We start from the raw sequence: 114,758 nt of genomic DNA, 5'->3' as shown, positions 1-114,758 counted from the left end.
ACACTTGAACTATACTACATTAAGTTTTAACTCCATTTCAAACCTGAAACCTGTATATGTATTTTTTACATAAATTTGCTATACATCTCAGCAAAACTACAAAGCAGCTTTGAATGAAGGCAACAAAGGACAAGGAAGTGGTTATGGAAATGTGAAGTAAAGCTTCCTTCAGCTGTGTGTAAACTTTAGTTGCATAAACGCTTTCAGATTAGACTCAAATTTGATCTGAGAGCAGAAAGAAACAACTTTACCCCCTTTATTTCACATGAAGTTTATTCTGGATTTATTTGCAGAGTTGTACTAATTTTGTAGTGAAAGTCTGTAAAACTCAGCAATTTTAACCCCCCCCCCTCCCTTCCTTCACCACCACCATCCCAATTCCAGGAAGTGAGGTGATGGTCAGGTTTTTACAGCTTCCTGCCTGAGCATCGCTTTCCTGGGTTGCTTTGACATCACGTCCATGATTTATCTAACCTTGACATCTTCCGGGACGTTTCCCTCACCAAAGGGCCTGAGGGTGTGGTTCCTCCTCTATGAGTAAATTCATTCCCAAAAACGGCGGGGGAACGTGAAAATGAATCATCAGCAGGACACAGCGCTGCTCTGTTCTCCTCTTTTCTCTCAACATTCTTACTTCCTGTGTGTTTCTGCTGTTTCCCAGCAATATCCCCCTTTCTTTAAGTAACCCCCTAAAAAAAGCAGCTGTTCAAGCTGACAAATGCTATTGTTGCATAAGCACAGTTCTTTATTACAACTAAGTCAACAGGTTGAAATAGTCTTAATCAGGCTGTGAAAAAGTTTCCTTTGTTCGAGGAAATTACTCAGATTCTATCAGCTTTAAAGTAGACTCAAAAATTAAAATATCTGGATAAGAATTACACACTTTCCAGCTGTTTGTACATCTGTTTATGTGTTTAAAGCCCCGCAGAACTTTAAAAGTCAAAAGTCAATTCCTAATTGTTTTACATTTACATTCATAATGTTCTTAAAGTTTGCCATTTCCTTAAAAATAACACAAAAGATTGAAAATTGATATTTCAATTCACACAACAAAACAAGTTTTTGATTTTAAGAACGAGACAGTATCAGGCACAGCTGACATGAATGGTGGTGTGGAAACAATAACATAATATAGAAGTTATAAATATTGAATTATGTTTAAAATAAGCTAACTAGAAGCATTTTCTGTTTTGGGTATAGGAAAAAGTCTGAACTTCTCTATATATATATATGAGGAGCAGGATCGATTATAATGCTTAGAATTTTCCCCAAAATAGAAAATGAGATTATAATCAAATATAACTTTATTTATTTTTTATTTTTTTAGCTAATAACTCAATCATGACATGTTCCCATAAACAGTTTACCGTTCAATTAAACCTGAGGAACACAGTCTTCCTGGACAGACAGTTACATCCTTGACACAAACCAGATCAATTTGACCAAACATGCAACTCTTTGCTCCCATAACCTAAAACAAATTTATTGGTGGCATCGAACCTGCTCCAAACCTGCAAACACAAACATCTAAAAAGAAAGAAAACATGCAAAAAGTGAAATATGTGCAACTGAAAACATCTCCCATATGCAGTCTCAGTCTCAATTGATAACCCCTTTATAAGAATATGCTCTAATTTTATAATATTTTGGGATGAATATGCTCATTTTGTAGCCATAACAAATCTGAAAGACAACTATAAATCAATTTTTTGGGTCATTTATTTAAAAGCAGCTCAGCGGCCTTGTGGAAGACTGGAAGGTCGTGAGTTCAAATCCACGTCCGAGTCATACCAATGCCTCCGTACTTGGCGCACAGCATTAAGGGGTTGGATTGGGGGGATTAAACCACCAAATTCTGAGTGCGGCGGTGTCTGCAGCTCCCCAAGGGGGTGGGTGCAGAGAACAATGGGACTTTAACTTTCCATACATGCAACTACAGCTTCACTTGAGATATTATCAAAAGTTGATTTATTTTAACCCAGTGTTTTAATGTTGAGAGATATTAATAATGGTAAGAGCACGAAAAGTAACAAAACAGTTTTTGACTCAGTTGTGTCATTCAGTTCTCTGTCTGCTCAGAAAGCTCTGGTTCTGATAGGATGTGCTGCTTGGCTTCACAAATTAAGTAAACTTTATATTCCAATAAATAAACTGCTGAAAAAAAGGTTCTTTAACCATATTTGGACATCTGTCAGTTACTTCACATATTCTCTAGGAAATCTAGTAACTAAAAGTGTGGAAATGTAAATTTGTTCTATCTTTGAGGAACCATCTAAACTGCCAAATCTGCTAAATTGCCAAATCAATTCCTAATTTGCAAACTTAAGTTTAAAAAGGATATTCTATTAGTAAAGTTCTTTTTAAAAGTAAATTAGGTCACATTAGTAATATGATCTACTTTTCTTAGAAAAAAAAATCTTTTTTTGTAGAACATTAAAACAGATTCTCAGTGCAGCTATTATGTCTTGTTGGTGTGTTGTCGATGATTTAATGTGTTCTGTCTTTTGCTTTGTACATCTCCAGGTGCCGCGTCAGATCTTCTATTCGCATGTCCTTCAGGTGCACAAGATGTTCTAACTTGTTCACTTTTATCTGCAGGATCTGGAAACAGTGATGGAAAAATCAAAGTTTATCCTAAAAGAAGTTATTAGTAAAAATCAAATTCAAATAAAAAAAAATGTGTTACTACTTCTGTTGTCAGCATAAAAAGGGTTAATTCAATGGTTTAAAAAAAACTCCTTGTTTGGTAAAGGAGAAGTTAAGCACATCTTCACTCTGCTTTTTTTTTTGCTGCAAATGTTTGCAAAATGAGGAATGAAAAAAAAAAAGGTTAGATCCGCTGGGCAGCTGCTGACTCACAGACCACTGCTGACACAAAGTGTGACACATTTGAAAACACACACACCCAAGAACACAGCAGCATTGCAGGTGGGGAGCCTGTCTGACAAAGCTTTTCTCCAGCAGGACCATATGTTGTTCACACATATGCTCCCATTCAGCTTAAGAGTTTGCAGCATGAATGTACTGGAGTACCTCCACCGTCTCCTGCAGAGACAGGACTGCCTGCTCTTTTTCTTGCAGGATGAGTCGTAAACTCGGGTCCATGTCGGAGTAAAACCTGACTGCGTGTTGCACTTTCCTGCCCAAAGAGAAACAAAAGCATTAATATTATTGTTACTATGAATACTGGTATTGCTAAACGTGCTACAAAGAAAAGGTCATACATGTTTTTCTCCATGTTCTTCTCATCTTTCCTCAGCTCTGTCAGCTGAGTATGGATCTGATGAATTTCTACATAAAAAGAAAAGAAAAACACGATGTTTTTTTCTTAATAAATAACAAATAAACCAGAAGTATCAGTGTGCTGTGGTAAGAAACCTACATTGCTCCTTCTGATAAATCTCATGGGTACAACTAAGGTGAAGATAGGAGGATTAAAGACAGACAAAGAAGAAGAAACAAGGTAAGATTAGACAAAAGAAGAAGAACAAACTTTGGCTTTTAGCCAGCAGTGCAGAGATAAACACTATCTGGTGGTCGGGAACTGATAAGAGGACTGGAGCCCCTGTCTCTGATGGTGGAAAGGGAAAAGATGGAAAAGGAAGAGCAGAGGAACAAGGTGCAGGCCAGGGCTGAGGTCAGCTTCACAGGCTGGCTTTGCTGAGTATGGGGAAATGGAAGAGACACATATCACCATATCACCAACTAACACCCTGGCAGGGGAGTGTTTTTCTGGTCGCTCCTGTCTTCAAAGGGAGGTATGTTAGCGTCAGCGTGTGGTCACTGCTATCTCCACGACTTTTGGCGCAGTGCAGACGCCTTAACTTTTTTATTTAACCGTTATTTCACCGGGAGGATCAGTTGAGAACAGTTTCTCATTTGCAATGATGGCCTGGACTTTCCACTAACTACAGTCCAGGGAGGGAAAACAAAAATCCCCACAGACGCAGAATCAACACTGACAGTGGTAATTATATGTGCGGTTAAAAAAAAAAAATTCTCTGAATGTTTGCTAATGGCAGAAAATGTCTAAAATTAAACTGACCTCCTTTGCAGATCTAAAAATATGTGACATTTTAGCATTGTCAGCTTACCTTCATCCACAAAAAATGCTGGCACAATTAAACAATCTTCCTCACTGTCAAAACACAGTCATCAAATTGAAATTTATGTCAGCAGTTTTTGTTTCCGTTCACCATGTTGCAGCTTTCAGCAAACCCTTAATCACCAGATTACTGTCCTGTGATGTGGTGCAAAGTAAATCACTGAATTATTTTTGTTTTATTTATCCTCTCTTTAGTTCATCAAGCTTGTGTATAAAAAAATATATAGTTCCCAATGTTTAAAAATTCATCAAAGTAACTGTACCTGCGCAGGGTTTCTTCAGGTCCCTGGTGTCATAGTAGTCAGGGTTCTGATTCAGAAAAAAAAGTAAGTCAAAATTTTAGGGATTTTTTGTGCATCTCAAAAAGAATGTGGGCAATGACTACATCATTATACAAACTGTTATATTGTTTTTTGGGTTCTCCAGCTTCTTGTCGATCTTCTCCCTGAGGGCACTGAGAGCTGGCACCACAGCTCCAGAAGTGCTCAGAACAATCTTGTTGAGTGTTTCCTCTGGCACATGAAAGTCAAGCCTACAAAACACCTTCCTGTTCATAAAAACAAACATTTAAAATAAAAAAGAAATACAGCCCTTCACTGATCCATAAAAACTGTAATTTTTGTTTTTGTTTTGTTTTTTCAGCTTGTGGCCTCAGAGCGGGGGTCTGCAATATCTGACGCTTAAAGAGCCATTTGGTTCAGTTTCTTACTGACCAAAAATGCGAGAGCCGCAAAATCTCTCTTTACCGATTAGAAAAGTGCCCCTTATTTAAGTTAAGAAATTTGTTTATAAAATCTATCTTTTAAATTTTTTACATTAATTAATTTACAGCTGTGTTATTTTTTTCAACATATGTTTTAAATGTTTTTACTTTTGACAGCAGCAGATACCAGCTCCTTTCCTTTCAAAATAAAGTACACCTTGTGTGCAATAAAATCGTCAAAGCCAAAATAAAACCAATATTTTTGTGTGCCTTCGTCCTGTTTCTTCTTGTACTGTCTAATAGAAACATGACAACACTGGTGTAGAATTCAATTTTTACACGTGTAAAAGCCTATTTTAGGAACTTTGCATCTGAACAGGATGCTAATGTGCAGCAGAAGATGAGAGAAGTGCCTTAAGCTTAACAAGCCACTCTGACAATCGACAATGAAATATCCAAATATAAATGACAAAATAATTAAATAAAACAAATTAACCCAAACTGCAAACCCAATATTTGTTCAAATTTAAAAGAAAAAAAAACAAAGAAGCACAATGAAGGAGGTTAAAAGAGCGGCGGCTCCACAGCCTCGGGCTGCAGACCCCTGCCTTGGAGCAAACCAGTACAAAAAAACATCAGATAGACAGGTCCAGGGTTTTTTTTTGACACAATTGTCTAAAATTAAAGAATTCACACATGTTTATGCATAATGTGTTTGAATTACTATTTTGCGGCCCACAGTACCAGAGTTATTTTTTGAGAAACATGACGTAGATGTTTATTCTAATGCCAAATTGTATGAGGAAATTCTGATTGTTCTTATTTTTGTGTTTTAATCTTACCCTTTTGTCACAGGTTTTCACTCACCAAGAAAATCAATGTTATGGTAAAATCTGGCATCATGATGGCTTGTTGTTTCTCAGGATTTACTGTTGGTATGTTTATCAGTGAAATTCCTGGATTTGTGATTGCTGATAAGAAAATCTTGTTCTTGCAGGTTTGTAGTTTTTAAGCACATTCAGTACAACATCTTCACCCCTTTAAAGCAGGCCAGAGTTTTAATAACAACAATTTTCTGCACATTTTTTGTTACATTTCCCCCCCAAAATCTCTTTGTCCCTATTTTTCCCCCTGATGCATCAAGCCTAAAAACCCAGCACAACCACAACATAAAAGCATCTCTAGCTTGTTTTACTTCTTTTATTTGTTATTTCTTTTTTGTTTCTTTTATCCGTTTACAACCTAAAGAAAGTTGAAACTAGTACTTCTGCATTAAATGATCAAATTAAAGGTTTTTTTTGTCTTGCCTGTTCAGGACGTTCCAGTTACTGAGCTTTTGCTGCGTGGAATTAGCAGGAATGTAGTTGTGCAAGTCAACAAGCTTTGGGAAGAAATGTTTTACAACCTCAGCTGCCATCACTGCAGAGGGTCCAGCAGACAGTTCAGAGGAAAACAAACAGACAGACAGATAAACCGATGAGAAAATAACAGATAAATTAAAGCGAGATCAAATTACATCTGCTGCATGTTTTTTTACGAGCTCCCAATGGAGCACCAGTGCAAACAAAAGATTCAGACTCACTACCTCCATCGCTGAAGTCTCTTGAAATATTTCTTTTGGGCCTCGACAAAGGTATTTTGTCTATCCAGGCGAATAAATCCTGCTGTTCCTCGTCATTGAGTTCCCGCTCCATGACTTTTAGATATATATGTGTATGTTTTTTTAATCAGTTATTAAAACTGGGTTAGCTTGCTAGCTTCCTTTGACAACAGAATGTTTGGAGCGTTGCTAGGCGACCGCAAACTACGGGCAACGTCAAGCTTATCTTTAAAAGATGCGCACGCACTTAATGTTGATTATTCTGGTTTATTGTTGAAGCATAAACACACACACATACAAAATATCAGAGTAATGTGATTCCTCTAGATTTATTAAGAGAAATAAAGGCAACTTCATCCCAGAATGCAACACTGCATTAGAAGATCGCAATCAAGATGTCAAACCATTTTAACAATGGGTCTCACAAACAACAACAATAAATAAAATCACAATAACCTAGTTTTAAAATGTTAGAACGGATTTGTTAAAATAAAAATGGCCATCCTACTGATATTTTGACAACACTGTCAAAATAAACCAGACAAGACATAAGATACATAAAATACTAAACAAAAGACATAAAACTTTAATCCTTTATCTACACAAATGATGGTAAAAGTTGATTTTTACAAAATACATTTATTTAATTTTAATTTAAGAAATTACATAACAAATCAATAAAAAAAGAATATTATAAAACAAAAAAATTAGGATGGAAAATAAATTAAAAAAACTGTTATAAATGGCCAAAACAGAAGAATAAAATGCTGCAGAAAATTAAGACAAAGAAAGATCTTAAACATACACAAAATGATACATTATAAAGTCGAAATTAAGGTACCTCAAAAGTATTTCTCCCTTTTTAATACTATTTTCAGTCAGACAAAATACTTTTTTTTTAAATCTGCACAGGTTTTCTGTTTGTCTACAAGTCCATTTTTAAAGTGAATCAAAAATACAGAATACATGTTACGGCTAATAAAGAGGGCAATACATTCTCATTATTTGCTTCTTATTAGTTTCGGATTCTTCTAAATCTGGATCACATTCCCAAAGCTGTGTTTACATGGAGCAGAAGAGACCTGGGTGTTTTGCTTCCCTGTATTTACAGTCATGTAAATATCCTCAGATGCTGATCGTGTGAGTAGAACTGTGTGTTCATCCTCTTGGCAGATAGAATTCAGAAACCTGCATTAGTTGATCAGACATTCCAGTCACCTGGTTTCTGTCTAAGTGCACAAGTACCATATTTAGGATTCTTAAAACCAGCATTCAAAACACATTCAAGTCTCTGAATACAGAAAAAGATGCAGCCCATAACCTGTGTAGTTAGAAACATTCCAGTCATACCCAGGATAATGTAAACATTTTGACAGAAAAATGGATAGTGCAATTGCCTTATAAAGAGTACACACATCTAAGAATCAAGGCAGTGAAGATTTCTCCTGAAGACTCTTTGATATAAATAAAGCACTCTCGTTGGGTGGAAACATGGCTTTGGATTTAAATCAACGTAGGCATTAGTATGATGATCCACAGGGGGACCATCACTGACATAGAGCTCTGTCATTTAAAGTTGCTGATTCTCCTGTGGATCTTGTTTTTGCTTAAAAACAGATAAGTATTTCCTGAGAAGATTTTGTGGAAAGGACTAAACAATATTGTCTGCCACAGAATCTCAGCATTTACATCCTGGCTAAAATAATTTCCCTATCATCTTGGTCGGCTCGGGGGCATGAGAACAGCTCTCTTCCCAATCTGGAAAAAGAAAGAAATAGATCAAACATGTTGATAGTCGTTCTCCTCTGATATGGTTTTATGTTTATCTAGCTGAGTCAAATTCTTCTATTTCAAGTCAGAAAAAAAACAAGACTGGGGACTCATGACGCTGTAATGTAGCCAATATTCTGAAACTATGTCAAAAACCACACACAGCCTAATAAATAGCAATGCCTTTTTAGGATTTAAGAATGTCTGACTAATATCTGAATTAGTACCAGCTGAGTGTGAGGCAGTGAAGACAGGGCTGCAGTGGGCTTTGGCTTCACTGGAGGGGTTGGAAGTTTTGGCTTCATGATCTTGAACACAAAACAGTAACAATTAGTAATGAGCAAGTGATGACATCCAAAGATCAGGTTTCAGCATCCTTTGAGCTCACTTACTGGTTTTGCTGTTAGTGGTGGAAGAGGTCTAGATGGTGGCTGGGGCTTATTCTGAAAAATGCATATTATTGGATGATCAGCTAGAATATATTTGAAGGAAAATTAGTTATATTCAAAATTTTATCTGCTATCATACCTCATTATAAATGGGCAGCAGTGAAACTGCTGTTGGCTGCATGAATGCCTAAATGAATAGTTCAGAGGTTAAAGTAGAAGAGATGGACATAATCTAAGATTTGAAAAAGTAGAAAACAGAAGCTTAACTTACCTGGTATTTTCTTGTTGGCTGAGGTATTCCTTGTGTGTATTTGGGTGGCTGTAACGAGATAAAAACACAAGTAACATTGTTCATCGTTTTAGAGAATTCCCATTTTTAAAGCTTGAACAATAGTCCAAGAAACCTGTTGAGGCCAACAGATGCTGCATCACCAGGTTTCTTCACTGGTGTAAAGACTCACCTCTGGAGCAGCTCTGCAGGGCTTCAAATCTCTATCCGGTCGATTCAGAGCAAAAGACAAAGGTTTGCAGGCTTGGGTAGCTGATGACTCCAAAAACACCGGCTGACTAATGACCTTGGACCCCACAGGAGGACCCCCTCGTGTACCACTTGACCGGAACACTGGGTTTGATTGTCCTGAGGTAGTTAGGCGGCTAGAAAGAAATTCACACGGGTTAAAATTACATACGAGACCATGACATCTGTTTTTTGTGCCCTAAATGTAATTCTGTCAGAAGTAAGACGGGAATAAATGGTTTTAGTACCTCTTTGTAGGTGTCCTTTTTCGGATATAGCACATCAGACTCACAACAACCAGGACCAAGAGCAGAAGAAGGCCAATGATCACCGAGACAACAACCACAACCGGGGCTGAATCTACACACACAAAACCTAGTTTTCAAATTTTTTATATTTTTTAATGAACAACCAGTATCCAATCCAAATGAAGCTAATCAGACTTGTAAAGTGCAATAGGGAAATTTTCACAAATGCCTCATTTACATCAGTTTTGAGAAAAACAATGATGCTAGAAACCCCAAAAAAATCGACAAGGGCAGCTACATGGAAGACTGAGAAACTTGACAAACCTTGAGTCAGCTCTGATTGTTGCACATCACAGAAAGGTGGAGCCCATCCAGGGTCACAGTGACACTTACTCTCGTGGTTACACACCTGTAAAAAATGTAACTTTTAGGCTTGCAGTTCTGCTTCAACTGTTTTGAACCTGAGCTTTGTTTTCTCACCCCGTGGTTGTTGCATTTAGATGAGCAGTCGTTTTTTCCATAGGCTTTTATGTTTCTGATGTCTTCACATCGATTGTTGTAGCACACCTGACAGATAAAAAATAGAGTCAAATCTCCACTTCATCTGGGCTGAAATTGCAAAAGCAACTTTCTTACCATATTGTTGCCACACTTGGTGCCAGTGGGCACCATGCCCAAATCTGAAGGGTAGTTGTCTTCAGGTTTCATGGTTGCTTCATTGCATGTGACTCCATTTCCTACTATATAATAAGACTTCATGGACGTCACCGGAAACGTCCACCCACCAGAGCAGAAAAGAGTTCCACAAAACTGATCTCTGTAATGAAACAACAGCCAGGAATTATGAAAAAAATCTCACAGAAGAAAATCACTGACTGTTGTACGCTTACTTCGCTGCACATCTTTGGCTAAACTTCCTACAACTTCCATGTCGACTGAAACACTCGTCTGCAGCGACTTCAGCATCTGTCAAAAACAGTGGGTAAGATGATACATGAGACTGAATTCAAAGTCAAATAAATCATCACTTAATGCAAGTTCACCTGGTCCCCAAAGCCTTCTGCAGTGTTCTTGTCGAGATGGACAGTTTCCGTTATAGCAGTATCCTTTTCCGCTGTTGCACCTCAGGCCATTTTGAGCAAAGGTGTCAGCCGGACAGGCTGCAGAGAAGCCTGTGCAATATTCAGCCAGGTCGCAGTCTCCTGCTTTTGGTCGGCAGATGATGCCTGTTGGTTTCAGCTACAGACAAGAGACAAACACAGATGGCACTGTACCGACTACTGAAATACATCCTCTCACACATCACCAGGCAGACAGTACAGTCTGACTCTGGCTGGATATGTGCAAAAACAGTTTTTTTTTTATCAATGCAACCTAATGAATCAAGTGAGAACTAGATACCCGTTGTAGCACTTACTTGGCAGTTGTGGCAGCATTCTCCTTCTGCACACTGAGCTCCTGCATTCAGCTTGCAGGTTGTGGCATTGCAGCATGGATTTGTGCATTCCTGTAAGAGGAGGACGGTGAAAGTCCTTTTCTCTACATGCTGTGTGTATGCATTCTTTTTCAGCATGTCAGGCACAAACCTTAGCTGAACCACAGTCACACTCTTCTCCAGGCTCCAAAAAGGCATTTCCACATACTGGCCCGCCAAAGATGCGACTGGTGGAGGGAGTATCCAGCAAGCAGGCAGGGTTGTACTCTTCTAAAAACCTTCTGAGCTGAAGTTTGCTGCAGCTGCTGAACTGCTCGGGATACACAATGCTACGGAGGGAGATAGCAAGATTTTAGAAGGAGGAAATGAGGTGACCCTGTCTTTTTTAAAGACCCACTCTGATGAAAATTGTGTTTCTGATGTTTCAACATGTTCTTGTGGCATTTTTGTGATGGTGGAGGAAATATTTTTAGATTATTAGGGTTAAAATTGCATTTCTGAGTATTTCTTGATTCAAATGGTTGTCAATCAGGAGCAGATGCTTCACGCCAACCGTTCCGCCCACAACTCAGACGGCAAATTACTAATGAACTCCTGCCGCTCTGAAGAAACTATGTCCTAGAAAATGACACAGGTTTTTATTTTATTTGAGCTAAAAACAGCATAATAATAATTAAAATACTACTGGAAACACTTTTAAAATAACTCAAAAGATGATCAGAGTGGATTTTTAAGAATTGTGGATATGGCAGGGTATAAGTTTGTATTGTTTATGGTGCTCACCCAAGACTCTCAGCCATGATGCAGCCCCTTTTTGATGTATAGGAGCCACACACACAGTTCTCAGTGTCATGGGTCAAGCCCAAGTTGTGACCCATTTCATGTGCAATGGTGGAAGCCACTCCTATTGCATTGGTGTTGTGGTCCTGTATGCACACAAAAAGTATTACTATACAACTTTTTGAAGTTTTAAAGAGATTTGATTTTCTGGTAGTATGAAGTACCTCATTGATGGCTCCAGAGTTAGAGGTGCACATAGCATTGGTGTTAGCCAACCCGACCGTCGTACCTTCAAAATCTATGCCTCTAGACAAAGAGAAAGCAAAAAAGATTTACAAAATGTTTGCCCATTTTCTCCAACAGGGTAAACATCAGCTTGGCAGCATCTTACGTGATTAACTGTGCATTGTCGTGCTTGATCTTTTGAACCAGGTTCCGTTGACGCCACTCAATGAAGCGAATGAGGGTGGTATCTGAATTGCTGCTAACCTCAATCTGATCTCTGTTTGACCAAATAATCAAACCGACCAGCATCACCCGGACACCCACAGGACGGTACAGCTGGTAAAAGAAACAAATAACATTTCTGAATATATTTAAAACACAAATGCCATGAGAGAAGGATCCCACAGAAAACCAATGGCGCATTCATTTACGTGTGAAGAATTTCAGCTCAAGTGTGAATATTCACAATTAGATTTCACAAAAAAAGAACTCTTTCTTCCTTTTTTGCTGGTCAGAATCCAGGCAGTTAAGAGTAAAATCTCAAGACAGTACAGTCTCATAAAGTGTGAGACATAAAAACAACCTAACGTGAAAGTTTTTTCTGAATGACTTCCTACATACCTTGTCCACGTGATTTGCAATTTCAAGCACTCTTGACTCGATAGTTTTCTTACTCCCATATTTCTTGTACTAGAAAAAAAGATATAATTTAGCATTATAAGCAGTAGCATTTTGCAAATAAACTAAATTTGGGGGGAAAAAAATGTGGTCTAAAGAAACACAAAGAATGGAGAAAAACACCTCAGAGTTGTCCACCACCACAACAAGCTCCACCGTCCTGGGTTTGTCTGCTTGCTGTTTGGTTTGAGCTCTGCTTTTCTGCTCGACAAAAAGAAATACAAATATGCTAATTATTACTATATCAGCATATATATATTTGTTGTTTTATATTGGACCCAGGTCTTAGTTTTAGGTTCCTTTATGTTAACAATTCTTTGTATTGTAATGTAGACTTCCCGGTTTATCTTAACTGAAATGGGTATTTTGTGTCAACTTATAGTGTAAATTTTCCAGTATATTTTTTTTGTCTTGGAACAAAAATGGTCAGCAGTCTTGAGTTTAGATATTCTTTGAATGTGGCCATGCTGTCTCTTTACCAGACTGCCAAGCTGGAATACTCCAGACGGACGAGCTCCGTGATCATAGAAAGTGGTCGTGTTTCCATGGGAACAAGAGCTCCTCTTCCTCCTCAGGTGTTTGTAGTTGTAAACTGCATGAGGACCCTCATCACTGTGAGCTTTGGGGTTTCCTCTGTTATCCAGCATTTCGGCTTCCTCGCTGGCCAAAGGTTCAATCAGGTACATCCGGTTTCGGAGGGTTACAAATCCCCTGCAGAGCAGAATTTAAACTTCAGAACGTCTCTTACTGTTATAGCCGAACTAGTCCATGACATTGTTTCTTCATTTTTAAATGTGCATTCCGGGAAATAAATTGTTTAACTATGTTAATATGAGAATGTGGTTGCAATATGGAGTTTAAGATACAGAACTGCAAGAAAACAACTGCCTCACTCACTTCATTCCTGAACACAATTCAATGCTGGCAGAGGACTCCTCTACTCCTACAATGTGCCCGTGGTAGTAGCAGTGAACCTGAAATGACACATTTCAGAATCAAAAGACATATCTGATTACACAAAAAAATATGGCCTAACCACAAAGAAAAGACTGATTGATGCCGTGGTATTGTATAAACGGATGCCAGTTTGAGTCCCTCCTGCAGAAATAGTTTGAGTTTCCTCTTAAAGAAGGAACAATTTGATTGAGAAAGACATCCTGTCATCTGATATATCGCAATAACTTGAAAATTAAAGTATTCCACAAGTGACTAGTTGGAAGAATTTAAAAATCTAAGTAGTTATTAACCAGTCAGTGTGGGTCTACATTTTACAAAACTGTCTTTAACAAGCTAATAATTCAAAAAAATAACTTAAATCTTGTTCAAGGGTGTTTGCAAAGTTTTAAACGCAATAACATTTGTATATATACAAAAATATATATTTGTACTGTTTTTGCATTGCTTCTGTCTTGCTTCCATAATTGCTTTTTTATTTATATCTTTCCTAATGCTCCTTGACATGATAGCTTCATTAAAATTCCTCCTTGTAATAACAGAAAAGCTTTCTGTTCTGTTCTATTCTATTCTATTCTATTTTTCCTGTAAGCACTTCTGATCAAGCATCACAAAACCACTCAAACTAGGTGTCAATGACTGATTTCCTGTGCAGGTATAGTCAAACCTGAAAGTGAGATCATTACACTGTCATGAAACTTCTCAGAATCATTTTAATTCCTCTGATCACTAGTAAGGCTACTAAAAAGTTGCATACCCTAAGATCTGGAGTAGATGTCACTTGGGCACCATCGTCAGAGTAAGATGTCACAGTAAAGTTTTTCCCAACAAGATATCTGGGGGGAAAAAAGTTAGTTTTAATGCTAGGCCTAAAATTAAAAGTTGATCCTTTGAAAAGACTATAAAAAGTGTTTTTACCTGTTCTTCTCCAGGTGTAAGGTGTATTTTCCTCTGTCTATACTTAAAGAGTATTGGAGTACATCAGGGTATTTCTATTTCCACAAACAAGAATGAAGGTTAGAAGTCAGGATTTAACAACAATGTCACAATCAATTTGTAAAGTAAATCTCATCACCTCATGTGGAGCAGTATCTTTGATGGTAGATAAATCCTTCAGCCTTTGAGGAACCACTGTTTGGTACTTTGAGACATGAGGCAGAGTCCTCACATCAACTATACCTGAAAAGATCATCAAGTCTTTATCAGAAAGAAGGAAAGAAAAAAACCCCCGAAAGAAATAAAGAATGTTTTGAGTTCCTACCCAGCGACAAGACAAAAATCCATTTTAGACACCCCAAGTGTGTCATGTTGCTCTGTCGGACAGACTCTGTCATTGAGAACAAGAAGTCTGAAAGAAACGTCTTCCAGTCTCCGCCCATCTGCTGTGTAATATCCTGGAAATGGACAACTGAAAAACCCGGCTTCCAACTGAACTGACGTTTTTGAAATAAAGGAACAATTCCATTTTATTTTTCTTTATCTTATTTAAAAGTTAACTGATATAATTTTTTTTTATTTGAACACATTCACTTTTGAGCCTTGCACATAGTTTTTGCTGCACCATAAGTAAAGCATTAAGACAATATACTGATTTTAAATTATCTTATGAACAATAAAACATACAATGTGTTTTGTTTAAAAGCGAATACGATAAGTCTCAACAATTTTATTTTCACATAAGAAAATGTGGTGTTTGTCGCCATCTAGGGTTTTTTATTGCAGAGTGCAGGTTTAGTTTCACCAATTCATCCTTTTTTTATTTTAATGTTTTATGTAAATGTAACTGTTACAGAGCATTAATCTTATTTATTTGAAATTCTTAATTTAATTTTTTTTAAATCAAAACTGAATTGGGCGGTTGGGACTGACGTCATCAGCACGCGCCACATTCAAGCGTAAACAAACCGTTGTAGAGCGGCGAGCTGTGAAATCGACTGCCAAATATGTCGAGGCCGGAGGTTTACCCGTTTGATAATATTTCAGCAGCAAGCCGCAACAGCGAGCAGGATCCGACAGAAGCCTCGAGGCAGCAGCTATCCGAGGACGGACATCCGTTCTCTTTTAGCCCGCAAATTGTCCGTCTTCACAGGGAGCACGACATGTTTGAGGTAACAAACGGTTCGGATGATCGGTTCAGGAGCAACAGTTCATGACCTCTGAAGAAGTCAAATACAACACGATGTAACATGACTGCTGTTTTCAGGACGGAGATATCCACAGACACTTATACCTGCAGGACCTCTATACCTCGGAAGCAGAGGACAGAACAACACTCAGGTGAGTTAATGATGCTGCTTTGATAATGTCAGGTCTATGCTGCCCCTCCCCAATTAAAATAAAACGAAATAACACAAACGTTTTTTGTAGACAAAATGCATCTTTATATATTTTTGATTAAATGTATTGTGTTGACAAAGGCTACGTTTAGGTGATTAGTTGATTAATAATGTTTATCTATCCAACAATCACACTTTATTTTTATAGCACCTTATTTAAATATAAAAGTATAACACAAAGTGCTTTACATTAAATCAAAACAAAATAAATAATATAAAAACAAGTACGAAAATTAAAATAGGGACCCCCCCTCCCTATGCCTACACACAACCCTCCACCCCCACCCCTTTCATACCTCCCACCCCCTAAATGATGAGGATAGACAGAGAACTGAGAAATAGGCTCACCACGAGAACACAATGTTTGTCACTGGAAACGCTAATAATCCCTCTCATGCATTTGTCATAACCAGCCAAATGCGGAATCACAGGCGGGGGGGCAAGCCTCAAATGAATGGTTCCACCGCTTTAAAAATTATATTTCCTGCATTGATGCTGTTTAAAGACCCACTCTAATGAAAATTATGTTTGTAGTGTTTTTTAATAATTTTTTTAATATTCAAATGGTTGTGAATCAGGAGCAGACAAAAAAATGTTTCTAGCAGTGATGTAGCAAGCTCTCTGCTCCACTTCATTCTGATGCATTTACTTCCATACAATTAGATCAGTGTACGTCTTCATTTTTCCTTGTCTGAGCTGGCATCTAACGCAAAACTGTACGGCTGGATAGCTCCAATATTGCTCGCCATTTTTGTTGAATTGGTAATGTTAGGTTGAGGTTGTAAGGGGCTGTAAAGATAGCAGAAAGAGTGCAAACAAAGAGATGATGGGAAATTAGGGCCGGCTTACTCCTCGCCGACAGTCCTGGCCACAACCCTGAGGCGAATTTCAGATGATCTACTGCATCTCTGGAAAAACGTTGCCCCAGAAAACAACAGTTTTTTATATTTTGGCTACAACCGCATACTTATAATTAAAAGACCGCTGGGAACACTTTGAAAATACATCTTAATATTATTAGAGTGGGACTTTAATTGTCCATAATCAATAATTACCTAAACCAAGAGATTGTGGTCAAGATGTCATTCAGTTGACTCTTTGTTTATTGTTGTAGTGTTTCAGAATTTCCTTGTCACATCTCCGGCTGCAGTGCACAGTTTAGTTCGCTGGGAGAGTATGAGCATCACTACAACTCCTTGCACAGAAATGTCTGCAGCTCCTGCCGTCGCTGCCTGCCCTCTGCCCGTCTCCTCGACATTCACATCCAGGAGTGGCACGACTCTCTCTTTGCTGTCCTTGCCCAGAAGCAAGACATGGTGACCATTTTTAACTTTTTGGTCCAGACTTTTCTATAGTTGTTTCTATGTTTAAACAGGATTTTAGAATGTGTATCTTCTTTGCGTTACTCAGTATCTGTGTTTGGTGGAAGGCTGTGGACAGAAGTTCAGAACTGGAAAACAAAGGAAGGATCATCTAATAAGAATTCACAAGTATCCTCCTGACTTCAGATTTGATAAACTTAAAAAGGAAAGAGGGTAAGAGCTTGTAAGTTATATTTTGTCCACTAGATGGCAGCACATTTTTTGTGAAATTAAGATACTTTTTGCTTTTACACTTCATGAGCTAATTTCTTTTATTTATGCTTTTAATTGTTTTGTATATACTCCTGCAGCATCACTGAAGTAATTTGATTTTTTTTCTCAATTGTTAGACTTGCCCGTTGATTTTTCAGCTTTATTAAAAGTACTCTCTAAAATTTATTGTCTTTTATTTATTGTTTGCTGCACATTTAAGTTTTTTTTGTTGCTTTAAAAAGCTTTTTAAAATAATTCACAATACATTTTCATTAATAGAAACAAAGGTGGAAGAGGTCAGGAGCAGAAAGTAAAAGTCATCGAGGCTGTAAATGACGTGTGTGAGTCTGAGGGTGTTTGTGAGGTTCTGTGCAACCCAATGTCTGACCAACCTGAGGAGGAAGAGTCCATGGAGATTTGTGAGAAAGAAGCTCCCCTCATGGAGGATATGCCCTCTCCAGTTCAGGATTCAGAAGTGAATGCCCTGCCATTAAATCCTCAATACTCCCGCAGGTTAGTTTTATTTTAAATCTTTTAGAAGTAACTATATCTAGATTAGATGTATATGAACATTTTTTTGCTGAAACAAAGTTATTTCTTACTTAATTTAAACAATTCTTCATAACAAAATATATAAAATGAGAAAAAAAATTCTAAACTTTTTAAAAATAATATTCAAATTATTTTTAGGATTCCTAAAACCGTGTGCTTTGGTCACGGATCAAGCCGAAGCTTCAGAGGTCAACGTGGACGGAAGAAATGAAACATTTCCATCAACTTTCCTCTTCACTGTCCTGAAAAATTCTAAATAACTTGCCTTTCAAACTCTACATTTGGTTAATTTTGTTCATTTATGTAATTAAAGGTTTTGCATAACAGAAAAAGTTTGTTTATTGGTGTGTGTCTTCATGCGAGCTTCCAAACCCCAGCGAGCATTCCTGAGAAATTCAGTCATTCCGGGTTCATTTGTGATAGAAAGTTTGACAAAAGAATGTTAAGTCCACCATATGAACACTTCTTGAAAAAACAGAGAAGAATAGGTGATGTCAAATTTTATATAATTAACTGTAATAATAGTAAAAAACAAGTTTTCCCTTTTTTAAAAATCAAAAACAATGTTCAGTAATTACAGAGTTGTGTTGTAGTCATGTATAGCACTTTTGAATGTACTTAAATGGACCCTGTGTTAAACGTTAGTCAAACGAAGTGCTGCAACCGTTTATGGAAGCAAACAATATAGCAGATTCAAAATTGTGAGGCTGAAAATATAAAAATTCTGTGAAAAGTTGTGAACAAATGGTGAGCTTTGGACACTTTTACATTCACCAAAGACCTTCTTGTTCACAGTCAAATCTCTTTGCAGCGCTTGAAAGCTCAAACTTGAACTGCTTTGTGGGGGTTTTAAGGAAAGAAAATCCCATTTCATTAGGACTGTTTTCATCACAGCAGCTGGTTAAAGGCACTAAAAAGCTCTTTAATTTTAAAATGTTTAAATGCATACGTTCCAAAAAAGATAATTGCATTAAGCGTTTTTTTGTCTAACTTGTAAAAGTCTTTTATACGAAAGAATGCTTACACAAAAATAATGAGTGAAGTAAAACCATTTTCAAGATTTCTCTTACCAAAGATTAATATTCACCATTTAGGCCAACTGTGTTTCTTAATTAGTTTTTGAATCCATTTCAGTTCTGTCATGTTAAAATAAGCACTTCTGTGTTAGAATAATTTCATTTTCTATTTTTTGGTCAAAAAAGTATTTAAAAGTGCCTTTAAATAATGTGTTTTAACACCTAGACGACCCACTAGAAGTTTAAACTTTTTCTAAGGTCTCTGAAAAAAAAAGTTATTTAATTACATCTGAGAATGATCTATTGGGAGTTCAAACTTCCTAAATCTCAAAGTCATCTTTTAGGAATAAGACAAAGAAGGAATGGAAGAGCTGCCTCTGTCTGCTATAAAAAGGCTCACATAATCCAAGTAAGCAAAGACCCAAATTTACAAATTGCATTATAGCATTAATATTTTTCCTGTAAAACTGAATATATAGAATTTCTGTTAACAATAGTTTTTGTAAAAAAAAAAAAAAAAAACAAGAGCAAAAAACACTTCAGTTGTTCATCAATTGAAAAGTTCAAAACAACAAATTGATCCATGCCAGTTTGCATTATAATGACAGCTTGAAGGCAACTCTTTCAATAAGCAGCTCAGGGTTTTATATTTAAGATAAGTAGTACATCCCATAAGGTCCACTGAATAGTCCTGGTACCGGTAAGGCGGGCCGCGGGCCACTCAGAGCCCCGTACAGGGCCGGTGCGCCCATGGATGCGCTCAGGGGAAGAGGAAAGGCGAAGGCCGGCAAAAGCGGCTTGGCAGCCAGTTTTAGCTTCTCCAGTTCGGCCTCCTGCAGTCTCTTGGCTTTGGCTCTGCGGTTCTGGAACCAGATTTTGACCTGAGTCTCTGTGAGGTTCAAGGAGCTGGAGAACTCCGCTCTCTCCGCGATGGAGAGGTACTGTTTCTGACGGAACTTCCTTTCCAGGGAAAGCAGCTGAGAAGTTGTGAAGGGAGTTCTGGGCTTCCTGTTGTTCTTGTGTTTCCGTAGATTGCATGGAGTCGGGCTGGGAAGTCCTGGAAATAGATGCATAATTTTTTCTTGAGGGACTTTATTTTTAGCCTTACTACTATACATTAAGATGTTTATGTTGCGCAAAACGGAGAAAAAAATACAATCATCTTTTGTACTGTTGCTCAAAAAGTCATTTAATTCTTTTAAAATAAGTATTTTTCTAACATTAATGATTCTTTTTCAATTTTTGGAGTTAAATAATGAAACAAAGCTATATACTAATAACATTTTCTGCATTAAACTAAGGCCTCTGTTTTTAAATCATATAATCATAGTGAAAAGAAAAAAGAAAACCTTAAATGAAGTAAAACTGTTTTTATATAATTAAAATACTTAAAGTCTTCTGTTCTCACTTATGGAGGATGCGTAAGAACCTTGAAACCAAGCGCTCGTGTCCTCGCTGAGGTCCGCCGCCTCCGACTTGGAGCGATGAGCTCCGTTCGGTGACGCGCACTTGGTCTCCTCCGCCCGGACGCGTCCTGAATCGGGCTCTGGTGAGCTCCTACTGTCCGAGATGAGGGACTCCACGCTGAAAGGCAGGTCGGAACCTTTACTTTTACATCTTCTCAAGGATGGCAGGTTCAGGTTGTCGTGTCCGACTCCACCAGTGGCCTCGTCTTCCGGTGATTGACGCTCAGCAGCCGAGGGCGGTGATCCCTGCGCGCAATTCATAACGCACAACTGGCGGTGCCATACAATCAATTTTCTTGCAGCTCTTGCCGCTAAGAGTTGTTGGGTGTTCGCTTGTGGTCGTGCAGGTGAGATGTTCCCAGAACCCCTTGATGTTACGCAGCTGCGTAATAAGCTTCAAGTTTTACGCACGGGCTTGTCTGCTCCAGTGAAGTGCCATGGGGTCATTTCTCATCTTTCCGCTTGCCTACGAGCCTACGAGACCTCAGATGTTTCCACGTGACTGTGCTGTTGTGTCTTCTGATAGGTCAGCGCTCAAATGACAGCAGTTTGGTTTCTCCGTTTTTTTGTTTTTTTGGACCGATGTAAAGCTCTCATCAGCTGCGGATCACCGAAGATAGCGACTTGAAAGGGGAACTGCTTTCCATTACCTTAAGGTTCCATATTGTTTTCATTTGAACATAGAATCAGTGGACTGATAGGTGTTTCCCTTTCAGGCCATTTTTTTAGTCATATTTCTGCCTTTATTTGTGTTTTTGGTTCAAAACGCCCCCCCCCCTTTTTTTTCATTTTCAATGCAAAATCAAATACAATTTTCAGAAAAAAATAAGAATGACATAAAGATTATGGCTCAATTCTTGAATATTACTTTGGTGGGTGTTTTAAAAAATAATTTCATAAAAACTGAATGAGATTTGTTACACTGAAAAAATGATTTTAGTGCAAAAAAAATAAAGAAGTTCTTAGTTTAGACAGTTGAATGAAAATTGTAGTGCAAAAACAGCTGACTCTGTTGTGGGACTTCACTGAATTAGATGGCAGTACATTTTATTATCATAGCCAATCAAATTTTCATTTACACTTGTCTTAGGAGCTACTAATATTTGAAATGTGTTGTGGTGTTTAATCACTTTTTCCATCGCCAAATTTCAGCCTTTCAGTGTTTTCAATGTTTGCACTAAAGGCTGTGAAAACCGTCTTCCAAATACTTTCTGCAGCTCCTCAAATTAAATTATCTCCAGTGAAACCAAATATGTGAGTTTTTCTCTTCTTCTGCTGAGCCTGCAGGAATACACCGACTGCCTGGCTTTCTGTCTGTCTGCAGGACAATTGGTTAAATGGAGTTAACCATTTCTCTCCCTGAGGTATGTTCTTGCTTTGATCCTGCTGCGCCTGGCGCCTGTCTGCTCTGCCTCCCCCTCTCCCTGTCTGCGTGACAGTGATAGATTGCTGGGTAACCATACAAGCTTTCATTGGCTGTAATTTAGTGTAACATTACATTCTCCTCTACTTACTGCAAATATTACTACTCTCGCTGTCTGTTTGACAGGATGTTAAGGGCTGTCTGTAAAGCTTCTGTTTCTCCTCCATTGGAGCTTTTGAGCTTTGCTTCAATAAGCAGGAGATGGCAAGAAGGACAAGATTAGGGTTGGGGAAATTTATACCGATTCGCAGGACAGAGGCTGCACTACACTAAAGAATGCATTCGATTTTTGTGCAAGATATTGGCTCACCTTTCAGTAAATGTTTAGATCGATAGTCAACAGGTTTTAGAGTTTTGGTCTCTTAAAATACAGTTTCTTTCAATTGAGGCTTGTTGAAGCAGGCTTTGTAAATCTTTATCTTTCATCCAATCTGGCGGAGCTTATAGTGATTGTTTGCAAACTTTGGGGAAGGGACTGATGTCAGGTCTGATAGACAGTTTTGACCTCACATTAGGGAACCTGTACTGTGGTAAAAATGTAAAGGATCTAGGTCGCTTGTCGGTGGAAACAGAACAATATTCTGTCTGTAAGTGGACTTCCCAACACTGGTTTCTTAAAATGTCTGTGAATGTTGGATGGTTCTTTCAATTAATTAAAATTCCATCACAGTAAATATGCTCTATTCATTTAAACATACCATATACCACTTGTAGTGTCAAAGTATTAGTCAGGTTGATTGATGTTGGTGTTACAATCATTTCTTAAATGAGAAAACAGGCCTTTCTTGATGACTTGGCTTTGGTTTTGTATTGCTCAGGCCCAGTCATGCCATCCAGCTGAAAAGGATGAGGCCTGAGGTCTTCGATGTGGAGTCTTCTTATCTGATGTGAAGGTGAAGGGAACTGCAACAACACGCCACTCTCATTACATTTCTGCAACTTAGTGTCATGACAGCCACTCCATTAAAGTTTATGCAGAACTATTATTACATGCTTGCATTAAGTGCCTTCCTCTTCCATGCCTCACATAACATCAAGCTTCACGCATCAGAATGGGCGCTGAACAGGTGTCAACAAGTGAGTAAGTTACACAGATGCATATTTAGGTTGTAGATAAGTTCATTTTTTAAGATGTCACCTTGAGCTTTGGCTTACTATACTTCCCTGATGCACTCCTCCATTAATATGTTTAACATTTCACAGGTTTGCTAGTCAAAAATGTTCAAGGGAGAACCTGCCTCGTTCATGCTTGATAGGGGTCTTTCAACAAACATCAGGTGACGTCCGGGAAGGGAGAATAAGTCAGTGAGAAGTGGAATAAAGACATATTTAGTTCTTAAAAGCTTGTTTAATTTCCAAAAAGTGCCTTTTTTAATAGGTCTTTGAATAGTTTTGCCCAAGTTTGATTCCTAACATAGACTCTTATCTTTCAGGCCTGGTATTACTTTTATATCACAACATTTTTAATAAATTCTTACCAAAACTTTTAATAATTCATATTACATTACCGACTTTTGCCATTCCTTTTTCCCCAGTTCTCCTTCTTCCCGAATACCCATTGGTATTGATAAAAAAAAGGAAACACATATGTTCAAGAGAAAAAGTATTTTTTAGAAAATGTTGTTTTAAATTTTTTTGTAATAAAAGCTGGAAAAACAAATCTTACTGAATCTAATTTAAGGGAATTCTTACTTAAAGAAAAGATCATGTTAGTTTTATTTCTACTCAAAAATGTAACATTTTCAGTTTCAATTTGTCAAAATGTATTGTTTGTTCAAAATCTTACTCATATTTGCATGCTTTCTGACAGAGGCAGATCTAAAAATTCAGTTTTGTGTTGTGAGACAGTCACTTCAAACTGCCTCTGGTGTGAATAACTCCCAAAGGGTTTTGTTTGTCTGTGCGTGGGGTGAACATGAAATGATCTGAGATATAAACACAATTCCCATTCCCATTTTCAAAACATTGTGTGATTAGTATGTCGGAGTATGGGGAGGGTGATGATGTAAACAAGATGGCGGTGATAATTATACAAAAATATTGTTACTTTGTTTATGATGAGTGTTATGCTGATGTAATGAAAAGCACAAGGGGTGGGCTCAGAAACAAAAATAATTATTAATTTTTTGTTACTGTTTTTGTATAAGCTTTGTTGTTTAGAATCTTTTATATTTACTTGCAAATGAATTAATGAATATAAATCAATATATTTAGCTCTTGGTTTCATAGAATTAAACAGGTTTCATCAAGTTGATTTATCAGCAGTTTTGCTCCTTTATCACCCAACCCTTGAGAGTCATGTGACAGATGAGACGTGAAACCTTTGTAATTGTTTCCCAGTTTGCTGATTTGTTAAGTGCTTTTCATTTGATATGCTCACTGAGCGGGCTGTCAGGGGAAAGTGTTGACAGGTGAGCAGACAGTGGATTATTATGCCTCCGTGTATTTTGTGTGTAAGACATTAGATCTGATGACAGGAAGGCGCATCCCACATGGTGTTTGACTGAGATCAGTGGAATTATTTGGCTGACAGGGACCTGTGGTGTTAACAGGTGATCATTAAGATGTTGTGGCTGTATTGTTGTATTTTGGGAGAAATGGAGGGGGAACAAATGGAACCAGACACCCTCTATGGACCAAGCCAGGAGTTTGAGTGAGTGCTGGAGCAGTGCTGACAGCAGAGATGAACCCTGAGGTTTTCTCAGGGAGGACAATGGTGACAGAGAGGATGCTGGAGAGTGCCCAATGAATACAGGCTGGGGATGTCAGGTCTGTGGGACTGAAGCCTCTTTGTTATCATTTGACAGAAAACGTCGTCATCAGAGCAATGACAAGGTAGGAATAAAAGTGAGAGGACACTGAAACACACCTTTGGCATGCACTCACTTAAAATACACAACATAAATACACCTGATTTAAACACCTGATTTAAGTAGTTCACAAAATCCTGTTTGGGTGTCAATTCAATATATTAAAGGTTAAACAAAAGGTTGAATAAAATCCTTAAAATTGTTCTGAAATTCTTACATGAGTAACATCTTTGTGCTTTAATATTGGATGAAAAAAATCTATTTATTCTTTTTGTCTAATGTGTATTTTCTACTTTGAAATCAAAGGCCAGGCTATTTCTCATTGTTTTTTTTATAGTATTTACAACGTACTTCGATTAAACCTGGGATATAGTTTATAAAGTAACGTCCCAAGCATTGGTCAAATTTACTTTTTTATGATCAGTTTTGACAGCTCAGAGGAACAGCTATTTAAAAATGACAGAACCATTAACCGTAACTGCTGTCGTTTACTTGGTTTGTTTAGTTATAAACTTTTTATTGTAATTATTGATTATTTGTTTCACCAAAATAATACAAATTACTGGAGAGTTTATGAAATTTTCTAAATTAAATATCTAAAAATTTGATTTTTATAATTTCAATGTAAGTGAAGTGCAGGACAAATTAGGTTTTCATGCCTTGCTTTTGGCCATTTTGCTGTACTTCTAGGCCGTGTCACACAGCTTTTATTTACTTTTTGCTCTTTCCTTAAAAGGCTTTTCTGTTTTTGTACATACAAGAATATTTGTTGGGGATAAAATAAAAATATCTTATGTTGTTTGGTTTTTGATAAAAGTTAATAACTTTTTTTAAACTGCATAATCTCTATGTAGTGGCAGTTTGAACAAGTCTGTCTCTTCTTCTCTTCTGGGATTACAATTGCTTCTACGTCATCTCACGATGCTTTATAAGGGCACAGAGGAGGCCTCTGAATAAACTTCCATTAATTCCTCTCTGTGAGGAAGAAATGACCAAAACACAAGGTCAAACCTAACCAAAAGTAAATGCAGGGAGAGGCTAGATTGCTTAGATAAGGAAACCCATTTTAAGTGCAACTTAATTTTTTTTAAATGTGTGTCAAAGGAGCAGTTTAGTGTACAACAGGACGGAGGGAGGGAGATGCGTGAAGAGAGAAGCGGGGGGAATGGAGTAGATGAAGGAGAAGATGAAAGCTTTGTGGTGCTGAAGCTTAATGAGCTGGAAAACACAATTGAACTTCTCTGACTGTGGAAATTGCTGTGAGAGCATCGTAAATTAGCACCAGTGTGGGACCTAGCCTGCTGACCAAAAAGAAAAGGGGGGCTTTGAGATGTAAAGACGTCAGGTCTGCATCTTCTACGATCAGTTTCAGAGGTCTGTCATACAAGACATGGAAATTGTTAGTTTAAACGAATGATTGGATTTTGTTATGGTCGTTTTTGCTCTTCTTCCTCCCAGATGTGTTTATTTAAAAACCCAACTTAGATGCATTTAATTTAAAAAATAGACAAAATCTAGCATGGATAGGTTGCAAAAGACAAGTTAAAAAGGAGATGGATCTGATTCTTCTCTAAAATTTGTTGAACTCCAGAGGGTGACTCTTCACTCTGCCTTTTGCGGGCTTGGCACATGCCTTCTGTTACTAAGTGGCTTCATATTGAAAGGCTCTGCAGCCACTATTCTCTCTCCCACTGGGTGCCAGCCTCTCTGCCCTGGCAGCTGCTGGGCTTCAGAATGGACCCATAGTTTCCACTCTGCAGGTGAGCTGCACAGCCAAAAACAGGGCCCCTCAAAGGTCTTTTCAGAGCTTCAATAGGGAACTGACTTGGGGAAAGAGGAGCAGGCACACAATGGTTGCCTTCTCTGGACACAGAGAAGATGGAGATGAGCTATTGGGGTGCTGCTTTAGTGTTCCTTATATCCATGTCGAGGAGAGGTGACAAGGGAAGAGAGGAGAGGATGAGTTCCCTCTTTTTATATTTTCTGAAGGCGTGGCTCCTTTCCTCTCAGCGTTTTTAGGCCGTGTGAGGACGCTCCAACACCCTGCATCTACAGAGTGTTTGCTTGACTTTTGAAACTTCAGAAAACACAATGTTTGCGTCCTTGTCTTGGGGCGTTGAAGGTGACATGACTATTTACATAATATTGCCACACCAACCAAGGTAAATAAGTTCCAAAGTTTAACTTCCTTTTGCCCGGTGCCTTTTCACTCTAACACGGAATGCACTTCCCTTGTTACCTTCTTTCTCTTTTGCTTTGAAGTTTTTGTGCAATTAGGCATGAAGTGAATAAGAATACAGGTACCCCTTTTTTTTAAAAAAAAAAGAAAAGCACAGCAAATGTAAGTGTTATCTGAAGTGTTTGTTCTGTGACAAAATCTAATTTTAAATAGCATTTGTGGATCTTGGTGCAAAAATGTACTGCATAGCATATTGAAAATGTATAATATTCCAAAATTTGGCTTCTGATGGATGACAGTACAATAAAACACAATAAAACAATTTTCTACAATAACCACATAAGAAGTTTGCTTCCTAACTAAGCACCTGCCCCCCCCCCCCCCCCCCCCCCCCGTTCCACCCCTCTGAGATGGAAGTCCATCTTCCTCCTACCAAATCTTTTTCAACTGAAATAATAATAATAAATTGTACAGTTTTATGTTTGCAGAAACAATGATGCAATAATTACTCACCTGGTTCTAAAAAAGGATAAATTGATGGTGGTATTGTTTATAAAACCTGCTGGAATTCCATAGTATATCTGCAGCATCATTTCCTGGGTTTAGGTAGTGTTGCATGTGACACAGTATACCGGTATCCCCATCCATCTTCAGAACCCGCTGAATCACTTTCGGGGTCACAGGGTTGCTGAAGCCAACCTAGCGACTGTTGGGCAAAAGTTGCCAACCTGTTGCAGGGCCACACACTCACACACACCTATGGGTCTTCTTCTTTCACTTTCGGCTTCTCCCATCAGGGGTCGCCACAGCGAAACAACCCTCCCTTCGAGGATGAATCGCATGGTCAACTTGGCAATGTTTTTACGCAGGATGCCCTTCCTGATGCAACCCTCTCAATCCAACTGGGCTTGGGACCGGCACAGCAGCAGAGAAGGGAATAGGGGGCAGCCCGGATTTGAACCCTGGTTTCACGGACGGAAGGCGCCGCAAACCAGCACGAGCTAAACCAGCCCCCCCACACACACCTATGGGTAATTTAGAAAAAACAATTTGACTATAAAGAATGTTTTTGGATTGTGGAAGGAAACCAAAGTACCCAGAAAAAAACTAAAAATGCACAGAGAGCATGCAAACTCCACACAGAAAAGTCCCAGCTGGGATTTGAACCAGAACCTTCTTGCTGTGATGTAAGAACGACAACCACTACAGCACAGTGCAAGCTCATGTAGAATTGGGATAGTTGTGTGGGATATAGGGTAGTTTCAGACAGTACTATCAAAAGCCCACTTTTCACATTTATCAGTCAGAGAAATACAGAAATTTAAGCTTGTTGAATTTAACAAACCCCATTTTTCATGTTAAAATTCCTGATATTGCAAATAAGAAAAGATCAGACTGTAGGTCTGAATTCCTATTCCTCTAAAAGATTTCAAACTTTAACTGAATGAACAAATGAAATGAAAATGAAAAATACCTTTTGGACAACTCAATGAGATGTTTTTTAGTTGATTCATTTTCTATCTGCTAAATCTTATATAAGTAGAACCTACTTGAGTGGGAGCCTATTTTAACTGCCATTCAGAAACAACTGGATCAACGGCTCCAGCAAAATGCTTTAAAACTCTAACTTTTGATCCAGGCTTGTGAACATCCTGGAGAGATCAACACAGCCCAACTAGACAAAACCATGCATGCTCACACATCATGCCAACTAGAATTTGACATGCAAGTCTTAGAACTATGGATGAAGCCAAGCTTGAGGAAAAAACACCAGAAAAGAACATGCAAACTCTCAAAATAAAAGCTTTTCAAAAGATTCAAATCAAGAACAACTTTGCTTCAAGTTGATCTTTGCTTCATCCCAATGAGTGAAATGAAATTAGCTAAAAAATATATTTTACAAATTACAGTATAAACTTTGACTATGGAAACTGAACGTACATTTTTTCTGAATTCATGTGACCTAACAGTTTCTTTTTCACTTCACTATATTTTAGTTGAATTTTAATAAACCTAATGGGAGTGATTGTTATTCCAATTATGTCAATAAAATCCACTCCCACTCTAAATGGTTGAGATATTTTCTCAGCTCACTTTTTTGTTATTGTTTGCATTTTAAGTGAGATTTTAAACACATCACCATCTGTGAGATTGTGGAGCCCTTAGCTGTCTAATATAGTTATGTGGTTTTAAAAGATGCTATCAGTGCTGGTCTCATTTTTCCTCCCTTTTCCTTCTTTTTCCCTGCGTCTCTCTCCTCATCTAATCAGTTCCACTCTGTTATTGCTGGCCTCGGGCTGTTTCCCCTCTGTGCTAAACTGCTTTCACAAGCATGAGTCTAAAGCCTGCTCAAATGTCTATTGGACGCTTTAAATTTTGTGTGCCTGACCTTACCATCATTATGGAATCAATGTTCACTCTCACTGACGTGCTTTACACCTTCATAAGCCCAGGAATCATTTTTCCCTCTGAAGTTAGTTGACCACTTTTGAAAAGGTTAAGTGGCGAAAAGAAGCTCCCACTGCAGGGCCGACAGACAGACTGACAGGAGACAGAGCGACTGTGACCACATCCAGGACGGATACTATGAAATCCACTTCAGACAGTTCAGTGTAAGTTCTGGGGACAAACATCCTCACAAATGCACCACACCGCATGTATCATTTGCTTTGAGGTTTTCAAGAAAGCGAAGCATTTCCTGCCTTTGGGCCAGCAGGGAATGATTTTGAGGGACATTAGCAAGATCCCGTTCTGGCAAACCTTGTTGCACGGGGAGAAGTTCACAGGGCTATGTAAACCAACAAGATAATAACAACCCTCTTTAGTGAGATTTATCTCGGGCTGTCTTATTTAGAGTAGAAGTTATTGTGATATCTTAATTCACTTTGACTTCAGAAGAATGAGACGTTTAACTCCTTTACATCTGTTGTTGAAATCCAAGTGCACTGGCGCTTACAAGAAGTGAGGTTCTCCTTAAATAGTTTTTTTTACAGTATAAAAAATTATCATTAGTATTCTTTAATTTAACCCCTTAACGCCAATTCATGCAAACATGCATGTTTTTCGTAGTATATATAATGTATTAATTCTTTGAGAAAAACTTACAAGCAGAGGTTTGCCAATATTTTTTTTTATCAAAGAGTATGTTGCTGAGGATCTGCAGAATAATCCAGGCTGGTTTCTAAGCTATAGTCCTATTGAACAATGTTGTATTTGACAGATGACTGCGTAAAGGTTCATTCTGAACCAGTATTCATGTTTTTACTGTCCTGCTTATATAATTTAGCTTTGTAGTAGTGTCCCTGCAAAATTCTGTTCAAATCTGACTACGAACCTGCACTTTAGGATTCTTGTTGTGTTGCAGTAAAACATTTATTTGACACAAAAAGTCAATAAGACATATTTGATGCCTTTAATAAGGAAAAAAAAAAGTTTAAATATCAAATGTGTCAACCAAAAGAATTTTTTTGAAACACCAGCGTATTGGGAATTTTAAAGCTAATTGAGCTCCTTAGCCATGTTGTTGCCAAAGACTGTATGCAAGGATATGTTTATTTTGTGTATTCAATGAACAATTTCATTTCTTTTAAAAGAATACACAGATTTTCACAGTAATTTTGTTTTGTTTTTTGACTGATCTCATTAGTTTGAAGATTTATATCTGATCTCTCCAAACTGTTATTAAGTAGAATTTTCAAAAGTTATTTTTTTTACTTAATTAGATATTTGGATAACTACTTTTGACTTCTTTACAAGTGAAATTATTCAAAGAAAAGCTGCTCTTAGTTCAGTTAAACTTTTGTATACTCTACCCACTGGTCTTTTATAGTATAGTGGATGCTCTTAAAACTATGCTTCCATCAGTTCAGAGTTGAAGACATTTATTTTCAATGTTATTCCCAAAACATTATGCTTTTATTAAATTCTTTACTTTGACAGATACTGCAGACAATTTTTTTCTGTTTTCTGTTGTGAATTTTTCCTTATTTATATATTTTTTGGAGGGAAGATTGCTCCATATTGAATTTGGTCATATTTTAGCGGTTTGACATTTGAGTTCTTTACAGTTTTGTAAACGAGGTGGTTAATTGATTAACCTCTTTTGGTTTGGAAGCTTACTCTATTAGTGCTTGTTTCAACACATTAATAATTGGGCACAGTAATTGAGATTATTAAAAAAAAAATCAAAATATATAAAAAAAAATCATAAGTAGATGATAAGAATAGTGATTTAAAGACATATCATTTTCTGACATACAGGTTGGATACATGAGAAAGTGGCAACGAGTTCTTGCATATCACAGATGGCAACTCTTTCCTCTTTCATGCGGCGCCTCTCTTCACTCTGCTGTCGTCTGTATTCTGCAGGTATGCAATTATAGTTTGAAAAGGTTGGAGCCAGACCTTCTATAGGGCACAGCGTGGGAACAAAGTGGGGTGTGGGAGCTGGGGTCAGGGTGCACAGTGCTTGACTGGTGACTACACAGGGCTGAGACATAAAGTAAGTGACGCTCAGGATTTTGTATTTGCTTACTGTGTACAGATACGATTTTTACATCCTCTGACCAAAGAGAAGATGGCAAAAATATCCTGAAAAGCAGTTCATTATTCGTATTGAAACGCATCAAACCAGTAGAATTTGTTGGAATATTTCAATAAAACTTTTTACACAAAGTCCATCAGTGGATATCTTAATAGCCTTTAAATGTTGCATCATTTCAAATAAAAGGATACAAAATGGTACTGTTGTTTCACTTATGATCTGTGGGAATGAAAGACAGATCTGATACCTGTTAAAAACACTTCATGCATAAACCTGCAAATCCTGCACAATAGATTTAGGAAATGTATATTTTAATAGAAAATGTCAAAATTCTTTTTGTTATCTAAAAATAAGACTATTATGACTAACAGTTTTTATTTTTGTGTCCGATTTCGTGCACCAACAGCTTTTCTTAAAGTTATATTTTTGATTTTTACTTGGGAGATGCGATGAAAGTTTAAATAAACTTTAAAAGTGGACTCTTTCATGATGCTCTGAACATATCAATAAAACATTACTAGAACATTACTAAAATGAATATCCACTCTAGCTTTTTTTTCCCCACTCCTGTAATCTTTTGAACTATTTTAAAAACATTCCCATTGCTCTTTTAATTATGATTTTTTATTTATTTTTATTTTTAGGCAAAATCAAAAAAACCTTTTCCGTTTTGTAGGACATAGTTTCCCATTTTCCATCAACCCTCCGTTTACAATATCTCCCAGTGGCTTCCAGCCCCTCACAAATCCAACCTAACACTAAAAGTGCAACAAAAATGGCAGTCACTGTTGGTGTTAGGTTGGAGCTATCCTGCTGAGCAATCCTGTTGTACAGTTTTGAGTCAGAAGCCAGCTCAGACGAGGAAAACAAAGACAAACATGAATTTAGTCGTCTAAAGGAGCAGAGCAGGGAGGTTGTATCCCGCTGACTGTAGGACCAATGTCACTGCTTTTTCCAATTGCATTTTTTAGACGGCTCCTGATTCACAACAATTTGAATTAAGAAATGCTTAGAAATGTAAATTTAATATTAATTTTCTTTATATATCATGAGAAAAATGCATGTTAAAAACACCAAAACCACATTTTTTATTGCAATTGGTCTGTAAGAGGGAATCTGAATTTTAGGGTTTTAAAATTTGTCACTAAGAAAAATAGATCCTTTTTCTCAAATCAGATTCTCACTAAGCAAGTTTTCTTTGAACGTTCTAACAGACCAGACCTCTGTGAAGTTTTAGGTTTATTGAAGGCAGGGATCCTAAAAACCTTCATCCGTTGACAAAACTGCTCAAAGTGGACACATGTTTCTTCAATAATGATGAAAGCGCAGTGTTCTTGTAACTGGATCTTTCTGTAGCAGACAGCTTTCCATCACAGAACAGCGTGATCTTCCCTTTAAACGTGGAGCATCAAGACAGATGGATCTGAGACGCGCAAAGTCAGACACACAGATTTGGAGCATAACTAAGAGGCCTTGAGTTCAATTTGTTTAGAGGGTTTCTGAGTCTCCAAGAACTACAAAATGTACAACACCTGTGTTCCCTGTTAACACCTGTGCTCTTGGGGTTTCTCCAAATACACTTCCCTCTGGGTTCATTCAGCTGGCAGTTCTGGTGAATTCGAAGGGTTTAGGGGTCAGGGGTTAAAGGTTAGGGGGTACTCCAGCTGGCAGCCAAGACTGCATCGGGCTCCAGTGAGGAGGCATTCAGACTGGTTTGGGAGGGGGTCGCCTAAAGCTTGCTGTGTCTTTGTGATCTGTGATTCATGTGTTTTTTTTTTTTTTTCTTGAACTTTTGTTGTTGCAATTGTCACCAATAGTCAAAAACCTTCAAAACTTAGATATTAAAGCTATAAATGTGGTTTGGCTGCATGGTGCATGTAGCCTAAAAGCTGCAAGCATGCTACTAATGTTAATGCTTAATTTTTTTTCTGTAACTAAAAAAATCAGATTTTTAAAGTGGACAGTGGCATCAAGAAAAGAACAGTCTGTAGGGGGGGGGGGGGGGGGGGTCAAACTTCTAAAATTCCTCAAAAACAAATATCTGTGCACCAACGTTTTCATTCAATTTTTAGGTCACATTGGCTGCTTTTTAGAAATAATTGAATGATCAGATTCAGATTAAAATTCTAATTGACTCTTCTGTTTTACCCACTGAAAAAACGCCCACAAGTAAACGACTTCATTTTTGCAGTCCGCAAATACATGAAATTGATCGTACCTTGATTATAGCAAGTGGCTTGTATAAACCTTCATCTGTGCACACAGAACACTGTGAAAAAACTAAATAAAGATTAAAGGTAGTGATTACTTTTTCTGCAGATGTCTTTTTATTGTGGCTTTTTTTTAAACTTGTTCAAGTTTCCTGATATTTTTGGTTAAATTCAGTCTAAATTATCCCTGCCCCATTCATGAAACACCAGGTAAAAACGCTTAATTCATTTAGCTTTCCGAGGTTAAAATAATTCTGCTTGCTTTATCAAACTGCTCTCAAAACCGGGCCATAAACAAACAAAAAAAAAAACTAGAAACATGTAAACAATTTATGCAATATTTCTTTTAAATTGCCATTTCGCGAGGAAACATTTGCAAAGAAGTCAGCAGTCGAGTTTCTGCAGTTCCCTGCTTTCTTGATTGTTGGCAGATCTTTTAATTACCAACATAACCACATGTGCCAAGTGTTGGCATGAAGTGTGTTTCTCTTTACAGAGTTTTCCAAAACATTAGCTCCCCTCAAGTGGAAAATCGATTTAATGAGAAGTGCAAAAAAAGTGTAAATAGCCATTAGGCTAACTTTAACAGCTTCCACATGTTTACTGTGTTTATGAGGGGTGTGACTAAGGAAGAGAAGGTTGCACAGCATGCTCATATACAAGGCACAGATAAAGATGGAGTTGGAGTTTTCCCTCTCATTAGTATCCTTAAAATATTATTTCCAGGGGTGGCACAAGGTGTAATGTAATGCAGGAGGTGTTCTGGTTGTTTTAGGTTAAATAGATAACACAGTTAGGTCATCTTTCAGAAAAAAATCAGAATATTTAGTCATCAAACAGAGATTCCAATGATCTCATAAGTTACATAACTCTTTTTCTGCCTCCATCTGTCGTCAGCATCATCACTGAAGGAAAACTGTCTCCAGTATTACATCTAGCTCTAACTAATCAGGTGGCTCTGGAAACCCAGACTATTATTTTGCCTCTCTGAATCCAACTATTCATTCAGGAAAACTCAAGATTGTTAGCAAGAATTGTCCTCAAAAAATACTAGATTAAATGTTTGCGCCTGTTCCTCCATGGAGGTCCTTCTCCCAAACCTGTAATTCATGCTCTAATCCATCGTTACATGTCTGATGGGAGTTTAATTGATGTTGGTGAGGCATCAATTAAGTTAATTGTAGAGCATTGAGTTAATTTTAGTTATTTAGAAAACCCCAGCTTTCCTAAACACTGTGAGTGTGTGGGGGATGTGACGGAAGGCTGTGTGCAAAGACAGAAGGATGGTTAGCCGCAAATGCAGCCCTGCGTTTCAGAACAACCTTCATGGGATTTAATGATGGCATTGATGATTGTTTTAGTTGCTGAGGTGACTTCTCTGCTTTTGTTCCATTTCAAAGTCAAAAGTGTTGTGTGAAAATTTGGTGTGGAGTCTGATGTCTCCTCTCCATTGTCAAATGGAGAAAAAACTGTTTTCTCGATTTGTTCCTGCACCAGTGGAGGTCATTTGATAACAGTAATTCTGCAGGTGCTGTGCTGAAAGCAACAAATTCTGATATAGGCCAAAGTCAGATAATCAAATCCTGCATCCTTAATTGGAAGAAGGTTATATTTGTATTTCTTAGCAGCATGTTAATCTACTGTGTTAATCTGGGGTATGTCTAAACATATGCTTTTAATAAATGCCAACACATGCATCTATCTTCAAATCCAAACACATGCAGATAGTCAAGTGTTTCATCAGATAATCAACTTTGTCATTCCCCGCCGCAACATGCAAGATTTGGAGAATGTTTTAATGCCCCAAATGCTTATAAATCAAGACTTGATGCTGATTTTAATTTTTACAGACAAGAAATTTAGTCTTATTCTCTCACCTCAACTTGGTAATTAGGGACGCAAGCATGAGATGCATTGTGATGGAAAATAGACTTGTCCATGGTTTGCACATTGCAAATAAGACTAAACTTCTGATTAATTATCAAGCCCCGACAGCCTGCAGTACATTATCCTTACAACATCTGCATCGTGCCTATGGAGCACGTCACAAAGTCATTAAAGTGATATTTTGCATGAGCTTCTTTCTTTTGATTTTTTTTCTCAAACAGAATAAATTGTAGGTCAGATGAGAAAGAAGAATTTTGCTTTTAGTTATTAACTGACAAATTATCATGTGCTATTCATAACCAGATTAAACTACATCAAATTAAACTTTATTTAAATAGTACGGAACAAAACAATCCATAAAAGCAACCCAATGAAGCGGCATTCTTTTCCAGTTGCTGGAAAAGTGTGAGAACTGTAAGTTTTGTTAATTTCTATATTTTTATAGATGTATATCCTTACAAAAAGGAGGAAAAAACTCAAAAACTAAAATGTTCATTCACTCATTTTTATTTCACAGAGAACCTTTAGGATGTCTGGTATTCTTTATCCTCTATTAAGAAGCAGACCATTTAGTGACCTGAAAGGGGCTCGTCAACAAGTCATATTGGACTCATACATATGGATCTGATAGAGGGGAGATAAGCAGCAGACATGGTGGAGCCATCCTCTAACAGAGCAGAAAGGCTCTGCTGTCTCTCCTTCTGCTTTGTTGAACAGCCTGTTGAATCCCACTGTTTGTGAGAAATTGTTACTGAAATTATAATAACTGCTATGAATCCTTACAGCAATGAAACTCTGAAATCCAATCATGCTACTGAGGCCGAGTTTAATCTTTCATGGTCTCTGAGCTGGCATGAAAAATGCTGACTTATAACTATGTTGTAGATTTAACTGACAACCTTATTTCGTTGTGCTGTTTTACAGTATGACTTCAGCTTAAATGAACTTGTTGAGTCATTATGATTTTAAATTTAAAGTCATGTCTCAAATCTACTTTCTGATTGTGAATTTCTTGATTTTTTAAGTGAAGATGTGGATGACACCAACTGTCAAAATGTGAAGTTACCACTTTTTCCTGTAAAATAAAAAAACATTTTCTTGTTAGATGTGGTCACCTGCTGTATCTGGGACTTTTATGGATTTCAGAAACCAATGATATGTTGCAAGGGGTCAATTTTTTTGGCAGGGTTGGGCATCTACATGCGTGTCCTTTGCCACTGTGTTGTCTTAATTTCAGGAGTTAAATTAAATAAATGTTTATGTATCCACGAGGGGCCCAAACCAGGGCCTCATTGTGCCGGTCCCAAGCCCGGATCCATAAAATACAGAGGGTTGTGTCAGAAAGGGCCATCCGACGTCAAATCTGTGCCAAACCAAATATGTGAATCAGAACTAAGCTGATTAGCTGTGGATACCCCTGAGGGGAAAAGCCGAAAGGAAAAGAAGACTAAATGAAATCTAATTTGCAAAACAAGGCTTTTTATATCAAGCTCAACAATTTTAAATTTGTGACATTTTATATGTACTTGTGTTAGGATTATTTTGTCAAAAAATGCACTTACAGGTGTACTGAATTTGAAATCTATTGTACGTTAATAAAAGCGCTACTTTAAATTAGAATATAGATCCAAAACAAATGAGGGAAAGACAAATATAATCGACTAAAGACTACACTTTAATATCTACAATACCTAAAAATACTTTTACTTTAATAGTTTTGTACAAAGTTTTAAGAGTTTAATTTGGTAGGTCCATTTTCTGTACCGCTTTGTCCCTTTCGGGGTCACGGGGCTGCCGGAGCCTATCCCGGCTACTTGGGCGTAGGCAGGGGATGCCCTGGACAGGTCGCCAGTCTGTCGCAGGGTAGAACGTCCACAATCACACACCCATGCACTCTCACACTCACGGACAATTTAGAGTTGCCAATTCACCTATGAAGCATGTTTTTGGACAGTGGGAGGAAGCCGGAGAAAACCCACACATGCACAGGGAGAACATGCAAACTCCACACAGAAATGTCCCCAATTGATGTATTTTTCATGTCCCCCAGCCGGGACTTGAACCAGGGGCCTTCTTGCTGTGAGGCAAGAGCGCTAACCACTGCGCCACCGTGCAGCCGTGCAATTTGGTAGGTATACAGAATAACCATATGATGTCAGTTTAGGACTAGTTTTCCATATTTTTTTCTCAGGTTGTTGTTTGCTTTTTGAGAGACTTTTCATTGAGATTTTCTGCCCTTTAAGCTGAGATAAATGCCCAACCAACTGTATATTTAATTATTTTTGTATGCTATAGTTTTTAAATTTTTATGTTTGTTAGTCTCAAACTTTATTGCACACAGGGGATAGTTGCAACGTTTTCTTTTAGAAAATCTCCATATTTGGTAACTGTTGCATAACAATTATGACATTTTCACCCTTTAAAAAAAACTTTCATAACTAATGTGAATAATTTGATACCAATTGCTTATTTATTTCATTTTTTTATTCATTAACACTTTTCCTTCAACCTGACAAGATATACATCTTGAAAATGTTGATAAAGGTGCTGGCCTATAAGATTAAATCATTTTTCCTTTATATTTTATACAGACGTCATAAAGGGTTATGTATTACACATGGATTCTTTTTAAAGGATACAAAGGTCAAGAAAGCACAACAGGTGCAAAGGTTGAAAAGCACTCCTTCGTTGTCAGAGCAGGTGGAATTTAGACTGAAAACACTGAACTCAGAAGAGACCGGCAAAATGTTTAGGTGAGTTAAAAAAAGAAAATGATAAATATTCTGTGTTTATTTGTTTTGGTGGAAGTCTTAACTTTAATCTAGCCTCTTTTCACACAGGATTTCCCTGGTATTGGGTGTTTCGTTGCTGCTTGGTGCTGCAGCAAAGCCCTGGGTGTGTACTTTAATAACACTCTTGGTTCTTTAGGAGAACAGTTTCCCAGTAAAGTAAAATATTTTGTTTTTATGATCCTTGAATGGTATTTGTAATGGAAGTGTGTAATATTTATGCTCCTTTTCAGGATAAGCGTACCGAAAAGGCCTTCCAGGAAACTTCAATGTAAATTTGTATTTTCCCAAAATGAGAAGTAAATAACTTACAGTGGAAAAAAAACAAATTCTGGTAATGCATGAATCTTGTTTTAGGTTCAAACATGATAAAGGTGAACCGTCCCAGAGGGTGGAGGTGGAGCCTCCTGAAGACATGGATAAGATTCATTACGATGTCGCCCCGAGAATGAGGATATGGAAAAGCGTGAGAGACGGTGAACTGGACAAACAGCCCGTGAGGCCAAAAGAAGGCTTGGATGAGCTCCATCTCACCTCAGTTTCTGAGATCAACATAGTTCAAATCCAAAAATTGGATCCCCCCTCCAACATTCCAATAAAGGTTTTCCAGGGAGATGCCAAATTCAAACCTGTGGGGGATGAAGATGGTATTGATCGCCCTGTTTTTAGGGACGTTGTTGTGAAGAAACCTGAAGCTGACATGGATGAAATCTACCACAAAATGAAAAATGAGGTGGCTGCCGGACACTTGGGTCCACTGGTGGCTAAAAACAACCTGGATGCTGCATCTCATCGACCAGAGACAAATGTGGACCAAAATCAGAGAACAGTTCATCTTGAGCCAGAAGAGGACATGGATGCTGTCTACCACAAAAAAACCTTCATCCCAGCCCTTCATCAAAAGAACACCAAACCTGCAGCTGCACCTGTACATATGCCATCACAGAGAAGACACGCTGAGCCAGAGGAGGACATGGATGCTGTCTACCACAAAAAAACCTTCATCCCAGCCCTTCATCAAAAGAACACCAAACCTGCAGCTGCACCTGTACATATGCCATCACAGAGAAGACACGCTGAGCCAGAGGAGGACATGGACGCTGTCTACCACAGAAAAAACGTCTTCCCAGCCCTTCATCAAGAGGACACCAAACCTGCAGCCGCATCTGTCCATAGAAGACACGCTGAGCCAGAGGAGGACATGGATGCTGTCTACCACAAAAAAACCTTCATCCCAGCCCTTCATCAAAAGAACACCAAACCTGCAGCTGCACCTGTACATATGCCATCACAGAGAAGACACACTGAGCCAGAGGAGGACATGGACGCTGTCTACCACCGAAAAACCTTCATCCCAGCCCTTCATCAAGAGGACACCAAACCTGCTGCCGCATCTGTCCATAGAAGACACTCTGAGCCAGAGGAGGACATGGACGCCATCTACCACCGCTAATTTTGCAAAGACTCAGGAAGATCCAAATTTATTCATGGAAATAACACAGTTACCCTAAACACATGGGTAACTGTTCTGCTCATTTGATTTCTTGTTAATAAAGTTTATTTAATAACAATCAAAGGTATTATGTTTCATTTACTGACGTAATTGTCTGCAGATTTACAAAAATACAGAACATATTTGGCTTGAATAACATTGAAAAAACAGCTACAACAAAATGCAGTCTTAAAATAAGGAACATTAATTTAAATATGGTAGTTTTGGCTAATCACAGTTGTAACTCTCAAATGGATTATTTTTATATAGATGTTTATCCCAGGATGTATGGTGGTGTAATGGTCATCACTCTCGCCTCACAGCATGATGGGCCTGGTTTGAATCTTGGCTGACTCCTTTCTGCGTGTTCCCCCTTATGCATGTGGGGTTTTCTCCGGCTTCCTTCCACAGTCCAAAAACATGCTTCATATGTTAATTCCAAATAGTCCCTTATGTGTGACTGTGTGAGTGTGTGTGTGACTCTGTGATGGACCGGGGACTTGTCTCCGCCTTCACCCGAAACACAGTGACCCCAAACTGAAATAAAGCGGATGGATGTTTAACCCCAACCTTAAATATATAAATAATAATAATAATATGATCAAAATCCACATGATTGTTTCTTCAATTAACACTAAAAAATAAAAATATTATATTTGGTTTTTCATTATTTCAAGATAAAAAAAATTTCAAACAAGTGACCACAACTGGTAACAACAAATCAGTAATATGTGACAAAAAATATAAAAATAAATAGCAGTGACTGTAATTTCTGAATTTATTGCGGGCAACAGAAATCAGAAACTAAACTAAACTTTTTTAAATCAACAAAAATATTTTCTCTAAAATAACAAAGTTGTTTGTCACTCTAGAGACTCAGCAGGAATGACTCCTTTTTTCAGGATCAGGTTCCCATAGAGAGCCGTTTCCCTATGATAAAAAAAAGGGAAAAAATCAGTTAAAATACAAACACTAATGAAATTACTTCTATTTATATTTTGTTATCTTTTCCTGTTAAAATACGATTTTTTAATTTTACTTTATCTTGCAGCCATAGTTCCTGCTTATTGTTTCACTTGTACACTGTGTTTTTGAGTATTTCTACTGTTATTAGGCTGATTTTGATTTGAGACAACATATAAATACATTTTATTTTGGAATTAGTTAAAGTTAAAACTATACTTGGCCATCTTTCAAATAAAATTGATTGATTTACATGAAAAAGAAAAGCAGTTTGACAGAATATTTGACTTTTTTTGTCGCATTTTCCCTGTTAACTTTTTTTCCAAATTACATGTTTTGTTCTAGCTTTTATTGACAAACAAGCCAGACATTTTTAAAAAGAAAGAAAAGAAAGGGGGGAATAAAAACATACCCCGTAGCCACAACGGCATATGACTTTTTGGCACGCTCATAAAAGGCAAATCTTTCCACCTTCTCTAGAGGACTCTGTATGTTTAAAATTTTTTAATTAGAATAATTTATTCACATCAAGAGATTCAGTGTGCAGGCAGTTCTGAATTACCTTAGAGCCTGCCTGGCTCAGGAGATTGGAGTAGATCTCCCACACAGGTACAGATAAACCTTTTTGTTTGTCAGTGTCCACCAGATCCATGACGGCAGCCTGAAAAACATGCCAACATTTTCTTAAAACATTGTAAAACTTGAACTTAAAGTCAGTGGTTTTGGCAGGTTGTCATTTACCGGACAGGGGACATACGTATCAAGTGGCAACAACTTTAAAATAGCCTCCAAAAGTTGTGGGATTTTCAAACCTGCAGAAGGATCATGCATCAATTTAACAAAGGCATGCAGACTTTTATTATTTCAAAGTTTGCTCATATCACACATACCATCAGCTCTTATTTCTTTTGGACCACAAGCACAAACAGAAGATGCAGGAAAATTGGCATCTGCAAGCACTAAAGTAAGTGAAAAAAATGTCATGAACATTTATTAATTTACTGATTGAACATAAAGTAAAAACTATTATCAAATGTGAAACAGCGTTGCTGCTGCTTGTGCTTCTGGTTTCCAGTTTCCTTTTGTGTCTTGCTGCCTCGCGGTGTTTAAAGGCTGTCAACTGTTTTTAAGAGCAGCTCTATGCATGTGTGTATCTGCGGCTCATACCCAGTTCATCCCCGTGTCCCATTTTAGCGAGAACATACAGCAGATCAGGGGATAAAACTGACGGGATTCCCTTCAGGACGACCATTATGACTATCGCGGTAATGCAGGAAGTGAAGAGTGAAGTGAAGCATGGGAACTTCCTGTCTGCACTTCCGCCTTTGATTCAGCCACTCCTAAATAAGTGATTTAAAAGCTTAAAAACGATTCCGTTTATCATCAACACGAGTTTTCTATACAAAAAAGGTTACTTTTAATTTTCCAGCCAAACATTAAAAATGTCAAAGATAAGGGGAATGCAATAATGACGATAAATGCAAAAAGGAAGAGCAGCTATATTTGATTGATCCTTTCAAAGATAAAAGTATTTAATATGAACCTTTATTAGAAAATAACTAAATGGACTTATGCATACAAAATGGAGTCCTTTATGGTGCTCACTTCAGAGTAAATAAATGGGAAAATTGCTGCTTTTGGGAGCCATTCTCTAGTGGCCAAATAAGGAACTGCTGCAGTTATTACTTCCAGATTGACCACTAACGGTGGGACAGAATATAGGGACTTGGCGTTGACCAAGATAAGACAAATAAATGAATGAATGAATAAATAACTGGTATACATTTAACACCTGCTTACTTAAATCTCAGAACATAAACTTTAATTTTCAAGAATGCCCAGTAGTCTATTCCCTAAGATGATGCACAGTTTTCTGGAACACAGACAATTATATACCATCACATTGCTATTCAACGTAGCATCCAAACCCACTTAATCCCGTTCAGCCCCACAGGGTTGCTGGAGCCTATCCCAGCCACTTTCTGGCGAAGATGGGGTACACCCAGGGCTATTATACCAGTCCAGCATAAAATCAAAAATGTGAAAATTAAGTAGAAAATTATTAGAATAGAATCTAAGTTTTTGTAAGAAAAAAAAAAGCCCAAATAATACAAACACCTTTTAAACCGTTTTCCCTGTTGGCCTAATCCTGTGTTGTTCTTTAGCAAATCAAAAACATGGGTTACAATGATTCTTGGCAGTTTGTCTGTACTGACAGGAAAGGGCAGCTTCCTAATTTAGGGTTGGTAATCTTCAAGTTGTGTTGTTTCCGACACCCTTGTGCAGACATTATTCAAAGCAGACTCCAAAGAATGCATAACTCCAGCAGTGCCCATTGCCAAGGAGGAGAGATAATGAAAATATTTTTCAGATGAAGTCTACTCCGCCAGGCATGTTTTATTTGAGCCACAAAAACTCTGGCCAAATGGGAGAAAAGTGCAAAGGATATGCACAATGTGAATAACGATTGCAATTAAGGTCAAATTAGCAATTTTGTGGATCTGTGCATTCATTTTAAGATGTTTTATGGTAAATCAAGCTAAAAAAAGCTACTGGCTTTATTGCATTCCTTTGGTTTTGCTGCTTAGGCTACATGTATTCTGCTGCATGTCAGTTAAATTTTTGTAGGATAGCTCTCCATAATGCTAAATGGGCAATTTTCATTGTGAAAAACAAAACTTGGTTATAATTAGATTTTTGACCTACCCTGTTCTAACCCACGCAGAGCCAAAACACTGGCCTCCAACTGACGCAACAGTGCAGATATGGTAAACAAAATGACTGCTGTTTTTTGAGTTTTAGAATAGTTATGTGAAAAGAAAGTGGAGACTGCTGAGCAGGAGTAAAAACACCCCTCACAGGCCTGTCTGCCAGATCTGAAACCCCCCTTGAGGTTCTCCGGACTCATGCTGCTCCCACTTTATTCCCACTTCTTTAAATGAGTTCATCACACTATGAGGGTCTGCACTGCCAAATTGCAACGTTTTGCCCCCTTTGTGTGCACCGAGAGCCAACATTTATTATTTTGACCTTTCGGCATCCTCAAAGAAGAGTTCTTTTTCGGCTGTTCTCTGGCCTTCCCCACAGAGGGAGAAAATGACTTTTTTTCTTCTTCTCCTTTTAAAAAGTTTGTTTAAAGGGGGGGGGGGGGGGGGGGGTTGCCCAGATAGAAGTCTCCGAGAGAATACTGGAAGAAAAAAAAATCAATTAGGCCGTGGCCGTGTGAAGATCAGAGAGAGAAAAGGTGCCTCCTGATGATTGGAGAGGCTAAAGAAAACTCACATTAACCACATTTGTTCTGCTTCTCTCTTTGAAGTGCAAACTATGTTTTTATGAAAGGGCAAATGTATAGAAACAAAAGCCAAGGGGCAAGTTTTAATTGGGAAATCAGTAATTTTTTTTCCTTTATTTTTTAAAGAAGACCAAAAATAAATGAAATCAGCTTATAAATCACCTTTTCTAACAGCAACTGCATTAACTTTAAAGGCCTTTAAAGTAAACAGCAAGGCTATCATTTTTCAGTTGCTGAATTGAGAGAGCCTGTTGTGGACAAAACAGTGACAAAAATAAAAGTAATTTGCTATATAGTTAAAAGAAATTAAGTAGATTTTTATACAATTTTCATTTGTAGATTTTTTAACTTTAGTTTATTATAGTTTATGAAATGCATCTTTCTGCACCCGAATATCAAAGTCAATATACTTGATTGATCGATTTATTTCTAGTTTAATCACTCGTGACTCATAATTCCTGTAAAAGAGCGCTCAGTTACACACCAGGGCTGCTGAATTTGCTGTCCACGTTTTGGTCATTTGCTTTTGTGAAACTCCACAAGAGCGCCATCTAGCGACAAGAACAGAATAGTACAGTTTTGTCTTTTTCAACATTTTCTGTATAACAAATATATCCTCCTGACTACCAGAAAAAAATCTATCCTGTTAAAAATGTTTTAATCCAACACAAAATACAATTCCCAGAGCCCCATCCTTGTAATTGAAAGGCACCAAATGTTGATACTAAAAGGAGTTAATTGAGTAGTCTGCAGCGGTTAAAAGATATTCAGAATAAGAAAAGTCCTTTACAGAGGACAGATGTGCATTGCTGCTACTCAGCAGGTTATTCAACTGTATTGCTTCAAACCTTGAAAACACTTTAGCCAGGAGGTTGAGAATTACTTGAGCTTTATTGGTAAAATGATTGCAGAAAACAGAAATACAAACAACATTGAAAAACATATCAAGCCAGATCCTTCCTGTAAAACACAGGTTAAAATATAGTTATCAAATCATGGTCCTTGACAGATGTTCTTCACTCAGACTGCATTTGCTGTGATACTGAACCCCAGCAGGGCGAGCTTTTGTATAGAAGAACACAACACCTATGCACTCATTTTGTGTCAAATCTCCACTATCAACTATCATCCAGAGCTTCATATCATTCCACAAATCAAACGGACATCAGGAGTTCGGTGTTTGTCAACAAACTCCTGATCTAATTGTCTTGAAAACTGGCTTTTCTCTTCTCCACAAAGGCGGTCATGCCTTCTTTGCGATCATCCTATGAGGAAAATACACATGATAAGACACAAGACATCTTTATATCATCCTTACTGGACTTTCATACTCACTGTAGCAAAGGTAGCGTGGAACAACCGCTTTTCCAGTCTATTCCCCTCTGCCAAAGTCAGCTCAAACGCTGCGGTCGTGCAGAAGATTCAGTCAGGTAAAGCCGAAGCACATCACTTCCCATTTTTACTCGGCACTTTCACACACCTGCATTGACGGCTTCCTTAGCCATTGCAGAAACAAGTTTCGAATTGGAAGCAATCTTTTCCCCGCATTTAACGGCTTCAGACACCAACTGATCCACAGGATAAACTTTACTCACCAAACCTGAAAAACATAAACCACTCAAAGCCAAAAAGAAACAAACTGAAGACTTGGGTTTCTTTAGAACAAACATGTAGGACACAATCAGATTATTTTAAATCTTAAAGGCCCATTCCAATGAAAATCATGTTTTTCATCATTTTAAATGTGTCTCTGAGGCATTTTTCTGGCAATTCTGGACATTTGTACAGAAAATTAAGCTGAAATTTGCATTTCTGAGTACGTAATTTTGTGAATCAGGATCTTTTGAAAAAGAGCTTATTTGTGACGCAGAAAATACGCTGGGCGAACCACAAGCTCCCTGTTCCGCTTAAGAAGAGAGCTCTCAGCAATAGGGAGGGGAAGGGGGGCGGGACTGCTCCATGCCAACATTCCAGCCCACAACTCAGAGGTGAATTTCTAATTAACTTCTGCTGCTCTGCAGAAAATATGTCCAAAAAAAATGACACAGGTTTTTGAATTTTGGCTAAAACTACAGTGAAGTGAAGATCGCATCAAAACAATAATTAAAAAAGCAAAACAAATATTAAAAAAAAAACGGCTTTAAATTTTAGACAACAAAACATTTCGGGAAACAAAATTAATTTTCTAGAAAACAAAATTAAATGTTAGAATAACAAAACAGAGTGAGATATCAGAACAGGTAGTTATTATGGGACATCCCTGATTGGATGATGAAATGCAGTATTGCTTCATGTCAAATAACTTTTGGTTGAAATGACAGACAAATGTGATCAACCGAAGAGAGAACATCCAGCAGATCAGGTGTTAAAACCGACGGGATTCCCTTCAGGACGATCTGCACATTTCTGGAAATTACTTCCGAAATTATTCTTCCTTTTGTTTTATATGTTTTGGTTTCTAGAGTTTTGTTATGTTTTTCCAAAATGTAATGCTGTTTTTAATAATACTTGTTTTTTTCAATGTCGTAGTGATCTTTAAAATCGTTTTCCATCACTTTGTGATTTGGCGATGTGATTTTGCACTTCAGGGCCACCAGAAAAAAGCGGCATACTCATAAATAGAATCCCACTAAAAACGATTTTACAAAAGGTGATGGATGTGGGAGTTTAAAAGATGCAAAAATGTAAGCAACAACAAATCACAGGTAAAAGCATCACACATTCTGACATTGTTACCTGACTGTTTGGCTTCTTGGGCATTGATCCTGTCTCCTGTCAGCACCATCTCCATTGCCAGGGACTTGCCCACTGCACGGGTCAGTCTCTGGGTGCCGCCAGCCCCTGCAGGCAACAGAATCATGAGGAGTTGTTCCAAAAGCAGTGAAATCTGCACATTAGAAAACGTGCTTGTTACCTGGAATGGTACCGAGTAGGATTTCTGGCTGACCAAACTGCGCCTTTTCTCCAGCGTAGATGATGTCGCACATCATGGCCAGCTCACAGCCTCCACCCAGCTGAGACACCAAGCCAACAGGATTTTCCACACAACTCAAATTTTACCTGCCCAATTTTATAGCTTAACTTTATGAATAACACATGGTAGGATTCTAGAAAATACTTCATTAGATATGCAATCACCCAATTCAGCAAATGAACTTGTTTCGGCAAATAAAAAGGTTTCTTTTAGCTCCTTTTCCAACTTTGGGGATTTAAAGTCAATCTTAGCACTATTTAACAGCAGAATGCAAAGGGTGAAACTATTTACTTGTTCAAATGTGTAAAAGCAAATTGCAAAGGAGACACTATAGTGAACAACAGCAGCAATCCTATGATGGTGTGACACCTACAGCAAATCCATTGACGGCTGCAATCACAGGCTTCCTCACTGTGGACACTCTGTTCCAGTGCGCCAGGAAGTTCCCGCCGTAGCATTCTTGGAAAGTCCGATTCTGCATCTCTTTAATGTCTGCTCCAGCTGAGAAACACAACAGGTTGGACATCTTTTCCCCACAGACTCACATCAAACCGTCTTTACTTCTCATACCAGCGAAGGCTCTGTCACTGCCGGTGATGACGATGGCTCCGACGTCTGCGTCCACTTCAAAATCGTCCAGCGCGCGTCCGACCTCCTTCATCAGCCCGTCACACAGAGCGTTGAGAGCCTTGGGCCGGTTCAGCTGAATAAATCCCACGTTGTTCTTCTCACCTCGCTTTTCCACAAGGATGTACTCATACTGACCACCTGTGCAAGACAGATAAAGTAGGAGTGCTCCAATGAGACACGAGTGGAGTTCTAATCAGGATCCTACAAGGAAACAGTTTTGAAAGCAATGTTTGGGGTTATGAAAGTCTGTCAAAGTAGTTCTGATCTCATTTAAAATGGTTTAAACATACCTTCATCTATAAGCTGCATTTTAACCACAATGGTTGGTTGTAAGCAATAAAAACTCAAAAAATGTGCAGACTGATACTGGATTTGAGTGAAATTGCATTAACAAATGTTTTGTGTAAAAAAGCATAATGAAAATGTATGACCTTCAATGTTTACATTATAAACTGAAACCCTGCCTTTTTTGTACCCCATACACTGCAAACTATTTGCTCATTGATGAGAATTAAAACCTCATTTTTAGACTTTCAAGGAGTTTTCAGACGTTTTCTAAGAAATAAGTGCCAGTTTCAGGTTTTATTGAAATTAGCCAACTTTTACTAAGACCATACTATCACCTTGAGCATATTTTGTTGTAGAATGGGTCATTTTAACTTGTACTAGTTTTTTTTTACACTGTGATCAAAACGAAATACAATTAGGTACCTAAAAACTCAAAAAATATGTTATGCAGCAACGTATTTTATGCAGTCCGTAAAAAATTACGTACTGCATGGACAGATCATTCTACTGCTTTCTAGTGATTTTTTTTCTTAAAGCTCTTTTTCTGTTTTAGGCGACTTCTTGCAGTGTAATTGATAAAACCATAAGTGTGGCTCTCCATTCAAATCAATCAGTAACCTATCAGCACTTTGTGCAACTGCTGCTATTTATAAACTTTACAGTGTGTTTGTAAACGCTTGCCTGTGACTGATGTAGTGTGTGAAATGACATTGAAATAAAAACATTCACAAGTCTGGATTAGTTTTTTTCTTCTTTTGTTTACATTTGCATTTCAAAATAAGAGCATTTTATTAATGCCCTCAAATTGCAGGAAAAAATTTACGGTTGAACTGGCCTTTTAATTTTTAATCAATACATGTGTGGTTTCATGACTAAATCAAATGCTGCTGCAGACTCAGTTACTGCTGCGATTTTGTGCTACACGTTGCAGTGACGTAGGTTTCTTGACATTGATTGTGGTGGAACCAGCAGCCGCTGCTCCAAAAACAAACGGAGCTCTGCCTAGTTTTCGGAGCACACACCTGAGCTGTAGAGGCGGCCGGCAGACAGGAGGGCGGGCGCTGCTCTGCAAGGCTTCAGGAGCAAAGCAGCATTTCTGCAAATGAAAGCCATGACATCAGACTCTGACTCTGAGCTTTGCTTCTGGATCTCCACACCTCTGTCCTTCTGTGTCTTCTTCACCGGATTTTTTAGTTGAGGTAAAAGTGATGCTGCCACCTGGCGGCCATCTGGGGTAAGGAAGGCAGAAACGTTTTTATATCGCTTCCTATAATTTAGAAAGTAGAGAAAAATACCAGTTTATTTCCCAAAGTAAGGAACTCAGCTATTTTATAGTTTACTTGCTTATTTTAAGTTTATTATTTTAAGTCCCCAACTAAATTTTTTAAATGCTTGACATGCTTAGAATGTTGACTATGACTACTAAAAAGTAATGTGTTGACTCATTAATTAGTCAGACTTTACTTGTGTAGTTCTTTCACTAACTACACAAACAAACAAACAAACAAACAAACAAACAAAAACCACATGCAGTTAAAACAAATTAAAAAAAACAAAATAAAAATCAACAAAAATCCACACAAGCCCGAGTAGACCTAAAATGCTACAGAAGTACTATAAAATTTGCATAAGGTAGCCTAATATGAGGTTACAAAAAAGTTGAAAAAGAAAAAGAAATAAATAAAAGAAAACAGACGAGACAGATTAGTTTAAAGAATTATAATAATAAAAAAAGTTTTATAAATACAATAGTTTTTAAATTACTATACACAAATAGCAGTGAATTACTATTCACTGCTATTTTCTTGTTTGGCGCAAAACAAAATCTACACAAAAACACAAATAACAAAAATTACTCGATTAAAAAAAGTTAAGCAGAATTAGTGAATATAGGAAAATGCATATGAAAAATAGAGAATTGCATTGCAAACAAGAAAACATGTTTTTGACCAACCTTAGGTGTTCAGACAAGATTCAAAAAGTGCTCTTAGAAAGAAGACCTTGTATACAAAAAAAGGGTAAATAAAATATAATAAAATTTGAGTCGAAAAATTGAGCTACCAAAAATTGGACAGTTTTTATGGGTTTATTTGTTAAAAAACAAAAGAAAGAGAGAAAAAAAGCCTAAACCTGAACCTGTACTGCATCATGAACCCTCTCGGATGTGAACGCGCCGCTCGCTCTCGCGATCACTCATCTGTAAAAACCTGCATCGTCGGCGACCATCTCCTCCGCCTCACTCCGCTCATCACATCCTCATCAGGGAAAGGATCAGTGGGCAGAAAGGTAAAGCTAAACTCACACATTTAACACAACCAGAATCCCTTTAAACGGATTTGATAATAAACGCTGCCTGTGATTTATGCAGGTTACATTCCTAGCATTAACCATATGAACATCATCATGCGCGCACGCGCTCTTTTTCACCATCCATGCATCGGTAAAACTCATTTAATGTTAACCTTTAGAAATGTGCATGTATCTATAGTCTCTCTTAATGACCTAGATTCAAGTCTAACAAAAATCGTGGCCTATTGCAATAATACAGCAGCCTGTGTTGACAGTTCAACCTATAGAAGGATTTGATTTCATTCTTGAATTTAATAAAGGCAGACAAACGATTAATGAGCAGCATAGAAATGTAATAAACATTTAAGACTTTCTCAGCAGAAATAATCTGAACTAAACACCCATGCTTCACAGGGTTTTATGCTGTCATGAACATGAGTCATTTTTTTCAGTGTATTTTTGGTGTCTGCGTCCACATTTTCATCCAAAACAAGCCGTCTCTGTCAATAATGAGCCTTTTCTGCAGCGTTCAGGAATGAACCAGGTGATTGCAACATGCTGGACTTGCCTCCTGCTCTCCGCCTTCATGTTTGAGCCTGCGCTGTCAAAAGGAGGTCGTGGTGGCTCCCGGGGCTCCTCACGTGGATCTCCCTCTCGCAGCTCCACCGCAGGGACGTACCGAGCGGGGGGCCCCGTTGGTGGGACCCGCTCCCGCTTCAGGGTCGCAGGGCGGTCGTCCCCGGTGAGGGTGGCAAGTGCAGCAGCAGCAGGGGCAGCGGTGGCGTTGACGGCAGACAAATGGTACGCGTCTGCCTTCCGCCGCCGCAGCAGCAGCAGCGACAGCTCTGATGAAGACCTGGAGTACTACAACAGGACCAACTACTTTGATGCACTGATGTCAAGATCCACTGAAAATGGATCTTTTCTTTCCAGAGCGCTTTCAGTAATCATCGCCACATTATATCCAACATATGAACTCCTATTGGACAATATATTGTAGACGTCAAAGCTGAACTTAGGCTGTTTTTCAGACAAGGCTGTAGACTGAACCGGGGAAAGAAGCAGTGCTGGAATGCACAGCACAACAGGGATGGAGGAATGCCATCACACAAACTGTATGTTTTTACACAAAACCATTTATACCAGTAAGGAAAATGTACATTCCTCTCACATTTCACCTCAAATTTGTCAGATTTTTATTTCCAGTAAAAGGGGAAAAAAGCTTCAGTTAAAAAAACACTCCACTGCCAACCTACTGGAATATATTTCACCATTTTCATATTTAACACAGTTCATTCACTTTTATGGTTTTAAAGAAGTGATTTGTTAAAAACTGAATTACAAGACGAAGAAAAAAATCACCAGCATCTTTTATTTCTTTCTTTAAACTGTAACCCCCCCATCAGCTACTTTTTCTTAAGAATAGTTTTTATAATTTACAGCCTCAGACATCATTACCTTTCCCTTTAAAACATGTTAGGCTGTCTGTGTGATGGTGACATTTCCTTATGAAGTCAAAGAACAAAAAAAATCAGATTTACAGGTTTTTTAAAGATTTTGTAACACTTGGAATTGAACCGTATTCATATCTTTATTTATTATTTCATATTCCCCCCCAGCAGACTTCCTCTGCACTCAGGAGCAGACTGTTCCAAAGCTATAATTGCACTCCATTATAACCTGCAAACACTTGTGTACATAATAAAGTTTGTTATCACTGTCTTTATGCTAATAAATATCCTGTTTATTCTGTCAAACTGCTGCCTTGCTTGCCTGGTTGAAAAAAGAAGCATAAAACAAGGAGAATGTTGGTTATTATTAACATGCTGCAGGTCCGCTGACAGCCACACATGGAGACAGAAGCAGAATCCGTCCTGGGAGGTGAAGAGCAGGACTACAGGTCTCGTCAGTCCAGCATGACTTGTCCCAGATCTCCTTTCCTGAAGGCTCTGATGAAGTCGTAAGCTGCTGCCGTGTAGTTTGGGATGGTAACCGTAATATTTCCTAAAACAATTCAATAGAAATTTGTGTTCAATTCTCATATTTTAGTATTCATCTGAAGCCGTGTTGGTCATTGTGCTTCAATTTTATAAAATAAGACATCACTTCTACAGTCGAAGTACTTTGTATACTTGGTATACAATTTAGTCTTCATCTGCTGACATGCCACTGACATTACTGCCGCTCTGCAGAAACTATGTCCTAGACCAGGGGTCGGGAACCTTTTTGGCCAAGAGAGCCATAAACGCCACATATTTTGAAATGTAATTTCGAAAGAGCCATACAATAATGTAGTGTCCCTTTCCCACACTGAGGCACGGAGACTTAACCTCTTTTAAGGTTCTTTATTCGGGTTACTGCAGACCGCGACAAACGCCGAACAATTAATTCAGCAACTCCTGAATCTCTCCCGCCGAAACGAGACGAGAGCGCGTCTCCCAACTTTATATTCACCTGCTCCCGCTGCAGCCCTCCCCTTTCCCTTATTCGGCCCATAGCTGAACCCCATTGGTCCAAACTACCTAACAACAGGCTGAGCGACAGAACTGAGAGCCAATCAGCTCTCTGCTTGATGCGGTCAATGAACTCCAGAACTTTTAACGCGGCCCAACAGCCATCCAACTCAGTCCGCGACAATATGTTTAAAACTAAAATACAAGTGAATGTGTGCATTTGATGTAATTTCAACATTTTTAAAGTACAATAAGTCTGTGGATTCTTTTTAATAACATTGTTATGCTGTTTCTAATAAATGATGAGTATTTCTCGTGGTAGTTTTGCTGATGGTCTAGTCTGGTTTACGTGGTGAGTTTCTGCATCATGCAGGCGTTGAGACTTTAAACGTGATCTTAGGTATGAATGTTTTGTAGATGTGAGACAGACTGCTCACATGCGGACCTGGAGCCAAACACACACTCACACGCTGCAGTGAGTGACGGGCAGTGGGTTTTACCTATTTACAATCCCTGCGCGATTCACCTGCTGCCTGTCCCCACAACACCTCAGCCCCACCCTCTGCTTTCTCCCTCACACATCCCGTCCCCGCAACTGCGCGCTCTTTCTCAGAGACGGGAGCGCGCAGTTTTAGGCACGGCAATTCACAGGTTTCCAGGTGGTACAAACTCTGTGAATTAATAGACAATTTTAAACTTATACTAGTGCTGGCGCAGATTTGTCTCTCTAAGCACCGCTACTACTGCGCGCCTCTGCCATCGCATCGCGCACGAGAAGGACTGGTCTAATGAAGAAAAAAAATTTGAATTAAAGATTTGTCTGCGAGCCACATGTGACCATCAAAAGAGCCATATATGGCTCGCGAGCCTTAGGTTCCCGACCCCTGTCCTAGACATTGAGAGTTTTTTTTTATTTTTGGCCAAAAACAGCCTAATCATAATTGAAAGACCACCGGGAACAGTTTTTTAATACATCAAAAGATGACAGGAGTGGCACTTTCAAGATATTTTGGTAAAAATGCTGGATTCCCCCCGACTTACCCACTCCGGTGAGAGCCTTGACCCGCTGAGTCTTCCCCAGTTTCACAGCAATCCGTTTCAGGACGAGCTGGATGTCATCGCTGGGTTCTTGAAGCTCATATTTCTCCACATAACTGCAAAAGAACCCACAAACATAAAAGTGTCAAAATGTGTGATTTTATAAACATTTACAATATAAAATGTAAAAGAGAAAAAGACCTGAAATTCCTCAGCTTGTTCAAAGAGTAGAGTAAATAATCCGCAATTATGTCTTCACCCACTAAGTGATCCAGTATCGTTCCTGCAGAAAATAATGCAAACACATGAGGCAGATGTTGCAACACAATGGCTTGAGAATAGATGAGGAAGTTTCCGCTCACCACATAAAGCCAGCTTCATGCCTGTTTCTACACTCTCTATTTTAGGGGGTAATACTCCAGGTGTGTCCAGCAGATACATTTTGGGCCTTTCGCTCACCTAACGATGTCGACAGAAACAAATACGATCATAAAATTGCACAATAAACCCATTCAATCTATGTTCTTCACCCACCTGAATTTTAGTCAGAACAGCTTTAGTTATACCGGGCTCCCCACCCACTCGAGATGCCCGCCCTGCCGTTAGTGAAAAATCAGAGGAAGAAAAGGCTTACCGTACTATCAGCACATGTCAGCTCTTCTTTGTAAAGTACCTTTTTTCAAATTTGTCCTTCTCAGCGCGTTGATGAGAGATGATTTTCCAACATTGGGAACTCCAATCACCATCATGCAGTAATCTATATTCTGAAAGTTCAGAATAACTACATTTCAGCAGGTCAATTTAAACACATTTGCGTGTTCCATAATATCTGACAGGAAAATAATATGATTTGCAATGAGAAATGATTCTCTGATGCTTTAAGCCTGCAACTTTTAACGCTAAAAGAGGTTTTTCTGACCAAGACTCAGCAAGAGCCACAACTATATATTCTTAAACTTTAATGTTTAAGAGTATAAACTTTATTTATGTTGTTTTTGTCCCAAAAGGTTGTTATGTAATGAAATGTAGCATTTTAAAATTACAATATAACAGAGCAGATTTGTTGTTGTCCTTTCAAAATAAAATAAAATAAAACAAAAATCCAAGAATATCAAGTCAAACATGACATTTTCTATCATTACTGAATCATGTCTTCTATAAATGTTAAAAGAACTTTGCCTCCACTTAATTAAGTGAAACAAATTAACCAAATGTATGATTTATTCAAATTATTAGCATTTTTCTTTAAAGCCAAAGACCAACAGTGGACGGCTATGAAGAGCTGCTTGTGGCTCCAGATCCTCAGGCTACAGACCACTTCTTTAAGTGATGTAATGCACAGACATATTTAGAATTTCTAGTGCTAAATGAAAAGAATCAATTAAAAATACATAAATTTGCCAACCCTTACCTCATCCCGGTTAAATCGTGGTTTGTTCTCAAGAATTTCCAGCACCGTTGGTACCAGCTGTAGAAAAGAAACCTCATCAGGCAACAGAAACGGTGACTTTATAACTAATGTTTTAAACGTTCTCACCTTTTTAATGCTGTTGTCAGCCTGCTTTAAACAGTCTGTAAACAGGACATTCTTTACCCCATCTCTTTCAAGTTTCTTCAAAATCTTCTGCAGGACAAGCATACAAACATTTGTGTTTCACAATGAGACACAACTACTGAGGATATCAGCAGCATGTTTACCTGCTTGTTGGACAGATCGGCCAAATCCATCTTGTTGAGAACAAGAATATGTGGGCGGACGTCAAGTGTGTTCTGAAATAAAGGGTTTCTTCCAGATAAAGGGATGTGGTCGATGTTAAAGAAGAAGAAAAGATGAATGGTAAGAGGTCCTCCATCATATTAAGAGTACTAAATTTACTGAAAATGTTATGCATGGCCAGTAAATGTTGTGTTAACGGATAAACAAATACAGTGGAAAAAGCAAACGGCTTCTAAAATGGATTGCGTTGAGTATCAACACGTTGCAGCTTTTTTTTTAATACACACTGTTAAAATTATTGTCATACACCTAAAAAAAATCCCTATAATAATTTTTATATTCTTTTATTGTGACATGTTTAACATTTGAAGGATATCCTGGCATCATGTATTTCTACAATGCAGTCCACGCTCTTCAGGCTGGCTTTCATTTGCTTGAGCCCTGCGACAAAAAACGATCCAATAGAACACAACAGAATCTCCCACCAATCTGCGTGTTTATACACGCGCAACTAACTAAACACAGAGATATTCAGTCACCTTTGGCCATGTGTCCCGGGAACCAATGAGCCACCTCCCGTCCACCAAAATCGAAAACAGTCCTGAACTTGTCAACATGACGGAGACTCGGAAATAGTCTCATTTTTTCTCCTTATATTTCTAAAGAATTTATCCGGACAGCCATTTAGTTGATAAAGTTTTTCCAAAGTAGTTACAAGAATCTCGTACGGATGTGCCACCGTATTTACATGCCGACTTGAAGCTCTTGTTTGAAAATTGAGTTCCGCCAGGAAATAGTTTGAAACACTGCCCTCTAGTGGTTACAAAGCGACACGCATGTAATAAATTCTGCGTCTTTTTCTGAGTATTTAAGTGTTTTAAATAATCTTTTTTTTTTTCATTTTTAACGATATAATACCTCAAAAACGATAGATTAAAATGTTTATTTTTGCATTTATCAAAATAAAGCACAAACAAGTATTTTTGATTTTGTCTTTATTTCTGAATTTTTTATAGGCTCACAGAACCATCTTTTACACTCAGAAAAATAGGTACAATTTAATTTACTTTTTAAAAAAATAATCAACAATTTAAAACTTAATTTAGATGTTTTTTGTTTACTGAAAGTTGCTGTTATTTAAGCTAATTCACAAAAATTTAAAAAAATAAAAAGATGCTACAACGTACAGTTTGGTTTAGGTGAATTTCATTAAAAACCTCAAAGATTGTGTATTTAATTATATTGTTCATTTGTAATGTTGATCTTAGAAAATGTGATCACATGTTGATGGTCATCTCTTAGAAGGTAATTTCTTCAAAGCTTGGACTTGGGAACTTCAGATAGACTAGTGGAGGAGTAGTGAGAAATGAGTCTATCAGCTTCTCTTCTTCCTGTCAGAAGAGCTCCATGGACGGTAGAGAAGTAAGAGGGATGGGTTGCCTCTCCAGCAAACAAAACCTGCAGGGGCTGCAGAGGAAATCAAACATTTGTCAAACATGTGATGCTTGTGCACTCTTGGATTGGAAGTTTTTGTTTTGGCTGCAAGGATGAAGTTACTTGTGACTTTGATCCTCTTGGTGGCAGTGGCTCCATCATGTTGTCCAGGTCCTGCTCAGAGCAGCCTTTTCCGAGGTAGCTGTAAGATCCACAGGTCCAGGGGTCGGAAAACCATCGGGAACGAAGAACTCTCCGTGGAGTGATGACAGGATTCCCTGAAGACAGGGAAGGAGATTCCAGCAAGTTCCATCATGGAGGAGTTTGACGCTTTCCTTGCTTACCTGTAAACCTGCGGATCAGTTGTGTGATGGCATGAGCCACCTCCAGCTCAGACAGCGTTTCCATGTACTCTGATTCATGCCCTGCAATCCAGCCACACAAAACATGGCCATACCTGCAGGTTAAAGAGCAAACATCTCATCAGAATCATGCAGCATCACATGAAAAAATCAAAAATGCTGGGGGAGGGCACAGACGCTGCTTTGACCTTTCAGTGGGTTTCAGAACAGTGAAGCCAAACAGTTTTTTTATCCAGGACTTCTGCACGTCTGAGACTTGATCCACCATGGCGTCCTGCTTCACAAGACACAACATGCACCTCCCAGGGTTACTCTACTTCATATTTGGACATAAATGTCAAGCAGAGATTCAAACCATTCGACATTACTGTTCAGTGAGCACAGTGTGTGTGTTCACGCCAACTGTTTATCTGACCTCGTCTTCCCACAGCAGATAAATGACCTCGCAGTCAGCATCCCACCACGGCTCGTCAAACTCCACAAATACTTTGTTGTTTGTTCCAAACCCAAGCCTCTGGATGGAGTGCAGCTTGTGCAGAGGGAGGGGGGGTTGGAAAAGACTGGAACACTCCTTCTTCAAGTACCCTGACCAAAACGTTCACATTGGAGAACGAGTCACACAGTGAAAAAGAACTCAAGTAAGAACATTTTTATAAAAGATATTATACTTCTATGTTTTTTGACACTTGTCGTGTGCGACAGAAGCGTTTGATTTGTTTCATTTTGAAATTACCTAGAGGAACTGAGACGATGACGTGATCAGCGAGCATCTTTTCCCCGTCGTGACACTCAACGGTGACCGGGTTTTCTCCGCACTCTGCGTTATTCCAGTGGACACGCCGCACAGGACGATTATACGTCACCACATCATCAGGGAGTTCCGACATCAACTTTTGGATGAGGCCCTCAAAACCACTGCAGGAGAAAGGGACACAACTCTCAATCAGCGTAGTTCTTCATCGCTTCCCTTAAATAGCATTTTTCTGTGAGCAGTGCATGAATACAAACCCTGGGAATGTACAGTCCAGTCCAGGAAGAGTCTTGTACTGCCCAAAGGCTCCCAGACCCACCTCATCCATGCTATGGGCGCCGTTAACGCAGCACTCCACCTTCAGCATGTTGCTGATCGCACACAGTCGCAGAGATCTGACAGCTGGATCCTCATCCCTCCATTTCTCTGCAGTTCGTTTCTTCACCTCCAGACAGCAAGAGGCAGAACAAGCCCTTAGGACACAAAAGCATCTGCCATGTTCTGACAAATGGCTGAGGCTTCCAGCTCTTTAACCACGGCGTTGTTTTGTTGTGACTGACGGGTTTGTACCTCTGATCGTATGAACTCTCCCACACTGGCAAACGGCTCTCCCTTTTGATTCTGAAATTCTGATCCTTGGTTTAGCAAATCTGCAAATATTTCCAGAGCCAGGGACACATCCTCTGGATTCAGCTTCCGCCCTACGACAATAAAATATCAGTTTGATGTTTAGTTTTCACAAAAATAAAAGGGATACTTTACTCCTGTGGTTGGGATTTGTGTTGCTTCATGGAGTTCATATTTAAAGAGTACTGAATTGCTTGGAAACCTGAACTGCTGAAGAAATTAGGAATCCAGAGCGGATGTCCTCCGATGTCTACAGCCTGGTTCTCGGAGGTGAGCGCCTCTGGATCCAGAAGGCCGTACTGTCGGGCCAGACAAAACACTGGGTTTTCTTCGGACGGTCCATGGATCCAGTTTGCTCCGATCTCCACGACTTTATCACCTGAGACATTTCACGGGAGTCATTTCATGAAAACATCTTCCATTGGTAGTTATTTGCTTTCCAGGCAAAGTTACTGCAACAATTCACTAAGCAATGCAATAACAGTTTTATCTAGAAAGGTTTCCAAGACCCAACAGGAAATGTGACAAAGATGTACATTTGAGTAAAGTTCTCTGCTCAACTTCTATGTCTTAAAACAACAGAGGACTATAGTCTCAGTCTGCTACTATAAACCGTCTTCTCAGTTTTATATTGATTCCTTTGAACAGTACGAAAAATGAAAATAGTAAAGATCTTAGGGTAAAAACCCTCTTAAAAGGAAATAAAATCTGACTCACTTTTCTTTCTTTTCTTCTCACAGATGTAGTAACTTTATATTTCTTTGTCTTAAAGTTTATTGTTTTGTTTTTTAAGGAGATGATCTCCATCTTTCGCTTCTGCACGTCCCTTAAGTTGGATCTTTCTTCGTAGAAATGTGCAATTATATGAGTATTGATAAGTTCTAATAAATGTGATGGAGCAAACCCATTTCTAAATGGGGACAAATTTAGTTTCTTCTTTCTGAAAATGTCTGTGCTCAGTCTAAATGGACTCTGCAGGTATGAATGGAAATGGAAATGTCTGCAACAGTTGTGAGCTGTTATTTAATGGCTGTCTGAAGTGTGGTCTGACTTTCACAAGAACATTTCATCAGACATGTTTATGCCACTTTGCATAATAATCTATGTAATCCTACATGGATATAGCTACAAAAATGGAGGTCTTAACAACATTTATGGTTCCTGGAAGAAAACATACAGGAACACTTCCAGGAAGATTTGATTGTTTGCCATAAAACTTTTTGCAAAAAGACATGAAAAAGAATTACAGATGGGAACAGAACCTCTCAGAAGGATGTTTGTTTGGATCAAATGAAGAAGTTAGTTACATCTCATCCTAAGAATTTCAATTAACTGCTTAAGAAAAAGACCTGTGTAATTTTAGTACGACGTAAAGTTAAAGTCTAAATCGGCTGAACTTGAACTTGTGAGGGGTCTTTCACAACATCATATCTGTCTGTACAAATAATAAAGATAAGAGGATCTCCACTTTTGGTCTCATATCTAGGATGACAAAGATGATTAAAAAAAAGAAAAAGAAAAGTTATTCTACAGAGGACAAAGGTTTTCTGACTTTTTAAAGTCAAATTAGAGCAACTTAATAGATGTGATTATTTTAAGGCCCAATTCCTTTAAAAAGTGTCAACAAATTGGAAACACTTTGAAAACATAATAATATCTACTTGTGTTTCATTGAATCTTGCCTCCTTACATAATTTAGAGAATAATTTGAACTTTCTAAAGCCAGTAAGTTTTTTTTTATTTAAACTGATCTTGGAAAAAAATACTCGACGAACAGACACCTTCCCTTAACTTTTCCCTTAACTCCTTAAGGGAAGCTGTGAGCTGCTGCAGGTTAGTTAGAACCAATCATCGCAGCAGAAATAAAACCTGAGCAGTAGTGGGAGAACGCCTAAAGATATTGAATATATATTTATGAATTAACTTTTTATTATTATTATTATTATCCGTGAATCTTCCCAGTCCTGTCAAGAAAAAAACAACAAAAAATGTCAGTGCTAGCATTAAAGTTGTGAAGTAGCAGCTAGCTTACCGAGTCTGCTTGTTTTAATTCGGCCCCCGGCTCTGCCGGTAGCTTCGAGGATCCTCACGTGACGGTATCCCGCTTTTATAAGTCTATGTGCCGCTGCTATCCCAGATATACCGCAGCCCACAATCACAATTTTAGCATTTAGGCTCTTCGCCATCACTACATCAAACTCTCACTTAATGGTTAACGGTGAACTCTGCTCAACGTCCCCATGGAGAAAAAACAAACAAAACAAACGTTTTCCGGTTTGGAGTTTCAGAATAAAACCCTCAATTAATTACATTGGCTGTATATGAGTACAAGATTAGAGTTATCTCATACCGTTAATGGATAAATGTCACTATGACGGTTTCAAGTGTTTAATATTTATTATGGCTATCTATTCCCACTGTGGGGTGCAGGTAGAATATCAGGGTGGGGGGTGGAGAGTCCTGGGTGTCCTGAGAGTCTGGGGAATCATTCCCTCCAAGCCCCTGAAATAATTGCTATCATCATATCAGTTTATCGATCCATATACATGTCTTCTCCTTTGATCTATATAATATATCTTATAAGTTTTATGTTCAAAGCTCATCCTGACTTTACCCTCTGCATTCACCAGGCTTTAAAACAGCAAAGAGAACAATAAGGGCCCTGCTGAGAGCATATACCTTTTCACCCCTACAACCCCTATATCCAGTCTTGCAGACAATCCATATAAAGATAAATATATCAACCTCTTAAAACCATAAACATCTAGTGTATATTGTAATAAGTTGATATAATAACTAACTAGTGTAAATACAGTGTTTCCCCATAAAAAAAACTCTACAAAGCTACAAGGAAGACTAAAATACACAACAGCATTTAGCCAATAGCAACAACAAGATATATTGACAAAGTACAAAGAGAGCAAGTTGTTATTCATTTGTTTTTATTGCAAGTAATCAAATAAATCCATGTGATTACTAAAACTACCCTTAGATTACAAGATCCAAATTAACTTCAATTTTCATGGTTATAATCATTGAGTTTCTAGTGTTAAAAATCTCATTATTCCCATGATTTAAAATTGCTTATCAACACTGTGTTGAGAAAATGTTGAACATTAAACTGAGTGGAGCTTAAAACTGGTGGGAGATGAGTCGATCCGCCTCTCTCCACCCAGAGAGAAGCGCTCCATGGACGGTGGAAAAATAGGAGGGATGGGTCGCCTCTCCAGCAAACAACACCTGCAGAAGCTGAAGCACAGGCACATGGTTCAGCATTTCATAGTTTAATAGACAGTACTTGTGAAGGATGTTTTAGTGTGTATATCCACCTGCTCTCCTTTGTCAGGCAGAGGCTCCATCAAGTTTTTGATGTCCTGTGCAGAGCAGCCCAGTGCTGGGTGACTGTAGGATCCATATGTCCAGGGGTCATGAAACCAACGACTAAACTGAATTCTCTTTGGTGTAATGGTGGAGTCGCCTAAAAAGTAAATACATACATTTTATATTTATGTTTTTTTGTTTAGTCTGCACAGACACATTTTTCATTCATTTTTTTCATTCATTCATTTTCTTAACCGTTTTATCCCTTTCGGGGTCACGGGGCTGCCGGAGCCTATCCCGGCCACTTGTGGGCGAAGGCAGGGGGTACACCCTGAACAAGTCGCCAGTTTGTTGCAGGGTAGAATGTCCTCACTCACACACCCATTCACTCCCGCACTCACACCTATGGTCAATTTAGAGTTGCCAATTAACCTATGAAGCATGTTTTCGGATGGTGGGAGGAAGCCGGAGACCCCGGAGAGAACCCACGCATGCACGGGGAGAACATGCAAACTCCACACAGAAAGGTCCCCCATTGATGTTCTGTTTTTCATGTCCCCCAGCCGGGACTTGAACCGGGGGCCTTCTTGCTGTGAGGCAAGAGCGCTAACCACTGCGCCACCGTGCAGCCCTATAATATCACCAAATCGCACAACAATTACCAGTATTATTGTGTTCATATGAGTTTTAATCCTCAAAGCTTGATAAAGTAAGTATTGTATTTTCCCCATTGTGCTCAGGTGTGGGTCTTACCTGTGAAAGTATGGATGAGCTCTGTCATAGAACGCCTCACTTCTTCCTCTGGAAGCGTTTCCATGTGTTCGGCCTCATGCCCGGAAATCCAGCCGCAGAGAACATGGCTGCCGCTGTGGAATGCAAAACCCAGTTCAAAACGTGGTCAGGTTGATAATTTCACGTGAATTGTATGCATCTGACCTTTCAGGGGGTTTGATCACCGTGAAGGATGGGATTTTGCGTGTCCAAAATTTGCTTATGTCAGACACATGGTCTGAAATCTCCTCCTGTAGTGTAAAAAATACAATAAAAAATTTGTAGACGTGTCCTGATTTTTGTGTTGTTTGTAAAACGTATCATCACTGCACCACAGACCTCATCTTCCCACACTAGGTAGATGATGTCACAGTCAGCGTCCCACCATGGCTTCTCAAACTCAACATATATTTTGTTGCATGTTCCAAATCCCAGTTTTTCAATGGAGCGCAGCTTCTGCTTTGGAAGAGGCGGAGAGAACAGGGTGGAGAGGTGCTTCTTCAGGTATCCTGAAAAAAAGACGCAAATACTTAGGTTCTTCAGAAAAAAATATTTAAGTAAGTCTTTAAAGAGTCACTTTTTTCTTTATTCTAAAACAATATTTTCAGTTGCTCCTCACCTAGAGGAACTGTAACAATAACGTGATCAGCAGGGATCTTCTCTCCATTAGCACACTCCACTGTCACGGGGTGATCTCCAGCCTCTGTGTTGTTCCAACGGACACATTGGACAGGATGGTTGTAGGACACCAAACCGGTGGGGAGCTCCGACATCAGCCTGTTAATGAGGCCTTCGAATCCACTGCAAACAGAAACACAGGCAAGTTACAGGGAACAGCTCGCAGATCCGGTCATAAAATATCCTTCAGTTACTCCACAAATGCGAGGTGTGGCACAGAGATTTACGTTTTAACCGACAGTCAAAACATTCACCCTAATCCTAAAGTGGGTTACTTTGTTTGGCACCTTTCAGACGTTGAGATAATTCAAAGTGTTTGACAGACATAAAGCTTTAACAGCATTAGCAAACGTCAGTTAAAACATAAAAAAACAAATGTACAAAACAATGAGAAAAATATAGCAGTTAGACTTCAAAATGCATGTCACTTTAAAACCTGTTCTGTAGGTAACTGGTGGAATAGAATCAGACTTTATTGTTCCCAAGCAGGAAGTGTTAGCAAAGGCAAAGGTTTTAGAACGGGATAAAGCCGATTTTTCCTGGGAGACCCTGCACAGCTGATTTATGAGCACCACCGGAAACAGCAGATCCTCAGCACACGAGAAAAAAAGAGCTAACCATGTTAGCATGTGACAATCCAACCCCCTTTTCCAGCCAGTCAGAAGGGTTTTATGGGAGGACTTTGTCTTTACGGTCCTGACGTTACTATATGACTGAATTCAAGTGTCTCTACTAAGCTCCTTCATATGCCACAAAAAAGATTATTAGTCAATGTTTCTAATATATGAGAAATACATGAATAATATTAATATTGATATTCTTGAAAAATGTAATTAAAGAGGTGATATAACACATATTGAAGTTAAAAATATAATCCTTCTTGGATTTTTTTTTTGGACTTCAAAGATTGATTGGTTAATTTCAAGCTATTTTTAGCAATAAATAAGGTTAAAAAAAGACAGTTTCCTATTCCACTAATGAAGTTTTCATTCATATTTGTTGAGGTGAGGAACTACAAACCTTGGGAACATGCAGTCCACTCCAGGGATGCTTTCGTACGTAGAAAATCCATTTAAGTCGAGGTCATCCATGGTGTGGACTGCACTTCCACAACATTCAAACTTCAACAAGGCACTTAGAGCACAAAACAGCAGCTTCCTGGTGGCTTTATCTTCATTTTTCCACACTATTTCTGCCCTTCGGCGGGCCTGCAGACAAAATAAAACGCGTACTTTTAAAAACACGCTCTGTCCTGCGACAAATTTGTCTCTTACTTCATGGATTAAAATAAAAAGAGAATATATGCTAGTGGTTGCAGTGAAGAAAATGTACCTCTGAGCGCAAGAAATGACCAACACTTTCCCAGGATGTTGGTTTTTGTTTTTTAGACTCTGGAGTGTTGTCCACAAGCTCATGAATCAACTCCAGAGCAGGATTCATGCAGTCATCATCCACCTTTTTCCCTGAAAGAGTATATTCCTCAAGTCAGATAGTTGTCTTTGAAATGTTAATGCAGTTTATAATGAAGTAATTCCTAATAACCTGAACTGGTGAACCAGTTGGCGACCCATGGAGGGTATTCATCAACGTTTGCGGCCTGGTTCTCTGGGGTGAGAGCCTCTGGATCCAGGAGGTCATAATCACGGGCAAGACAGAACACTGGGTTCTCCTCTGATGGGCCATGAAGATAGCTTGCTCCTATTTCTATTATTTTATTACCTGTAGAATGAAAAACAATACAAAAAATCGTTACCATTCTAAAAATAAATAGATAAATGAACAGCACAGATTTAAGGCAGCCATAACTACACCTGCCGATCAGTTTTAAGGTGGTTTCTTTTTTAATCTAAATCAACTTTTAGGGAGATTTTGTGATAAAAAAAATGGGCCTTTCAAGCTACAAAGCAAGCCCTGCTCACCCATTTCACCAGTTTTAATTCGTCCTCCGGCTCTTTCTGTGGCTTCAAGTATCCGCACATGTTGAAATCCAGCCTTAATTAGTCTCTGTGCTGCTGCAATACCTGATATCCCGCAGCCTATTATCACTGTTTTTAAATTCTCCCTGAGCGCCATGACTACTTGGTACAGTGACGTGCACTCACACAATAACTCTCAAAAAGTTTCTTTACATTGTTCATCTCTTCTTTCTCTTTCGGCTTTTCCCATCAGGGGTCGCCACAGCGAATCATCGTTTTCCACCTCACTCTGTCATGGACATCTTCTACCCTAACATTAGCCAACTTCATGTCCTCTGTTAAGACATCCATATATCTCCTCTTTGGCCGTCCTCTTGCCCTCCTGCCAGGCAGCTCCATCTCCAACATCCTTCTACCAATATATCCACTATCCCTCCTCTGAACATGTCCAAACCATCTCAGTCTGGCTTCTCTGACTTTGTCGCTAACACAGGCAACATGAGCCGTCCCTCTGATGTACTCGTTCCTTATCCTGTCTAACCTGGTCACTCCTAAGGAGAACCTCAACATCTTCATCTCTGCTACCTCCATCTCAGCCTCTTGTCTCTGTCTCACTGCTACCGTCTCTAACCCATAGAGCAGAGCTGGTCTCACCACTGTCTTGTACACCTTTCCTTTGAGTCTTGCTGACACTCTTCTGTCACACAACACTCCTGACACTTTCCTCCACCCGCTCCAACCTGCCTGCACTCGCCTCTTCACCTCTTTTCCACACTCTCCATCACACTGAACTGTTGACCCCAAGTACTTAAACTCCTGCACCTTCTTCACCTCAGCCCCCTGTAACCTAACGCTTCTACCTTGATCCCTCTCGTTCAGACACATGTATTCTGTCTTACTACGACTGACCTTCATGCCTCTTCTTTCCAGAGCAAACCTCCACCTCTCTAGCTGTTCCTCCACCTGCTCTCTACTCTCACTGCAAATTACGATGTCATCCGCAAACATCATTGTCCAGGGAGATTCCTGTCTTACCTCGTCTGTCAGCCTGTCCATCAGCATAGCAAACAAAAAGGGACTCAAAGCTGATCCTTGGTGTAGTCCCACCTCCACCTTGAACTCCTCTGTCTGACCTGCAGCACATCTCACCACCGTCATACTTCTCTCATACATGTCCTGAACTACTCTGACATACTTCTCTGCCACTCCAGACGACCTCATACAGTACCACAGCTCCTCCCTCGGCACCCTGTCATACGCCTTCTCTAAATCTACGAACACACAATGCAGCTCCTTCTGACCTTCTCTGTACTTTTCCATCAACATTCTCAAAGCAAAAATGGCATCAGTGGTGCTCTTACGGGGCATGAAACCATACTGCTGCTCACAAATCTCCACCTTCTTCCTAAGCCTGGCTTCCACTACTCTTTCCCACAGCTTCATTGTGTGGCTCATCAACTTTATTCCTCTATAGTTGCTGCAGTTCTGCGTGTCACCCTTGTTCTTAAAGATCGGAAGCAGAACGCTTCTCCTCCATTCCTCAGGCATCTTCTCACTCTCTAGAATCCTATTGAACAAACTCGTTAGAAATTCCACTGCTGTCTCTCCTAAGCACTTCCATACCTCCACAGGTACGTCATCAGGACCAACGGCCTTTCCGCTCTTCATCCTTTTCAGAGCCTTTCTAACCTCATCCTTTCCAATCTCTGCTACTTCCTGCTCCACAACAACCACATCTTCCTCCCTTCTTTCCCTGTCATTTTCCACGTTCATCAGCTCCTCAAAATACTCCTTCCATCTTTTCTGTACACTCTCCTGGGTTGTTAGCACCTTTCCATCTCTGTCCTTAATCACCCTTATCTGTTGCACGTCCTTCCCATCTCTGTCTCTCTGTCTGGCTAGCCTGTACAAGTCCTTCTCTCCTTCCTTTGTGTCTAGCCTGTCATATAGCTCATCGTAAGCTTTCTGTTTGGCCTTTGCCACCTCTCTCTTCACTCTACGTTGCGCTTCCTTGTACTCCTGTCTACCTTCCTCAGTCCTTTCTACATCCCACTTCCTTTTAGCCAACCTCTTCCTCTGGACGCATTCCTGTACTTCCTCATTCCACCACCAAGTCTCTTTACCATCTTTCCTCTTTCCAGATGACACACCTAGCACCTTCCTACCTGTTTCCCTGATCATCTCTGCTGTAGTTTCCCAGTCATCTGGAAGCTCATCCTGACCACCCAGGACCTGTCTCAACTTCTGCCTAAATTCCTCACAAGTTTCTTCATTCTGTAGCTTCCACCACTTGGTCTTCTTTTCTGTTTTCCCTCTCTTCTTCTTCCTGACCTCCAGAGTCATCTTACACACCACCATGCGGTGCTGTCTGGCTACACTCTCTCCTACCACCACTTTGCAGTCATTAACCTCTCTCAAATGACCTCGTCTACATAGGATGTAGTCCACCTGAGTACTCCTACCTCCACTTCTGTATGTCACTCTATGTTCCTCTCTCTTCTGGAAGTAAGTGTTGACTACCGCCATTTCCATCCTCTTTGCAAAGTCCACCACCATCTGTCCCTCCAGATTCCTTTCCTTCACACCAAACCTGCCCATCACCTCCTCATCACCTCTGTTGCCCTCACCAACATGCCCATTAAAGTCTGCTCCAATAACAACTCTCTCTCCTCTGGGGAAACTCTCTATGACCTCATCCAACTCACTCCAGAATCTCTCCTTCACTTCTAACTCACAGCCAACCTGTGGCGCATACCCACTGACTACATTCACCATCACCCCTTCAATTTCTAACTTTAAGCTCATCATCCTGTCTGAGACTCTTTTCACCTCTAGAACACTGTTTACAAACTCCCCCTTCAGAATCACACCTACCCCGTTTCTCTTCCTATCAACACCATGATAGAACAGTTTGTATCCTCCTCCAATACTACGTGCCTTGCTGCCCTTCCACCTTGTCTCCTGCACACACAGTACATCTACCTTCCTTCTCTCCATCATGTCTGCCAGCTCTCTGCCTTTCCCTGTCATTGTGCCAACGTTAAGAGTCCCTATTCTCAAACCTATGTTCCTGCCTTTTCCCTTCTCTCTCTGGCCACGGACCCTTCTGCCTCCCCTCTTTCTTCGACCAACAGTAGTCAAATTTCCACCGACACCCTGTAGGTTAACAGCATCGGTGGCGGTCGTTGTTAACCCGGGCCTCGACCGATCCGGTATGTCTAAAGTGTTGTGGATGATTCGCATGGTTATTTTGGCAATTTTTACGCCGGATGCCCTTCCTGACGCAACCCTCTCTATTTATCCGGGCTTGGGACCGGCACAGAAGTAACTGGCTTGCAACCCCTGTGGCTAGATTCTTTACATTGTTCATCTATTTATCTCTAAGGTGCCGTTTAAAGTTCACAACTTTTATGAGCTATAAAAAGTGCATACAGCCTCCTGCTGTCCAGCAACCAAGGCGTTTCAGGTATGAATTGTAGAATCAGCCCATCTTTTTACATCGATCACAGTAAACTCAATGTCTTCTTGATAAGAAGTTAATTTGAAGTTTGTTAAAATTTCCTTTTCGAAGTTAAATTGGATTTTGAATTAGACCAGTATGATATTTTAATTTTAAATTGAGAAGTTACTCTTCATACAAACTAAACGAGACAATTTCAGACTTTGACAATGGACAGTTTTATACGTTTTTGTGTGAAATAATACTTGAATTTGATTTTACTTGTTTTTTGGCTTCACCTGCCCTCTAAAATAGAAAAATAAACTACCACTAGAGGGCAGTATCTTTGAACCATAGTGCTGAATTTTAAAAGATAAAAGCTCTCTCTTTCTTTAAGCCTTCAAATGTAAACTAGATTTTCTTAAAATTCAAATCACTCAGGTGAAATGTCATGTCGGCCGAGTAGGGCAGTGCCAGATCAGAGGACAAGTGTATTTGCATTTGGAAAGACTAATTTACATGGCTGTTTGTGATTCCACTTGTTTTTAAAATATTGAAACAGTAGTTTTTGAGGGGAATTTACATGGAAAATGATTCTTTATATTGTAGTTCTTTACTCCAAAAGACTGTTGGTATCAATAAACATGATAAATGTATTTCTGTATTTTAAAAAATCGAGTTGAAAATTATAAAAGCACTTTTAGCAAACCTTAAGCTATAGCAACTGTATAAAACATGTATTTATTTATGAGTAAGAATACAATTATACGCTGTTCAAACTCCCTACTGAAATGTTTTAATAATAGTAATTTGTTTTATAGGTTATTCTGGAACTAAATTATCTCCTAAAACTCTTTAAATATATTTCCAATTTTCAGATGTTATTTGACTTCTTTTCTCTTTATTCATACTTTGGCTAAAGGTCTACAAATACGTGTTCCTCCACAAAAGACTGCATTGAAAGTTATTAGTTTAAAAAACAGAAAACGGTTAAATGTTTTCTTTCTTCTTACATTTGTTTAATAGCAAAAGTTAATATTGAGCTTTAGAAGAATCCTGTCTCCTTCTCCATATTACACGTTCTCTCAGTAGGTCACCGTGTGTTCATATATTTAATAAAGTTTTAGTTCCAACTCAGAAAAATTGTATGCATGCTGTACATATGCATGTAAATATGCTTGTTTGAATGGATAAAAAAATAACACGAGAAATAGTAAATGACAAATATAGACAAAGGAATGAAATACTCTATTTATTCCTCAAAACAAAAACCTCTGAGTCGCTTAACATTTAATCTTCTACAGTATTTGGAATTAATCTCATAGTATTTAGGATTCATTAGAATTAAACCAGGGATGCCCAACCCTGATCCTCAGGACCAACTCCCCTGCTTGTTTTGAGGTTGTCCCCGCCCTGTTTACAGGTGTGTTATGCCTCTCGAATCTGAAAATACCTGGAATTCAAGGTAGTGAACAAAAGAGTAAGACAGCAAAAACAACAAGGGGAGGAGCTTTCGAGGAACAGGGTTGGGAAACCTATCATCCTTTTCTTACAAAAAAAAAAAAAACAACAAAAACCCAAAACCTGTTTAAAAATCACAAACAGATACCAAAAGAAAATGTAAGGCAAGTTTAGTAGGTGTGTATCAATGTGATATAAAGGTGGAATTACCTGTATTTAATAAATTAATGACATTTATGTTGTAATCAACTACTATAACTTTCTTATTGTGAGATCAAATCAGGCTGCAAGTTCATTTCCCAACATTTACACTTATTTATGAGGATTTTCTTTCTTTTTACTTTTCATTTTCTGTCATATATATCTTTTTAAATGGTACATTGTATTTTTCTCTTGAATATTTTTAAGCTGTGTTTGTCCTTTTGTGCTCTAATTTGCCATTTTCTTCCCTTTTATATGTTTTTCTTCTTATTAACAGTAACAGCCAGTTACAGGACAAAACAAGTGCAATGTGCAGACATAATGAACATAATACTGATCTTTTTGTGTGTGTATGTGTACATCACGAGTCTTTGACCCGGGTCTCTAAGATCTTTTTAAGCCAGCTTTTATTCCCCATCTATTCCTTCCTCACTCATTACTCATCAGTCTGATCAGGTGATATCAGGTTTTAATTGAATGAATACAAAGGGTCCAGGTAATTAGCAGCAGGGACAGATGTTTTGGGGGAAAATAAAAGTTTGTATGAAGGAAGCCTTTGGAGGTTAATCTTTAATATCTCAATCCAAGTTAAAATTGTTTAGTGTAAAAATCTATTCTTGCAACTCATCACTTGCTGTGACATATTATTCACTCACCGAGTTTGTTTGTTTGGATTCGTCCTCCGGCTCTTCCGGTGGCTTCCAGGATCCTCACCTGCTCAAATCCAGCATCTAGGAGTCTGCGTGCGGCTGCTATCCCGGCAATTCCGCATCCCACGATCACGACCTTTGCGTCCTCGCTCTCTGCCATCGCTTGATCACTGTCCCGCACACCTGACGGCAAGGCTCACCTGCGTTTTTCGCACTTCCTCCCAAGTATGTTTAAATACCAACATAAACAACTTCCGGTAGAGTTTCAAGATAAAGCTCTACTGTCAAAGCTCTTTTGATGATTGCAAAATATCTTTTGCTTGATTTTGTTACGAGTGACCGTAATTTATTTATTTAGTACATTTGGAGTGTTTTTCTGTCTATTTTTTTAAAAACATTTTTCTGCTGGAGTGGGATGTTTTTTCTTTCTTTTTTTCTTCTATCTTTGTTTGCACTTTAGTTCCTTAATTGTTCAGAGCACCTGATTGGACGAGAACCTTCAGCCCCAAAATAGTTCATTTTTCTGTAAATAAATCCCATCTTATTTTCAGCCTGGGCTTGCAAGAGCTTTTGAGTTGTTTGGGCATCTAATTTGTTTTTTTACCTTTACTTTTCATCTTTTCCCAATAGAGGATGTAGCATATTTATTCTAAAAATGTTACGTTTCACTTCCAAAAAGGTTCTCTTTTACAGCATCTTTTATTAACCTCAAGAAATCCTAAAATGTGACTGAACTAAATGACTAGAAGCACTTCAGAACTATTCTAGAAGCACCTTTAAAAGATGTTTGGATCCTTGAATGATACATTAAAGGACTGCTAAAATGTTGTGTGAATATTGGTAATGTTAATGGTCAAAATTATGTTCTTCTCATATAATATAAAAGCAAGGATTTAAAACTTGGAAAAAAGTTTTATGACTGCAATTTTCAACAAATTCAAATTCGTGTTCTCTCTGAACACAATATTAACACAAAAAAGACAAAAAGAGTTTAAATCTCAGATTGTTAGAAGCATAAACGGTCTGGTCTGTAAGCCTGGATCCTTGAGTAAAAAATCTAAAGAATGATGGATGATGAAGAGTTATGCACAATAACTCTCTTTCTTTCGGTTTTTCCCTTCAGGAGTCGCCACAGCGAATCGGCTTCCTCTGTTCTAACACCAGCTACATTCATGTCTTCGTTCGCTGCATCCATAAACTTTCTCTTTGGCCTTCCTCTAGACTTTTTGCCTGGCAGCTCTAGACTCAGCATCCTTCTATCAATATTCCCTTTCTCTCCTCTGGCCTCTGACTTTATCTCCAAAATCTCCAACATGTGCTGTCACTCTGATGGACTCCTATCCTATCCATCCTATCCTCAGTGCCACTTACGCTTTTCTTCACCTATTCTAACCTGCCTGCACTGGCTTCATTTCTTTTCCACACTCTATTACTTTGGACTTTAAATGCTTGATACTTAAAATCCTCCACCTTCTTTATCTCTTATCTGTGTAACAAGGTTAAACCTACATTTGTGAAACTGTGGGAAAAAGAAGTCACCCTTCTTTCTCAGGATACCCATATTGTGTGGTGGGTCTCACACCCACTCTCAGACTCAGCTCTGATGATTTTTTATTATTTCCTTTTCTGGAGTAGGCAAAAATGAACATTGTTCTTTTGAGGAACCACATTTCCCACACGTTCCCATAGGAAGGTGTGTGTCTGTAAATGATATGTGTGTGTGTGTATTCGTTCACGTGTAAAACATTTTTCAGAGGCGGGACCAGACCTTACACCACAATCTTCAATCTACCTCAAAATTAAGAGTTAAAGAAAAATAAATGTATGCAAAAAATTACAAATGGAGCTTTAGTTTTCCATTAAGTGTTTGTTTTAAACTAACCTTGGAACCAAAAACCGTTGATATTGACTTTTATTTTGTACAAATGAGGAATAAAGACTACACTGTCAATAAATGTGTAGTAAAAAAAAAGAGTAAACCGTTTTACTATCTCTCAACATTTATGGAACTTCGTAGATATTTTGGTTATGAAAATGGACAACACAAACAGAATCCCAGGCTGTTTTTCTTTTCTTTTCGCAGAATCCTGAAAAGAATGGATATTTTGGATATTTATTGATTTAAGGTTACAAATAAGACCCCTGCAGCTGTCTACAGAGAATCAACTGCATCCACTGCTGCCTGGTATGAAGAAAACTCAGAATTGTTTTCAGAGATTATTAAGATTAGTGTCCTATATACTGAATATGATAAGAACATAAAGTTATGTTTTTATTTCACGTACAAAAGAATTTCATAAAAGACATTTAATTTAAATATTAATATGTGCAGTTTTCATACAAAACGTGACAATACAATATGATTATATTAATTATGTAAGAAAAAAACAAGCAAAGTTCTTATAAAATAGAGAAATACAGAAACTAGTTCTGGAAGTAGAGGCACATTGTTACATCTGCTACAGGTCTGTATCCTTGGAAACTGTAAGCTTGAATGTTAGCTTTACACCACCTCTGACACTCACTCACACACCGTTATAATCCCTTAAAAACAGAAAGACTTAAACTCTGTCACTGGTTACAGCTTTGCCTTCAAGCTGATGTACAATCATAGACTTCAGGGCACTGTACCTGCAAAAGTGAGCAAAAAAAAAATAAGTTTAAAAAAAATAAGAAAAAAACACCACAAAAAACTTCAATGTCTGTATTTTAAAGGCCTAAGGAAACACAAATAGTTCACTGGGTTCCCACATGAACAACCAAAGAACTTAATTACACCCACAACAGTTGTGTTATTGTTGTTATTTTACAGTGCAGAGCCTTAAGGTGTGAAGTTGTTCTTTGCTAGCAAATGTACTTGTGTATTCTGTGATAGTCTCTCATCGTTCCTATGAATGGTTATTGTTTTACTGTATTTTATATTGAAAGAATGACTTTCGCCCCTCATAGGATACTTATTTGTCACTTTTTTAATATAATTAAGTACAAACATATCAAACATAAAGCCAAAAAATAACACTAGGCTAGAATAGATTAAGTTTTCAAAGTAAAAGCATTGATATACTATTGTAGGTCAAATTTCTTAACGTCAGTAAAAGTACTAAGAGTGTATCATTAATCTTAAGGGGCACAGTGTCAGTGAGCTCATGAATTTACAATAATTGCTAAGAAAAAAACAAACTGTGACCACTGAGGGTCAGCAGATTGATTTTATTTTGAAAATCTGACAAAAGTAAACATCCCAGTTTCTTGTGATGAAATAAAGCAGAAGTAAAGACTTATCTTACTTTTTAGTCAGTTTGGTGATTTCACGCTCTTCCTCTTCTTTAAGTTTCTCCACAAAGCTGTCTAGCACAGGGATCTCAAACTTTATGTACTGTGCCACCTAAGAACGACAAAAACAGTCAGACAGGAATTTGAATCTCTATGTATCCAAACTGCTTGAACAACTGCTGTTTTTTTAAAGACTCACTCTAATGAAAATATTGTTTTTAACATGTTCTTGAAGCATTTTTCTCATGATAGACACATTTACAAAAAGTTAAGATTAGAATTGCATGACTTTATTCAAATCAATGTGAATCAGGAAGCAGATGGAAAAAATGCCATTTGAAATTGCTTGTGGCCGTTACATACAAACTACTATCGGCTCCCTTCAGATCTATCCACTTGCAGACAAATAGATCCAGGAACGTCTTTGTTTTACTCGTCCAAGCTGGCATCTGGCTCAAAACTGTACAGCTGAATAGCTCTGATATTGCTCAATATTTTTGTTGTACCGCTAATGTAATGTTGGGAATTTGAGGGGCTGTTAGCTAGCATGAGAGATTGTAAACACAGGGTTGATGGAAAATGAAGGCAGGTTCACTCCACTGCACAACTCAGCTGTGAATTTCAGAGGAACCCTGCAGAAACTATGTCCTATAAAACGAAAAAAGTTTTTGGTTTTGACTAAGAAGCACAAGTGTCATTGAAACAGCAAAAGGCAAACAATAACAAATATTTAGCTTTAAAGTTTTTCTTCACTTTTATTGCTGCAGTTCCCAAATACATCCTTGACCTCCATATTGTCTTGCATCAATTCTGCTATATTTATAACACAGCGCAGTCACAACAACACATTTAGTCATTTCAGGCTATTGTTGCATCTGTCCACAAACAGGATATCTTTTTGTATCCAGCTAAATTTAAGTCAACTGTCTCTCTTTGGCTCATTGTGCATCAGTTGATAGTTGTGATGGATTGTTGATTATTTCAAACAAAAGACTGTCTTTATGTGAGAAAACAAAGTAAGAAAAAAGTTTTTCTTTTTTTAGATTTGCAAATGTACTTTATTTATCTATATTACCAAACAGAATTGACAGCACTCCACAGATCAAGGCCCAGTATTCTGCTTTTAAAAAATAACATTTACTTAGAAAACCACATCATTTCTTACTTTCAAAGCACTGTACCACGTCTGAAGCACCTCTGAGAACTTTTTTAGCAGAAAGTTGATTCTGTGAGGTGCAAGGTGTCTGTACCTTATGAATATGTTTACTCCAGTGATGCATAATTGTTAGAACCTAATACATAATTTAAAAGAAAAACAGTAACAGCAAAAAAGTAAGCTAAAATTTCGACACAGCACCCAGACTCACATCATACGTGACTTCCTCTCCCAGGTCAGCCTCCTTGATGAAGATCTTTGAGATTTTCTCACACGGTCCGTGAAGCACTCGAGTCACCAGTGGACGTTCATCATCCCTCAGTCGAATTCTCTCTGCAAGTTACAGACTAAATCAATGCTGGCATGCATGCAAAAAAAGACAAACATAGTTCCAGAGTTACAACACAATTGAGACTTACCACCTGACTCGTGCACCATATACAAAACAAACTCTTCACACTTGTTCTCCACCTTGAAACAAGAACAAATGTTTTAAGTTTGAACTTCTACGGTGGCCTTGAAGTGCAAATAACATCAACAAATCACGAAACCCAAACATAAAAGATCACAACAACAATTAAAAAAGCAACATTACATTTTATAAATCAAAACAAAAGTAAATTCCAGAGCTGAAAATGAATTGTTAAGAAAATGGAACAAAATGAGAAACTGGAAAATGTAGGTATTATGGGACATCAATGTTCATCACTGATTGGATGATGCCTTTGTTTACATTTTCAACCATAAGTTATTTGGCATGGCAAAATCTTCCAATAGATGATATTTCCTTTGGCTTTTGGCCACAGCTGCTGCAGAAGTTCGGTAATTTTCCAAAGAACTCTTCACCCCAGTTCAGGTAAAACATCCTTCTGCTTTCCCTCTTCTTCAAAAGTCGAGGTCTCAAAGTACCGTACCTACCTTTTTCGGTTTCTTATGTTGTTTATTCTTTTTAACATTTTGATTTCTGGCAATTACTTTTGCTTTCTCAAATGTTTTTTTTTTTACGGTTTGGTTTCTAAAATTTTGTTTTGATTTTTAAAATGTATTACTTGGTTTTCGTTTTTCATTGTTGTTGTGATCTTTAATATGTCTTTGCATTGAGGGATTTTGTTGATGTCATTTGGCCAACAATGTTCTACTTACCCTAAACTTATGAAGCAGAAGGTTTAAGACATGTCTGGTCGTCATGGAGCTGTTTACTCGAACATTAGTGACTGAACCGAAGGCTGGAGTGAATACAGATGTCTGGGAATGAAAGAAAAAAAGGGAGAAAGTGTAAATACTAAAGTCTTTACAGAGTTCAGAGTGTATTTGTACAGTTTGTACAGTTTTCATAGACTAATCACATCGGACATGTTGGCCAGGAAACGTGTTGTAAGTTGGAATCTGTTCAACATAAACATTTAAACATGCTGTATCCAGCAGGGGGAGAAAAAAAACCAATGGAGGCACACAGTGTAACCTTGCTATCTGTGGCTGGCTAATGAAATCAGACGACAACAGGCCATTGTGAGAAGAAGGAAATCAATGCCTCTCTGCACCTGGAGATTTGTCAGCAGAAGGATGCATTAATGTATCCGCCTGCAGGAGTGTTCTGTTCACTGTACCTTGTGGTTATAGAAGTGGCCGTTGATTGAGAACCTGTGAGTGCGTAAGCGCTGCAGGTCTCCAGCAGTGTGTGTGTTTGACCTCCTCTGAACACGCATGAAGGAAGCATCGCTCCGGGTCCTCAGCAGCTGAGGGCAGTCTTCTTCCTCCTGAACACCCTCCTCATCACCTTCAACAACAACACACCGTTCACTCATTAAAGGGTCATATCACTCACAACTCCCCTGTAAGCTGTATCATTGAGGTCCATCTATTAACTTGACAGGATGGAGCAAAAATACTAGAATCACTTCTAAGATATAGGTGTGTAGCCAAACACGACCAATATAACCATGATATTTACATTTTTTACATTCTGACAATGTGTTGTAATGTGGGGTGCCGGTTCTGGTTCAACGCCGGTTACACTTTGCTATTAGCAAGGTCTTAAAACTTAATTTACTGGTGATGCAAAATTACAGCAAAAAATATCATGGCCCTGAAGAAAATCCAAGAGACAAGTGACAACGAAGACTTAAAAAAAGCATCTTTAAATTACTTTTAAAGAGTAATTGATTACTTTACCTTAGTTACTGGATGAAACTGTTATTAAATTGCAGTAATTTATGACTTTGTAATCACAGTCATGAAGCATGAGCAAAAGCTGCTACTGGACCAGACTGAAGAGCTTAGGAGACATATGTAATGAATATGTACTCTGATTTTATTAATACGTACAGATTAAAACAAAGGACCCTATCTAAAATGTGTTCTTACCTTTTTATGATTGAGAGTAACTATAATTGAATTATTTACACGTGTATGTGGATGTATGTGTATTAGGGCTGCACGATATGAGGAAAACTCGCGATATGCGATATTGGTGATTAATATTGCGATAACGATATAATTTGCGGTATATAAACAAATATCAAACCAACCAAAAACATCATTTCCATTTCAATGCAACAGTATAAAAATTATACTCCAAATGACCTTTGTCGACATAGGAGGCAAACATCAAACATAAAAGGGCTCATTTGATTGATCAACAGCGTAAATGGGTCCTTCCGATTGGTTAAATGCATAAAGGGATTTATTTCATTTATTCAATATTTCAAGCTGCCATGAGTTTGTTTTAGCACATTTAACCCTTGTGCTATCTTAGATGCCCCCCCCCTTACTTTGACATGTTCTCCCTACCATGACAAAGGTGGATAAAGGTGGAAAGATTTCATGTAATCCATGGACACCAGTGAAGATCACAAATCATTGAAGAAAAAGGGTTCAGTGCACTGTCTAGTGGGTCTAGATGACCCAACTCCCAATGTTAAAGTGCCTAGGATAGCACAAGGGTCAAGGTAACCATTTATTGCGATTTTCGCCGTCTTTTGCGGTATGCATATTGCACAGCTTGATGTCGCGATAACGATAAATCTGCTGTACATTGTGCAGGCCTAATGTGTATATATTTTTCAATCAATTCATGACTACTTATCCTAAATTTGATATATCACTGTGTAGATATATATTTCTGTTCTTGGTCTTCTTTTTTAATTACTGTAGTTCTGGTTTCTTTCTTCTTCTCCTGATCCAAATCCAAATTATAATGTTATTATTTATTATAAAATAAAAAACATAGGAACTTGTTCTGAAATAAAACTAACCACCTAAATATTACTATTAGAGTGAACAAAAGAAAGTGTGCTAGTAGAAGACAGATTACAACCACCCACATATTCCATAAAAGTCCATAAATAAAAAGTGCTACATCGATGACTAAATGGGTTTTTGTTTACAGAGCTGGTCACCTGATTTGATCTGCTTCAAAATACTTCCTCACGTGAGGCTGGTCTTCTGCTTCATATGCTGAATGAATCACGGTGGTAATCTCTTCATTGAGTAATCCTCATTAATCTGGCAGGTATGCAGGAGTGTAAGAATAGCTGTAGGTGTTTGAGTTTACCAGCAGGTGCAGTTCTCCTGATCTGGGAGTTGTTGTTGGACTCAAAGGATGACCTCGGTGCCGCACTTGATCTGACATTACCAAAGCAGACAGACAAAGGGGAGGATGTTGCTTATTCTCAAATATAAAAAGGAAAAAAGTTATGTTTTAAATGTTTGCCTGGAAAGAGTACTTTGGTATTTTTCTTTATCCATTCTACACAAATCCACACACATACACTCACGTTATTAAGAGATGCTTGGTTGGCTAATTTAATCCCCGGCAGGCCACTTAAGATGTCCTGATTATCAGAGACACGTCACATGCCACAGAGACTCAAACCATAAACCCTTTCAGCTCTGAGACAACTGTTCTGCCTTCAAGCCATTCACCCACACCCTATTACAAAATCTTTATGGAGAAACCTCCAAATGACCCCCATATTGCCAGTATACATATGTATAGTTGTTTGGTTTTCAGAAACACATTTTTTAAATATATATATTCTGCTATGGAAGGAAAACCATCTTAGTTTGTTTTGTAATAATTTCCCTCCAGGCTTGGGGTTGATATCAACTTAGGACAAGCTCTTTTAGAATGACTTTGTAGTAGGTGTCCTTTTATTTACATGTAATTGTATTTTTCCTTTGCATATTTTAAGACTTTTTGTACTTTTATGTTGTTTTTTTTTAATTTTCTGGATCCCCCCCCCCCCCCCCTCTTTTTTTCATTGTGAGGCACTTTAAAGTACTAAAGGAATGAAAATAACATTCATTCATTAGTCTGGAATCAAAAAAGGTGTCATTGTTTGCCTGGGAGATTAAAGAAATTATTGAAATTTCTTTTCAGTTTATTTCTAAACTGACACATTGAAAACAGTGCTTCATAAAAATGTCTAAATATGAAGTGAATTCCTTAAAATCCTATTTATTATCTCCTTTCTCTGCTTAAATCATTTATCAAGTGTTTGTCACTTCTAAAATTCACATTCATTTAGTAAAACTTCATTGTGTTGATTTGACCCAATACAGGTCTATAGAAGGCCATATACTGTACAACACTATTCAAACATGTAGTTGTAGAGTTAGATAAGCTAATTCTTCTTTAACAGTCCTGTCTCTCCTGGGAGAGGATTCCTCCTTCATTTGAACATCTCTGAGGTTTCTTCGTCTTTTTTTGTTGTTCCTGGAATCAGTTTTTTTCTGGAATTTTCCTAACTAAGACGGCGGGTCTAAGGGCAGGGATGCCCACTTTAGTTTAGTCTGTTTAATTTAGTTTAGCAATCAGCTATTGTCTATTATAACTTATTTTATATTTTGTATAAATAGTGCAATCCGTTGAGACAACTGTGTTGTAATAATGGGCTATCGAAATAAACCTGAATTAACTGAATATCTACTTGGATCAGGTCGTCCTACCTGTTGAGACAGAATCTTTCATTGTCATCAAACATTTGAAGGCGAATGGGCCGATATAGACCCCAATAAATGTTCAAGAGCCCTTCGAGGATGAGCTCTCCTCCCTCCTGCGAGTACAGAAAAAACACAAAACAATGATTATCAGCAGCCGTTTTCATAGAGGAAATCCTGCTGGACAGATGCCACAACAGCTCAGTTGCAAGTGTACGTGCAGGGCCGGTCGCACATGCCGAACCTCTCCCTGCTCGGTTTGAAACTCCCTTTTTCCACAACGCAACAATGAAGTCATGTCTGCAGGAAAACCAGAGGGGACTGCTGGGGGTCACGTAGACTCAGGAGGAGGGGGTTAAAATCACAAAAAGTCTTTAAATCAAAAATAAAAGCTCAATGTTGTACATGATGGGAAAAAGAACTGCAAAAACTTAGGTTTACATTTAAAACAAACACGATATGTAAACCCAAAATAAACAATTAAAAAGTAAATTCTAGAAATTTCACTTGAGATCAGCTGTTTTCTAAAAATCATTTGTTGTGCATCTAAATTGGTAAAAGAAAAAACTAACAGACCGCATCTATGTTGTAACTGCCACAGAGACTGAACTGTCAGGGGTGTTTGCATCACTGCCACAACAAATTCCATTGCTGCATAAAACAACTCGCATCGTTCAGAAGAAAGTCTGAAAATGGAAATCAAATAGATTCTTAACAGAGATCTCAACATCAAAGCACAGAAGATATTTTTAAATCTCATAAATTAGGTCATCCTCCGGGATTTTTAAACGGTAAAATGAGCCATATTCAGTCATTAGATGATCAAGATACTAAAGGCTTATAGAAATTTCTGGAGCGTTTTTATTATTATTTTTTTTTTACAAAATAAATACACTTATAATCTTTTCTATTATAATAATTAATTTACAAAAGCTATGTTGATGTGTCCAAAATTCTTATTGAATTTTCCAAACTAACTGCAAAAACTGAATTTTAAGAAATAGAAAAGACTTGTTTCAATAAACTATCTTATTTTCTGTTTGCAAGATAGTAAAATAAATTTTGAGTTTTTAATGAGAAAGCATGTTTAGTGGACTAGAATCTTTTTCCTAAGATAAGAATACCTGATAAGACTCTTTCTTACCCCAATGGCAGATTTTATGATTGTTTATTTAAATAAAATCTGTCACTGGACTAAGAATTTTTTTAGCCTATTTTAAGGGTCCTGTTTTTGCAGTGTATAAAGTAAACAATTTCTACAATTTTTTTGGATTGTGTGATTAATTCATGAATAATTTAATGTTGTCACTGATAAATTCTATTTGATGCTTTCTTATTATAAAACTTTACAAGCTTTAGAAAATAGGATGTAGTTTAAACTTGATGTTTTAAAGTCTTGAAAGGAGCAAACTGGAGTGTTTAAAGTAAGAAAATCAAGAAAAAGAAACAGAAAGGGTCTTCGGTGTTTCTCACAGGGCTTCATTGTTTCTGAAATGTAAACATTCAGCACAGCTGCGGTACGGGACCTCGTACCTTACCCCGAGTTTCCTGGACAGGCACGAACACACCCTCACATGCACGCTCACGCTGATTCAAACAAATGCAAGTAAGGTCAGCAGAGCTAATTTTAGACTGCGTGGTTAATCGCTGCGCCGAAGCCTGCCTCTTTAAAGCCTGGCTCCACGCTCCAGTTCACGCACTTAACTGCAGAGACCAGACATCCCTCTCTTTATCTCCGAGTTACAGACCAACAGCCACTGAAGGTGAGCATTATTCTTTTCTTGCTGTTTCATTATTTGTAATGATTTAATGCAGTGAATGTTTTGTTTATTGAAAGCCAAATGTGCATTTTAAATTAAAAAGTGAAAACCAATTCCTAAATTAAAAAACTTTTCTATTGTTTTGTTAAAAAACTGATTGTAAAACAATAGAAAAATGCCACTTTTAGCAGCACAGTGACAGTTTGGAAAATGGCAGTTAAAGTCACCACATAGGATTTTTATGCTAACTACTGTTTTTAATTTGCTACAGAATGAAGCGCAGACGACTGCTGTCCTTGCCGCTTTTACCCACAATAACTGAAGCCCTGGAGGACTTGCCGGCCCATCCCTCCTCCTCCCAGTCTTCACAAGGTGCCCACTCCCTGAACGACTACATGACAAGCATCCAGGCTCTGGCACGTCCTGTGGGGGTCTTCAGCTGCGGCCCTGTCAGGTTACAGCGGTCGCCAAGGCTGCGGCAGTTCTCCAAGCCTCAGATGAAGTTGCCTTCCTCCATTTCCCGCGTGTCCCCTCTCACACAAAGGACTTCAAGAACATGCAGTCAAAGTCTGAGCAGGACTGAGGATTTTTCCCTCCCGATGAGGAGAGAACAAGACTGTAAGGGCAAAGACCCTGTTGACTGGCTCTTTGGCCAAATGCTGGATTAGACAGAGACTGCTGGCTGAAAAGCCTCGTGGGTATTGTGTTGGAAAAACATCTACTGCTGGATTAACCTCACAACAATGTGAACGGCGTGTGGTGAAAATCCACATTTATTCCTGTCCTATTCGAACTCAGGTCTACATGTTTACATGTTTATAGAGATTATTTTGTTAAGCTGTGAAGCATCATGTTTCTAATAAAATGCAAATAAGAAAATATTTTTTGATTCCTGTTTTTTTCATATAATACTTTTTCAAATTTTAGAAAATTCTAAGAATAAGACTAAAACAAAGTTTAAATAAATAAATAAATAATAAATCAAAATAACTAACCTAAAACATAACTGGAGGCATGGAAAAGTCTGACACACATTTGGAATCCTGATCTTATGGTTTTAAACATGATAATAGAAAATAAGCAGATTTGATTGAAGCAGCTCTAAAGATACTGAGCTAACATAGATGTAACTCTATTAAAGGGAAAGCCAAAGAAAAAGGTCTAAATAATCAAACCTGATAATTTAGGCTTTAAATCTAATAGAACATATGTGTATAAATTAAATCAAGTTAAAAAATATGTGATCTACACAAGTTTATTAGACTCTTGTGTAAAGCAAATATCATTTTTTCCATAAAAAAACACATTTTCTTTAAATAAAACCATGAATAATAATACAACTAAAGCATGTTTAGAAAAAAGTATTCTTAAATATAAAACTTTTTTTTTTCTAAACTCCCAAAATCCAATGGAATGTCTTTAAGTAAACAAATGAAAAGGCAACAACTTAACCCTTGTGCTATCCTAGTAGGCACTTTAACATTGGGAGTTGGGTCATCTAGACCCACTAGACAGTGCGCTGAACCTTTTTTCTTCTATGATGTTTGAACATCACTGGTGTCCATGGATTACATGAAATCTTTCCACCTTTATCATGGTAGGGAGAACACGTCAATGTAAGGGTGGGGTCATCTAAGATAGCACAAGGGTTAAAAGAATCATTTTCTGTTTTGACAAACATTTCCCTCTGTTGGTGAAATGTGGTAACTATGTGGTAAAATGGACGATGACTCACTGGCCCACCAAAGTAAAACCAAATGATCTCTCCATCAATTCACCCATCCGTTCATTTTCTATACACGGTTGGTCTCTCTGGGTCATAGGGTTGCTGGAGCCTATACCAGTTACAGTTTAGGCGAGGGTGGAGCAAGCCCTGGTCCAAATTATCTATCATTTACGAATGCTTTAGATAGTATGATAGTTCTGCAAAAATCTGAGCTTAGGGAATGTAAACGTCAATCAAATATGTCAGGAAGAGTTTTGTTTTATTTATTTGGCATATTTAATATAAAAATTGTGTGATTGTAGTGATTTTATGTTGGTAAACATGTATAAAAAATAATTAAAAGAATAAATTTAGATTTTAACTTTTCTTTTAAATATCTAAACTTTTTTTGCCTATATTTGAGCATGAATGTATTAATTGATATTTTTGTTTGTTTGTTTAACAGATTTGAATTGGCTGCAGATCCCACTAGATCTTACCCGCTTAATTGTAGCCCTCTGCTACCACCTAGTGGTTAAGGTATGAACTAAAACAAACAACACCAGAGCTTTCCACTACAATGAATGCATTGCGCAGTAAGTTGAACACACAACATTTAACCTCATTACTCCCACAATGAAGGCAAGTCAGAACAAACACAGAGAGCTTCTCCGGCATTTCACTAAACCCAACTCTGAGTCAGATCAACCAGACCTCTTTTAACTACTACTAACAATATTTAGAAACATTATAGAATAACAAATTTTAGATTGACAGAGAAGATGTTTAATACCTCTGTAACAAAAACAGTTTACAGAAAATACATGCATGCACAGTTAAATAAAACCTGGCAGCATGCACTCCTTCAGTGCTAATTTAAAAGAATGGGCATTTAGTTCTTCCAGATTCCTCTAAAACGTGTTTATCCAAGGACTTAAGGTAATCCATCTTATTACTGACATTATAATTTCATAGCAATTTGATATAGCACAAAAAACAGCTGATTTGCAGACCTGATTAGTGAAAAGTTTACCAATTATAATGTAACACAATTACACTGAGCCTTTTTTGTGTTGTTAAATGTTTAAATTCTAACATAAGAAATAATTTTACAACACATTTTAGGTAATAATGTATAAAAAAACCTTCTACTTTAGCTTTCTAAGCTGATTAACATGTGACCACAGTATCCAAAGATATTTGTTAATTACAGCTGTGCTATGCAGTCATACTTGTTTTAGCTTGTTTTCTATTTTAAAAGGGTATTTTCCTCAGAGAGACAGATGATCTGACATGCTATGCCTTCTTCTATATGGAAAACATCGTCTGACTCCCAACTGAACAGCTCAGTTATGAGCTAATTGTTTAAATAAATTCTACAGTGTCAACCGTCTCTTTTTCCCCCCCTCACAGAACCTGTTTGCAGGAGACTAGTCTCATCCAAGTATGTCTGCAAACGATTGTGCAAGTCATTGTTACTTCCAAACCGATTCCCACGGTCAAAATAATTTCCAGAAATTTCCGAAAGGAGTTCCCAAACATTGGTTTGGGGCTGGCATCCAACCCCAAAAATGTCACTGCTGCTCTGTTTGCTGCTCATATCTACATTAAAAAGTAAATCCTTGGCAAAATAAGCTGGACTTTCAACAGAGGATGTTCAGAGAGATCATTATTTGTACAAAAACATCGTAAAAAAACCTGAAAATGAGTATTGTTTAGAAAGTGAGATTTGTTCATATTTGAGTCTTGATCTGTAAATCTATGAAAAAATAAACTCTTAAGTCACAATTTTTGGGTAAATCGAATTCACAACGATAAAAAGTCAAAATTATTAGTTTTAAATTTGAGGGAAAAAAAACTAGCGGCGCTAGTTTAGATAATCATCTGAAGAGATATGAGAGTTATATTTTCCTGAATGACTCACTATCTGTTTTTTTTAATATATCATGATAAATTGTTTATAAAATACTCTCAAAACAGAAAAAAAAGTATAAGAGACACAAATGTTTACATAGCTAATCCTATTTAATGATATTTGACAGACTCAATGCTGACGATATCAAACAATTCCAATCATTTCTGATTCCCAGCTCTGCCCTAAACCCAACAAAGGAGTTTAGCAGTTGGATTTCCTCTCATCAGGATTATCACATGTCTGGCCACATATAATGCTTATAAAGCGACAAATACAAAAAAGCTCACACTCACTGCTGTGACGCTATCACCTGGCTCAGACCTTTCCTTGTCTGATTGACCCCCCCACTGGAGCCACAAATCTCTACTGGAGCCAAAAACTCTGTTCTGATGCTGAGACATGTACTGTATTTGGGTTTGTTTGCTTGTTTTTCAACAGGTGTGGTTGACACATTTTTGCAAGAATAAAATCCCACAAATGTGTAAACTGTAGATGATGCTTCACACAATGCATGCATTCTATAACTCAAATCACACATCTTTTAGGGTTGCTTTGGGTTAAGTTTATCCTGCTTTTATTTATTTTTTTTTTACATAGAAATGGACTGTAGTGATTCTAACGATATCTCAAAAGTAGGTCAACCGTGGCCTCTGAGATGCTTCAGCGGGACCACACAATATGTGGTGTTTCTGTTTCTGCATCTTTTGGGATCCAGGTTTACAATAGGGAACGTTTAAATTAGGGTTAAACATTAACTAGCAATTGTCAAGGCTTAGAGTTTGTGTAAGGTAGAACAAATCAATAGAAGTGAGTGAAATGTCCAAATAGGAAGGCTGCAAAACATTTTTGCCCTAAAAAGGTAAAAAATGCTTCTTTTGAAAATGTAAGACTTCTACATGCACAAAATGCTCTAAGAGCATGTCTGGTTTTGTAGGTACATCTGTCACACTTTTGGAATTCTAAAGAAACAGCAAGTGTGATGTTATCAGTCAGCCTATCAAGATATTTTTTCATCCAGAAATTTTTTTTGTTACTAACACAATAAAAGGATTATTTTAGAGAATAATTCATAAAATCTTTCTGTGGTTAGCACTTATAGAAAATCAAGTGCTTATGAAGCTTTCAGTAAAATATTTTTGGATTTATTTTTGCTATAGTTTGCTATAAGATGTTAACTAAAGGCCAACTCAATGGAAATGTTTTGTTTTTTTATGTTTTCAACATGTTCTCAGAGCATTTTTCTCATGATGAAGGACATAAATAGAGAAAATTAAGAATAAAACTGCATTTCAAATCGTTGGGAATCAGGAGCAGCCAAAACAATGTTGGACAAAGCATTATGTAAAATCCAGTGCATCCAATGGTAAGTTTTCGTTTTCCTCATCCGAGTGAGCGTCTGGCTCAAAACTGGATAACTCTGATATTGCTATCTAGTTTTGTTGCACTGTTAAGGTCAGGGTTTGAGGGGCTGTAAGCTAGTGGGTAGTGTAAACAAAGGGAGGATGAAGGCAGGTTCACTCCGGGCCAATAGTCTCACCTACAAGTCGGAGGCGAGTTGATCTCCTGCCACTCTGCAGAAACGATGTCCTAGAGAACAACAGTTTTTTACATTTTGCCTAAAAACTGAAAAATCAAAACTAAATACCACTGGGAATGCTTAGAAAATAGATCAAAAGGTGATTGGAGTGGCACTTCAAAACTTAACAAAAAACCACTATGTAATCATTTTACAAAAGAGTGCCCACAATTCACTTTCACTTCTCGTTTCTGAAAACTCAAGACAATCAGGAGAAAAATCAGCACTTGTGCCCTGAAGGCTAATATCAGATAAATTTAGTGCTGTTGCCAGTTTCTACAAGGTCTGTACCCAAAGCCTGACATCCTGGGGAATTTCCACAAAATAAGAAAAGTAGTGAGTAAGGTATGACTTATGAGATACTACCAGGGACACATCTTGACCACTCTGTGCTGCCCTAAAACACACAAACGTACACAGAATTTCTCCTTCACTCAAAGCCCATCTGGTGAACACAAAGGGAAAATCCCAACCGTAAAAGTCTTTGTATAAATATCAAACAAAATGCACAAACTCTTGAAAAAAGCTTAACATATGCAAGAAAAGGTTTACACTGGGAATGTTTTGGGACTGAAATGGAAGGTTTTCTCCTCTGAAATCATCCACATGACATTTTGAGGGAAATGGGATTTTTTGTGGTTTACCAGCTACAAGCCACTTTGGAAAACCAGCCAACTTTGCAGGTTTGGGCTGAGAACGGCTCCAGTCTGGTCGCAGCTGTTGTGCTGTAACTATTTGTCCAAAACAATCAAAGTGCCTGGTTACAGATGTTTATTCCTGAGTCACTTTGTCAGTAGGGCTGTAACAATTGATGAATGAAAGAATCAATTAATATTCCTTCTATCCAACCAGATTAATATGTCTGAGGGAAGTTGTTAATCGAATTAAAATCGATTCAACATAAACCATATAAAAATGGTTTCAAAATGAAATTAATCAATTATAATTGATATTGGAAAATACCATTTGGATTGAAGCATGGTAGGTTTATTTCACTGTAACGTAACAACGACCAAATGCATCACAGTGGACAATACACATGTAATTTCCATCATTACAAACCAATGTGTGGAAACACTGAATTTTGCAAAGACGTGTCACCATACAGTGTGGTAGAATGTTCTAATAATGTTCAATTAGGATTATTTGGATGTAGAAAAACAGCAGCGGGCTGAACTTAAGGAAACTAAAATGTGAATAGATTTGCCATTAATTCTTGTTTATTTGTTTGTTTGTACGCATATTTGATGTACACTTGATTATCTTGCAAGAAACTCGCGGAATATGGAAAACTTCCCCTGCCCTGTACAGTACCCAGGTATTTATCTCTGACTGGTTGCATTTTTGGCTAAAGGTGTCTTGGATCGATTTTAGGTCAGTGAATCGGATCGCTCGAAATAAACCAATATCTACTATCCGCAACCACAAATTATGATTGTTAATCGTTACACCCATACAGCACAGCAGTTTTATAATAAGTCCCTGTAAGGAAGTTTTAATTCGGATGAGTTTAACCTCACGAGTCCTCAGCTGGAAGTTTTTCCCTTCGTGGTAACAGTTGTAGGTCCTGAGCAAAGACAGGATGTCAGACCTGTAAGAAAGCACAAAAGAGTAGATTACTTCTCACAAAGGGACAATACAAGGGTTGGTGAAATGTGACACATATAAATTGTTTGCAATCCAAGTGCAGAGCCTGAAATAAGAACTTACTTTGGTATGTGCTTTTCCTCACTGAGCTTCATGTAGATCTGATGCTCATCCATTCTGACTAGGACCAAACTGTTGCAAAAATGAGATTATTAAAAAATTAATGTTAGATTGATTAACTTATATTTTTGGTAAAAAAATAAATAATTTAAAAAAAGATTTTGTGTAATCTAAATTAGGGATGGGTCGATATCATTTTTTCTAGCCGACATCGATAACCAATATTTCCACTGCAATTGTGGCCAACAGCCGGCATTTGCTGATACCGATACTTAAATGTCTACAGTAACAAAAATGTTTGTATTTCTTTTTTGTTTCTTTATTAGAAATGCACAACCTTTCTTTTAATGGGTAAACACATTGTACTTGACCTTTTTAACATACAGCAAAGGATCTCATAGGAACAAGTATCACTTTAAAACTTTCATATAAATATATCTGAAAGCATTCAGACCATTTATCATATATTGGACATAACTATAAACCATAAGCTCCCTATTGCCAGGGATCTATTAGGAACAACGCGTATCTCTATAGTCATGGCGGCATACTCTCAGAATCAGAAGAAGAATCAGTTTTATTGTCATATGCACAGCTTTTACACTGACATACAGAAATTACTTTCCAGTACAACCCGAACAAGATCAGACATACAACAAATACACATATACAGTTCAGAGTTGACTGAGGCTGCAGCAATAAATGCGCTGCCTTACTAGGATGGGTGCAGATGGGTTACAAATGGGGGAGGGTCTGGGTCATTGGTGACAAAAAAAAAGTCGTATCTCAACACTGTTTGTTACAATGTGTAGATACAAGAAAAAAACTACAGCGTTTAAACACAGAATCACATATTCACACGACACACAGTACATGAGGAAGGTAGTGAGGGCGGGCCCTCTGTGATACACTCCGAGAGCAGCCACGGAGCAGCGCGTCTCAGGCAGTGGGGGTAACTCTGCCACACCAACAACATGGCCAATAGAGGTAGTCTTCTTCTTCTTGTGGTTTAAATGGCTGGAGGCACTAATGTCAAGGTGAAATACCGCCTCCTCAAAAGACTAAATCAAGTATTCACAGCCTTTAAATGTTCCAGTCAGGCAATTGGGCAGTTGGCATTCACAGAAGCCTCCAGGGGGAGTAACCACGGACTAGTTTAATGTTAATTTGCTTTGTTTCTGTTAGTTTTTATTCATTTTGTTGTAATTTTGTCCTACTTTTGTTTTGTTTTTTTCCTTTCCACAGAGAGACTAAGTTTTGTGTTAAGTCTTGTCTGTAGTCTTTGTTAAATGTTAGTTTCTCCCCCCACGTTTCCCAGGTGGTCTCCCCAGTTTGTCTTGTTTTGTTGTTATGAGACATGCACTACTTAGTTTTTACTTGGGATGGGTACTGGGTGCCATGTTGCTGTCAGTATTATAAAATATCATAAGCTTTCCTATCTTTTAGGATCAAGTATACATTTCAAAAATAAGTGGTTTCTGAAAACAGTCAGAAGAATATCTGTGGATTTTTTAAATATCGGACCGATACGATAAACTCGAATTATGCAAATATCGGCCAATACCGATACTGGTACCGATATATCGGCAATCCCTGATCTAAATATTTGTTTAACCTTTCTTCTTACCAAGAAGTGCCTTGAGATAAAATCTCTTTTTCAATTTCTTTTTTTTTTAAACTAAATTTTATATAAAAAATTAAAATTATTTTCATTGTATTTAACATTTAAATGTTATAAAATCCCTTAATAATATTTTTATTGATAATATTTTTAAATGAGCTTAAAAAAGGAAGAAAAACATAAAACTTTTGATCTAACAGCGGAAACTGTGAGCATTTGTGTCATATTCTCTTCCGTTTACCTTTTAGGTCAATTTATGACTGGACTGTTCCTTTGAAAGAAGCTTTATCTAGATGACTCATTCAGACATAAGTGAAAGGGTTAAGAACTACAGGAAGAAATCACATGTTGGCACCAAACAGATAGTGAAATCGTGCTGTTGCAACACAGAGAGAGGCAAATTCATGTAAATCATTGCACAAAACAAATTGAATCATCTTTTATTTACTGCCTAATTTCACTCAACAGAGAAAAGTAGAAAAATCCTTGAATATGTCCAGCTCTTTCTCATCCATCTTAAAGAATAGGGTCCCTGCATCCTGATTCCTTTTTCCTGAAATTCCATTTGGAAACGAGGGTCTATTGGGGGAATTTCTGGTTTGGAAACCCCAGCTCTGGTGGGAGGAGCATAGATATAAAGCAATGACTTCGAGGTGCTTTCACTCTTTGAATGTAGCTCTCAGGCAGTCAAGTGTTTAGCTTGTCTCCAATCCAGTTCAGCATGAAGCTTAATCCACAGCTCATCTGCCAGCTCGCCCTCCTGAGCTTGTTGTGTCTGCTGCAAGCCGGTAAGAACCTGTTTATTAATAACCCGTTGTTAAAAAAGAAAGACCTTCTTTCTTTTGGTTAAAACTGTCTGAGAGTGCAAAGATTCTCAGTTAATCCTGCTTCGCTTTACTTCTCTGTATAGTGAGGGAAACGGACGGCGTTTATGTCCCAGGGAGATGTTTGTGCCCTCAGACAATACCCGGTGTCAGGGGGCGACTAAAAGAGCTCTTGGTTCTCCCAAGAAGTGCCAGCTGTAACACCATCACAGTCATGTGAGTACCAAATGTTTCACACACACAAGGACTTCACCACGCGTACGAACAGGAGTTGCAATAAACATGTGGTTTGACGTTTGCTTGACAGAGTGACAATGATGAACAATGCGAGAGTGTGTTTGAATCCAGAGCAACCTATGGCCAAACAGCTGATCCGCTGCTGGGATAGGTAAGTCTGTCTCGATAGAACTGTTGGAGTTGCTAAAAAAAAACAAAAAAAACCTTAAGAGTTTCACAAGACAAGCAGAATCATGGATCATTTGAGACACGAGGTTTGCCTGAAGACAGTAAGCAGCAGCAGTAAGTGCCCAAACTGCAGTACAGCTCTTGTTTCAAGTAACCTGCAAACAAAAAGATCCAAGTTCTCACCAGTCCAGTTCTTGTGCAATCAACACACCCACTTGTAAAGTTTATAGATCTCGTTCTGAACTTTTGGTTCTCGGTATAAAGAATGTCAATTAGTGATAAAAAGCAGAAACCTTGAACCGTGTTAACAGCACAAACTGTAATCTGATTCTTCCATTAATGCTGCAGTGGCCGAGCTCAAACATCAAAAATTTAGTTTGGAGGGAAAAAAAAGTGAATTCTATCTAAATTGGCTGCTTTTATTTCTGACATAAAATGAAAGTGTTGTGTTTCCTTATGTGTTTTCTAGATCTGAGAGGTTGGGCCTGGACAAAAAGCGTTGTTTGAAGAGGAGGAGGGTGAGGAAAGGAGGTCGGCAGCAGCGGCAAAGACAGAGGGGACAAGCCCTTGGGACTAACATCTCCTCCTCAGCCTCACAATAGTCATGCAGATTGGAAAATAGTGTAAAGTTATTCCATTGGAGAGTGTCTTTTGTTGTTTTTTTTTGACTGATCCTTGCTGGAGCTGCATTTTTGCAGTAACTTCCATATGCTGTAGCGCACCTCAGACAGCATGCTTCCTTCAGTTTCTGTTTCAGCTATAAAGCTTTTTTGAAGGCAGCGTATGTGTATATATATATTTTTTATTTTCCTTTATAAACAACTGATGTGAGCATTGTTCAAAAAGAAAGCCCAGGAGGCTTTTTAATTAAGGTGACAGGTTTGGATTTATAACCACTTTTTTAATATATTTGTTATGCATTTCTTACCTGTAGTGAATGTGCAGCTAGAAATAGCAAATTTTTGTTTGCTATGATTTTAATGAATATATATATTTGTATATGTATAAATGATGGGAACTTTATAGATGTTTTTATAAATAAATATTTAACTATAACGGTCATGTGATTTTTTTGTTCCTTTTGTGTTCACATAAAGGCAGATTAGGAATAGAATCTTGTATTTTTTGGCAGGATATGTGAGGTCACTAAAACATTAAACTGTGTTTTAGTTAATAAACAACAGGATGTGAGTAAGAGAAAGAGAAAATAAACAAAGATTTTCTGTGCAAACAATGCTTCAAAGCTTGAAAAGAAGAAAATGTGTGCTTATTTTCTAAATCACACACCATAGAAACAGGAGGATTCCTTCAGCAATGATGAACATAAAAAAACTATGTCTTAAGTCAGTTTGAAGATCAAAACACAAAATACTTTCAGGTTTGCCTCATAGGATTTACAGAAGCTGAGATTTACTGTAAACCATGTGACAGGATAGACTCAGTCGAAGCCATTCGTGCACACCACTCATTCCCACACATGGTGAATAAAAGCAAAACACATCTGTCTTTGCCTTTCACCCGTGCTGATGATGGTCATGATATTTGGATAGGAAAAGCATGTGCCAGCCTGCTCTGTAATATTAAATTATAAAAACAGGTCTTGTAGAAAAAAAACAACAACAAAACAAACTGTTATGTGATCCCTTTTCTGAGGCCGGACAGCACACCTCAGTGAAAGAGAAAGTGAGGGAAAGTTACACAAGGATCCCTTTGTCTGGTTTCCTTTGTCCTTTGTTTTTGGGCAAAGTAATATAAAGGGTTTTAATGACTGTTATGTTATCAAGCAGCTATGTGAAAGTCAAATATTGACCAGGAATTAGGCTTTGACGAAACTCTGTCCTAAGCTGTTAAATTTTTTTTTTACATTACTGGCCAAAATGAAAAAAATAGATATTGGTAATAATTCTGTCCCCTTAATACTTTCTACATTTTAATATTGAATTTTATTTTTCCTCATCAAGGAAGAATCAGACAATTGGTTAAAAGAAAAAACACTTGGTTAAAAGCTCTTCATACCAGTTTTCAAGTCTGATCATCTATTAATCTACAGATTTTTTAGCCAAAATCCAAAAACCTGTGTCGTTTCCTAGGACATATAGTTTCATGCATAGGGGTAGGAGTTCATCAGAAATTCGCCTCTAAGTGTGTTGGCGCAGAGTAAGCCTGTCCCCTTTTCCCATCATCCCTTTGTTTACACTCTCTCCATGTACATGGATCTAGTTGTCTGCATCAGAACAAATGGCACAGGGAGCTTGTGGCCCACCCAGCATATTTTCAACGTCACAAATTTAATATTTTCAAACTGCATTTTCTCCTGCTCCTACTTAACCATGATTTAAAAGAAAAAAATACTCAAAAATGCAATTTTAAGCTTCATTTTCTGTATATATGTTCTTCATCATCTGAATAACGCTGAAAAAACATGTTAAAAACATTTAAAACACAGTTTTCATCAAAGTGGGTCTAGAAGATAAACCTTAAATTACTGGCCAGAATGAAAAACGAATGTTGGTAATAATTTTGTCCCCTAAATATTTCGACATTTTCTGATTGAATTTTAGCTTTTATTTTATTTTAACAAAGAAACTGTCAGAAAATGCACAAACGAGTGGTAAACAGCAAAAACACTATTTCTTGTTCCCATCACTCCCAATAGACAGACTTGGTCCAAAACTCTTCATATCAGTTTACAATACTGTGGGAAATCATTGCCATCCTGTTTTCAGCTGTCTTCTTTAACTATATTCGGCAACAATACCTAAAGCTTTGACAGGAAATGGCCCCCACTTTGTTCTCCTTGAAATAACCGACTTTCAGGCAGCTGCTTCTGTGCCCAATGCGTCTTTCAGGATCTCTTCTGTGAAGTTTGACTTTGCATTCAAAGTATCTGGGATTGGAAAAAACAAGTATTAAAAAACCTACAGTAAAAGTTATTTTAGACTCCCCAACTTTTCCTTACATGTTCCATAATGCCATGGTGACAAATCTGGAGGTATTAGCAGCACCAAAGACTCAACACATCCCAAAAAAGATTCTTTAACAAAACCTTAAATAGTGAAAGCTTGACACTGCAGGGGGAACAAGTATAAGCATGAACAAACAAAACTGCCTCTTAACTTATAAAGAACCCCTTTATTCTTTTTAAAATAGGCCAAACTCAAATATTAACCAACTACCAAGACTGACTTTTTGCATTAAGGATATAAATTATAGACATATTGAAAAAGGTCTTCAGTGTAAACACAGGATTTTTAAATCGGATTAAATGGAAAAGAGCGCGAGCCACAATTTCCTGTGCTGACAAGTAGCAACCCTTTTTGCTCGGGTTGAGCTGCTAAAACCAAACATGTCACATGGCATGGGTTTCTCACAGCCCTGCTGAGATCGAGCCAACTGTGAAATAAAGCAAAAAAGTTAGGTAACAGTAACACTGTTGATAAGGGTTTTAAAAAAAAAGGAAAAAAAGAAACAGCCTTTAAAGTTTTTACCTCACCTCTGCATCTCTACCTTCTTTGGAGGGAAACAGCACCCATCCCAAAGAAATAGTAAACATGACGGCTTGCTTGCTTGCACATGCAGGACCTTACACCACAGCAGCAAAATGCCAACATCAACCATTTCAGGTGAGCATGTTGTGCCATGTGAAGCTGAAAACATATGTGAGGTCAACTTTTATGACTACGTTTTTGTTAAATGCTTAATTTATGGGAAAATAAATTTGTAACAAGTTTGAATGCATTTTATGTACATATATATTTGTCATTTTAATATACTTAAAAAATATAAAAGCAACGATGATTTAATAAATGCAGACGTTTGAGTTTATCAGATGATGTTGATGGCACGATGGTGCCCTCTAGTGTCCAAAGTACGAAACACACAAACGTTATCACAACAGCAAGACAGTAGAAAAGATCTATGTCCTTCCAATGACTCTATGATGGACTTGCCAGTAGTATCTATCAAATATTACCATCAAATCGAATGTTAACTTTCATTTAAAATAGTTTGTTATCTGTCTTCTGTCTTGCTTACTCTATATAGAATGAACATGTGTTTATAAATAATTGTATTATTAATAAAAAAAATAGTTTGTTGATACGCATTTATTGATCGGAGTGAATGGTGAATATTTCTTCAATAAAAGCAACCTAGGACACCACTTTTGGACTTTTTTTTCTAACTTTTGCCTCATCATCTGGTCAAAAAGAGCGATAAGAGGTGAAAGTTCTATGAAATGAACTTTGTGTCCCTCCAACGAAAATCATGCTTTTGGTGTTTTTAACATTGTGGCATTTTTCTTGTGAATTAGGTCATATATAAAGAAAATTAAAGGGGCTATACCATGCTTTTTTAAAGCCTTTCACATTAAACTTTATCCATATAATATATTACCTTTGGTACACTAAATTTTTTATTATGAAATATGAGTTCTCAGTTCATGTTTCGCTTACAAAAAAACAACATCCAAACTTTTGCAAATATGGATGTGCATATTGTGCATATGAAAGGAAAGTGTTTTAGCTGATCGCCGCTAGCTCCGTGGAGAAAGTGTGTTAGCCTGGCAGCGGTGCTGGCAGTGCAGATTCTTCTTGGAATGGGCTGTTCTCACTTATTCCTGTCGTTGATTAAGAGGGGCTGGTGCTCAGAGTGCAGGTTTTTAGAGGAATGCTTAGAAATGCGTGAATGGAAGAAAATACTGCTTTGGTAAAAAAAAAAAAAAAAGTTAATTCTGTATGAAATAGGCCCTTTAAGCTCAAAATGGAATTTTAGAGTATTTTCTTTCATTTAAATCATTGGCAATCAGGAGCAGGTGAAAAATGACGTTGGAAAAAGCATGTACCTGTGAGGTAGGTGCTACAATTGGCGTGCTCCTCTCCATTCCGGTGCATCCACTTGCAGACAAATAAATTCATGTACGCCTTTGTTTTTTTTGTCTGACCCGGCCTTTGTACAGCTGAATAGCTCTAATACTGCTTGGAATTTTTTGTTGCACCGCTAATGTTAGGACCGGGGTGTGAGGGCAGTAGGCTAGTGGGAGAACGAGTAAACTGATGGATGATGGGAAGCGGGGACGGGCTTACTCCACGACAACAGTCGTGCCCACAACTCAGAGGCGACTTTTTGATGGACTCCTGCTACTCTGCAGATATGTCCTACAAAATGAAACAGGTTTTTTGATTTAGGTTAAACATAGAATAGTCATAATTAAAAGACTACTGGGAATACTTTTACAATAGATGAAAAGATGAATGGAGCGGGTCTATAATATGACATTAAGCACTGGTTAGTCTTTAAACACCAGCTGCAGCTGAGTGAGGTTGGTAAACTTGCTGTCAGTAATTTCTTGAGACAATGAAAAGAAGGCAAAACGGCAGGTGAGAACATGGAACCAAGGCACACAGAGGCACCTCAGTTTGGATTTGAAACAGGATGGTCATTCCAAAGGTTGGCACAGTGCAGCACATCATTTTGAATAAATAAAATATATATTTGAATGGCTAATGAAAGTTCCTCTGGCAGATCAAGTGTTATATAATTTAGAACAGTATTATATTGAAAATGCTTTACGAAAAGATGTTTTTAACGAGAAAGAAAACTGAAGTTGAAACTGGAGATGAAAGGGAAGAAAAACTGCTTGCATGTGCAGTCACCACAATTTTTTTTTTCTTAAATCAGGAAATGGAATGTCTACTAAAGTCTGACTGGGAAATGATCTCAGTCAAACAAAATTGGTACAAAAGATGAAGGAAAAAAAATCTTGAAGATGTCTGACGCATTACTTTTCTTCCTGTTATCTTAAAAAAATAGGTTAATAAACTAATCTTAAGAACAATCCCAAACGACATGTTAATTATATATATCAGTGTCTCCTCTCTTATTACTACCTCTGCTCCTTTGCCATCCACCAGTGACAAAATAGGAAAGATGGTCAGTATCTTCTCATGCATATTCATGTGTAGTGGAGGACATTTCTTTTTCATAACTTAAAGGGGTCCAGTCTAGCACAATTTTAATGAATTATACATCTAATGCACATTTCTGAACTACAGATTAATGTGGTATTTCTCTCCTCCCATTTATGAGGTGATTTTTAGGTCCCTTTGTGTTTAAATCAAAGGTCAGATAACCGCCTTTGCAGATCCAGCAGCTTAATTGGTTTCATCATTCCGTTATTTAAAGCCAATGAATATCGCTTTTCCCACAGTCCCAGCTGCGTCCATATGATAGATCACAACAATATAACAAATGCTTTTAAATCATTTTGCTTTCAAATCTATAATGAATTATTGTAGGATATCACATTTATTTTAGCCATACTAGTTTAGCGATTTCACAATTACAGCAAAAGAATGACCTTATTCCAAGCTTTTTATCAGAGCGATGCCACTTTTTTCGCTCATAAGTGGCATGAATTCCTTCGTTCTTTGTTTGGTTCTTCTTAAATTAAGTGAATCAGTTTGTCTCTTACCATAACAAAAGTGCGTGCCCGTCTCCTTCCGTATATGTTGAGGCTGTGTGCCCCGCTTATCGATATCAGCGGTCATGCTGTCTTGGCAGCGTGGTATGCAACCCTGACAGGCTATGTAGCCAATTAAAACGCTTGTTGACGACAGCGAACCAATCAGCGCTCTGCGTGGGCGGGGTTTGCTCTGTCTTTTTTTTTTTTCCTCAGTGGACTGCAGAGTTGGCTAACCCAAACCAGGAATCTGCAACCTTTTAACACTTAAAAGAGACGATCTGGAGGATTTTTGTCCGACAAAAACTCAACATATATATTTATATATACATAACAAAATAATTAAAACAAAACAAAAAAGTATTCTGGACTTTTTAAAATTACTATCATCTTAGTTTTTCTAAGGATGGGAGGTTAAAAAAGAGTCACATGTGGCTTCAGAGCCTCTGGTTTCAGGCCCCTGCCTTAAACTGTATTTAACATCACCATAATAACTATTTGTAACAGAAAAGTTTGAAAAATCTTTGCAGTTTTATCACAATTAATTTAATTTATGCGTTTGGCATTATTCAATCTTATTGTAAAATGTAATCTTTTTTCTATAAGGAATCTGACAGTCACTATTCTGTCTTTAAGTTGTTAAAAAATGAAAAGTTCCTGCAGCCTGAAAAATGTGTTTTTCATCCATCCTGTTTTTAAGCCTGGCTCATCTAGGAAACCGTTGTAGGGTGGGAACACTGACTGTATAGGGAGTCTCTTTTTCCTATAATTGAATGTGGAATTATGGGATAGCATGAAAAAGGGAAGTGAGTTGCTGCAGCAGCTGACAAACTTGTCTGCCAGAAAACAACTCAGTCTAAAGTATATGAAGTGGCTTGCCAACATTAATAGACTGGACAGCATTTTCCTCTTTTTATTTATAGGTCACTTTACTAGGAAGTGGGCCACAAATTGTGGACAATGAAATGCTTTCATCCCTCCTGACTGAGTTTGCATCATGAGACATATTCTTTTTAACCAATCCTGCTTTTATTAATTTTCTTCTAACTTTGAGTTTTTCTTGAGGCTAACACTATTCTTCTTGGACTAAAGGACCGAGGGCAAATTGAACACAGCACCATTCTACTGAGATTTTTTTTTAAATCACTTTATTGATTTTTGAACAAATAAAAACAGAATTCGTCTGTAGAAAATCAGATTTAGGATTCATAACAAATGATAAACCAGGTTACTACACCTGCACTTTTTGCACAAATATGTTAAATTTCATGGTATTTACAAAGCTTATGTGGTAGCATATCTCATAAACATTAATTTTACATTCTATGATTTTAACTCACAATTTAGAGAAAACACATTGGTGTCTGGCTTGCATTTCTCTAATCACCACGATAACAATGAATCCCTCCAGAGCTTCGTCTCCATGGTCACGGCTCACACATTACAAACACACAAAGGGGAGGCTTGAACGCATTTGCACATGCTCTAATGCCTGCCACTCTTAGACATCTGCACATGTTTTCTCTGAATGACCAACCAGCTGATACAATTTATTAACTCATGAATATTTTATGCTGCATTGGCTGCAGTGATTTTTTTTTTGCTTGTGTTGAAGTCTACTATGCTGGATTTAATAATAAAAAGACAAAAATAAATTAATAAAGATATGTAAAATCACTTGATTTAGATAATTTTCATTTTGATTTTATGCTCTATAGGTTTGAAATCTTTAGAGTGAAAACTTAATATTAAACAAACAACAGTCTACATATTTTGGTAGTCACAGAATTTTTTTAAATGATTCCAAACATTCAAAAATGCTGTTAGGTTTTTGCATTAAACATCACCACTGAATTTCGAGCCTTTTAGTCTGTGATCATTGGTGCAGTGTCTGATGTTGTCTCTGGCTCACAGTACACCTCCATCTCCTCCAGCTCCCTCTCCACCAGCTCCTCCCGACCTCTGAACCACGTCAGACTCTTGTCTCTCCACTTCCACCTCGTCTTTCCTGTGTCATCAGATGAGGGTGTCTGTCTTTTTTCCAACATGGTCTGGGTGTGTTCGCCTTTGTGCTCTGGACTGAGGTGATGTTCTCTGTCTGAAAGGTTTAGTCCATCTTCCATTCTTCCTGTTTTTGCATGGAGAAATGGGAATGTGCTGTTGGAGTCTGACCTCTCTATGTCTCTGAGTGTGGTTAGGTCCAGGTTGCTGTGGCAGACATGTGAGATTTTGGTATCTTTAACATTGGTTTTCTTGCTGAGTATGAAGTTGAATATTGCCGTCACCAAAAGCATCGACCCTGTAAATAAAATGCACCTTTTTAGGCTTTTTTTTTAATTAAAAATGCTAATTTACAACATGTTTATATTTTAAAATTCAACTAATCTGACATTTAAATGTGACATCAGTACAACAGCAAAGTTGTGAGTTGAAATTATATGAGTGTGGGTGGTTTTGTTTTACCTGGGATAATCGCATGCCATACTAACACAGGATGCAAGAAGCAGACCACTGACATGATAAAATAATAAAGAAATTTGTGAAAGCCTCCAACACGGGCCATTTTCTTCCACAATACAAACAACTGCCAGTCTGGAGGACAGCTGGGAAAATTAAGATATAAAAAGAAATTAATCAGAAAAGTCAATTAACAAATACGCCTCAAATTTCTTTCATATCAACAATGAAAATAAATAAAAGTAAGGAAATGATGGTGTTTAATTGTTAGGTTTCCTTGTTTGTCAAGGGATAGTGTTATAAATTGATATTTTTTTCTAGTTTTTAAACAACCTACTTTGAAAAATGATGGGAGCACAATCCCTACTAAAGTAAAGTAGCTATTACAGGCATTTTCCAATAAACTGGACATTTTCAACGCAGAAAAAACCCACAAGTTGGAATAATGTCCCTTATTTTAATAAAATGTATTAAATTTGTATTACACCTATGTCAAAATAGTAGTTTCAAAGCATTTTATGTTATTAAAATTTACAAAACATAGATTGTTAATTAATGTTATGATTAAATATGTACGGCCAGTTTACAAACAATTTTTCTTTATTAAATTATGACTTTAAAGTCGTAACTTTACGAGAAAAAAGTCACAACTGTTAAATTACGAGAATAAAATTGTACATTTACAAATTTAAATCACATGATTTTACTCTTTTTTTTCGGTGCCCCAAAATTCCAACGTAAAAATGCAAAAACAAATGACATTGTAGATTTTAACTAGAAATGCAATGATGATTAGCTCTCACAAATGTTTTTAAAAATTCTTTTGTAATTATATGAATAAATATTATATGTTTAGCATTTAAAAATGTATGCATATAATACTGTAAAGATTGGGGGCAGAAGAGAATAAGATTTTTCTTCTACAGACTCCTTTTTGGAGCATTTTATCATTTTCAGTTAATCATGTTTATTTAACTGTTTTGTGTTTGAAAATAAAATTATATCAATCAACTCAAACTTTGATTTCCCATGATGTTCAATGCTTTCATAGATCCCAGTCAGAAATTCCCAAATCAGCCATATTTGGCTAAAGAAGAATGTTTATTATTACAGACTCAAGGTCCATTTGCCACAATACACAGAAAACAAATAAAAGACTTAAGAATAATAATAAAAAGCATTTATGATAGTACAAGTATAAAAACATTAACATAAACTTAAAAAAGACTAAAACTATTGCCAACTAAAAAACTTTTTTAAAAGTTTAAAAAAGGCGACCATACCAAAACTTACAAATAGGGGACTGGTCTCTAAAAGTGTTGTACCCTACATTGGTAAGAGTTAAGATGATTATGTTATTTGAAGCATTAAGACCATAGATAAAATGTCTTAACAAAGCTTGGAGAGCATTGACTCTTGCACCAACAAATAAACTGCTTGCGCTGTTTTAATAAAATCTATAGGGCATCATTATAGGCTGCCTGGAGCCTCCCCATGCTGGATGCCCTATAGTTGGTCCACAAGTGGGCAGTGAAGTATGAACAATGAAGTATACGGTAGTATAAAATACTGTATGAATTTAGTTGCTTATATTTATTTTATATCTAATTAATTGTAAAAACTCTGGCATCCTGATGCTCACCCAAGTTTTCTGTCTCATTTTTACACATTTTAAAGCTGTGTACTCACAGAAGACACATGGACAGAAGGGCGTCCAGGTAGTAGGCCAGCTCAAACATCATCATGGCAACAGATGATGCTCTGACAGGGTCAAGAAGTAGAGCCAGAGGAAAGAAAATGTTATGAAGGGAAACAATTTTACACTAAAGGAAATACTCAATTTTTCATGGTATCGACTAAGATTTATTTTATGTGTGTGAGATAAGGTAAGTATTTGGCATTGGTTTTCTTTATATGAACTGACAGAATCAACATTCCTGCATATCTGGCCTCCTTGGAGAGATGTTTCCTGTGGCTCTGTGGGTGTTTTGTGACACAGAGATAACAGGGAGAGCAGGATGGGGGCTAGCTTCATTTCTGCCAAGTGTACCACCTTTCAAGTTCTTACATGTGTGTGTGTGTGTGTGTGTGTGTGTGTGTGTGGGTGATTATGCAAGCCAACATTTCTAGAAGACATCCCAAAATGTCTGGTCTCTGTGGTTAAATGTCAGCATTTTTTCCTCACATTGGGTGGGTGCAGGTCAGCCAAAAACCTTGATACTCACATTAGGTAGATGCCAAGGCTGTTGAATTCTCCCTTTTGCATCGTCTCCACTCCCACAGCACACAGCACTAAAATAAGAGGAAATATCTTTTTAGATGTAAATGATAAACTAAGTTTGTCCACCAGATGTCAGACTTAGGTTATTTTTTAAGATGAAGGTTTTAAAGTTGGGATGCTGAAGAATTTAGGACTTTAATAATGAGTAACAATCTAAAATGAGAATAATTGCTTGTGATAATTGCTTGTGTGGTGCTCTTGAATTTTTAATTTTCATTACACTTCAGTGTTTGTCATTAAATACAGCAAATAAGTAACATAAATATAAGTACCGGTATTCAAGTTACACTGTTTCTGTTCTGGAACCACTAACTTTAAACACAACTTTGATTATGTACATTTGAAACTAAATAAATACATTGAAGATATAACAATTTTGATGTGTACACATTTTTTTTCTTCATTTGAGCATTTTAGTTCAGTTTCAATGGAAGGTTACAGCACATAAAGAGGCATTTCACTACAATCCATGATCCCCAAAATACTTAGGCTTCTTTGGCTTTAGTCAGGGATTTGTTTACCCGCAAAATTAGGAACAAAAGTCAGAAATTGTGTTCAAAGACCCACTCCAGTTGTTTTCGATCTATTCTAAAATCGTTCCTAGTGGACTGTTAATTTTGATTTTGTTGTTTAGCCAAAATTTAAAAACCTGTGGTTTTCTAAGGACACACTTTCTGCAGAGCGGCAGTAAAGTGAGCTTTCCGTTTACATGCTCTCCCGCTAGCTTAAAGCCCCTCAATCTGACAATACTGGTGCAACAAAAATGGCGAGCAATATTGAAGCTATCCAGTCGTATAGTTTTGAGTCAGATTCTAGTTCAGACGAGCAAAGCAAAGATGTCCATGGATCATATTGTCTGCAAGTGAAATCATCAGAATGGAGCGGAGCAGGGAGCTAACCCTAACCCTAACCCAGCATATTTTCTACACCACAAATATGCTCTTTTGCCAACAGCAGTTTTTTAACTGCTCTGGAATCTCAACAATCCGAATATAAAAATACTCAGAAACGCAATTGTGAGCTTAATTTTCTTCACAAAAATGCCACGTGTTAAAAACCCCAAAAACCCTATTTTATTTGGAGTGGGCTTTTAAAGTTGACCAACCACAGATTAAATAAACAAATGTGGTCCTTTAATTAAAAAAAACCTAAAAGATCCCATGGAAGTTTGGAAGAAACAGAAAGCAGTGTATCAACTCAATAGCCATTAATTAAGGAGTCTGCAGAGTAGAATCTTTCCTACATTACCTGACTAAAAGATTTAAAATAATATATTTTAAAAATGCAGATGTTTAGATTTCACCGGCCAAAAACATGATTAACCATTCTTAAAAATTTCACCACCTTTGCAAAAGCTCAAAGAGAAAAAGGAAGGAAGTCCTCATCGTCAGGCAGTGAGCCTAAACACACTTCAGAATGTGCAATGGAAAACCTCCTGAGGTTCCAACTGAAGGCTTTGCCATAATCTCTACAGTCCTCTGACCCACAAGCCGTGAAATTCTGTAATCAGACTTTGGAAAAAAAGGATTCAGGTCAGTGGTTCAACTTGAGGGACCCTTGAACAAAAAAACAAACAAAAAGAAAGTTTATAAAAATATGTTGGTGTCTGAACACATGCAAAGTCATATTAAAATTAAAGTTACATTTTCCTTTTAGAATTTTTTTGGTAAGTGAACTTTTTACATGAGCATACATTTGCACAATGATTTTCCTTCCATCATATTATGAGTTGTCACTGGATATCCCCAAATTTAAGTGCTGGAAAAACATCTTTGGCTGTATTTACAGTGTTGGACTTGAAATGAAGGCTGATGTGACAGCTAGGTCCTTGAATTACAAAGAACTAAGTAGCCTATTTCGTGTGAGATAAGCACAGTCAGACTGAGATCACTGCTGAACATGTGGAAGCAATTTCTCTGGCCAGCTTACCAGAAATTTCGAGATGCAATCTGCACCGGAGGGAAATCGGGAGACCGTGGACCTCGGTTTTGGTTGTTTCAGGAGTGTTAGAGGAATTAACGCATCACAGATCTCAACTACTCATTAGCATATACTGTAGGTGCTCCCTGCATGCTTGTCTGTGCAGAATACACACAGAGGCTAATAGGTCAATCCAAACACTAAATGTGTGAACATCAGCCAGTCTTAGAGGGGCACACACACACACAGCTCATAAACCTGCATAAACACACTGGAAAACAATGTACACAGAGCTGTCACGGGTGTGAATGTGTTCAAGCTTGTTCACTCAGGCCCAATAACTCAGCTGGAAGCAGAGACTTTGTGCTGGTATGATGCGGGGCACATGTCTCTGAGTTAATGTTTGGCGTCTGCAGCTGTTTGAATTTAAGAATAAGGGCTCCCATATTTTTCTCTAACAACCAGGGAACAATTTCTCCCATGATGATTTAATGCACTGTGTGTAATCTACCACAGCACACCCGAGAAACAAAGGACAGCAACGACTGTATTATCACATTTTCATAGGTGCTGTAAATCGTCGTAGATATGTTCCTAAAAGTCAAATTTACAGTTGGTCAAAATCAGATTTTTTTACAACCACTCTTAACTTTTGGCCAACTGTTCAAGGTCGCAGTGTGTTAAAGAGAATAAAACCGCACTTTCTCAATGGGTCACCAACCTTTCACAAGGACATATGAAGAACAATGAGCATGCCCTGACATGAACAGTCAGTGCATGAGCGTTTTTGGAACTGGGAGGAAACCAGAATACCTGGAAGAAAACCCTGCATGCATCAAAGTAGTAAATGGGTAAGCTTTAACTCAAATTAGATATGTCTTAGTTGCAGAAATGCTTTCTACTGCACTGAAAACTATTTAAAATTTGCAAAGATGTCAAGCTTTTTTCAAGATTTAACATTTTACCAGGTTTTTACATTTTACCAACTTCTCTTTGCCCTACACTTTTGCAAGCTTTTCTCAATTTTAGCAAATTCGAGAACTTTTTGTTCCGTTAAGAGCTACGATCTAGAAATAATGACATTATTATAAAATGAGTCAAAATCATTTTGCTTTATAATCTTGACAATAGAAAAAAAAGATTTAGGGCTAAAAAAAACCCTCAGATTTCACTTTAATTTTTGGTTCAATTTTAAGAATGTTATTTTAATAAATGTTTGAAAGTTAATCTGTCAATATTTAGTGAACCATAGTTCAGATTTATCTAAGAATAAAATGTTGTTTTTTTAAAATTCTATTTATGCATTAAGACGGGAGAATAATTAGGTTAAATAAAAACTCAAAAAAATAAACAATTTGCTTTGAACAATCAAAAAATACTCATTACTGGGCTATATAACATTTAATTTTAAGTAACTGTATCTAACAGTTAGCTTTTTATGCTTATTTTTCCCTTTCTGAATGCTTGTGTGGAACTCCTTGTTTCTAGATTTTGATATCTTATCAGAGGTCTCGTTAAGTAAAATTTACTTGACAGATCCTACTATCTAGTCATTTTCTTTTTAAGATCAGTGTTCTCTTTTTTTTGCAGTGACAGCTACTATTTATTGATGATTTTGTTCATTATTCACAGCAAGTGCCACCAAACTTCACAGAGATACCAAACCAAAATACTTTAAGTAAACGTTTTATTCTTCAATTGCTTATTTATTGTCTTACCTGTTGCCGTACAAACCCCAAGGATCCTGCAAGTGAACTCCACCACATTCCACCAGACTCTCACTTTACTCCCCATGACCTCAAGTATTTTCTCAATTCACTATTTATACCAGGTCTGATGGAGTCAGAGTTTCCAAGGAGGCACTCCAAAGATTTAGTTGACCGCTGAATGAAAATAAAGCGAGAGTTATGAATTCCATCAGGGCCATAGTGTGGAGCTTCTGGATAAGTTTGGTTCACAAAGGTTTGTGACTCAGTGCTGCTATTCATTTAGTGACTGTTAATCACCCCCCCTCCCCAACCCTCAACACACAGTAGCACTTGCAGAAGGTTTAGCCCTCTACCCTTTTCGCCAAGGAGCTGTTCAGCTCAGGGCTGTTTGTTCCGTCAGTTGCATTCCTCATTAAAGTGAGTTAAAAATTTACTTTTAACATAAAGTTACCCCAAGCAGAAGGCATGTGCAGCTTTCCTTCTGTTTCATTCGGCGAGTCCGGTATATAAAATTTTTTTTGAAGCGTCACACAAACATTGTTTTTTGTATTTTTTACTGTTGGCTGCCCCATGTCTGCAATTTGTGTCAGTCTCCAGAGGTTTGGCAAATATTAAAAACAAACTCTAATTTCGATGCTGGGTCCTTTAAAGTAGCAATGATTTGGTACATGTTTGTAGTATCATATTCCACTAAATGTGGGACAAAATGTAACAAATCAAAGGCACCCTTTCTGTAACCATCGCATGAATTTAAGCCCTCATAAGCGGCTGTCGCAGATTTGCCTGTAGTGTTAGCTTGTTCAGACACAGCAGAAGCCTTTTAGACTCACAACATTCACAATGTGCACACACAAACACACAAAAACTCCTGAAAGGGGCTAAAGTAAGCTAACTAAATCTACTTAAAGTTTGAACAAAGATTCTTTTTGTGTTTACCCCAGTTACACTTGTTTTTGCCCACACATTTAGTGTAGTTGTGGCCTCTCCAGCATGAAATGTGTGAGTGTGTTCACACTGTAAGGCCAGAACCACTTTAAAGGGTCAATCTGGAAGCAGTAATTCATTGTACGTTGGTATCGGCCTCTACTGTATTTAGCCAGTGAAAACTTGACACAATAAACAAAAAAAGGGAAGCAATGGGCCAACAACAAAGTTAGGCTCTGAGCATGATGTCACTACATTCAATTTGAAGCAGTTTACGTGAGTTAATGGCTAAAGAGGCCATTTGGAAGCATTCCCAGTTTTGTGCTAGCAGCTGGACAAGTAAAAAAAGGGTGATTTGACTTTTCAAGAGAACCTGCTTGACATTATGGAGCTTTTCATGTAAGCAGTGGCATAACTTCAAGTTTGCGGTCAATCTGATGTTATCACTGTTGCAAAAGTCAAAGGTCGTGGATATGAAAGTCCAGCACTGTAGAAATTCCCTCTAATTATAATAGAAATCCCTAAAGTATTGATTAAAGTTCAAAAAGATATTTGTAGACAAAACTGCAGCAAAAGGATCAGGAGAAGGCAGCAAAGTGTTTGAGTGATTTGTGAAACGAACACAATGAGTCATACATTTTATTGTTAATTCATTTAATATTTGACCTGTTATACATTAAACGTAAAAGCTTCACTCAAACAGGAGTCAGAAACACAGAGTTACTCTTGTGCTTTTTCATCTTTGGCACAGGATTTGCTTTTGTTTATTCAGCTTATCAAAGCCAAATCGCTGAGCGTTGCCAAATTTGGGGGTGCTGACTCCAAAATGCACGCTAATAATACATGTTTATAAAGAAAAAGTTAGGCTTATCGTGTTTTCAGCAAGCCAAAGAAAACCCCAAAGGTCTAAATTGGACAAAAAGGCCATAGAAATTTAGTTTAAATGATATTACTAACAACTTATGTAACTATTCAGCAGGCAAGTAATATATGTTTTGTGCATTGTATCATTTAAAATTTGTCCTTACCCCTCAAAAAGTTTCAAAACATCTTAAAAAAAATTATCATTTAAAAATTTTACTCCTGTGCTCTGCAAATGTTAACATTTTCGTTGAATATTTCTTTAATTAGTCGTACAGGAGTTCCCAGTGCTTTTAATATGTCCAGAACCGTGTGAAAATTTGTTTTCCTTATTTAGAAAGTGATAAAAAAAGTGAGACGATGTTTTTGGAGGGGCAGGACGGGCAACAAGTTATGGTGCTGTTACAGATTACATCTTTGTGAACATCGAGTCTATTTTTTATCCACATTTTTATATTTAGTGTTTCCTATATTATTTCAATTTCATGTGAAAAGAAAATGTGTTTGATTTGTACATTTTCTTTAAATTCCATGTCTCTCTGATTTTTTGCAGCCCAGTGAGACATAACTGTGAAGAAAAACATTCATTTCCCAACACAGCAGGTTTGACCGCTGCAGATGACCTTCCCAGAGAGCAGATTGCTTATGCTTATATTATATCTTTAATGTTTAATTTCTGCCCCCCAAATGTTACTTAAAAGACTCCGAAAGCTTTCATTGCAAGTTTTTCTGCAATCATCAGAAAACGCCCGCGGGTGGAACAGTTAAAGTAATTGTGAGAAACTGCCATCCAGTGAGACAGTTAATCTCATGTTACTGAATAAAAACATTGAGTGTTTTCATTTGGTCGGTGTGGTTGTGCACCATCTCCTGTCAGATCACAGCGTCAGTTACCACCTGACCTAAGACTCTCCTCCCATTTGTCCACACGTCCTGCAACTCTATAATCACCTCCACATTGCGCCTCCTTATCTGGACTGTGCACTGCTCAAGTGAGTTTATGGATATGGGACAAAAGATGAACAATCCCCTACTCCTATTCAGTTGTTTTCAGGCCAGTGAGGGAGTCTGGTGCCTGTCAGAAACCCTGGAAAACATCTTGATCTTTATTATAGTAGCAGGTTATTACCCTGCCGCTTCTTTTGTTTTGGTTAGAGAGTGTCTTCAGCATCCTTTCCCCTCAAGCTGTAAAATCACAAAGTAAGAGATATGGGAAAATCTATATAAATTACATTTTCTTTTTTTTAATTATGACTTTTAAGCATTCCTGTAAATATTGGAAGTCTTAAACCACATCCATTCCTGCTTCTGTGAAGCCCAACACCACATTTAGAAATGTAGAGAGTCCCCTGGTGGTCGAAACCCACTAGTACATTCAAGCTTGGAAGCTGCTTTACTGTCAGTAACCAGCGGAACATTTCTGACAATGAACTGGGGAAAGTATTTTGTTTTTGTTTTCCTTTTTCACGGGGCATTAAGAATGTTTGCGAGAGGTCAGCTACAGAGATGAGGTACAAAAACAGAACATGTGTTTGTGATGCAGACAGAGAATAATTAAGGGGGTTTGGGAATCAAGCAGTGGATTGACATATTTTGTTTAAAGTAACATTTTAAATCTTTAATCTCTTTTAAAGTGGAAAAAAATAAAAATGGGAATTTGCTGCAATGAAGTCTTATCAAAAACCTTCTTATGGTCCTTTCAACTGCGAATAGAAAATAGAGTAAAAGTAAATAGTGTCTGATTCAGATAGAAACACACTTGGGAGAGATTATTAATCAAAAGTTTCAAAGATTCAAAGATTTATGGGTAATTTTTAGTTTATTTTTCTTAGCAATATTAAAATGAAGGACAACCATGTCTAGTGGGCGTCAAAGTGGACATGACTAAGCCAAATGCAAGTGAACCATAGTAAAACTTGCAGAAACCCGTGCAAATTGTTGAATAAACTAAATGCTTGATTGAAAAAAATCAAAGAGGAGAACCTAAACATACCAAAAGTAAAAAAGAGCAAAAACTGAAAAGACTGGAACTCAATGTTAAGCAGAAAGTAGAAAAAGGATGAAGAAAACAATTTACCAGTGATAATAAATGGAATTTGTCATATAAAAAGAAGCTGCAATGACGGGATCAGTAATTATGCTGCATCATGGCAGTTGGAGGAACGTCAGAAACAAAAACTAAATGGTTTACAAAACAAGATGACTTATAATCGAACAAATTAAACATTCAAACAACCAAAAGAACAAAATAAAAGAACTAAGATAAAGAAAACTCATGCATGCTCAAGGAAAACGTGCAAACTCGAAACAGGAAAGCTCCAGCCAGGGATCAAATCAGCATATTCTCGCAGAGAATTGCAGAGTTAACTTCTACACCACCATGCAAGCCAACATTTCAAATTAATTTAAATTACAAGAAGCCCCTCTTGCCCCACAGCCACGTGGAATAGTTTAATCTGATAATCTGCCACCAACCTAATCACCAATTTTATGCCGTGCACATTCCACTTCCTTATTGTCAGGATTTAAATGCACCCTGTGGGTGTCTGCTCTCCATTTTTGGACATCCGTAAAAAACAACTTTCTCCTTGATTTCTGTCTATGTCATCTGATAAGCACTCCAGGGACACCTTCTCAGATGTTTTAATATTATCATCGGTGCCTCGTGCAGGGGAGCAATTTCTTACACATTCCACAAAGACAAGGTTAAAGAATGTTGTATCAAGGAACGACCGCTCTCAGAACTAAGCATACACATGTGAGCGAACAGAAGATTCACACACTGATACTGTCTGGAGAAGAGAACACAGACCTTGGGTTCAGAAGAGATTTATTTTTATTGTTTCTGTGAGAAAATTATTTCTTTCTCAAATGAAGTCCCTCTGTGGTTTGTCTCTTAAAGACAAAGTATTTGCCCTTCAACCAAAAAAAAAAAAAATAAGCCCAAAAAGTTCCAAAAACACATGCTGGTAGTCTACTTTCTTTCCATATGGATCAGAACCCTGTGGTGCTGCAGATAGACCCATCAGCAATTGATATCAGAAAAATGAAAGTTGATTTTATGTGATATTTAAATATGAAAAGATTTAAAATAAGCCACAGCTTTCTTCTCTTCAAACCAACCATGAGTAATGTGAAAATGCATGAGGTGCTTCAGCATTTTATTGTAAACAAAAATACACATTTATGTAGCTGTCAGTCATTTTTATGAGGAAATCCAAAACTTTCGTTTGAAACTCTTCAGTCCTTTTTCATCTCTGTGTAAATACTCCAAGAAGGTCCCTTGAAGCACAAACAAAATCTTTCTATGAAGACTGACCAAGATTATTAACATTAGAAACAGATTTGGAAGTCTTGCAAAAAAGCGCAAAAACTGTTGATGCCAGGAATGGAATGACCACCTTATCCACTAGAAAGCTGCTGCATGGTCCCATGACCACAACTTCCCCACCAAACCCTCATAAAGTTATTTTTTTGTTTGCATATATTGCAAATTTTTGTAAGTATATCAGAGGATCTGCTGCATGGGATTATCTGGTGTGTATAGGGCCACAGAGGTAACCTGAACATTTGTTCTCCCATGACCGAGCCCTTATGGGGTCTGTTTGGAATTTAAGTAGAAAAACCACCTTCTTTATTGTGCATTTGGGAGCTTTAAAATACAGTAAAGGTTCACGTGCAGTATTTGTGTTACGAAATGAGAGATATGCAGCTAAATCACTCAGAAGAAAGTTATTTAATAGCACCATTATCAGTATTTTAAATCATTGTAGAAGTGGTTGCCCCCTCCAACACGGTTTTTTATTTTTTGTTTTTAAACTGAGAAGAAGCCATAGAAGGTTCCCACCAATAAAGTCATTTCTTAAATCAAGCACTTCAAGCATCAAGCATCAGACAGCATGAGCTATGTGCAGACTTTATCCCGTCACCATTCTCATTTAAAGCCCAGGAAATGTCAGAACGAGTCCATGATGGAAGAGATGAGGAATTTCAGTGCCCAGACACACACTCTGGAAACAGTTACTGTTCTTTTGCCTTTCCCTTTTCTTTTAAATTTGGTTCCTGGTTGATGTGCAAATCCTTATAAACCATGTTTGCTGTATGGATACGAATTTCCTCACAATGTAATTTAAAAAAGCAATTTCTTACATTTTCAACAATGTTAAATGTCCTGGTTTTCACTGTTGTATTTCTCACAATGAGAATGCATAAAGTAGGATTCCCATTTTATGTCTAGATTTCATTCCATAATGTCAAATCGCTTGATGTTATCCTGCAGTATAATGGCTTGCTTCACTCATAGATTTAAAGAGGTTGTTATTCCCATTTATATGTACCTGAAAAAATCCTATGCAGAGAAACACCAACCAGATTCAAGAACCTTTCCCGGAAAAGCTCATTATTGAAGAAAATAAAACATTGACATATATTAAAAAAGAAAAACTATACATTTTTGAACAACTTCAAAACACTAATTGCTTGAATACTGTTACTGATATATAGTGCAACACTCATGCCAGCTTATCTTACCCCTGCGTGTGAGTTTAGCATCCAAAACTGAATTCACTTGAACAGTTTTGGGAAGAATGAACAGATGGCAATTATTTTTTCGTGTATGTGTTTCAGGGGCCTTGGACGTTAACCAAGACAAAGTTTACTGTGCCTCACTCCACATTGGGTTTTTCATGAGTTCATGTTTGCAGAACGTCAAGATCGTAGATGATAAAATGAGTTTCGCTGAAAGAACCTGGAGCCTCAGAGTGTAGTTTGTCCTCATAGTAAAGCAGACGTCCCAGCAGTTCTCTACAGTCTTTTTGTTTTCATTCACTGGATGGTCAAGCTGGAGATCCAGGTTAAGAAAGGGAATCATGTCTTATTATCTGCTTGTTATAAACTCTGTCATAAGACATCATTTTCTGTTCTTCCTGCTCAAGAGAAATCTTGATCCTTACAAATCCTTTACACATGGCTATGTTTTAGGAGTCTGGGCATGGTGGTCATGGAGAGAACCATCCTTCAGCCTGGTTAAATGCTTCCATGTAACTGGGTTCTGCTAAATGCAGATGTTACTTAACAGCACTGATGAGATGAGGCCTCAATCAAGAACCGCTTTGAAAAAACAGACTTCTCCAAGTTTGCAAACGCATCAACTTCATATGGGTAGTGAAGAGACTGAATGTTTCACATGAATTCAAAATAAAGACTTTTGAGGTGCTAGAGTGTTCTCTGCAATCATCATGAGAACTGGTTGATTTTATAAATAGGTTAGTTAAAAATAAAAACAGTGTGGTTCATGGGTTGCAGTTCCATTTGATTATTTCATGGAAACCTGAATGCTGGCCAGCTTTTTTATTCCCAAAGCAAACATTGTGAAACACTGTAAAATAGACCGTTCACTGCAGCAATATTGGAATAGATAGATTTGATGACAGAAGCAAAGAGATTTTTTCTTGTCTGTCATCAACCACAGATGAAAACACAGCAAACCTTCTTTAGGTAGAACATACAAATGACTTTTAGTGATGAGTACATTTTGTGTAAAGATTTCCTATGTCACTTGTCATTCACTTTAACACCTTTAAGCAGAGGGTTAGGAAGGACATTAAAAAAAGTTTTAAGCCAGTCTGTGAATCTTATTTTACAATGGGCTATGACAATTAAACTTAATCTGATCTAATCATCTAAATCTAATGGTAGCAAAAAAAAGAACAAGTGAGTGTTAAAGATCCAATCTAATAATGTTTTGATCTTTTTTAAAAGAAGCATTCCCAGTGATCTTTTAATTGTAATTATTCTGTATTTTTGCCCAAATAAAAAAAAACGGTGTTGTTTTCTAGGACGTAGTTTCTGCAGAGCGTCAGGATTAATCCAAAATTCACCTCTGAGCTGTGGTGTGGAATAAGCCTACCCACACGCTCTCCGGCTGGCTGAATGGTCTTACTAAGAATCTGATTCTGATCACCAAGACATTCATTTATTCATCTTCTTAGGCATTTTGTCCCTTTCGGGGTCACGGGGCTGCCATCATGGCCAATCTTGGGCAAAGGTAGATAACATCCTGGACAGATCGCCAGTCTGTCGCAGATCACTAAGACATGTTTTCTCAAATTTTCAATGTGCTATTGATAAACTTTTTTAATAAGATTGTTTTTCTTGAAAGACAGAAAAAAACAAAACATTTTTTCTTTAAACAAGGCTCTTTTTACTTTCTTAAGATTTACTTTCTGCAGTGTGATGGTGTGCATCGATCTAGTTGTCTGCAAGTGGATGCATCAGAATGGAGCTGAGCAGGGAGCCCATTGTATTTTTTACATAACAAATACAATC

General features: G+C 37.7%; 14 protein-coding genes and 2 long non-coding RNA genes across 25 annotated transcripts; 6 read left to right on the top strand and 10 right to left on the bottom strand.

The window, feature by feature from the left end:
• Window positions 1–883: 883 nt before the first annotated feature.
• spef1 (sperm flagellar and cilia associated 1) lies at window positions 884–6,617 on the bottom strand. The gene is made up of 7 exons (XM_004077179.4): window positions 6,394–6,617; window positions 6,116–6,227; window positions 4,505–4,652; window positions 4,369–4,414; window positions 3,225–3,291; window positions 3,034–3,139; window positions 884–2,601 (listed from the first exon to the last, which is right to left on the bottom strand). The coding sequence occupies exons 1-7, from the start codon at window positions 6,500–6,502 to the stop codon at window positions 2,488–2,490; spliced, it is 702 nt and encodes a 233-aa protein (XP_004077227.1). The 5' UTR covers window positions 6,503–6,617; the 3' UTR covers window positions 884–2,487.
• A 95-nt stretch (window positions 6,618–6,712) lies between these two features.
• adam8a (ADAM metallopeptidase domain 8a) lies at window positions 6,713–14,853 on the bottom strand. The gene is made up of 25 exons (XM_004077407.5): window positions 14,666–14,853; window positions 14,480–14,583; window positions 14,323–14,396; window positions 14,162–14,240; window positions 13,348–13,424; window positions 12,930–13,161; window positions 12,574–12,651; window positions 12,394–12,462; window positions 11,939–12,108; window positions 11,772–11,853; window positions 11,551–11,693; window positions 10,919–11,096; window positions 10,750–10,839; window positions 10,376–10,571; window positions 10,223–10,298; window positions 9,969–10,149; window positions 9,813–9,899; window positions 9,657–9,741; window positions 9,333–9,444; window positions 9,029–9,221; window positions 8,839–8,886; window positions 8,707–8,754; window positions 8,571–8,621; window positions 8,406–8,486; window positions 6,713–8,166 (listed from the first exon to the last, which is right to left on the bottom strand). Exons 1-25 carry the CDS (start codon window positions 14,781–14,783, stop codon window positions 8,122–8,124), a joined length of 2,697 nt encoding a protein of 898 aa, XP_004077455.3. The 5' UTR covers window positions 14,784–14,853; the 3' UTR covers window positions 6,713–8,121.
• A 428-nt stretch (window positions 14,854–15,281) lies between these two features.
• On the top strand, window positions 15,282–18,198 carry znf511 (zinc finger protein 511). The gene is made up of 6 exons (XM_004077177.5): window positions 15,282–15,512; window positions 15,608–15,681; window positions 16,855–17,056; window positions 17,151–17,275; window positions 17,594–17,827; window positions 18,005–18,198. Exons 1-6 carry the CDS (start codon window positions 15,348–15,350, stop codon window positions 18,075–18,077), a joined length of 873 nt encoding a protein of 290 aa, XP_004077225.1. The 5' UTR covers window positions 15,282–15,347; the 3' UTR covers window positions 18,078–18,198.
• Window positions 18,199–18,351: 153 nt separating this feature from the next.
• On the bottom strand, window positions 18,352–21,707 carry msx3 (muscle segment homeobox 3). 2 transcript variants are annotated; one of them, XM_004077176.4, is made up of 2 exons: window positions 20,291–21,707; window positions 18,352–19,939 (listed from the first exon to the last, which is right to left on the bottom strand). In XM_004077176.4, exons 1-2 carry the CDS (start codon window positions 20,607–20,609, stop codon window positions 19,533–19,535), a joined length of 726 nt encoding a protein of 241 aa, XP_004077224.1. In that variant the 5' UTR covers window positions 20,610–21,707; the 3' UTR covers window positions 18,352–19,532. The 2 variants fall into 2 exon arrangements, with proteins under 2 accessions (XP_004077224.1, XP_011482809.1); XM_011484507.4 differs by having other exon boundaries at window positions 20,312–21,707.
• Window positions 21,579–27,791, top strand: LOC144984157 (uncharacterized). The gene is made up of 3 exons (XR_013647832.1): window positions 21,579–21,712; window positions 22,590–22,664; window positions 27,630–27,791. It is a non-coding gene; the product is annotated as an uncharacterized LOC144984157 (long non-coding RNA).
• Window positions 27,792–31,033: 3,242 nt separating this feature from the next.
• Window positions 31,034–39,765, top strand: si:ch211-217g15.3 (uncharacterized). The gene is made up of 5 exons (XM_011484502.4): window positions 31,034–31,128; window positions 37,992–38,153; window positions 38,241–38,295; window positions 38,423–38,460; window positions 38,547–39,765. Exons 2-5 carry the CDS (start codon window positions 38,146–38,148, stop codon window positions 39,640–39,642), a joined length of 1,197 nt encoding a protein of 398 aa, XP_011482804.3. The 5' UTR covers window positions 31,034–31,128; window positions 37,992–38,145; the 3' UTR covers window positions 39,643–39,765.
• Window positions 39,725–42,006, bottom strand: fuom (fucose mutarotase). Of its 2 annotated transcripts, XM_004077174.5 has the most exons (6): window positions 41,812–41,999; window positions 41,535–41,603; window positions 41,386–41,456; window positions 41,207–41,305; window positions 41,057–41,130; window positions 40,446–40,611 (listed from the first exon to the last, which is right to left on the bottom strand). In XM_004077174.5, the coding sequence occupies exons 1-6, from the start codon at window positions 41,894–41,896 to the stop codon at window positions 40,545–40,547; spliced, it is 465 nt and encodes a 154-aa protein (XP_004077222.1). In that variant the 5' UTR covers window positions 41,897–41,999; the 3' UTR covers window positions 40,446–40,544. The 2 variants fall into 2 exon arrangements, with proteins under 2 accessions (XP_011482803.1, XP_004077222.1); XM_011484501.4 differs by lacking the exon at window positions 41,057–41,130 and having other exon boundaries at window positions 39,725–40,611; window positions 41,812–42,006.
• Window positions 42,007–44,808: 2,802 nt separating this feature from the next.
• On the bottom strand, window positions 44,809–49,025 carry echs1 (enoyl CoA hydratase, short chain, 1, mitochondrial). Its single transcript, XM_004077173.4, has 8 exons — window positions 48,851–49,025; window positions 47,481–47,678; window positions 47,284–47,411; window positions 46,851–46,950; window positions 46,673–46,777; window positions 45,417–45,536; window positions 45,272–45,339; window positions 44,809–45,201 (listed from the first exon to the last, which is right to left on the bottom strand). The coding sequence occupies exons 1-8, from the start codon at window positions 48,939–48,941 to the stop codon at window positions 45,136–45,138; spliced, it is 876 nt and encodes a 291-aa protein (XP_004077221.1). The 5' UTR covers window positions 48,942–49,025; the 3' UTR covers window positions 44,809–45,135.
• Window positions 49,026–49,889: 864 nt separating this feature from the next.
• Window positions 49,890–51,874, top strand: sprn (shadow of prion protein). Its single transcript, XM_004077172.5, has 2 exons — window positions 49,890–50,114; window positions 50,644–51,874. Exons 1-2 carry the CDS (start codon window positions 49,977–49,979, stop codon window positions 51,115–51,117), a joined length of 612 nt encoding a protein of 203 aa, XP_004077220.2. The 5' UTR covers window positions 49,890–49,976; the 3' UTR covers window positions 51,118–51,874.
• Window positions 51,690–56,106, bottom strand: mtg1 (mitochondrial ribosome-associated GTPase 1). Of its 4 annotated transcripts, none has more exons than XM_078931987.1 (11): window positions 55,865–56,105; window positions 55,702–55,766; window positions 55,307–55,411; window positions 55,146–55,232; window positions 55,020–55,076; window positions 54,282–54,372; window positions 54,143–54,237; window positions 53,971–54,067; window positions 53,810–53,891; window positions 53,612–53,724; window positions 51,690–52,121 (listed from the first exon to the last, which is right to left on the bottom strand). In XM_078931987.1, the coding sequence occupies exons 1-11, from the start codon at window positions 55,965–55,967 to the stop codon at window positions 52,024–52,026; spliced, it is 993 nt and encodes a 330-aa protein (XP_078788113.1). In that variant the 5' UTR covers window positions 55,968–56,105; the 3' UTR covers window positions 51,690–52,023. The 4 variants fall into 4 exon arrangements, with proteins under 4 accessions (XP_078788113.1, XP_004077219.1, XP_020565284.1 ...); XM_004077171.5 differs by having other exon boundaries at window positions 54,143–54,204; window positions 55,865–56,104; XM_020709625.3 differs by having other exon boundaries at window positions 54,143–54,204; window positions 55,020–55,232; window positions 55,865–56,106.
• A 197-nt stretch (window positions 56,107–56,303) lies between these two features.
• Window positions 56,304–60,764, bottom strand: LOC101169480 (peroxisomal N(1)-acetyl-spermine/spermidine oxidase). Of its 2 annotated transcripts, none has more exons than XM_011484500.4 (10): window positions 60,532–60,764; window positions 58,702–58,878; window positions 58,443–58,573; window positions 58,130–58,317; window positions 57,855–58,036; window positions 57,537–57,706; window positions 57,310–57,398; window positions 57,104–57,216; window positions 56,883–57,037; window positions 56,304–56,792 (listed from the first exon to the last, which is right to left on the bottom strand). In XM_011484500.4, exons 1-10 carry the CDS (start codon window positions 60,683–60,685, stop codon window positions 56,640–56,642), a joined length of 1,512 nt encoding a protein of 503 aa, XP_011482802.1. In that variant the 5' UTR covers window positions 60,686–60,764; the 3' UTR covers window positions 56,304–56,639. The 2 variants fall into 2 exon arrangements, with proteins under 2 accessions (XP_011482802.1, XP_004077218.1); XM_004077170.5 differs by having other exon boundaries at window positions 57,310–57,395.
• A 660-nt stretch (window positions 60,765–61,424) lies between these two features.
• Window positions 61,425–71,176, bottom strand: LOC101166491 (peroxisomal N(1)-acetyl-spermine/spermidine oxidase). Of its 3 annotated transcripts, none has more exons than XM_011484499.4 (10): window positions 70,943–71,176; window positions 64,812–64,988; window positions 64,602–64,732; window positions 64,290–64,477; window positions 63,211–63,392; window positions 62,931–63,100; window positions 62,757–62,842; window positions 62,574–62,686; window positions 61,829–61,977; window positions 61,425–61,748 (listed from the first exon to the last, which is right to left on the bottom strand). In XM_011484499.4, exons 1-10 carry the CDS (start codon window positions 71,094–71,096, stop codon window positions 61,632–61,634), a joined length of 1,467 nt encoding a protein of 488 aa, XP_011482801.1. In that variant the 5' UTR covers window positions 71,097–71,176; the 3' UTR covers window positions 61,425–61,631. The 3 variants fall into 3 exon arrangements, with proteins under 3 accessions (XP_011482801.1, XP_078788112.1, XP_020565283.1); XM_078931986.1 differs by lacking the exon at window positions 70,943–71,176 and adding an exon at window positions 66,221–66,438; XM_020709624.3 differs by lacking the exon at window positions 70,943–71,176 and adding an exon at window positions 65,189–65,411.
• Window positions 71,177–73,195: 2,019 nt separating this feature from the next.
• rassf4a (Ras association domain family member 4a) lies at window positions 73,196–98,427 on the bottom strand. 2 transcript variants are annotated; one of them, XM_023963745.2, is made up of 11 exons: window positions 98,292–98,427; window positions 88,973–89,041; window positions 88,778–88,853; window positions 80,316–80,422; window positions 78,919–78,989; window positions 76,973–77,142; window positions 76,509–76,610; window positions 75,785–75,836; window positions 75,577–75,698; window positions 74,224–74,321; window positions 73,196–73,567 (listed from the first exon to the last, which is right to left on the bottom strand). In XM_023963745.2, exons 2-11 carry the CDS (start codon window positions 89,023–89,025, stop codon window positions 73,498–73,500), a joined length of 921 nt encoding a protein of 306 aa, XP_023819513.1. In that variant the 5' UTR covers window positions 89,026–89,041; window positions 98,292–98,427; the 3' UTR covers window positions 73,196–73,497. The 2 variants fall into 2 exon arrangements, with proteins under 2 accessions (XP_023819513.1, XP_078788114.1); XM_078931988.1 differs by lacking the exon at window positions 98,292–98,427 and adding an exon at window positions 94,578–94,641.
• On the top strand, window positions 81,931–82,947 carry LOC110016535 (uncharacterized). Its single transcript, XR_002291861.3, has 2 exons — window positions 81,931–82,069; window positions 82,338–82,947. It is a non-coding gene; the product is annotated as an uncharacterized LOC110016535 (long non-coding RNA).
• Window positions 91,222–92,875, top strand: cxcl-c13b (CXC chemokine 13b). Its single transcript, XM_004077168.5, has 4 exons — window positions 91,222–91,378; window positions 91,501–91,630; window positions 91,722–91,802; window positions 92,289–92,875. Exons 1-4 carry the CDS (start codon window positions 91,312–91,314, stop codon window positions 92,419–92,421), a joined length of 411 nt encoding a protein of 136 aa, XP_004077216.1. The 5' UTR covers window positions 91,222–91,311; the 3' UTR covers window positions 92,422–92,875.
• A 983-nt stretch (window positions 98,428–99,410) lies between the features above and the next one.
• Window positions 99,411–107,017, bottom strand: tmem72 (transmembrane protein 72). The gene is made up of 5 exons (XM_011484497.4): window positions 106,656–107,017; window positions 102,962–103,028; window positions 102,426–102,497; window positions 100,743–100,882; window positions 99,411–100,578 (listed from the first exon to the last, which is right to left on the bottom strand). The coding sequence occupies exons 1-5, from the start codon at window positions 106,729–106,731 to the stop codon at window positions 100,145–100,147; spliced, it is 789 nt and encodes a 262-aa protein (XP_011482799.1). The 5' UTR covers window positions 106,732–107,017; the 3' UTR covers window positions 99,411–100,144.
• Between the last annotated feature and the right edge of the window lie 7,741 nt (window positions 107,018–114,758).

This window comes from Oryzias latipes, chromosome 15, assembly GCF_053564925.1.
Source record: "Oryzias latipes strain Hd-rR chromosome 15, Olatipes_Hd-rR_3.1".
Classification (NCBI taxonomy): Eukaryota; Metazoa; Chordata; class Actinopteri; order Beloniformes; family Adrianichthyidae; genus Oryzias; species Oryzias latipes.
This window is presented reverse-complemented; position numbering and strand designations above follow the sequence as displayed.

Bases quoted from the DNA above. Each gene is read 5' to 3' on its own strand.
- msx3 (XM_004077176.4), bottom strand. From the start codon at position 20,609: ATGAATTGCGCGCAGGGATCACCGCCCTCGGCTGCTGAGCGTCAATCA. The intron at 19,940-20,290 runs GTGAGAACAGAA...ATCTATTTCCAG, and splicing joins TTCTTACGCATCCTCCATAA to GACTTCCCAGCCCGACTCCA.
- tmem72 (XM_011484497.4), bottom strand. From the start codon at position 106,731: ATGGGGAGTAAAGTGAGAGTCTGGTGGAATGTGGTGGAGTTCACTTGC. The intron at 103,029-106,655 runs GTAAGACAATAA...CTCTTATTTTAG, and splicing joins TGGGGTTTGTACGGCAACAG to TGCTGTGTGCTGTGGGAGTG. The intron at 100,579-100,742 runs GTAAAACAAAAC...TTTTATTTACAG, and splicing joins ATGGCATGCGATTATCCCAG to GGTCGATGCTTTTGGTGACG.
- echs1 (XM_004077173.4), bottom strand. From the start codon at position 48,941: ATGGCTTTCATTTGCAGAAATGCTGCTTTGCTCCTGAAGCCTTGCAGA. The intron at 47,679-48,850 runs GTGTGTGCTCCG...TGTCTTGCACAG, and splicing joins CGGCCGCCTCTACAGCTCAG to GTGGTCAGTATGAGTACATC. The intron at 45,202-45,271 runs GTGAGTATGAAA...TTTTCCTCATAG, and splicing joins TCCACGCTACCTTTGCTACA to GATGATCGCAAAGAAGGCAT.
- rassf4a (XM_023963745.2), bottom strand. From the start codon at position 89,025: ATGGATGAGCATCAGATCTACATGAAGCTCAGTGAGGAAAAGCACATA. The intron at 76,611-76,972 runs GTACAGTGAACA...TTTCATTCCCAG, and splicing joins GCCACTTCTATAACCACAAG to ACATCTGTATTCACTCCAGC. The intron at 75,699-75,784 runs GTAAGTCTCAAT...TGTAACTTGCAG, and splicing joins TATGGTGCACGAGTCAGGTG to AGAGAATTCGACTGAGGGAT.
- adam8a (XM_004077407.5), bottom strand. From the start codon at position 14,783: ATGGGCGGAGACTGGAAGACGTTTCTTTCAGACTTCTTGTTCTCAATG. The intron at 14,241-14,322 runs GTAAAAACACTT...TTTTCCCCCCAG, and splicing joins TTACACCTGGAGAAGAACAG to ATATCTTGTTGGGAAAAACT. The intron at 9,445-9,656 runs GTTTGTCAAGTT...TTGTGTGTGTAG, and splicing joins ACAATCAGAGCTGACTCAAG to ATTCAGCCCCGGTTGTGGTT.
- spef1 (XM_004077179.4), bottom strand. From the start codon at position 6,502: ATGGAGCGGGAACTCAATGACGAGGAACAGCAGGATTTATTCGCCTGG. The intron at 4,653-6,115 runs GCAAGACAAAAA...TTTTATGAACAG, and splicing joins AACTGGAACGTCCTGAACAG to GAAGGTGTTTTGTAGGCTTG. The intron at 3,292-4,368 runs GTACAGTTACTT...CTTTTTATGTAG, and splicing joins CCTGAAGAAACCCTGCGCAG to AAATTCATCAGATCCATACT.
- LOC101169480 (XM_011484500.4), bottom strand. From the start codon at position 60,685: ATGGCGAAGAGCCTAAATGCTAAAATTGTGATTGTGGGCTGCGGTATA. The intron at 58,318-58,442 runs GTACAAACCCGT...TGCTGTCTGGAG, and splicing joins GAGAGTTCATACGATCAGAG to GTGAAGAAACGAACTGCAGA. The intron at 58,037-58,129 runs GTTTGTATTCAT...TTTCTCCTGCAG, and splicing joins CTGGACTGTACATTCCCAGG to TGGTTTTGAGGGCCTCATCC.
- fuom (XM_004077174.5), bottom strand. From the start codon at position 41,896: ATGGTCGTCCTGAAGGGAATCCCGTCAGTTTTATCCCCTGATCTGCTG. The intron at 41,457-41,534 runs GTATGTGTGATA...ATCCTTCTGCAG, and splicing joins AAAAGAAATAAGAGCTGATG to GTTTGAAAATCCCACAACTT. The intron at 41,306-41,385 runs GTAAATGACAAC...CATGTTTTTCAG, and splicing joins ATACGTATGTCCCCTGTCCG to GCTGCCGTCATGGATCTGGT.
- mtg1 (XM_020709625.3), bottom strand. From the start codon at position 55,967: ATGAGACTATTTCCGAGTCTCCGTCATGTTGACAAGTTCAGGACTGTT. The intron at 55,233-55,306 runs GTAAACATGCTG...CTTGTCCTGCAG, and splicing joins CCGATCTGTCCAACAAGCAG to AAGATTTTGAAGAAACTTGA. The intron at 53,892-53,970 runs GTGAGCGGAAAC...TATTTTCTGCAG, and splicing joins CATGAAGCTGGCTTTATGTG to GAACGATACTGGATCACTTA.
- LOC101166491 (XM_011484499.4), bottom strand. From the start codon at position 71,096: ATGGCAGAGAGCGAGGACGCAAAGGTCGTGATCGTGGGATGCGGAATT. The intron at 64,989-70,942 runs GTGAGTGAATAA...TTCATTCTACAG, and splicing joins AATCCAAACAAACAAACTCG to GTAATAAAATAATAGAAATA. The intron at 61,749-61,828 runs GTGGATATACAC...CCTGTGCTTCAG, and splicing joins TGCCTGACAAAGGAGAGCAG to CTTCTGCAGGTGTTGTTTGC.
- cxcl-c13b (XM_004077168.5), top strand. From the start codon at position 91,312: ATGAAGCTTAATCCACAGCTCATCTGCCAGCTCGCCCTCCTGAGCTTG. The intron at 91,379-91,500 runs GTAAGAACCTGT...TTCTCTGTATAG, and splicing joins GTTGTGTCTGCTGCAAGCCG to TGAGGGAAACGGACGGCGTT. The intron at 91,631-91,721 runs GTGAGTACCAAA...TTTGCTTGACAG, and splicing joins TGTAACACCATCACAGTCAT to AGTGACAATGATGAACAATG.
- znf511 (XM_004077177.5), top strand. From the start codon at position 15,348: ATGTCGAGGCCGGAGGTTTACCCGTTTGATAATATTTCAGCAGCAAGC. The intron at 17,057-17,150 runs GTGACCATTTTT...TGCGTTACTCAG, and splicing joins TTGCCCAGAAGCAAGACATG to TATCTGTGTTTGGTGGAAGG. The intron at 17,828-18,004 runs GTTAGTTTTATT...AATTATTTTTAG, and splicing joins AATCCTCAATACTCCCGCAG to GATTCCTAAAACCGTGTGCT.
- si:ch211-217g15.3 (XM_011484502.4), top strand. The intron at 38,296-38,422 runs GTGTGTACTTTA...GCTCCTTTTCAG, and splicing joins GTGCTGCAGCAAAGCCCTGG to GATAAGCGTACCGAAAAGGC. The intron at 38,461-38,546 runs GTAAATTTGTAT...ATCTTGTTTTAG, and splicing joins GCCTTCCAGGAAACTTCAAT to GTTCAAACATGATAAAGGTG.
- sprn (XM_004077172.5), top strand. From the start codon at position 49,977: ATGAACCCTCTCGGATGTGAACGCGCCGCTCGCTCTCGCGATCACTCA. The intron at 50,115-50,643 runs GTAAAGCTAAAC...CCTTTTCTGCAG, and splicing joins AAGGATCAGTGGGCAGAAAG to CGTTCAGGAATGAACCAGGT.